Here is a 124,455-nt window from a genome sequence, read left to right as displayed (position 1 = left end):
ACTTTTCACAATTTGTTATTCATCATGAATTTGATTTTTAAAAATTCTTTAAAAATACATCTTCAGTTCATTGTGAAACTAGTTATGAAGGAAGAAGTTATGAAGCAAAAGGTCTGTGAGACACTAAATGATATTCTACCACTCTTCTTATATACCACTTTTTTGAGTTAGTTTCTTCCTCTCACTTTCTTCATTTTTATCATCAACTCATAATTCTTCTAGTAATGACACTTATGATTTATCTTTACCCATGACCCCCTCAAATAATATACAACCCTAGTAATGGACCTAAATGCTCAAGAATTTCCTGGCACCTGATATACTAAACTCTTAGTTTACAAATGGAGCTTTCATAGGACAATAATACCAAGAAGAATCTTTAAAAGTATGCAATACATAATAAACTTTAGAGACAGCTCATTGACATGCAAGTTAGTATCACAGCAAGTAGAAGCTGTAATAATTAATAACGGGTTCTATTTGCTACCTGGAATTAAGCAAGCATAGACATTTCTATTAAAATTAATGCAGGGGTTAAAGTCTCAGTGCTATCAAGCTATCGCCAGCCACTGTGGCATGAGTTCAATCCCTGGCCAGGGAGCTAAAACCATGGCTCAGCAGACCTCTTCTGTCTCACCCTCTTCTGTCTCACTACCCTCAGCAGTGTACTTCAGTGGATCTGCTTATTCTGCTCCCTACTCTGTCTCTGGTGAATCCTCTCACCCCCCCACCCTCACACCTCTGGCCTACACCCCAGTTGTTCTATGCATAAATGAATAAATAAATCTTTAAAATGAATGCTCTATAGTGTGTATCTTTATAATTATTGTTGAAAACTGTACTTAAAGTTACCATATGATCATATTATTATAAATGTTGACCATCCCTATTTTCCTCAATTTGCAAAGTTCTATACTTATTTTGGTAATGGCAACAAAAAAGGGAATATGATGGCAGAGAAATGCAATATCACTAATACCATTTTCTTATTGCTAAACATCCAACAAATTCCCAATACTGCTATGACAAAGTTGTAGACAATAACACATTCTTTCAATTAAAAGTGAAACAAGGATTTTAAATATTAGACTTAGGAAGACTATAATAGACATTCAAAGTATTCTAGTGCTCAGTTACCAATGCACATGTAAAACAAGTGTAACCAGTTTTTTTTTTTTAAGTAAAACTTACAAAAATAAGAATTTAATTCATCAAATTACCATAAACTATCCATGAGATAATCTCTACAGGATATAATCCCAGTTCTATTAACAGAATTTTCTGACTTCCATCAGAAGGTCAAATCAGACTACATCTTCCAAATAAAACCCAACACAGAGGTAAGAGCAGCGGCCCATGCATGGAATTTATTGTGTGCTATTGTTTATAAAATACTCGGATAGTCCTGCACATGCATAATATTTCCAACTTAGACAGGCGACCATACAGGGTGCACTTTCTGGCAAACAAAACAATAGATGGTTCCGCTGCCTGGAGCTCTGAGTTGTATTCCAGGGCATAAGGTTAGCAGGCCACCAAAGTAAAAGGAAATACCAAACTACAGTGGCAATCAATACAGATCATTAATTGTGAAAAGTCAGCACATGGTTCCATTTAGTTTAACCAAGCAGTTCTGTAACTATCAAAAGAAAATGTTCAACATGCAGTCTTGACTTTTATGCTTCCACTAACATCTGAATGATTGAACAGACCATTGCTTCTATACTGCATTGCTTAATCAAAAACACTGTCAGAACATTTTAAAAATTTCCTTTGCATCAAAACATAAAAATGATAGAAAGCCAGCAGCAAATCACCCTGGTGGCTATTTAAGCAACTTGAATACTCACAATAAACTAAAATTTTTCATAACATCTAGGTAACCTATACATGTCGTATCTGTACATCATAGGTCTATATATTAAATATTTGCAAAATGAAAACATGCATACACAAAATACGTCAAGTTTTACAGACATGATTTGAAAATTTACTTTGACAATGTACAAACTTCTTTTTAAGTACCTTAAATGAGCAATTCTGTAATTCTTCATAATTTTGAAATTTAGAGGTTTTCTTCTTAAATCTCTGGGGTGAAAATCTCAAAAGATCTGGGCAAAAAAAGATCCTAAATTAGTTTTTGGATTTGTGTTCAAGTAAGAGAATCTGCCTAGAAAGGTTATGCATTCATAACTGAAAAACCAAGACCATGTTACAGAATTAGCCACATTTAAGAACTATAGACCTGAGGTCAGCATTTTGTATAGATGCCAACTGGGTTTCTCAGCATTTTGTCCATAATTCAAAATACAACTTAGTAACCTCAGAAATGTATTTTAAGACCATGCTAATTCATCCTTTAAAGACATTTCATGGGAAAATAAAAAAGTCCACATTAGCGCTTAGGATTGCATGTGAAGTCATGGTTGAAAAACAAAATCTAGTTCTATTAAGGGAAAAACGAAACTTCTTTGTAAACTTAAATGTGTGAACCACAAGCATAAATGGAGGTGTAATTGCCCTCCACTGGAAATTGCCCCAAGCCCCTTGCTCACTGCTGTCCACCTTGGCAGCGATGACCCATCCTATCAGAAAGCACAACATGTCCCAGGGCCCTCAAGCCTCCATCCAGGAAGGGGGCTAGAGTCTCAAAAGCACAATGGTTTCTCCAGAGGGACCGTGACATTTATAGTCAGCTTGACCGACCCCTCCAGTTCCTCAGGTGATCTGTCCATTTGGAGCCCAAGATGTGAGAGTCCCTGGGAAGCTGTGGGTCACTGGGCACTATGGTTGCCAGTCCCATGGTTCTCAGTGGCATGTGCGGTGTTCAGAGAATTGAAACCATCTTGCTGTACAGCATCTTTCCGGGGTGGCATTCTCTCATTGATCCTATCCAAACCCTTTGCCTCTTCAAAACTGCAGATTCTATGTGGTGGAGAGAATCCTCGTATTGCTTAACAAAATGCAAATTTGATAAGTCAGTAGTTGAAAAACATTTCTGAGATTTCAAAAACACAATTTTTAAGAAGAAAGAAATTAGCTGTATGTAGCAACATTTAAATCTTTAATGAAACCTATCCCCATTCCAGACTTCCCCTTAAAATGTAAAATGTTTAAACCTAAATATAAAAATAATAGCTTCATAGATATCAAATGTTAGCATAGCCTTTAAAACACACACATACACACACACACACACACACACACCCCTCCCCAGACCCCCAAATCAACCTCCAGGCAATGGTCTCAGTCTGACTTCTATTACACCAATTATCACATACCCTAAGATCATCAGTGAATATAACAGTAAGGCAGCAACAAGAGTATGGGCAAGTGAAGAGGCTAAACAAGGTTAATCCTAAACATACAGATCTGCACTAAAAGCTTGGGAGGAGAAAGAGGTAAAGTTAAGTTGAAATTTAGCAGATGAGAACTATTTTGGAGGTCTCAAGGTTTCATCACCCCATTACCACCAACATGAAATGAAAAAGGTGGGAAATGCCTCCAAGAGTTAGATCTGTGTTTAGCTGACAGCAAAAAAGTAAACACAGTTTTAAATTTTAGGAGACGTCTTCCTTAATTCACTGGCCATTCACTATATGTTCTTTGAAAATCCAAATGAAAATATATGCAATACTCCTCTAATTGTTTTCTTATTTACTTCATCTGCAATGACACATCCTCCATTATTAAATATGTATAGAAAAGATTTCTATATTGCTGGTAATAATCTGGTTGCTTCAATATGTGCAATTCCTGGGAGTCAGAGTCTGTATATGTGAACCAAATAAATGGTTGGGGCAGCAAAGCATTCAGCTACGTGTAATATCAAATCAACACATATTTATATTTTTTTTTATTAATTCACTTCCACCCTGAAATTATTTATCTTCTTTCTTATGATATATTTATAAATATAACATCATCATCAAACACTAGCCCAAACTGCAGCCAAAAAAATTTTATAGTGATAGCTCCTATTCTAGCTCGTAAACTATTGAAAATGAGCAAAAACAAATGTAAATCTCATTCACTTGGGAAAAAATAATCTGAGTAGCATAGAATTACACAAAATATGATATAGAATTTTATTTGCAACCTTAAATGCTATGATATTATAGCATAATATTCTGTATTCTAAAGAATTTAGGGACATTAAATGCTGGTGCACACTATACTAATGAAGGGGAAAAAAACAGACTGCCACTATGGAAATCAGTCTTTATGACTTAAAAAAAAAAAAAAGAAAGAAAGAAAGAAAGAAAAGAAATGTGACGGTTAAACTTGATGAGTCAGGTCTGATTCATCTTGGGCTGTGTAAGTTAGGAGTAAGACACACCCACAGGATATTCTCTGATGCCCACCCACACACCACAGATCTCTGCCCAGCACAAGGACTCTGATCGTACCTTTTTCAGCCTCAATAGCCTCAACTGTGGCTGTACAGAAGTGAGCAGAGGCATGCAAAATGAATGAGAGAGATGAGAAGGGTCATATTGTACAGCAGAAAAGGCAATGATCACTTAAAATATCACAGTATCCCAAACTACATCATCATTTATAATTTAACATTAAGTAGTACCCATTATAATAGAGAGCCCCATCCAATCCCCAAATTCTGACACAGCACAGTTTACACACAGCACTATGACAACATTGCTTAGCGCACAAAACACAAAGACCTATTGTAAACAGAGACGCCTCAGCACCCATGCAAATGCACTCCAATATTAATTACTCATCTTGAATTCAGTGTTCTGATGGCCTTGGAATTTTCTGAAATGTTTATTATATCACATTCATCACAATTACAAGGAAATTCTCTAGGGTGAAATACTGATGAATTTATAGAAGAACAAACAGGAGATTCTGTTTTTCTTGTCTACTGAAACAATGCTCATCCCCAGGTAATATAAACTAGAAGGGGTCAGCAATGCTTTTCCTCTCGCTCCTAATTCATATGGCAAAGCATAAGCTGCAAATGTTGGTATGTATACAATTACATTTAAGGACAATAAACTTGGTGAGTTACTCTGCAGCTCTGTTCTTTGTGGGTACCTAAAAAGACCCCTCTTGTCCACTAGGAACTTCCTGTATCAATGGTGTTTCAAATATTTAAAAACAATAACATCAATAGCCTTAAAAAGATTCATTTATGTTCAGTTTATCATGAACTCAAATCTGCCTCAAGTAGTAATTAACAGCCTTCATTCTCAAGTGAAGACAGAAAGGTTACTAAGCATCTTTTCAAGCCCATCTACCAAATAGAGAGGAATCAAGAGATAGAATTGAGGTCTTACAGGAAATAAATCCTAATTATTTGATGATCGGGACATACGCATAGGTCCTATGAATGAAAGAGACATTCCTGGTATAGCTTCACTTTGACCTATTTAGAAAATCATTATCTTTTGTCATAAATTTTTATAGTCAAAGATTCTTTTCACTCATTTCTGAATTCAAACTGTAAACAGCAATCACACTGAGGACCAGGACCAGAGATTACAGAGGATAGTATTTCCTGACAATATACCTAGTCTCCACTTTACCCAAAGTGCACTTACTCAAAATACTTATAACAATAATGTCCCCTCCTTTCTATTTTGTTTCTTCTACAATAAAGCCAATTAGAATAACTACTTATGAAATGATCTTTCATACATGATTTAGAAATGATAAATTTTATCCAAAGCTATTATTAATGTCAAAGGATACTGATGAATCTAAAGAATTAAAGTAGAGTAAATTAGAAAAGATTACTGATCTTAATCAGATAGTAAAGTGAATTAGGGAACCAAAAGAAGTAGGATAAACACTGAATAAAGGAAGAGTTAATTTTCCTGTTAAATTATATTACCAATTAAAGCAGACATACTTATTGTATACCCACTGTACAAACAGCCAATTACACTTAGCACACTTGGAAATCTGCCCACACAGAATTTATCTAAACTGAAAACTGATATAAATGACCCATCTCTACTTGATCAGCCCTAGAAAACCCCTAGTCTTCAAAATGTGGACTATTTCATTCATAATGAATGAGAAATGAAATGGGAAAAAAAATGCCCATCAGAATATGTCTTAAAGAGTTTGTGGTAATAGGAGTGATTTCATAGGAAATATTTTATAACCTATATATAATAATAAAAATTAACATCAATATAAGAATTAGTATATATTTGAGGGTATCACTTGATCAAAAGTCTATTAATAAAATTTTCAAATTGTATACTTTTGAAATCATTCCATGGGCTCTTAATTTTATGGAAAAGCATTTTCTAGGGTAAATTATATTCTCTGCTTTTTCTGGAGACTAAATGATCCTAAATGTTTTTCAGAATGAAAATAGGTATCACATTCGAAATTGCGTACCACTTTGAGCTCGAATTCTTAGAATTGAAAGAAGATAAACATTAAGCTATGAGAAATATCTAATAATTTTAAAAAATCTATCTGAAAGGCATTATTTTCCTTGATTTGTTTTCAGTTTTAGAGGGCATCTTGGGATGGCCTCTGTAAGTTAGAGTATTGTGCTATCTCTAACCATGTTCCTCAATACTACACAGAATGAGTGGTCAAGAGGAATTTAACATTAGTAAAATAGACATGGCCACATATTTTCCCTGGTGAAGGAGCCAGCTTCCAATCAAATTTCCATGAAAAAATGTACATCAAATCTTCCTCCAAAAGAACTGTGTAGTTTATAAAAACACTTGAGAATTACCATAAATTAACTTTTTAAGTTACTAGGAAGATGATTTTTATTTTCTGATAAGTTTACAGTAAGTCATGATTTAAGAATTTTCTTTTTGTAGTAATTCAGTTATTCACACTAACATCAGCAGATATATCTACTAAAATAAAAAATGTGAGAATTTTTTAAAAATACACAGATGCAGTTTTATATGAGATTTTGTTATTTGTTTCAAAATGGGTTTATTTTCTGATCAGGAAATCACTTCAACCAAATGCTTAAAACTATCAGGAGTCAATCCTGGCAGAGCTATGGAGCAGCCTAGTCTCTCCATTTAAACCCCTTAAGCTCAACATCATTCAGCAAGTTACTCTATGCTAGAAATAGTCCCTCAGTAAAGCTAACTTTCAAAACTTTCCTGCAATTGGGGGTGATTTCAAAGTTAGAAGACTTAGCTTCAGGATGCATACAAATTAAGAACAAATAGAAATGCTGAGCTGTCAACAAAGTATACAGTTAGCAGGTGCTAATTGTGAAATATGAAAGAAAGGTTTGTCATGGCTATAACATGAAAGTAATAATTATCCAAAGAAAATTGAGAGGTGACTATAGTGTAGATTTATTTAAGTATGAGACCTTTTTGGTTTTCTTTTTCTCTTCTGAACAGGAGGAAGGGCCTAACTTTTAACTTATTGAAATTCACCCTTTTCAACTTATTGAAATTCACCCTTTTGCATTTTTGCTAGTCTTACTGAATGTTTATTAGGATCTTATTTTAATGTCTGTTCATGAAATTCTTTTTAGCTTACTTTTCTGTTTATAAGAGAAAACAAATTTTGTTTTAATTTAAAAAACCCTCATTCAAATAAAAATTGAAACTAAAAAACACAGTGGTACTTCTCACATAAATCAGTGGTGGTAGCAGACAACACAATAACATATAAAATAGAACACAAAAGGCTACAAGTAGAAATTATCTGTCTATAGGGAAAAATTCTCTTTATTTCAGCATTTACTATAAGACTGAATGAAATGGTGGATAAAAGCAATCTGATTAAATATGTTTAAAAAGTTAAATTAATTTTTTTTTAAATTTTACCATAAAGAAATTGTTAATCATGACTAAGGAAAACATCAGATCTGTTGCTGCTGGTTTTACTAGAGCAATGACCCTTGGAGGGCTGTCACAAATGACAATAAAACATAAATTAAGGCTTTCCATATTACGTTTTTTTCTTTCCAAACACAAAGGAAAGATATCTAGACTTTGATTACTGTGCATAGTCTGTAATATTCACATCACTCTCTTCTATTTAATCTACAATGGGCTTTCAAAAAGTTAACCCAGTATTTACACAAATATTTACACCCAAAAATGTTAGGTTTTTTTTAAACATAAAATATTCAATGAGCCAGATTACAGGAATGCTTTACGTATAATTCTTTTTATTTTCATGCAAAATAAAGGCACACTTAATAACACCCTTTCAATTTTGACTTACAGGATTTAAATTCAACCCCTTATAACAATGACTTAGTATCTAATGTTACATTCATGTTCAGAATGCACAAAGTACAGCAACAAATGCAGCAAACCTCTAAACGAGGTGCTACAAAGTTGCTTCTACATCAAAAGACAGACAAGTGTCTGATAGAGTAATTTAACATACTTTTACAGACATACAGCTAACCTAAAGAAAGACAGACAGATTTAGGAAAGCAGCTACATCTGCAGAGGAAGGAAACAGCATGTTACAGACAGTTGATTATACATAGAACATTTGACAAACACCACAGAAAACAAACTTTGTCATCATTTTACCAGAGTACAAAACCTTGCATAAATCTTTTGGCAAGTGAAGTGCATAAGCAATATTCTAAGACCCAAGCAGATTGTTAATTCTAAAATTAAATAAATGCCTATAAATATAAATATAGTCTAATACAATTACATAAATTAAAAAAATAAAAAATAAACTTGGAATTACATTTCCATTTTAGTAATATGAATAACCTTGATTCACATTCTAAAGTTGGGGGTTTCAAAAGGAAATTGTGCATTAGACAAATGAATAACTAAATATTCCACACATTATGACATGAGCTGTTCCCATATCATTTCATGAAAAAATGAGAAACTGATCACTATTTTCATTTGAAAGGAATACCCATTCTATCAAGTTTCTGCCCTGCTCATACACTATCTATCATATAGCATTCTGCCTGTGTCAGCTGCTGAGACATGAACTGAAAAGCAAAAGGAATTCCCTGCATGCATTATGTGTACTGTTAGCAAAAGAGTGAGGTGTGCCCCAGTCCATTTGAGGCACAGCAAGTTGCATAACATCATTACCACTTTGCAGGGTCTGCCGTCCTCCAGCCAACACTCCACTAGGCAACATCCCTGTGGGAGTCAGGCCCTTGAGTGTCAGCACACTTTCACTCTCCTCCCTATAGCAGAGAGATACAAGAAGAAACATCAGAGACTTCCAACAAGTACTTAGTTCAAAAGAGGAGATGGGACCCAGATGAAGGCCATGTATATAACTTGATATTCGTGGTTATTACCATATTTTCCTCAATTCAAAGATATACCTTTTTCCATATTCTAAATGTTTCAGATATGAGCGTGTGTCTTACAACTGAGTGATATATTGTTTTTCCCTGAGTTTTATTTCATTAAATACGTGATAAGAATCATCATTGATTGGCATCATATAACTGAGAAAATGTGGGATTTCACAAGCTTGAAAAGTTCAAATGTCTGATATAATCAGATTTGCAAATACATTTATCTGACCATGTTTAACACATTTAATACATGTAACACAATTTTAAGGATACATTTAACCAGGATGATAATTTATGATTCCAGCAAAAGTGACTTCTTATATGGATGAACAAGTTCATCAGAAATACTCTTAAAAAGTGGGGCTCCCTGGTAGCTCAGGTGATTGAGCACAGCGCTGTGAAGCTGTTGGCAGTCTCAGTAGCACAAGTTCAATTCCTGACCGGCCAGAGAGATACCCACATGGCACGGCAGACCTCTCCTGTCTGGCCCACTGCTCCCCTCAGGAGTGTATTTCAGTCAGTCTGCCTGTTTTGTTTCCTGCTCTGTCTCTGGTGAATCCTCTCACCCTCCCGTACATCTGGTCTGTACCCCGGTTCCTGTATGCATGAATAAATGTTTAAAAAAAAAAAAACTCTTAAAAAGTGCCCCATCCTTCTTATCCTGCTCTAGTTTTCAAGGTATAAACCTAGTGCTTTCATCATAGAAGAACAAGAGATACCAAAGGTGAGCTATAATAATAAGCCAGAGTCAAAGACCCTAATTTCAAAATTAACTTGTGTTCCCTTTTTTAATATGTAAATATACAACTTCTTTATAAGAAGAATGCTACTATATTGCTTTTAGATGTCAAGGAGGACACTACCTGCAACAAGGTACAATAGAAGTAATTTCTGTAAAACAAATAATCAGGAAAATATATCATTACCTGAGAACAGAGAAGACCCTTGCCATCTTGCCAATTGCTCGGATTTTGTTTCTTATGATTTCTTTCCGGGCTGCAGCTGAACCTACTTTCAATGGAATAAATAGAAAGACAGACTCAAGTTTAGGGCATCCACAGTTGCATGATTCTCTTATAGTCTGTTCTATATATGCTCATCTGAACCAACACCAAGTCCCCTGCCACCAGTTTACATGGAGGAGACTACCTGCCAAAAAGCTTCTCACTCCCTCAACTCAGCAATAGTTTAACATCTGGGGTCTGATACAGATAAAAATCGGAAGTAATCCATAAACTTTATGACTCTGACACTACTGCCTAATCAATAAAACAGCAATGGGAAAGAGACTAGTGCCCAATCTACATCACAAATCAGAGAACAAAAACATGATACCAACTCTACAGCCTTTTATTCTCATGAGAGTTTATAGCATGCAAACTAACAGACAAGAACAACCAATAGCCCTGTAGTCTTCTCTTTAATGACCAAGACAGACCTTGACATGCGGCTGGAAAAATCCCATCATACTAACACAAAATAAGCTTCTTGTCCTAAATTGGTCTAAAAACAATGGCATGAAACAACTACTGCACAGCCGACCCCAACCTAAGGACCATACCAGCATTTCAACAACAATGTAGATCTCAACCTCATGGACCAGGTGTCCCCCAAGGTCATGCAAATATACACAAATTCTTACATCCCTATGTGAGTATGACACAAGGAGAGTGAGCAATGAAAAGATGCCCTAAAAACATGACGAAAGTATCACTAGTACTGCACTTCTTAAGGATTAGATGTGTTGCCAATCACCGTTAGAGCAGAGAATAGCTAGATCTTTGATTGAAGACTCAAAGATTATATTTTCCTTTCCTTGACCTCCAGAAAGAACAACATCAATCTCAGTTCTATTATCTCATATATAGCAATTAGAATCACTCTGAACCCAAGAACATGGTTCCTTAGAGTTCCTTTTCCACATGATGAAAACACACATATGGAAGCACCATGGTTGAAAAGAAGTAAAGGCTAAAGACACTAGACCAAAAGGGGCCTTATGTATACAGAGATATGAACAACCGTTAAGTTTTCTGGGCTAGAGTACACATCATTTAAAATTCAAGCAGCCCATAAAAGCATATAATTAAAACTAAAGATGATGACTTGACATTATTGCAAGGAAACAGAAAAAGATATCCAATTTCAAAGAAGGAAACACAGAATGTAATTTAGAGGAAACAGGCTCCATGGCCAGGTGTCTGAGGGGTGATGTTCTGAGCCCTGAAGCTACAGCTTTCATAAGTCCAAAACTTTGTACCATGGCACTTCACAGGTACTTTTAAGATGCCCAAGATTACTAAGTCTCAGAATCATAGAAATATTAGAATTTGAATAAATAAAGGATATTGCAAAGTTCAACCTCCTCATTTTCTAAACAAAGAAAAACTAAGTTTACTATGTGTATTGTCCAAGATCAAAAGGTAAATATAATTATCTTTGAATGAATTAAGATAGGTGTTTTGTTTTACAATTGGCAGCATTTTTAAAATAGCTAAACTGGGAGAAAGGAGTATGGGGGGTGGGTAGAGGGAGAATGGCTGTAATGAGGTACATTCATATTTTCAGCCTTATTACGTAATAGTGAAACTGAATGGTATGTAAACTATACTAATTTCAAATTTTAAAATTCACTGGAATATAAAAACACTGTACAAATCAGGGTTTTAAACCAGTCTACAAACACATCATGCATAATATTAAAGTAAATGTTCACAGTAAAATTACTCTGGGGAGTAAGACAGACAATCAAAACACCCCTAATCATGCAGGGAAAAGTACAAAACATTACAAATAAGCAAAAGAATGAAATTTTTTCAAAAAAGGAATGAAAAAGAGGGAAATATTTCCATGCACAGAAAGACAGATATCTTGGAATATGACTTCTAAAAACACCAAATTCTAAGTCAGATAAAACTTAAACTAAATTTACACAAGGCCCAAGAGGACACTGAATAAACAGTACTCAATGAACAATGCTAACTTACATGGACATGAGGATAACTTATGAAGTCATATTTCAAAACAATATTACTCTGTCTGGTCTGTACCTTTTTTATTGCCATATATGAGCCGTTCTTCAGATGGAGAGTCCAGAAAAAAGGAAGTGAATGATGGAGAAAAGGTGGTTGAGACAAATAAAAAGATAGAGATTTAACTTGGCAGTGGTACTAAAGAATGAATGTAGAAAGAAAGGGAGAAAAATGAAGGCCCTGAATTAGAAATTTGAAAAATGTAGTACTGTAAGGTCTGGCAAATGAAAGAGGGATGACACTGAGCAGAGCTCTAGAGGAAAGATTTTTTAAAAGGTGTGTTCAGAAGAAATTATGGACAGAATGACTATAATATTTGATGAAGTAGACAAGTTAGGGACAAAAAAACACATGAAAACACATAAGACTGATAAACGACTGTACTAACAATTGTACATTTATATTGATACCCCTAAGGAAATGTGTCACCGTGAAAGTATGTTAAGTGAAAAGTAATGACACAAATGAGATACAAACTCATGTGGTTCTTCAAGGACACCAACATCTGCAAAATCTGTAGTATATACAGAAAAATGTAGGTAACTTTATAAACTACCTCATTGGAAAACTTTACCCACCACCAATAAAGGAAAGGCTGTCTCCCACACTCCCTAATAAGGAAAGCACACAATTTCTTGAACTTTGTAACACTTTTGCACATACTCAGGAACAACAGTATGTGCTTTCTGTTCCCAATTCAATCTGGGAGTTTGAGAGACATCTTTTGCAGAAACAGCAACAGATTGTTTCAAAGCAAGTAATAGCCCTGAGAGTAGGCAGAAAAGATGTTTCATTTTCATATCTTCCATTTTAATGCTGAGATACATGATTCCATTATTGGAAATACAAAGTTTTAGTTTAGCAGAACTATAACACATACAGATTATGTATTTCCTTTACCAAAATCCAAAGATAAATATCTGAAAGAAAGAGCATCCACTCTATCACAGAAATCAGTGTCAAAATTCTCTTTAATGATTAAATAAACCTTTAATAGGAATATTATGTACATTTATACATGCAATGTTTATGCAAAGTTTTGCCTTTAAAAATAACCCTACACACACATTATATAATACAGAACACCAAACAAAGATCATCACTGTAGAAGGAGAGGCTTAATTCCTTTACCCAATCTTAGATTTGAATATGCAAAAATTACTCTTTCCTTCCTGCCACTGAGATATCTCCAGTTCTGCTCTCTCTCTTTCCCCTACAGAAAACCTAAACCTTACCTGCCTCTCAAAAATCCCTACCCCATTTAAGCTTTCTTTCTAAATCAGATTTTTCTCCAGGCCCAATCCATAAGCTAATTCCACTAATGAGTAGAAAAGGGGAAGGACAGGACAGAAGGAATGCTACCATGGTGAAAGGAAAGGAAAAAAGATGAATAGTGTTAAGGGGAAGAAATAAGGGACTATGAATAAGTAAAGGAAATAAAACTAGTTCCAGTAGTTCTTTTCCCTACTCCTGCTTAGTATAACCAAATCTCCCCTTTCCTTCATGCTTCAATGATCTTTCTCCTTCAAACCACTCTCCAGACCTGGTCTTAAAATGTTCTTGGAATTCCTGGCTCTTAATGCTTGGTAATGACAGATTAAAGAAATGAGTAAATGCAGTTGCCATACTGGCAGTAAAGGGAGATCTATTTCTAGTATTCAAACTTGAAACTCTGTATTTCCTGTAAGAAACATGGTCATAAATGTTGCTAACCAATTTTTCAAATTACTTAAAAGTGGGAAAGAATTTTCATCCTCTTCATTCTATGGATAAGAACCTGAGGACCTAGGTGACTTTTCCAATTACTACTGGCATAGTGGTAACACCAAGACACCAAAACCGTTATTTTTTTTCCACTAAACTTTCCTCCCTCTTTAATGATCAAATTTCATTCCTACTTGGAGTGCAAGAAAGATATAACAAGTGGATAAATAAGCACTATTTATCATTTATAGGAAAAATGTTGGTTAAGATATATAAAATCTCAAAAGAAGGAATATAATAAAACTTTGTTTCATCCAGGTTAAATCCTCAAAAATTACTGAGTATCTACCTTCATATAAATAGGTATCTAAACCAGCATTTATAGTAGACTTAACAAGGAAAATGAACTAAAGCAATACCTATCACCACTTATATTTAACACATTATATTGATACAACTTGTTTAAGAATAAAATGAAATAAATGTAAAAATGCAGGAAAAAATAATAGTATCAACAAATATGCAAATACATATTTTTTAAAGTTAAGGAAAACCAAATAAAAATTACCACAGGGAATAATTCTGGTAATTCAAGTTGTTGAGCAAAAGATAAATCCATAAATATATAATGTATTCTTTTATACAGTTTGAAAATACAATGAGAGATACAAATTGTAAAATACTATATAAGAATATAAAATCATGAAGTATTAATTTAACTAGGTGTAACAGTTTTTTCCCCAAAGAAATACTACACAATTTTAAATGGAATAATCTTATATTAAAAATATTAGGTAAATTAGCTATGTAGAGCAAGAAATTAGCTATGTAGAGCAAGAAATCTTTACCTTAGTATAAAAAACTAAACATTATTTAAAACTTCCCAGATTGACATGGTGATTTAATGTAATACCAATTAAAACTCCTACTATATACTTCAAAGAACTTAACAAATATAAAACTACGTGAAAAAATTAGTGTTATAGGCCCAAAATTATTTCAATCATTTATCTCATCAATACCTATAACATTATCGTCATTTTGAAGATGAAGAAAAACTGAGGTTCAGAAAGGGTAACCTGCATTAAGGCCACAAAGCCATTATGAGAAACTAGAATCTGAATCCAGATCCAGTCTGACAACAGTGGTAGCAGAATAGGGAAAAGAAATATTTAATTAAAACCATTTAAAATTGTTATGGAAAAAAAGGACAATGAAATATAGAAGAACTGAAAACTTCTACATAAACATTAAAGGTGAGAATTAAAATAAGGAAAAATAAACATTACTTATTAAAGTAATATTGTCCAAAATAAACTGATCTAAATATACTTAACTCCAATTAACAAAACAACAAATGAAGAGCACAAGCAAATCTCTGCCTGCCATCAATCAAAAATGGCAACAGCAGACACGTGTACATAGTCACTTTGTACTTTATTTTTTTTAAAGATTTATCTATCTATCTATCTATCTATCTATCTATCTATCTATCTATCTATCTATCTATCTATCTATCTATTTATTTATTTATTTGTTTATTTGTACAAGCACTGGGTACAGTCAGAAGTGCGGGAGGGTGAGAGAATTTACCAGAGCCAGAGCGGGGAGCAGAGCAGGCAGAAGGACCGAAGTACACTGCTGAGGGGAGCAGCGGGCGGCAGGAGAGGTCTGCGCGCCATGTGGGACCCTCCTTCAGTGGCCGGGGAGCAGCCGGGGATCGAACCGGCGCTGCAGAGGCTGCGGGCAGCTTCGCAACCCAGCGCTCAACCGCTGCGCCACCGGGGAGGCCCAAGTACTTTATTTTTTTTAAGGGAGATAAATTTTTTTTTTAAGATTTATTTTTATTTATTTATACAAGCACAGGGTACAGTCAGAAGCATGGGAAGGTGAGAAAATTCACCATAGCCAGAGCGGGGAACAGAGCAGGCTGACTGAAGTACACTGCTGAGGGGAGCAGCGGGCGGCAGGAGAGGTCTGCGCGCCATGTGGGACCCTCCTCCGGTGGCCGGGGAGCAGCCGGGGATTGAACCGGCGCTGCAGAGGCTGCGGGCAGCTTCGCAACCCAGCGCTCAACCACTGTGCCACTGGGGAGGCCCGTCATTTTGTACTTTCAACACAACAGTGTTTGTACTTAAGTTCTTCGTACTTAAACACAACAGTGTTTAAGAGTCAAACATGCTTTTAAGTAGAGAAGCTGCTATATAACTTCACTCAGATTTTACTTGGTAAGTGGTCAACTGAGATGGACAGTTTACCCAATTAGATAACTATACTGTAATTTTTCCCTTAGCATCATTAGAAATCAAAGAAATGTAAATTAAACTAATTTACTGCTATATAGCCACCAGACAAAATAATGGCATTGTGGTCTCAGGTAGGTTACTCAACCTTTCTGAACTCAGTTTTTTCATCTTCAAAGTAAGGTTATGTTATAGGTATTACAATAATGATTGAAGTACACAGCCCACTAACTTTTTCATATAGTTTTCTACTAATTTGGCAAATTCTGTGAAATATTTAATAGAAGCCTTAATTATCACTAAATCAGTATCTAAATCTAGGAAGTTACAAAAAAATACTTAGTTTTCCAACTCAGTTTCAGATCTTCTGGCACTTCATATTCTAATTGTTCTGCAACATAATCTGGAAGTTCATAGCTAAAATAATGAAGCTAGAACTCTTTTATATTCTTTAACTCTATAATTCTCTTCAAGAAATTTATTCCAAGAAGAAAATGAAAACTATTGTACAGAGATATTTATTGCATGCTTTTCAAAAGAATTTAAAGCAACCCAATACCAAACAATATGCCATTAACTATGAACATATTTTACCGATACGCAGACCATGTTTAATACAAGGAAACACTTACATACTCATTACAACTATGAAAAGTACGCTACAACAAAGATGTGAGGGGAATATAGAAGGAAATAGTTTTCAGCTTGCAAAATTGTTTTCGTCTACTCGAATTTAATAATTAAATGAAAAGGTTTTAAATAAAAATTTCAAAACAAAATAAAGGGACCTTTGTTTTTATGGTATTAATTTATACCATAAATGCAAAGTGGGTCACAGATTTGTTGGCTTACTTAAGAAGTAACAACCTCACATAATTTTGTTTTTATGGAAAAAATGCTGCTTGAAATTCAAACTAAATGAACAAGTGGTCTCTTAGAAAATAATCACTCTTAATGGGAACAGTCTTACTACAGTTTTGGAAGGAAAAAGTTCAAGTATGTTTCTAATGCCTTAAAAAAAATACTGTACCAAGGAAATAAAGCATTTTTTATCCTCTGTTTTCTAAATAATCCATACTCATGAAGAACTACAACCTTTTAATACCTTTCAATTTTCCTTTTTTCTGTCAAATTTCCCCTTTTCCTAAAATTCACCTTCCCCATACCAACAAAAATTAATAAAATCACTAAAATTTCTTTAAAATCTTATAGTATCTGAAAAAAGTATCATTTATCAAATAACATAGTCATCTGAAAGCAATGAAAATATTTTGCAAAAGTGTGTGTTGAAGATAGGCAGTTAAAAGGTACCATTTCACAATAAAAAATAGTAAAATGAATAATCATACCATCAAACTGGTCTTCACCTTCAGTCATCAGTTCATCATCAGAGCAAATACTCAGAACATTTACCAACATTTCTGTCACTATTCAAAAAAAAAAAAAAAAAAGTTTAACATTACCTGATGATATTCAACAATCTGTATATATAACAACAATTATTTATATAAATGGTAAAATAATTTTAACCTAAGAAGATTTAACACATTCTGATAGCAGGAGTGAGAGAATAAAAAATAAAGATTTTCAAAATCAAAGAAATTTTATAGCAAATTGAGAAAGCTTTAGTGCAATGTTATTTGGTCTCTCAGGAAAAGGAGATAGGAATAGAGATGAATTACATCTAGATGTATACACCTAAAATCTTCATTCATGACACAGCATTGAAGCGTAAGGAAAGTAATCATAGCGCTGCTCCACTGTTTCAAAAAATCCTAGAGTTCAATCCTTTAAAAATTAACTCCAACAGGGGCCTCCCTCAGGGCGCAAGGGGTTAAGCACCGTACTATGAAGCAATCCACAGCCTCTGCAGCACAAGATCGATCAGGGAGAAATGGCCAGGGAGAAATGCACATGGCTCAGCAGACCTCTCCAGTCTCGCCTGCTGCTCCCCTCAGCAGTGTATTTCAGTCTGCCTGTTCTGTTCCCCAATCTGTCTCTGGTGAATTCTCTCACCCCCCCCCCACCCCATCTATGTGGCCTGCACCCCAGCTCTTGTATGCATAAATAAATAAATCTTTTTAAAAAAAAAATGACTCCAACAACTCCGCTGAAACTTAACTATAAAGATTTCTAATGACCATTTAACAATCCAATCCCTTAATTCTTTACTAGGATTAATCTTCCTTTACCATTCTATATATTTTTTTCTTTTGCCTTTGTTTCCAAGATTCTGCTCCTTTTCGCTTTGCTTCCAGGAGTCTCTACTCTTTTGATTTTCTGATCTTTCAGACAACTTTTTCCCAAAATTTGGATGTTCTCAATTCTTTCTGTGGTTCTGGTCTTTCTATACTCTCAATTTCTTGGTAATTTCATCCATTGCTATATGGTTTTAAGCATCATCTTGCTGAAGATTATTCCAGTCTATATTGCCAGTCTTAACCAATCTTCAGACTCTAGATTTCCTTGCTAGTTTTACTGTGATCCATCTTAAACTATGTATATAATGACTGTTTTCCCTGCTAGAATGAAAGTTTCACATGTGATGTGTTGTTGTGTTTACCACTGTATCCACAGAGCCTAGAATAGTGCCTGGCACATGACAGCCATCCAATAAATATCTGACAAATGAGAAAATAAAAAGGAATGGTAAAAGTAAATTTCAAATTAAAAATGCCTTAAAAATAAATTAAAATGGGGCCTCCCCTGTGGCGCAGCGGTTGAGCGCTGGGTTGCGAAGCTGCCCGGCCTCTGCAGCGCCAGTTCGATCCCCGGCTGCTCCCCGGCCACCGGAGGAGGGTCCCACATGGCGCGCAGACCTCTCCTGCCGCCCGCTGCTCCCCTCAGCAGTGTACTTCGTTCCTTCTGCCTGCTCTGCTCCCCGCTCTGGCTCTGGTGAATTCTCTCACCCTCCCGCGCTTCTGACTGTACCCAGTGCATGGATAAGCAAAACAATCAAACAAACAAATAAATAAATAAATAACATGCCTCTATAAAAAAAAAAAAAATTTTTAAAAATAAATAAATAAATTAAAATGCCTGTTAAATATTAGTCCTGGCTGTCCTGATGGCACCTAGAAATGAACAAACTCAAAACAAAATGCAATACTGTCCCTATTGTTCTTCCTACAAATATACTGATGGTATACCACTTGCCAGGCATTGTGCTTAAGCTCTGGGATTAAGATATAAAAAGCTTACTCTCTTCAAAAATTACTAACTACTGAAGGGGATATATATCTATCTATATACATATAATATATAGATATACATATACACACACCTATCTCTATACCTATATATAAAAATAGATATATAGATAGATAGATAAAGTGATAGGTGTGTTGTAAGTATGCAGAGGTATGCAAAAGATCCACAGGGCAAAGGAAGGTTTCTGGTATAGGAATCATTAAGCGCAGAAGGCAGGTAAGGCAGGTAAGTTAGAAAAAGTGTGAAGTAGGGTCTCCCCGGTGGCGCAGCGGGTTGAGCGCAGCGCTGTGAAGCTGTCTGCAGCCTCTGCAGCGCCGGTTCGATTCCTGGCCAGCCAGGGAGAATCCTACATGGCAAGGCAGACCTTTCCTGTCTCGCCCGCTGCTCCCCTCAGCAATGCTTTCAGTCCGTCTGCCTGTTCTGCTCCCTGCTCTGTCTCTGATGAATCGTCTTACAACTCTGGCCTGTACCCCAGCTCTTGTATAAATAAAATAAATCTTAGGGGAAAAAAAAGAAAAAGTGTGAAGTAGTCATACTTCAATGGAATAGTGGAAGAGAACTGAGCCCAGAGGGGCCTCCCTGGTGGTGCCAGGGTTAAACACAGTACTATGAAGCAATCCGCAGCCTCTGCAGCACGAGTTCAATCCCCGGCCAGGGAGATACCCACATGGCGCAACAGATCTCTCCTGACTTGCCCACTGCTCCTCTCGGCAGTGTATTTCAGTTGGTCTGCCTGTTCTGTTCCCCACTCTGTCTCTGGTGAATTCTCTCAATCTCACACTTCTGGCATGTAACCCAGTTCTTATATGCATAAATAAATCTTTTTAAAAATTAAGTAAATAAAATTAAAAAACAAGTCTTGCACTCAGTAAAAAGAGAACCTATTTTAAAAATGGGCATAGGATTTAAATAAACATTTCTCCAGAGAAAATATATACATGGCCAAAAAGCTCATGAAAATATAATCACCATCATTATTAACTAGGGAGATGCAGATCAAAACCATAATGAGATGCAACTTCATAGACAATATAGTGGTTGTAATTTAAAAGATACACAAGTTGGCAATAATACAAAAAATCAGAAGCATTATCCATTGCTGCCAAGACTGTAAAATGGTTTTGGAAAATAGTTTGGCAGATTCTTAAAAGGTTCAACATAAGAATTACCACACACCCAGCAATTCTAAGACCAGTTTCATTCCTAAGAAAAATGAAAACATGTCTACATAAAAACTTACACATAATGTTCACTGCTGTATTACCTGTAATAGTTAAGAAGTAGAAACAACCAAATGTCTATTAGTTGATCAATGGATAAACAAAATATGACATCCCTATAACAGAGTATTATTTGGTCATAAAAAGGAATGAGGTCCTGATTCAAGCCACAACAATGGATGAATGCTGAAAACATTATGGCAAGAAGTCAGTACAAATGACCACACATTATATAATTCCATTTTTACAGGAAATTGCCAGTATAGGCGAATCTATGGAGAAAGAACTAGTGTATGCCTAAGAGCTGGCAAGGAGAGGAGGAGGAAAGAAATGGGGAATAACTACTAATGGACACAGAATTTTGGGGGGAGGATGATGAAAATGTTCCAAAATTGATTGATGACAGTTCTACAACGCTGAATATACAAAAAAACCACTGAACCATGTCCAATTCAAATGGGCCAATTATGTGGTATGTGAATTATATCTCAACACTTATGAAAACTATAAAAAACTAAGTAGGCATGAACTTACAGGACATAGAACATTCAGGAAACTGGCTGCGCTGTGTTACGGCTGGTACACAGAGAATGTGAAAGAGAAAGGTAAGAAGAGAAAGAAGGGAAGGTCCAAAGACTTTGTGTGGCAAGTTCAGATTTATCTTGAAAGCTACTAAAAGACATTTATAGATATTAAATAGTAGTTTCTAAATATATAGTATTTTTTCAACCATAAGCTTAACTGGAAGGAAAGGCAAGAAAGTCCTAACACAGCAACAGCTAAATAAGACATCAGATGGGGAAAATGTTATTTTTTTATTGAAAAATCAGATAGATTTGAACTATTTATAAAAGCACCTGAAAGAGTTTGAAGATACAGAGGATTTAATTGATAAAATAAGTTTCCTGAAGAAGCACAAGGTAAAGGAATCTCAATTAAGTTAGAAGAATTTCCTGGATGGAAGGGTTATTTCTTCAACAAGAGAAGAATTCAAAATGAGTGCATTTATAAAGCAGGTAAATAGTAGATAAAGTTCCTGTTAGGGGTATGCTTTTTCTCTAAGAATGAGTGAAGTTGCTAAAAGAAGCAAGCATTTAAGAAAAAAATAAATTTTTAGACTATATCTTAAGGGAAATGGGAGAAAAAGCAGACTAGTAATATAAAGGATGTTTGAGTACTGTTGAGAGCCCAATTAATCAATTCATAAGGCTGTATAAATAATCTCCATCAGTGCTCTGTACCAGGTTATAACAAGGGAGAAAATGGATGGTTGGACTTCACTAGGACTAATAAACTATAAAACAAGGGAGAAGGGCCTCCCTGGTGGCTTACAGGTTGTCTCAGCACTAATACCATGACAACCTGAGTTCAATGCCCAGGAGGAAGCTAACCCACATATGGCAGAGCAGACCTCTCCTATCTTGCCCACTGCTCTGCTTACAGTGTATTTCAGTAAATCTACCCGCTCTGCTCCTCACTCTGTCTCTGGTCAATTCTCTCACCACCCATACCTCTGGACAACACCCCAGTTCTTCCACGCAAAAATAAATAAAATCTTTTTAAAAAGAGGTGGGGGGAAGGGAGTTTGAGAGTATATTAAGGAAAAGAGCCAAGAGGAATTTTACTAATAAGAAAATGGCATAGCCAAAGACCAAAGATCACAAAAAACATAAAGAGCAGCAACTGGATTGCTAGAGTAAGTTTTTTCACTAGATAATATTAATGACACCATCATCAACAGATTCAAAACATCCAAATCTTCAAATACTCTTAAACATGCGTCCTCATTAAGTCTCACTGATTCAACTTCCACAATTTTTACAGTTCTCCCTTGCTTTCCTAATGCTACCAGGGGTTTGTTGACTCTTCATGTAGCCACATAACAGGTATCTCAAAATGCTAGTCTTCCTTCCTGTCTATTTTACCAGAGTAATTTTTTTTAAATGACTATCATGCTCATATTTTGTTTCATGGGCTTCCCGCCACTTACCGAAGTTCTAAATTGTGTGTGGTGATCAAGGTCCTCATGGTCTAGCCTTGACCAAACTTGTTACTCTTTTCCTACTATGGTCCTTCATATATATTACTCATTAATTAAATCAAACCTCTCAACAGTTGTCAGAGACCTTTATGATCTCTAGCTTTCAGACTCAAGTTTGAGAAGTTCTCTTACTTAAACTTTCCTTGCCATAGTGCAATTCTACCATTCAAAGGCAAACCTTATTTCAAATGCTACTTTAATCCCTCTGATAAAAATCACTTCTTCTTATAAAACTAAGTTTATAACCATGTTACATTTTATTATAATTATTTATGTGTCTTAAATCCCTGATCGTTCCAGATTTTTGTATTCTTAGTAACTTAAAAAAACAGACTTACAAAAATCAAATGTACTAAAGGAATAAATATAATATGACCTTCTATAGAAGATCACATTAAGGGCCTCCCTGCTGGTGCAGGGGTTAAAGACTCAGTGCTATCAAGCTATCCCCATCCACACTGTAGTAGTCTGATCCCTGGCCTGGGGGCTATCCCACAGGCGCAGCAGACCTCTCCTGCCTTGCCCACTGCTCCCCTCAGCAGTGTATTTCAGTAGATGCATCTGTTCTGCCCCCTACTCTGTCTCTGGTGAATCCTCTCATCCACTCCTCACATCTCTGGTCTACACCCCAGTTCTTGTATGCATAAATAAATCTTTTTAAGAGAAATCACACCACATTGGACACTCTAGAACAGAGGTTCTTAAACTAGAGACAATAAACTTGAGGGAGGTTACCAACTCACTTCAGACCTATGAGCATCCTGAAAATGTTACATGTTATGTACCAATGGACAAATATTTGTACATGAATTTTTCTGTGTCAAAGTTCATAACATCACATTCTCAAAAGGGTTCTATGCTAAGAAATTAAGTTTTTATAGCTACTTTAATAATAATAAAAGTCTTTTAGTGATGCATTCTAAAATATTTACAGATTTAAAAAACAGCTGAGGGCCTCCCCTGGTGGCGCAGTGGTTGAGCGCTGGGCTGTGAAGCTGCCCGCAGCTTCTGCAGCGCCAGTTCGATCCCCGGCCACTGGCGAGGGTCCCACATGGCGTGCAGACCTCTCCTGCCTGCCCGCTGCTCCCCTCAGCAGTGTATTTCGGTCCATCTGCCTGTTCTGTTCCCCGCTCTGGCTCTGGTGAATTCTCTCACCCTCCCGCGCTTCTGACTGTACCCAGTAGTTGTATAAATAAATAAATAAATCTTAAAAAAATAATAAAATAAAATAAAAAATAAATAAAAAACAGCTGAGATTTGATACAAAATAAATTTGGTATGAGGTGGGAAGTAGTGAAAGGGATGTAAGTGATACAATATTGGTTATGATTTGATACTTAAAATTCATATTAGTCACTTTATCTCTTGTATATGTTTAAAGTTTATAACGTAAGATTTTTTTTTTAAATGCAATAAAAGTGGGCCTCCCCGGTGGTGCAGCGGGGTTGAGCGCCGCACTGTGAAGCTGTCCACAGCCTCTGCAGTGCAGGTTCAATCCCAGGTGGCCAGGGAGAATCCCACATGGTGCTGCAGACCTCTCCTGTCTTGCCCGCTGCTCCCCTCAGTAGTGTATTTCAGTCCATCTGCCTGTTCTGTTCCCCGCTCTATCTCTTGTGAATCCTCTCACCCTACCGTGCCTCTGGCCTGTACTCCTGTTCTTGTACAAAAATAAAAATACTTCTTTAAAAAAAAATGCAATAAAAAGTCCTGGAAAGATTAAACAACAATGGGCCTCCCCTGGTGGCACAGCGGTTGAGCGCTGGGTTGCGAGGCTGCCTGCAGCCTCTGCAGCACCAGTTCTATCCCCGGCCACCAGCAAGGGTCCCACCAAAAAAAAAAAAAAAAAAAAGATTAAACAACACTACTTTTACCTAACATGGGTATTAAACCAGCTCACAAAGCTTCTGGCTTAGGTTAGGTGAGTTGCTTCAAAGGAATAGGTGTCAAACTAGCTTTTTCAAAGTGGAGGAAAACAGATACAATTTGCTGCTTACTCTTCACACCAAAAGAAAAGTTTTAATTAGAATCAAGAAGTAGCTAAGCTATCTAAATAGCTAACTTACTTATGGAAAAATTATAAACTATGAAGTTTGAGAAAATTTTCTTATTGTGTTCAACACTGGTTAGGATTCTAGCTGGGTATAATGTACAAAATGGTCAAAAGATCTGAATACTTACTGTTATATAAATAAGTTAGATGATTCAGTGGGCAAAAGAAGAATAAAAGATTACTTAGAGAGAGATTTCAAATATAGGAACACTGATAGAAACCTGATCTCCATATTCACTTATAAGAGGTCCATGAAAACAAAATTTTCTCATCTTTCAAAAGGAGTTAGACTACATGACCAGTTAAGTTCATGGTGAGCTCTAAAAATCTATAATGTTTTTGATAGGCACACACATTGACAAAACTATTTCTTTTCTTGTTTAAACTCTATAGCATAAATATTTAAATTATATATCACAAAATATTTACTTGGGAGGCATCAGAGAATCAAACTAGAATCTATGAAATATTAATTTTCTTCCTACCTTTATCATTCCTTCTTTCTCCACCCCACCCCACTACTCTATTACATTAAAATAGTTGAAGTTGCAGTCTTGCCTGCAGGCAGGAGAATGAGCAAGATGAATTCCTAAATTCCCTTTAGCCTGATGATGCCATGATTGAACTATTTCTCGTACACCAAAGATAGAAGGTTGTAAGTGTAATGCATCCCTTGCACCTAAGCCTTTTACTGGCCCCTTTCTCAAATGCTAAAGTGGGTAATTCTATCTCCATAAACTTAATGTCGCTCTACTGAGTAACTTCTGTAGCCCAAAGGCAATATGCAAAAAACCTATTTAACAAACATAGTTTAAATATTAATTATGAATTTTAGAAGCAAAAATTGCCTTGGTGGCAGTAACATAAACACATCTCAAACAGCAAAGAACATTTTGTAACATGGAAGAGGTGAGAAAAAACAGAGAGGGATATAGAACGAAGTGTTTCATAATATCTGTACTCTCATACTGTTACTTTCCACATATGAAAACTGAGGCATTTGCTTCGTAGAAAAATTCACACTAAAATGGAAAAAAAGAACATGAAAAAGCAAGGAAATCCTAAGAGTGCTATAGATTTAGAAAAAAAGAAACAATTTTTAAGCAACATTTATGTTCTCTTGAAGCCTGTTAAGTATGTATTAAAACATACATCCCTCTATCAAAGAAGCATTACCACTAAGATTATACACATTTTAATTTATATACATTTTACTTTGTACAAAATTATATAGATTTTGTATTAAAATTATATATATTTATAAAGGAGAATAGTAAGTTAGAATCTGAATTTATCTTTAAAATATTAATCAGAGAACCAAACTGCTATAACATTTCCCAGAGCAGTTAAATTCCCCCATGAATTACTGCAGCATTCCCAAAAGTGGTATTACACCATATAATAATGTCCATTCCAAAGTTATCTCTCCATTCCCTTCATAAAAAGATTTAAGCTAAAGAAAAAGAAAGAAAATCCAACAGCTGAAGACAACATCAGGCTATTTATAAGTCTTCTTCCAGTCCCCCAGACACCCTCACATGGGGGCTGTAAACAACTAACTAAAATATCTTTGAAGCTCTCATATCCACACCCACTGACACAAGTAGAGCTGTAGCCACAGTGAAATTAGACTTTAGTTTCCTTTAGCAAGTATGTGTCTGCTCTAGTAAACTGGAGTAAATGTTCAGTAAAAAAACAATCATTTACTGTTTAAAGTAAAAATCATACCTTTTTCGCCAACAAATGGTAAGGACCATGTGAAGACATCCATAAAATTGGGCAACCAGTAAGGATGTGGAGAACAGTTAAATTGTCGAATATTCATCACATTATTTTCATACTTTAATACAGCAGCTGCAAGATAAGTTTGCATGACAGTGTAACAGTTTGCCTTTAGCTCCAAAAGTCTAACACAAAAGCAGAAAACTATCTTTTTTTGGGGGGTGGGGGGAGAATAAAGGGATGAGTGGAATGATGGCTAGTACGGAGAAGAATTTATTTTTAGTAATAACACACTTTTCGTTTTTAACACTTCATGTAAAGCATAAACAGATCTTCACTCATTACTAAAACTTCCAGATTCTTTCCAGAACTTTTCATTTTATTCTATACTGCAATGATAAACATGCACTTTTATTAAATCCAAAATTGTGAAAACTCAATTTTTAGAGGAAACACAGAATGGCAATGAGCAATTTTCTAGGTTTAAAAGTTCACACAAATAAGAGGAACTTAAATGGGTCTTTTTATTGCAGGCAACCTGATAAGGATAGCTGAATGATAATAAAGCAAAAATAAATAAAACCAATCTGGAAAATTTTATGTATGAACATATGGACATATTTATTTTGTTTTTATATGGGAAGTCAAGTGAAACTAGTACAAAGAAATATTTTACTTCACGTAGAACAAAATTCATTATAATATCAAAATATAAAGTTTTATAACCAAATAACCCAAAGATTACATACTCATCTTAATTTCAGATATCTTTCTAATGTCTTAGTGTGCTAATATAAATATCTTAAATTAACTGATGTAGATTTTAGTCATTAGTTATATTATTTCATAGGACACTGAGTTAGATTCTAATCTAAGTTACAGCATGTACTAGCTGTGCAATGCTTGGTAAATTGTTTAATCTCTTTCTTATAAAATAGGACTAATATTTTCATCTTGCCTACCACAGAAGTTTGCTTTAAAATAAGAAAATATATTTCACATGGAAGTAAAATAAAAGCATGTAACACTCTGTAGATTTTATAATGGTTACTTTTTTCCATTTAATGAAAAGCAATGATATGCAGATGTTAAATTCCAAGATTTGTGATTCTGGCTAATACAGAGTCAAAAGTAATATGCTTGTTTCCCTTATGAAATTCCCATGTGAAAAGTACTTTAACCTCAGAAATTAAGGGATGTTACCAATGTTTTACCTTTAAAAAAAAGGAGACAGAGAGACTCTAGAAAATTGCCTTATGGATGGAACAAAACATTATAAACATACCCTTACCAAGACATTATTTGATTTTGACAAGACAAATTCAATGGTTTGAGTTTCTTTTCTAAGTACTAAGGAAAGTGATCCCTTAACATTCTGAGTCAAACTGACAAAGGACAACTAGCAAGACAATAATCAACTGAGTACTGAACTCTGGCTCTTTTAATACTGACAAGGAGGTATGACAGTTGAGAAATTAAAGCACTGGTAGAAAAATATAACACTGGATTCTGTTTTTGATAATAGAGTCAAAATTTAGATGTTTCTACTCAAAAATAAGGCTGTACTTAATTAGCTAATCTTTATAGAAGTTCCAAATTTTATCATGCAAAATATAACTTAGAATATTTTAACACTGGCATAGTCCTTAGAAGCTGCATTAATGCTAGCTTCTAAAGATTAGCAACTCAGCACCAAGGTAGGGCTGCTGTGGTAATTTACATAGTGTTACCTTTGTGATGCATATCTTGTATTAAAGTTATTATATAGCTAGATGCTATTTTATCTCTGGCAAATGGTTTAATCTCTTAGCATCACCTCCAATCATAAAAAAATGAAACTCATTCCGTTCTTTTGAATTCACACCATGATCCATATTTAGCAATGACCTCATTACCTTTCTAAATGTACTTTTAAAAGTCTTTAACCTTCTGTTCTTTCCTATTGGCACATTCACTCAAGTCTAACCCTAGAAGCTATGGCATAATCAACTGGATTCCAAACACGTCAAGATGGAATAGGAGCTAGCTTCTTAATTTCCTCTTCTGAAAATGTGAACTACATAAACATAAGCCAAGTTCATCTTCAATGTCCTAGGCATACACTTAACTAGAATAAGATCCTTTGATATTATCTGCCAATATTCAAAGTTATGCTCCAAGTTAAATGAAACACAGTTACTATAGACAGATCAAATTTGGGAGGAAGGAGAGGGAATGGAAACCACTGGAACTGAAGGTAAAGCGAAAAAAGGAAGAAAGAGCAATAAAAAGGAAAGGGAAGAATGTGCGCCTGGATGGAAGTCAGAGCAAATGAACCAGAGAAGGCTCAAATACAGATCTTCAAGGGGCAGTGATAAGACTGTGAAGGGAAAAGTAGGAAAGAAGAATGGAAAAGACAGCCTAGATCAGTGAATGAACATAAAACAAGAAACATGATAAACAACTATACAGTGCAAATAAACAAAATAGTCAAAGCAGCAGCAGCAGCTTTATGCAAACAAAAAACATCTTGATTATAAGGGGAAAGATTTAAGAAAGGGGAGCTTAAGAAAATCACGTTTTATTTTGTTTGACATCTTTAACTGAAAGCATTCTTTCACAAGACAGCTTTTGTGAGTGACTAGTTGTGGAATGGCTATACATAAGTTTCACATTTTGGATTGTTATTTCTTGTTCTCTCCCCTCCCTTATATCTTATAGCATTTTATAATAAAATTTGGACAGTAACAGTTTCAAACAATGCCCCTTTACTATGTTTTTTTAAAGTAAATTAAAATGCTAAGTTGTTTAACAATTTTTTTATTAACAACATCTTACCTTTATTATTGTAGACATCTAAGTAATTAGGTGCCGAAAAAATTGTTATTAATGAAGGGAACCCTGTGGTTTGACTTTTTCTGTACATTCTATAGCTGCAAAACAAATAGCTTAATATGCATCGTAAAGCATCAATCATGGTTACTATGTTTGATTTGTAATTAAGGTGTTAATTTGGGTCAGGGAAACAGAATTCTTACCCTGCATCTTGAGCTTCATGAGCTCTAATAATCGATAACAAATTATTGTTTTGCAAAAATTCACACACTGCTGGATAGCTGTGGGGGAAAGAGAGTAAAATTAAGTAAAATAATATTTTTCTATATGAAGCGTATGCTATTTTAACAACTAAAATATCATTAATCTTGGAATTATTTTTCTTACTTATAAAAATAAGAACATCCTCGAACTGTATTGTGACTAAAATGTTCCTGTGATTTTTCATTTCCAAAATCTTCAGAAGGATCAGACCATAGCAAGTCACACATTGGTCCAAATGCAGGTGGCTCTTTGAATCTATCTAACTGTTAAAGAAAGAAAAGGAAATAAAAAGATAACTTACCAAAATGAGAACAGAATGATCACAGTAAAGTAGTAACAACTCTGACTACTGTCCAATACAACATTGTTCTAAATGGTTAGAAGATACTTTCTTAAAATATTAATATATTAACTTTTATCATTACCTAATCTTGACAGTGATTAAGGTAGAAGCTTTTATTCTCTACTCAAAAATGTACTACACATAGGAATCAACCTTGGATTGAATATACTTACTCTCCTAATATCATCCAGTGTGTGTATTTCTGGTGAAAGTCCACCATGAACACAAAGAAATTGTTGGTTTAAAAGTGCAGCAAGAGGCAGGCTATCAAAAGCTTCCATACACGCTTCATAGACTCTTTCTGAATATTTAATTTTACCTAGAAAAAGAAAATATTAAATACTTTAAAGTTATATCACTAAGTTGACCATTTTGAAAATATATAAAATATATATAATATACATTAAAATCAAGGCAAGAATACTATAGACACAGAAAATGGACCGGTGCTGGTCATGGGTTGAGGATAAAGGGAATTTATAGGATGATGAAAAATTTTTGTATCATAACTATGGTAGTAAGCAACTCTACCCATTTGTCACAACCCAGAACCAAAACTGAATTTTCACTGTATATACAAATTTTTTTAAAGCTAAACATCTTGTCTTATAGGAATCAGCAAAAGTAAGCAACACTATTGGTCAAAAGACAAAATACCTGCTTTCTCTAAATTTACTTTGGGGATGCAGTAGTCATAAAAAATTACTAAAAATAAATAAGTCAAATCTCTGAAAACAGCTCAACTCTTCACCTTTGCAGACCAAGTAAGGAAAAATGACAATTCTTACAGTTAAAAATAATCTGAATAGTTTTAGTCTAAGAGTTACTACTAAGTTGTTACAAGACCACTAAATTATCACAAGGCCTATCCAATTAAAAAAGAAGAAAACATCATATTAACATGTTGTAGAGACTAAAGGGTCCTTCTAGCCTACAACGAATGCTTAAAATGGACAATGAAGCAGGAGGCAAATATAAATATAAAACTCAACTAAGTCATAAGGTGTATCATGCACATTCCTTTGCTCCTTTATACCTTTAAATTCCTGGATATTTATGATTTTGGTGGGTGGTTTGCTAATTAAGAACACAAAGCTTAGTTCCTATTTCCTTTTCTAATATTGTAACATCTGAAGATGAGAAAATCTATTTCTAGCAACCAGAGATTCTAAACTGCTATCTGCTGACAGATTTGTTTACCAGTGTGGCTCAATAAAAATTTTGATTGCTTTTAGGTTAAATGTGCACTTTTCAGGTCTCATCTTATATTCATTTATGTTTCCCACCTAACCCGTTAAGTTATATGAATTTGGCATCTCTGCCATTAATCATCATCATATTTTTTCCTTTTATAGGAAGTCTGTCCAGTAATATGATTTTAACTGGTTTTGGGTCTCAATAACTCTGAAATTACTTATATTTTTAGAATTTAATTCTAAGACTCAATACAATCATGAAATCCTTAAATGCAGTTTTGTTTTTTCAAGGTTTCAATTATATGCAATCAAGGTACAAAAATATTATATCCTAAGATATAGTGAAAGATCATAGTCACATAACTTTTATTACAGTATATTGTTATAATTGTTCTATTATGAGTTATTGTTAATCTCGATTATGCCTAATTTATAAATTAAACTATCACTGTTATGTATGTATGAAGAAAAAAAAGTATAAATGTGAAACAGTAAAAAGTATAAACAAATCCTCAGTTTACGGAATCCACTGAGGGTTTTGGAATCTATCGCCCGAAAACAAAGGAGAACTACTGTATTAACAAGCACACAGCTATTAAGTGTGAAAAAAAGATCAAATGTTGCTCTGTATCATATGGTTGCTATAGTTATTTGAGAAAAATACGGTAAATATTGTAGATTAAAATTTCAATTCCTTAATACATGTATGAAACAGTCTATAATAATGACTGAATAAACAATTTGTTAAAAATATTCATGGGAATGCATCAATAATGGGAGACAAAATCCCCAACGAACAACTTTTTTTTCTTTTGATTTTTACTTTCTATTAGAAACATAAATTTAACATTAAAACTATATATAAAGGTCAAAACTGTTCCCCAGTACAATTTGTAAAAGTCAAACTTAATAGGAAACATTGAAATGAAAACACTTGAATAAGCTGCCATTAAATGCCAGAGAGCTCTTCACAAACGTCCTTAAAACCTTATGTGTTCGGACACAAAATTTGTTATTATACATTGCACTGTAAAGTCTTCGTAATTCCTACTACTTAGATCAATCCAAAAGAATACTGAGGAAGTGAAAATATGTCCCCTGGCAGTACTCACATTCCTGCTTAAAGGTAAAATATTCAGTAAGGTGTCTGCATTCATGGTTGCCTCTCAGAAGAAATAATGTGCTTGGGTATAGAATCTTCAGGACCCATAAATATAAGACACACTGCAAAAAGAAAATGTTCCCAGTGAATTTATCTTGCATTGTTGTTTAACTAATTTTGCTTCTTTTCCACTAAACCTATTACCCTTAAAATTTCTAATACTCTTCAGTATCTTCTCTCTGTCCCTTACTAAAACATAAGTTTCATGATTCTTGGGGACTGGGTGATATTAATCACTTCTGATTTTATACTTCAAGAAAAACACAATAATTATTTGTTGAACAAATGAGTAAAATAATCTATTCAATTATTTTGATTTATAGATTGCTGTAAAAACAATTAGTAGAGACTGACCTTCTTAAGCACATCAATAAAATAGTAATATCAAAAATAATAGCAGTAACATTTATTAAATACTTATAAAGTATCAAGCACTAAAACCAGCCTTTCATTCCTCAAACAACCCAATGAAGTATGTTAACATTATCTCTATTTTACAAATGAGGAAACTGAAGCAAAGCGCTTAAGTAACTTGTCTGAAATCATCAAACTTTTAAACAATGGAGACAGAACTCTGATCCTGTGATTTTAAGCACCATGTCATGCTGCCCAATGAAGGGAATAGTCACATTTTATGTTATTAATGTTGAATGTTGTCTCATATAAAGCAGATGCTTATTATCTAAACTGATTCAAGGATGTACTTTTTTAAATAAAAAGAATATTTAAATACACAGACAACAAATGTTTTTTTCCAAATCACTTTAAAACAAGAAACAGACATTTTACTTATTTCATTTAAAAAAAGGACAATTTCATATGGAAATAAAGATAGTTAATATAATCACACACAAAAAAACTATTTTTAACAAGTTAAGATGTACTCCTATGTGTAATTATTCACAACTTCATTTTATTCACAAGAAAAAAATTAATTTTTTTTGCACATTTTGATTTGTTATTTCCCTTTAATAACAATAACATATATTAAGAGTCAGCTACAAAGCCTGCTAATACAAGGACATAACATACCAACAAGTTCAGTTACCAACTACATTTCCCAAATTGATCATTTTATATCAGTTAATTATATTATTAATCTATATTATTTAATAATATTGTTTTGTTTCTGTCAAAGGTCCCAATTTTTGTTAAGAAGGACCATTTTCTAGTTTTCTTAAAGTCTTGAGTGATGACTGAGAAGACTGATGATGAAATGATGGATAGAAGGAAGACCAACTCAAAACAAAATTCTGAAGGGAATTTGAGACCCCTGAACTCCCCTCCCACTGAGAGTGATAGCATTCCTCAGAAAGGAGGCTGAAAACACTGAAAAGGGGGATATAATAGTAGCAGCACAGAAATTCACCAGGAAGGACTTCACTATCTACTGAGAGGGGTGGTTTAACAGCACAGGCTTGCAGTGGGTTGCCTGGTTGCACTGCTGAAGAACAATGTGACCTTGGGGGCAAGTTACTTAACTTTTCTAAGCCTCAGGTTCTTCATCTATAAAACTGATAAAATAACAGCACTTATTTCATAATGCTGTTGTGAGGATTATTTTTTTTTAAAGGATTTATTTATTTTTATACAAGAGCTGGGGTACAGGCCAGGGGCACGGGAGGGTGAGAGGATTCACCAGAGACAGAGCAGGGAGCAGAACAGGTAGAAGGACCGAAATACACTGCTGAGGGGAGCAGCGGGCGCGACAGGAGAGGTCTGCTGCGCCATGTGAGATTCTCGCTGGCCGGTCGGGATCGAACCCGCACTGCAGAGGCTGTGGACAGCTTCACAGCACTGCGCTCAACCCGCTGCGCAACCGGGGAGGCCCTGTTGTGAGGATTATTAACCAATGCATGTTAAATGCTTAGAACATATTAAATGCGCAACACAATTATTTATGGGTAGAGTTTTTTACCCAGTAATTTTACCTCTAGGAATCCATTCTACAGAAATAATTAGGCAAGTATGCAAAGAGGTATGACTGACATGGCTCAATGAAACATCATTTGTAATGTCAAAATACCAGGAATACATTTAGTGTCTAAAATAAAGAATTTATTAAATTTGTTTATCCAATGGAATATAATGCAGTTATTAAAAATGATGCTATAAATTTATATTTACTAAATGGAAAGACATCATAATCTGAGGATGTATGAAAAAGCAAACACAGAACAATATTATAATGTGGACCCGTTTACATTTCAAAAAAGGAGATATATATATTTATATATATACATTAGAAAATACAAATTGTTCTATATTTACCTTATTTTTTTTAAGATTTATATTTATTTATTTATGCATACAAGACTGGGGTGTAGGCCAGAGGTGTGAGGAGTGGATAAGAGGATTCACCAGAGACAGAGTGGGAGCAGAACAGGCAGATCTACTGACATACACTGCTGATGGGAGCAGCGGGCAAGACAGGAGAGGTATGCTGCACCATGTGGATTAGCTCCCTGGACAGGGATCAAACTTATACCACAGTAGCTAGTGATAGTTTGATAGCACTGAGACTTTAACCCCTGCGCCACCAGAGAAACCCTTAATTTTATTTTAAAAGCATATAAAGACCAATATTATAACATGGTCCTGTTTTCATTTCAAAAAAGGAGATACAGGGCCTCTCCAGTCGTGCTGTGAAGCTGTCCACAGCCTCTGCAGCATGGTTTGATTCCCTGCCGGCCAGGGAGAAACCCACATGGTGTGGCAGACCTCTCTTGCCTTGCCCGCTGCTACCCTCAGCAGTGCCTTCAGTTCATCTGCCTGTTCTGCTCCCCGCTCTGTCTCTGGTGAATTCTCTCACCCTCCCATGCCTCTGACCTGTACCCCAGTTCTTGTATAAATAAATCTTAAAAAAAAATTTTAAAAAAGGAGATATAGAGATACATATATTAGAAAATACAAATTGTTCTATGTTCACCATATTTTATTTATTTTAAAAAAGTAACAGGAACAAAAAGAACCTTCTACAGTTAAGTGATATTAATAGGCCATTTTAATGCCTGTTGAGTTTTTTAAAACAAACGATACTTTTATTTTTTAAGTATGCCACGCCATGTGGGTATCTCGGCAGCTGGCATCGAACCTGCACTAGAGGCTGCGGACAGCTTCACAAAGCTGCGCTCAACCACCTGTGCCACCATAGAGGCCCTCAGTTAATCTTTTTTTCATGTAGGTTAGCACCTTTTCTTATGCATTAATGCAAGAGTGATAAATAGTATTAGCTCCTTTGGGCCACTGAATAACAGAGAAATAAAGACCCCTCAGTTTGCTTACAATTTCCATTGGAAAAAAACGGTAATTGTAATTATATAAACAGAGTAATACATAGAAAATTATTATGACAGTTTAAAAAGCAGAAGAGGAATAAGTAGTAGCTTGTCTCAAAACTTCAGAATTTGCAGAGGTATTAAAAATAAGGAATTTATTTTAGTATGAATTAATGGAAATCATCTATGTTAACACTTAAGAGCAAATCAAGTAACAGTATATCATCATTACCTCTATACTAAAATAACCTCTGTCCACATAATCACCAAGGAAAAGGTATCGTGTATTAGCAGGTGAGCCTCCTACTTCAAAAAGTTTCATCAGATCAAAAAATTGGCCATGGATGTCACCACACACTGAAACAAGAAGATTATTAGTTATATATATATATATAAAAATCCTCTAGCATAACAAATTTTACTTAAATTACTATCTCTTTTACAGAAGAGATAATGTATCGACATCTAAGAATGAAGTTGTCTATAAAGAGTCATGATAGGGTTGATGTGTACCCAAGTGTTCATGTGCTCAAGATTGATAACAAGCTATACCAGAAATAGTGAAATCTGTAGTCTGTGGCAAAATTTTCATTTAATTTATAAAGCTCCTCAAACAAACAAATAAATAAATAAATAAAACATGCCTCTATTAAAAAAAATAAATAAATAAACCTTAAAAAAATTTATAAAGCTCCTCATTAGGAAGCTAAGCATGTGTATAGGTCTTAGGATGACAAAATTATAATGGTGGCAGTAACATCTCCATTGTAATTCAATACTTTCTGTTCTAAGTTATCCTCCTTGGTACCTGACAGCACATTGAGGTATTCGCCTCAAATGATTAAAAGCAAAGTATTTATTGAATCAAATTGAATTATGGCCAACATAACTGAAAGCATATCAGACTAACTTGCATTTAGATTATTTAGGATCTTGTTTATTCAATGAAGATGGGAAAACTAAAAAAAAAAAAAAAAAAAAAAAAACTTTCAGAAAATAATTTGGAAATTTAAGAAAATATATTAATTTCGTGTATGATATGATTGAAGAGGAAACAACTAAATAAAGGTATAACAAAAAAAAAAATCCAAAACATAAATAGGTATACCTGTAATTGGAGCTTCTACTTCTATCATAGTTTTCTCTCTCCGAAGGATGGCAGCACCCTCATTGATAATTCTAAGTGCAATTTCTTCATCTACCCGACCTTCTTTTACTAAGTGGTTCTTCAAAACATCAACCCTGGGTATCCCATCCATATCAAATACTTCTTCAGATGTCAAGCGATGTGTTGGGGGGAAAGGGACAGCTGTAATTTTTTTAATTAATAAAAAAACTATTAATATGCTAACAAAAATCTCAATGGATCTAAATAAAAGAAAAATAGAAAGTTGGGTATTTATTGGATAGCGATGTTAATCTTTTAAAAGCTTTTTTTTTTAAAAGTAATCAAATTATATATTTTTTACTAGCCAATATATAACATGTTCTTTGCTGAGAAGTGAATTATCTCACAAAATTAAAAGTTCTTTCAAGATAACTAAAACTTTTTTAAGTCAAAACATTTTTTGGTAAAATTCTCAAAACATATTATAAACCCCTCACATTAAGTTACATGTAATAAATACAACTTAATACTACATAAGCCCAAATAGAAAGAAATCCCATATATAAGCTGATCTACAATATTCTTAATAAAAATATAAAAAAACAATGTTTTCTGGTAAAGTTGAACACAAACTTAGAAGTATATAGAAAATCAAATTCTTACTTATGAAATTAAAATGTATTTGTAGATGAACAAAGAGGTCTGAAATAACATTAACAAACCATGCTAATTTGGAAATATTAGTTTATCACCTACCTTCATATTTCACAAAACATTTTCATGCCCATCTTCAAAATCAGTGTATTCCTTATTACTGGAGTCACTTTTTGAGTCATCTAATAATTCCCAAAAGCAAACCATCTTCACTTCCATTTAAGCTGTCTCAGATATAGCACCATCACTGCAAATTTATCTTAAGCCACAGTTCCCATTTGTCTTTTTTACTCATGTAACATATATGTTATATTCATGTAGTATATAGATATGTTTTACTCATGTAGTATATTTATGATTTCCACAATCCCAACTGATCTGTTTTTTTTTAATTTTTTTTTTTTAAAGATTTACAATCACCAACTGTTCTGTTTTAAAGTGTTAAAAGGTACTTGTTAAATGGAATGGAAAATAGGAGGTTCTGTTTCAATGGTAATCTAAAACAATTCTGAGGGCACATAAATAGGAAAAATTACTACATAGCTGTTATATTTGATTTCTCCCCCAAACCCCCCCTTTTTAAACTAGATCCAACAAATGACCTCTTTATTCATTCAAAAGCAGCTCAGATTGAAGTAGTTTTAGGCTCTTTATTAAATAGTAGTTTTTCAAAACAAAGAAAGTGAGAAATTTATAGTAAGAGTATGTACAGACTCAAATTAAAGGTAGCTCCTTTTCAAAAAAAATCTTCAGAAAAAACTCACTTTATGTTTGAGCATACAGGTAGACAGTATTTTCTTTCTTTTTTTTTTTTTGGTAAAGACAGTATTTTCTTCATGTTTCAGGGCCATCTGTGATTATTAATTATCATACAGAGAGCTGAAAATGTTTTAAGACCAAGTGCTACTTCACATTTCAACATAAAGTAACTCAAAACAGGAGTTGGGTAGAATTATATTAATTACCTAAGGAAGAATAATAGACACATTCTCATGTGAAGAAAAAAATTTATTAAGAACTCAATACTTTAGAAATGAGATAAGAATGAGACAGAAGGTATCAACTATTTCTAAAAGACTTTGAAATCAATCCCTCTTGGTTTCCTTTTTTTTTTTAGATACTTAGTGAAAAATAAATTGAACTTACTTACTTTTCTTTCTTTAGAGCATTTATTCCCATTACTGTTACTAAACTGATAATAAGGCACCAAAATGTATTTGTTCCCCCCAAAATAGTATGTCTAGATTCTAATAAAACAAAAACCTCCATTAAGGTATGGTTTTTATTAAAAAATAAACAAACCATTATATGTGCTTGGTAATATTCATTTTGACCAAATTACTCTGTTGAAAATTTTCTTTCAAGGCCAAGAGCATACAATGGGAAAAGGAAAGTTTCTTCAACCAATGATAATGGGAAAACTGGACAGTCACATACCAGAGAATGAAATTAAACCACAACTTCACACCATATGCAAAAATCAGTTCGAAATGAATTGAAGACTTGGATTTAAAACCTGAAACCATAAAATGCATGGAAGAAAACACAGGCAAAACACTCCACAATAATGGCTTCAGTGATATCTTTGGGGACTTCGGGAATAAGAGGAAGGAAAACAAAAGCAAAAACACACAAAAAACAAACGGGACTACAAACTGTAAATATAAAACCTCTGCACAGCAAAGAAATTCAAAAAGATGAAGACACCCTACTAAATGAGTGAAAATATCTGCTCATCATATATTTAACAAGGGACATTAATATTCTAGATCTATGAAAATTTCATATAACTAAAGGAAACAAATAACCCAATCAAAAAATGGGCAAAAGAGCTAGACACTTCTCCAAAGACATTCAAATGGCCAGCAAGCACATGAAAAATTGTTCATTATCACTTATCATCAGGGAAATGCAAATCAAAACCACAATGAGGTAACACCTCACAACTATGACAACTAGAGAAACAACTGTAGGTAATGGTATGTAAAAAGAAGAATCTTAATAGACTGCTGGTGGGAATGTAAACTGATGCAACCCCTTTGAAAACAATATAGAAGTTCTAAAAATGTTAAAAATATATCTACCACATGATACAGCAATTCCACTCCCAGGTATTTTATATTCAAACAATATAAAAACATGAATTCCAAGGAATATACTCACTCCCATGTTCACTGCAGCACCATGTTCAATAGCCAAGTTATATATCCAACACCCTTTCATTATAAATTGCTCAAAAAATAAGCGGAAGTTCCTCAACTTAATAAAGAACATCAAAAAAATAAAAATATGTGGTATATGCACACAACAGAATATTCCTCGGCTATTAAAAAAAAAAGAATCTTCCCACTTGTGACAACATGGCTAGAATTAGAGGTGATCATGCTAACCTTAGTAAGTCAGGAGAAATGCAAATACCAGATGACCTCACACATATGTAGAATATAAAGGAACAGACAACCAAACCAAAATAAACCCTTGGATTCCTACGGCAGAACTGAGGCTACCAGAAATGAGAGAGGTAAGACTGAAGGGTAGTGGGCATGCAAAAGACTGATAAAGAATAATTGGTGCTTTGGTGATGGGCACCATGTGGTAAGATACATTTTAAAAGATGTGAACCTAGGGCCTCCCCTGGTGGTGCAGCGGTTGAACGCTGGGCTGCGAAGCATCCCATAGCCTCTGCAGCGCCGGTTCCCTCTCCGGCCTCTCCGGCCACCCCGGCCACCCCTGCCACCAGCGAGGGTCCCACATGGCGCGCAGACCTCTCCTGCCGGGTCCCTCTGCCTGTTCTGTTCCCTGCTCTGGCTCTGGTGAATTCTCTCACCCTCCTGCACTTCTGTTCTGACTGTACCCAATGCTTGTATAAATAAATAAATAAATCTTTTAAAAAAAAAGAAAAAAAAGATGTGAACCTATACCCCTAAAACATAGACAGCTTTGCCAACCAATGTTACCTCAATAAGAAAAAATTAATTTCAGGTACTCCATCTCCTTGACCCACTAATCTGGAAAAAAAAAACTTTTAAAAATAAAATATTCCTTTAACCCACTTTTGACTGGAAAAGCATATCAGTAATCATTAACACTCACAAGGTACTTTCACTCAGATTTAATGTATGGTGGCTAAAATTGCCTTAAAAGTTTTAATTTTGGAGGGCCTCCCTGGTGGCAGTGGGGTTGAAGACAGCACTATCTGGCTACTGCCAGCCTCTACAGCCCAGTTCAATCCCTGACCTGCCAGGCAGCTGCCCACATGGCGCAGCGGACCTCTCCTGCCTCACCTGTCGCTCCCCTCAGCAGTGTATTTCGGTACATCTGCCAGTTCTGCTCCCCACTCTGTCTCTGGTGAATCCTCTCACCTCCCGCACTTCTGGCTTACACCCCAGTTCTTGTATGCATAAATAAATAAATCTTTAAAAAGTTTTAATTTGGAAAGTTGGAAAAATAAACAAGGGCTTGATCAATGATGGGGAGGAGAAAGGCTCTTATTTTTTCTACTACTGGGTAAGGAACCCTTATATTAACTAATCTTGTTCCTTAACTCTAAGCAAACCCTACAAACTATTGGCCCATGAGGACTTTTAACAGCAACTATGATACAATCTGTACCAACTGAACAACTCTACTCCAAGCTATCATTCAGATGCCTTTATTTCCCATCACTGCCATCTTTGGCAACTATTCAAAAATCAAAGTTCCTCCTGTCAGCTATACTCTGTATTTCTTTTCTCATATCATGCCATTCTCTTGATATGATCTTGATCTCCTCCCCCCCAATCCTTGTCTATAAATTGAGATTTATATAATTCCCATTATAAAACAAAACAAAAAAAAATCCATCCTTCTATCCCTACACATACACTTTAACTCTTCACAGAATGCTATCCTCATCTCTCTAGTTTAATTAATTAAATCTGTTTCCCTTCAACTCGAGTTCTCAACACTTTTTTTCAAAATGGGCACTGCCCATTTCCCCACACTCTACTCCTCCTAGCACAGCAAGACTTACCTTCTTTTATAAGAATAACCAATAACCATAACCAATTCCAACATCATCACTTCACAGAAAAAAAAAAGTCTCCTTTGTAGTGCATGCCTTCTAGCTACTTTTTAGCCTTGTCTCTGCCATCAACTAAACTCAAGTCATTTCTCACATTCATCCTAAACTCAGGTTCCTGGCTCTCCTTATGCACTTTAAATCCTACCATCATCCAATGTCCACGTGGACGAATTATGTGACGCCTAAGAATTGAATGACTTCAGCTCCACTTGTAACTGGTGGTCCCTAGGAAAAGGGAGGTTCCAGGTTCCCTGCCCCACCCAAGGGAGACCAGAGCTGAGCAGGGAGGAGAGGAAGCTAGAGAGGAGACTGAAGAAGAATGGAAAGGCAGAAAGAGACCTGAAAGAAGCACAAAGAGCACAGAGACATGTGAAGAATCTGCACTTGCTTGTTGGTCCTGGACTGAGTGAAACAGATGTGGGTGAGAGACCTGTGGGGAGGTTAGCAATGGCAGCTTTTATCTTGATTTTGCTCCTTTGGTCCCAAACATTCTGACCCCATTCTGCCCCTTTCCTATGGTTCCCCACCAGAAGGTGCCTTAGACATATGTCAGGCTTTTGGACCTCAGTGGCCCTTCTTTGGGACACCGCTGTTTGGCTGGGCATTTATTCAACAAGGGAATGGGTAACTTTTGGGTGCTTAATTTGGAAACTTTATTCTTCCCCTTTACTGTATTACACACTAACTGTACTAAAGTTACTGTATTACACACTAACTGTACTAACTGTACTGGAAGTTCCTTTCCAGTAAAGGTCTTATATGTTTTGTCTTATTTGAGGGTTGAGGGGAGGGATGACAGACACTATTTAGAGTGGGCAGGTTTGGGGGTTCTGAGGTGCCCCTCTCCATCCTGTAACATATACTCAACTCCTCAGCTTTGGCTATCTCTGAAATCCTGAACTCCAATCTCTTGCTCCTTTCCTTCCAGCTCCATTCCCTTTTCTCCATCTGTTACTCAACTGAATCAAGAACTGGACAATCCCTGCACATTAAACCCCCTGGATACCTTTGCCTCTTACAATTTTGAAGCTATTTTATCATTCACCCACCCTTAAACAACATTTTGATTATTCTGTCCCTTTGTACTTCTATGTTACCTGGCAGGCAAAACTCCAATTCTTGGATGAGTTAGCTGGTTTATTATACTATTTACCTGGATGATTAAGTATAAAAATGGCCTTATGCCAGTACAAATTCAAAATCCAACTCAGTGGCTTGTTGGCAGCTCCCAGCAAACCTATTAAACATTCTAGTCTTTACCCTCTCCCATTCTCCTCAGAGATTTCAGTCACATCCTCTTCCTTGAACCTTAAACTCACTTTATCTCTTACTCAATAATCAACTTTGCATCCAATTTCTGAGAAAATTAAGGCCTTCAGACCAAACTTTGCTTTCCCCACTCTCTCTGTGCACATGTACACCAGTATTCTCATCCTCTGTGGTCTGAATCCCATTCTCTTATCTTTTTATTTTCAGTCATCCTGCCCATTCCACATGGCCCTACTCTGTTTCTTCTGCCTCTGTTTCTTCTGCCATTGACTTTCTGCTGGGCAGATAAAGACTTTAGACTCTATAATCTTAAAAACAATCCAAACAAGTAACTCCTTATTACTGTTTTTGCTTTGTAACTCCCTATTAGAATATATCCCTATTCTAAGCTTCTTGAAAGAGTAATTTACAATGGATATTTTTACTTCCTTACTTTTGTCTGTTTTCCTCATCCTCAATCCACATTTTTCTGGCTTCTGCTTTTTTTCCTCTACCTTTCTGATATCACTCACTTGGCTTTTCTCTAACTTCTCTGGTCATATCTGATAGTCTCTTATCATGGACTTCTAATCCTTTTCCTGATCTTTAAATGTCACTGTATGTCCGTGGCTTTCCTATCATACAACCCTGATCTCACTCATATCATGTCTTTAACATTTTGAAGACTCCCAAACAGACTGCCCAGTCTAGACTACACCCCTTAATTCCAGATCTTTATTAAACTATCAGATATCTCCACTTAGCTGCTCTATAGACAACTAGAACTTGGTATGTCCAAATGTAATATATGCACCTTTCCTCTAAATTATTATCAATATAGCTATCCACCTGGAAATTATCCTAGAAGTCTCTTTCTTCCTCACTCTAAGTGGCCAATAGGTCCTAAATAATTCTGAGTTCTCTGTTCCCTTGGTCCTGAGACCCTGAATAAGTACTTTTTCTTGCCTAGTAATGCAATCTTTTCAATTTTATCCATGCTCCCAAAATACTCAGAATACTTTTTCTAAAAGTCAAGCCTAGCATTCTCCTGTTTCAAAATTGGCTTCACTATATAAAATGAAATTCTTTATCTTAACATAGATTAGACCCTTGTGATCAGAACCTTGCCTACATTTCCAACCCTCATTTTTTTGCCACTGTCTCACATTTCAGACACATTCTTTAAATAAAACATTATTTTAATTTTTAAACTACATCACCTTTTTGTCTCTGTACTTTGCATTCTCTAATGTCTGGAGGCATACTAGTCACATACATCCCAACTTTTGGTAGTTTTTTCTTGTCCCTAAACTTGATTTCAGTGTTGCATTTCTTGAAAACTTTTTCTGATCTTCCCAGACTAGGTTAAAGGTGCCTCCTTCTTTGTAACATAATACAATAGCACACCTCTATTTATCAGACTTAACCAAATGTACTTAAATATCTATCTCCCTCACAAACTCAGGAGCTCTTTGAAGGTAAGAAGCTGTCTTTCCATAAGACCTGAAACCATGAAATACACAGAAGGAAATATAGGTGAAACACTACGTGATTTGCATATCAAAGACATCTTTACAGACACATCACCCAAAGCAGTGATAGTGAAGGCAAAGATAAACAGCTGGGACTACATCAAATTAAAGAGCTTCTGCACAGCAAAAGAGACAATAACAAAAACAAAGAGAAACCCCACCAACTGGGAGAACATTTTTGCACCCAACACTAATGATAAAGGACTGATCACAAAAATCTGCAAAGAGCTGATGAGACTCAACAACAACAAAGAAAATAACCCAGTCAAAAAATGGGCAGAAGAGCTAAAAAGAAACTTCTCTGAAGAGGAAATGCAAATGGCCAACAGACATATGAAAAAATGTTCAACATCACTTGTAATCAGGGAAATGCAAATCAAAACTACCATGACATACCATCTTACACCAGTGAGAATGGCACATATTAAAAAAACTAGCAACAACAAATGTTGGCCAGGTTGTGGAGAAAAAGGAACTCTCCTGCACTGTTGGTGGGAATGCAAACTGGTCCAACCACTATGGAGAGCTGTGTGGAGATTTCTGGACCTACTAAACATAGAGCTTCCATATGATCCAGCAATTCCACTCCTAGGTATTTACCCAAAGGACACAGAAACATCAATTCCAAAGAACACCTGCACCCCTATGTTTATAGCAGCACTATTTACAATAGCTAAGCTTTGGAAACAGCCCAAATGCCCAAAAATAGATGACTGGATCAAGAAGATGTGGTACATATACACCATGGAATATTACTCAGCCTTCAAAAAAGATAAACACATGCAATTTGCAGCAACATGGATGGCGCTGGAAGGGATCATGCTCAGCGAAATAAGCCAAAAAGAAAAAGAAAAATACCGGATGGTCTCACTCATAGCAGGAATCTAGAAAACTTAAATAAGGGACCAGGAAAATGAATAACTATAAGAAAGTGAAAATCAAAATCAATAAAAAACTATGAACCAGAGACACTTTTGGGGGGGTGGGGGCCGGGAGGGGAGGGATTGGGGTCAGAATGGGGCATGTGCAGTTGTATAGGGGAATATAAAAATAAAATTTATTATTTAAAAAAAAAAAAAGAAGCTGTCTTTCATCGCCATAGTGATAAGACATAGGTACTAATAAATGTTCAGTGAATCATTGATATAGTTTCTGGAAAAATTTATCTTGACATTAATTTATTAGCAATAACAATATATTTATAGTGTTTTATTTACAAAGTACTTTCATATGCATAATACCATGTGAATCTGAGAGACATCCTATGAGTTTGATAGAGCAGGTTTCTCTCATTTCACAAATGAGATAACAGGTTCAAAGAAGTGAAATGGTGTTTTAACTGGTAAGGGGTAAAGCCATGATTAGAATTGGTCTTCACAACGCTACTACACTACCATCTGTACCAGTACCAATACGACAATGCCCTTCTGACTAAAAGGGTCATCAAAAGTCTCATTATATGGAAAAAACCCAAGTACCCAACCATGGATAAAAGGGTAAAGATGTATATATTCAATGCAATACTACTCAGGTATAAAAAAGATAAAATCTTGTGATCTGTGATGGCACTTTGAAAGGATTATGCTAAGTGAAGTAAGTATGAAGGAGAAAGATCATATTGTATGATTTTACTCATTTGTGGAATGTAAAGGATAAAAGGCAAACAAGTAAAATAAAAACAAAAGCAACTCTAGAGTCTGACAACAGAATGGTGGTTACTAAAGGGAAAAAGGGGAGAGAATGGATTAAGGGCTGACTGGTTGGTAGTGGATGATGACTGGCCATTTGGTTGTAGGCATGGTGAGATATATACAATTGTTGAACTGAGAAAATGTACTCCTGGAATCTATACAGTGCTGTAAACTGTTACCTCAAAAGAAAGGGAAAAAAGTCTCATCATGAAAAAATGGTACAAGCCATCCTGCTGCCAGGAGTAGAAGCACACATTGGCCACATGAGTTAAGGAAAGGTTCATAAATCCTACATGACTGTCTTCAAAATTTCAAGGCAATCCTTGGGTTCCTTTGAATTTGTGAGAGTTCTTCAAATACAATACCTTTCCCTCAAAATTGGTTCTCTTTCTTAGCTTGTTTTTGATATAACCATTCTGTCACTCGGATTTAAAATATTGGTGTCATCATTCCCTTTCCGGACTCCAAATAAGACAGAATCTTGAAATTCTCTTCATTTTCTTATATTTCTATTGCTGCAATGCTAGTTCAAGTTGTGAACTAAAACAATCAACCTCTCTTTCGCCCTCTTGTTTGTACAAAGCACAGTGGGATAACTCAAAAATTTTGGGTAGTTTTGTTAAGGACTAAAAAAATAAAAGGAAATAAAGCATGACACTTATTTTCAAGGTCCCTCTCAATTTGACCATTCCAGTCTATTATATGCCATTCCAACCTCTGACCCCAGCTACAAGTGCTCAATTTAATCAATCCAAGCAAAATTAGTCTGATTACTGTTTCCTTAAAATGTTCTGCTCTTCCACTTATTTCATTCCCACACCCAATTACTGATACCATATATCTACTGCTTAATATTATTCACAATTTGTGTCATATCTGGTTTCTCTCTTTCCCTTAACTCATGCCTTGGTCATTCTGATTTAAGCCTTGATTTAAGCCTCTCTCCTTCCAATATTCTATACAATACCATGAGTAAACTTTCAAAACACAATCTTCTACTTAAAAATCTTAAAAATCAGTAGTAATAATGATGATGGCTACCATTGGTTGAATATTTACATGTCAGGACCATGCACTGTGTTACACACTTTTCTTCAAAAACCCCATAATCATATTTTATTAAGCCTCTTTTACAGATGAAATATTTGAGGCTTGGGGATGTTAATTATCTTGTCCACAGTGGAAAGATTATTATGATAGGGTAGGATTCAAAGCCTGGCAATTTTACGTCATAAACTATGTTCTTAATCTCTCCAGAAGCTACAATGCTTATTAGTTAAAGTTTTCAACTCAACTTGGGTGTCCAAAAGATTGTTTCCAACAACTTCTCCTGGTACTCATCGCCAAGCACTTCACAAACTACTGTCACATAGTTCAAGTCGGTTTTTTTTTCCCAAACTCCATGCGTTTCTGTTGCTTTTTTTCTTACCAGAAAATATTTTCTCTACCCAAATCCTACCTTTATCATTGAGAAATTCTACTCATCTTTCAAAGCCTACCTCAAAAATTCATTTCCAGTGATGTTTTTTCTCTCCGAGTAAAATAGTCAATTCTTTCTTTAAAATTCCATTAGCGGGCCTCCCCTGGTGGCGCAGGCGTCGAGGGCCATACTGTGAAGCTGTCCGCAGCCTCGGCAGCGCAGGTTGGATCCTGGCCGGCTGGTGAGAATCCCACATGGCGCAGGAGACCTCTCCTATCTTGCCCTCTGCTCACCTCAGCTGTGTATTTTATCAGTCTGCCTGTTCCGTTCCCTGCTCTGTCTCTGGTGAATCCTCTCACCCTCCCGCGCATCTGGCCTGTACCCCAGTTCTTGTATAAATAAATAAAAAAAAAATTCCATTAGCACTTTATACTTAATTCACTGTTATTTCTTACATTAATGCTTCCCCCTTCTAGACCACCAACATTCCAAGAGAATCTCTTACATATTATAAATTATTCAATTTCTTACCCCTAATGCCAAGTATAATGCCTGGTACAAACCAGATTCTCAAAAAAAACAGTACACAAATAAACAGACCAGGTTCACTATTTGAATCCTACCCATCCTTCAAGTCTCTTTTCTTCCAATACAAACCCTTACTAAACCATTCCAGTCCAGAGCAATCACTACCTACTTTGAACTCAATTCACTGCTCTGCCATTTATTTGAGATTAATCACATCTATCCATATGAAATATACTACTTTTCATGAGTCCTTATTTTCCCAAAAACTAAATCTATGTTACCTGTATTTCCATTGTTTCCCTACAGTTTTTGGCTTATGGCAGCCAGTGAATAAATATTTGCTATTCGATTAACATGGTGTTCCAAATAAATTTTACATTCCATACAAGGATGCCCAATTAACTTCAGCTTATTTCATCTCTGTGTATAAACATTCTCATGGTAAAATGAAGTCATATGATTGGCACTAAAACACACCTCATTTAATAAATTAAGGTTCTTTTCACCAAACTTTTCCTTATAACTCTTGCCAATTCATTTAATAGTTCTGGAACCTGAAGCCTTTGCCTCACTACTGAGCAGCTGTATTTCCTCCTTGGCATTTCCTTCTAAGATGACTTGTTTCCACAGTGTTCTTTCTCCTTGATACACATACACACACATGCGCACACGCACACATACACAGAGTATATTCTCTGTTCCTTTGCTTTCTCTAGGACACAGGGTACTGAAGATTTATTTTAGAATACTTAACAGTTTAATGGGGGTGGATAGAAGAAGAGAAATCATTTTTAAGAGTTATCTTTTTAGATTAAGTCCACAAAACAGACTTTGCAAACAAAAATTAAAATTTGAGTTGCATTAAAATAAGAAACAGAAATAGAAAAAACAATGACGGAGTTTTGTGCCCTCAACACATCTATGTGGATCATCTAAAAATCTACAATCAAAATAAAGATAAGGTACTGTAAAACATTTTATTAGCCAAATGTAGTTAGCTTTATAAGCAGGGCATTTGGCAACAGAACCTAAATGAATCGTAAGGCAGCACATCAGAAATATATCCATTTAAAAAACTAGATCACAAACAAATTTCAATATTTGGTTTTATCTGAAAGTCTGGTAACTTAAGAGAGAAAGTTAGTAAAACCTGTAACATAAAGAAAATGTGTTGAATGATAAATTCTAGAGAGTAGGTCACATCGGTGGGTACTAAAAACAACATATGCACAGGATAGAAAATGCCCTCTAAGGTGAATTTTTGTATTAAAACTAACAGATTTAATAATCTCAAGGAACAATCTAATTTTACAAATCTGGAACCACATCTATATAGCCAAAAAAATGTACATTTTAAACGTATGGGGAACAAAAAGGATCTGGACAATTCAGGTGAAGTAAATATTTGGGGGAGAGGGGTGAAGGCAGAAAAGACAGCAATATACATAAATTCTGCGTTTTATACTTTAGTTACCCACACCAACTTTGCTGATGTGGCAGTAAGGTACTCATGTGGATGTAGTAAGTTTGTTTCTATTTTATTTTTAATTTCTTATCCTAGTTAAAGAAAATATAATAGTTAAGAGGACACAATATCTCATCTAAATAACTTGGGGTATATCAGTTTTCAAACAAGAATGTGACCTGAGCCAGCAGCTGGAATAAGCTCAGAACTCAATTTGCTTTAACTAGGAAATCTAATCACCTATAACTAGTTATATGTTATTACCACTAATAATTTCAGGGAAGCACTAATTACATTTATATATGAATCACAGTATTCTTAGACCTCAAACATCACATGAAGTGAATTTCAGGCACTGGTGACTAAACACAAAAAGATTTATATTCCATTCAAAACCTACATGCCGGGGCCTCCCCCGTGGCGCAGTGGTTGAGCGCTGGGTTGCGAGGCTGCCTGCAGCCTCTGCAGCACCGGTTTGATTCCCGGCCACCGGGCGAGGGTCCCACATGGCGCGCAGACCTCTCCTGCCGCCCGCTGCTCCCCTCAGCAGTGTACTTCGTCACTCTGCCTGTTCTGTTCCCCTCTCCGGCTCTGGTGAATTCTCTCACCCTCCCGCGCTTCTGACTGTACCCAGTGCTTGTATAAATGTATAAATAAATAAATAAATCTTTAAAAAACAAAACAAAACAAAACAAAACCTACATGCCCATAAAATACAGACCTCCTAACGAGAAGAACACAAATTTTGAGATATTAAAGCTTCAAGAAGTGAGACTACTTGAGTTCAGTGTCAACCAAGATCTCCATAATTTTACTACTATAAAAAGGTACAGATGCAAACCGCACATATTGAACCTAAGAAAGAAATCTGGATCTTAACAGGTTAAACTTAAGTTGAACTAGCACTGTGGTCACATCTTCAGGCAATAGTATCATCAAATACTATAGTACTATAGCAAAAAAGGAATTGAAGATAAAATCTAAAGTGGATTTCTGTATGAAAGATGAATTTCCCAGTAACTTCCACCGAAGCCAGAGATGAAACTCCATGCGCAGTGCGAACTAGTTATACACCACCTCTAAATATATTCTATCAGGCACTCAAACTAGCTAACAAATTCTATAAAGAAATTGAAATTGTCTTGATGAAAATATACTACAAGCACATGAGATCTCACATCCATGAGCTCTAATTAATTATAATTAGTTTACCTTTATCAAATTATTTTTATTCCATGTCAATAAATTTCAAATATGATAGTATCTTGGATTCACAACTTATTTTTAAGGAATATGCCTTATGTTTGGAAACTTATTTTTATTGTATTAAAGCAGTACAGGGAAAACACTACATATGGGCGCCGCTTTACTGACCCCCACCTTGGGTCCATGAGGTCCGCCCGGGAGCAATAAACTTTCCCTTCCCCTGAAAAAAAAAAAAAGAAAAAGAAAAAAAAAGAAAACACTACATATATATATATATATATATATATATATATATATATATATATATATATGGAGACCATAAGCTCACTGTTCAGGAATGTGACTGATTGTCCATCTAATAACAAAGTGCCCAGGGAAATAAACAATACAGTAAGAAAATGAAGAGGCAGCCCATGTCTCCTGTTTCCATCCCATAAAACTCTAAGATTTCATGATAGGACAAATCCCTGAACTACCTTTCTTTTCCTTTTTAAAAAGATTTCTCAGAACAAACATTCCATAAACTTATCCTGCTCATTCCAATGCTTGGTCAAACTAGATACACTAACTATAAGAAGTAAATTTCATAAGCCTGAATACAAATTATCATTATTATTAGAAGAGGCTCAAATTGAAAATTTAAAACACAATGGGAAATAGGCTTTCTTGTTTTTAACATTTTAATGGAAACAGGTCAGATTTCAAAAAGTGGGCTAATGGTGTTAGGAAAAAAGGTATCTTTCAAAAATAAATCTTATACAAAAAGAAAACTTTGCTTTAAGATGATTTCAATCTATTGACTAAGATACATGGTAAAGAAAAGTCACTCCAAAATTCTGTTTTTCACCTTCCTGGCAGTGTCGGAAGTTGATGGGCTCGCCCAGAAAGCATGGAAATCTTAAGCCTTTAACTCTCAATTAGCCTTCAATTCCTCTATTTGAAGTTAATTTGCTGACCTGTTGGTAGACATCCATAAATTCGGCATCAGCTGAGAAATATTTAACTTTTTCTTCTACGGGGAGTGTGTGGGTGTTTGCAGAGGAGGGGTAATCCCCTTTTGGCCTTTGACCAGTGTTGTCGATTTTCTAAGTCAATGTTTCTTCCTGGCCAGGAGGCTTATTATATTTTTTTTTCTTGTTGCTGGGCCTTTCTAGTTACAGTCAGGGCCGGCAAACCCTACCTCATCCCTTCACCTTTGTCCAATCCCATTTGGTTCACCCCATATCTATGCAGGGTGACACCTGGGGGCCGGACGCAAACCCCTGCGGCTAGTGCAAGTGCAAATAGGGAGGAGGACTGTCACAGGGGAACAGGCGTGGGCCAAACCCGAGGTGGTATCTGACGGCTCATCGCCCGGTCCCGCGTGGCCGAAGGATTCCGAGCCCCTAGGTCTGCTCCCGCAAGACACGCATGCAGCTGTCGCGGAGCAGGAAGCTGATCGCAGCCCCAGGCCGCTTTGACAGACCCAATAGGAAAAGAAAAGGGTTCACTGCGGCTAGTAGCCTCACCCCTTCGGCTACGAGAGCACGAGAAACCCCTGTCCCGGTCAGAAGGCAAGCGAGACCGCGGATCCGCAGCTACCGACTCAGCCCAGCCCAGTAGGGGCCCGCCCAGGGGCCACTCCCCAAGGGAGGCAGTCAGTCACTCGCCCGCCCTTCCGGGCCCGCTCGGAGGGGACAGTCTCCCGCCTGCCCTCAGAGAGAGCTTCTCAGGCCAGGCCCCCAGGGCTTCGTCCACCTCTCACCTTTGACGACGCGGTCAGCCCCAGGAGGGGGCGGTGGGGGCGGGGGCGGGGGCGGTGCAGCCCGGGCCGGCTCCGGGGCGGCCATGCTGGGCCCGGGGCTCGGCAAGGTGCTGGGCCGGGCGGGGTTGGGGGCGGGGGCGGCGGCTACCAGAGCCAAGCGGCGGCGCCGCCGGGGAACATGGCGGACCCTCTTTCCCTACAGAGGGGCTAGGACCGGCATGCACCGCGCGTGCGGGGGCGGGGGCGGGGTAGGCTCTAGGGACATAGGCAAAATTACTGAGACAGGAGAGAAACCGGACGAGACTAAGGGATCGGGTTAAAATTCTGTACAAGCAGAAACAAAAGAGGAGAAAGGTCTGTAGCTCGCTGCTGCAGTGAGTGAGTGCTAAGAATCACGAGTGGATCTCATAGATCTTCCAGTAAGATGGGGAGACGAATGAAAACTACTAGCAAGAGAAAACTAGTAGAAAACTACTCGTAAGAGAAATCTATAACAATTTGGCTACCAGATCTGGGTGCTAAAGGGTTGATTGGCAAGGAACAGAGACTAGAGAAGACATTATGTGTGACCATTAAAATGTAGTTTGAAAGAGAATCTGGCCTTTGTGTTTAGAGTCTACAGTTGTCAAGAGTCTGAAGGTATGAAGGCAGCTAGAGCAAATTAGGATCTAAGGGTTAAGAATCAAAACGGTTAAGAGAAAAGGAAGTGGTGGTGGCGCAGCGGTTGAGCGCTGGGTTGCGAAACCGCACGGCCTCTGCGGCGCTCGTTCGATCCCCGCTCCCGGCCACCGGAGGAGGGTCCCACATGGCGCGCAGACCTCTCCTGCCGCCCGCTGCTCCCCTCAGCAGTGTACTTCAGTCCTTCTGCCTGCTCTGCTCCCTGCTCTGGCTCTGGTGAATTCTCTCACCCTCCTGCGCTTCTGACTGTACCCAGTGCATGTATAAACAAAACAAACAAACCAGCAAACAAATAAATAAAGCATGCCTCTATTAAAAAAAAAAAAAAAAAAAGGAAGTGGTGACCAAGAGATGTTCAGAGAGTCTGGAGAAGTCACCTAAAAGGACATGGCCTTTCTTGAGTCATTCAGAAAACAGGAATTTGGAATACAGGGGTAACTAGGAAATTAGTTCCTGAGAAGGGCTTCTGTGCACATGCAGAATCTGTCCCATCAAGTGACTGATGGAAACTTTATAGGGATGGGTATTCATGGGGAGGGGTTAGTAGGAAAAGAAATGATTAGTCAATCAATTATTAGAAAAGAATGTGTATCTGACACCAGCAGATGTACTGAATCATGGACAGAGGTCAGTGTATCCACTAAGATGAATATATACTGATGGCATAGGATCCTGGTGGCATGTGGTGAGAAATTTCTGCCTATTTTCCTGTGTCATAATGGATGGTGAAAATTAGGTAAACAGTAGTCAAAGATCTTAAAGTGCATCTTTGGACCTCTTCTTTTTGCCAATCTCAGTAATTCTGAGACCTAGGGGTAAAGAGGAGAGAAATGACCAAAAAGTATTCTTTGCAAAAGAAGCCCACAAAATATCTTTTAGAGGGAAAAGAATTTGGAGTGGAGGGGGGGAAAAAGGATCTTTCTGGTGTGGAAGTGAAATAATTTCACAGGGGAAGCAAAGGGAAAGAGTAGGAAGGCAGCAAAGAAGCGATAGGAGGCATGTCACAAACCTGAAAACAGAGGGCAACATTGATAGACTACATAGCTCAGGAATGAATTTGTAAGAGGAGTTTAAATCCCAGTCTCCATAAGAAGGGAATGAGCATGTAATGTATTGATTATTGGAGAAAAGGGGTAGTAATTATACCAGCAGTGGTAATAAAGAGGAAAGTAACTTCTGTATAGGGCCCATTGACTCCCACCTTGAGTATACATTCTTCAGCTCCTCTTTGGCTCCTCACCTTCACTTAGTCAAAAGCCACACATACATACAAACATACATACATGTTATGTTTGTGCCTTATGCCATGGCTCTCTCTTTGGAAGCTCAAGCCACTGGGAATTGGTTATTTCTTATCCAGACCTCCCCACGCTGATACAAAAGAATATACAAAAAGTTTAAACAGACAATTAAATGACAAAAGGGATTAAATAGAACTATCTTATAGATTTATTAATGAAAAATACTTTACAAAAACAGTATGTTTGGCCCTAAAATAGTTCAGCTGACTCAGGGTTTACAACAGCGACTGAGAAAGTGGCAGTAATGGCTCTGCTGCTGAGAGCGGGAGGGTATGTTAGTATGCCTGTTCAGAAGGGCAAATATTAAGTTGGCAGCTCTGTGTTTTAGGCCTGAGGTTTAGGGGCACTGGGAAGGCTGACAGTCTATAATGCCTGTGCAGGTGGGCTGCCCTGAATGATGCAGTCAAGACCATGACCATAGGACTACATATGCCTCTAGGATGGGTATTGGGGATGTCAGGTCAGATAATAAGGATAGGTAGAAAAAACAAAGGATAGAAGTTGGTAATGTAATAGGGAGCAGAGGTTGAGGGTTCAGGTTCACATGGGAACATAAAGTATCCAGGAATAAAACAGTGACCCTAAGATCCTAAAAAATGGCTAATGTCCAAAATAATATGGATTTATCTTTAAAGTGATTTAAATAAAACCCTAAACAGCAGCCAATTCCTTTTAGATAAGTGGAAATTGGAATTTCAAATATTCCTTCTCAAAGAGCCAGGTCTCATTAGAGGTTCTTTGCACCCCTAGAAGAAACTGCCAACACTATGTTGAGATTAAACTAGCACAACCCTGGCAGGGATGAAGGATACCAAATCTGCTACAGTACAGTTTCACAGAGAAAACTGGCTCCAAGAAAGGAAAGGGGTGACCTTTACCACCTGCTGTGCTGCAGGGCTTTTGTCCTGATCTGTTCTCTTCTGGGGGCATCTGTTATAACAAACAGAAACTCCTCTCCTCGTGTCCTCCTTTGCCTAGATTGTAGGGCATAACTGCTTTGCCTCCAGTCATCATCTGGGGGCATATCTACTCTTCGAGGACCTGATGCTTGAGACCCTGGAATAGTACCTGAATTCCAACCTGATCTCAGGGGTACACTAAGACTACCTGATGGCGGGGACACAGGGTAAACAATGGGGGAATGGGAAGGTGATTGGAAAAGCTCCCTGAAGGACTGAGCATGAGGAACCTGATAGCCCTGGTGTCTTTCTGATAACGTGGCAGTGTGGGTTAGTTGAGGCTTGCATCCTGGAGTAGTCAGGAATCGGGCCCCAATATGCTGGTTGGTCTCTGACCATTGTCCCCAGGATGCATCTGCTCTGGAACGATGGGGGAGACTCCGGTAGCTCAAAGTCCTTCCTGTGTACTTGACCCCTTGGGAAGTTTCACCCCTGTCACACAGAGCCAAAAACTGCTGGACACTCCTTGAAGTTCCTGAGGAAAGAAAAGAAACCCAAAGATAGAATATCTTCAGTAAATCATTCTCCTTCCCAGGAGACCATTCTTGACTGTTCTTGTCTCTACAACAAGGTAAAGGAGCCTAGCTAGCTTTGCTTTCAATTTCATTTTAAAAAATTAATGTACCTCAAAATCAAGTCTCTTAACTGCAACCTAGGCAAATGAAGCATTTGCCTACATATTACCATACTTCTAACCACTACATTATAATCCTTTCTCTAAAGCGCACATGCACGTGTGCGCACGCACACACACACACACAACACACGAATGCCTCCCTAATACTGCAAATCTAAATTCCCATTATGACAACTCTGCTACTGCTCTTAAACAGTACTATCACTCCACTTCTGCTGTTTCTACTTATACCCTGGCTTATTCTCCGATATCTGTGCTTCTGTTTAAAATACTCTTCCACCATACAAAATGTAGAATCCCTTTTCTATACACTAATTCCCCTTTACTTAAAAAAAAAAAACTAAATTACTAAGAAATACTTTACATTCTTTATTTTATAATTTATCAACATCTGCGCTATAGTCTTGCATGTATGTATATTCTGATTATTTAAACTCTGAACTCTTTGAGAACAGAGGGCTGCCTCTCCCATACCACATATTCACCATAGCATTTAGTGCAGCAGAGGCTGAAATAAAAAAGCTCAGCTATCCCTAACAACTGTCAAAAGAGTCTAGCAACGTGGCTGCTTCCCTGAATAATAGGACTCAATCTATCCAGAAAGTCTACTTATCCAAAGCTCCCTAAAATTTGGACAAAAATATCAATACTACTACTCTTTCTTCTCTCCTAGAACCACTGTCTTTCCCCTCATCCCCACCCCTTATGGGACATTTATATCCTAAAACCAATTATTATTTTGGGTAAATAATTCTTTGTTTAGGAAAGGGGGGGGGTAACTTCCCTTTGCATGGTAGCATGTTCAGCAGCACCCTCGCTTCTAACTACTACAGGCTGGTAGCACTTCCCCGTTCCCTTTGAGAATCACTGCCTTAAGCTGTTGATTCAGACCATTAGAAGGAAAAGGAACAATCTTGCTGTGAAAAGTCAAAGAAAGCCAAATAATACTTACACTCACCGCCCCCCCCAACCAAGGTCTGTATACATGGCCTAAATATGCCATGTGCATGCCATGTGCTAGGCATCAAGGATCTTTCCAAGTCTCCCATTTACTCTTTGTCCTCCTAGACCATACCTTAGCTAAGATTCAGACCATAGGAAGAAAGAAAACCAGCTGATAGGTGACACTTTCTGGTTTGGAGGGATCTTAAAGACTTGAGTATTAAGACCCCTTGGTCACTTGAAAGCTATCTTATCATGAATGAAAAAGTTCACTCTCATGGGAATTAGATTCTGGGGGCACTGGTCTAGAGCCTTAGACTGAGAATCATACTGCCCAAGAAATGAATCAACTGCAATTCATCTATTTCAACGCTTTAATCTCAACACAATGGTACATTATCTCTCTGCCACCCCACCAGGGGATACCAGCACCCAAAACGTGTACTGATTTGATCCTTCTAGGTTCACAGAAAGGCACCACATTCTGGCATGTATTACATTTGGGGTGAATTACCTGGGGGTCTATGGGGCTCCCCTGCCATGCTGGGCATCAAGACATCTGGGGACAGGAACTGTGGTTGGGGTGGGTAGAGTTGGGAACCAAGGAGAAACACAGGAGGATCATGGGTAACAGGGAGGGAAGAGGAGCTGGAACAACGATGCCCGGTTTCCAAAGGTTTTTTCCTCGTGTTTGATGAATCCTTATAATGAGACAAGACAAAAAAACACAGAGATGAGGATTAACACACAGCAGGATATGGTTGGGTAAACACAGTGAGACACGCAGGGAGAGGTGGAGAGGAATTAGAGTACAAACATGCCTTATTCTAGAGAGGGACCCAAAATACTCAATGGTTCTCATTTCACCCTCCAGGAAACATCTTGATGAATTTGAACTGCAGATACCAAATACAGATTCTTTTCTCTTAAACTATATTCCTCTGTATTCCTCAATGCCCATTTGTCTTTAGCAAACTCATAATAGAATTAGAGAGACTGACAGAAATTTTAAGATAGAGAAGAAATGAAATACTCAAAAAGCTTGAGAGTTGACAGAATTCTAGACTCTCTAAATATTGGGAACTAAAATACATATCCTTAAATGTACAAGCAAGAACTCCACTACTCCATCTTCTTTCCTGTTACCACTCCATTCCAGTCTCTTATTTTGACCATCAAGTTTCTACCCACTGATATGTCCTGTTTTATATCCTATTAGTTATTTCCTTTTGTGGCAAGGTCTCAGAAATACTCCATTTAACAACTGAAACACTAATATGTTCAAAATCAAACCAACATCCCTCCAAACTCCTCCTTCCTTGTACTAGTTTCCTAAATTGCCTAGACTCAAATGTTGACATAGCCCTTGGGTTTGTACCGCTTCTCCACAATTCCATTAGATGTCTTTACCAAGTACAGTCATGGCTACCTATAGATTCCATATTTAAACTCATTTCTGTCTCTCCACTAAAACACAAAGTCTATGGGAGCAGGGACTATATTCTAGTTCATTCACCACTGTATTCCCAGTACCTAGAATAATACGCAGATTAATAAACCAATAAATCATTCATGAATTAATAACAAAAAAGCCAACTCTCCTCAGAAAATAACAATTTGCCATTAAAGGCCTTGAAGGTATATGAAAACAAATGCTGAGCAGAAAAACTACCTTTTCCAAAAAGAATGACCTTGTTCAGAATAACTTAGTTACTTAAAAACAGTAAATTAGAAAAATGACACTCTTTTAGAAGGGTAACTAGATCTAAAGGACTGACAGAACAAAGACTTGGTGGTCACTGTATGTTTTTTTGTGAGTGGACTTTTTTTTTTTTTGGTACCACATATTTCAAACCAGTTTAAAAACTTTTATTCAACTGCCCTGCTAAACAAGCTTAATTGTACTGGTGTTTTGCATCCTAACCTCTATTTAATGAAAACTTAAGTATGAGTGAAACTCTTAAAACATACTATCAACCACAAACCCAGCTAGAGAATTTATTGATCTCTGCTGACTAGGATGTCCCTGTCCCTTTATCTATAGATTACTATATTAATTCCATATGAAAAGCCTTACAGAGGAAGAGTTTAAATCATTTTCCTGTTCCTGCTAATGTTACACGCTTCACTAGCAAGAAAGCTTGAAAGCACAACTGGACCCCACTCAATCACATACAGGGGTGGGAAGTAAAAGGCAAAACAATATTCAATACTTTGTTTTTTCACCATATGGTAAGGGTATGTTTAATTTTTTTATATTAATTTTTTAAATTTTTTACATCATTGCTCATTTTTAAACAATATTTGCTTACCCCCACTTCCTCAGGTGTAGTCCCCAGAGTTTCCTTCACCAATGCACCCATGCACCATCACCTCCATCCCCTGCGCTCCTCCCTCCCTCCCTCTGATCCCTCTCCCTCGTCCTCCCTTGCAGTATGGCTCTGATTTATAATTGTCTGGTTTTGCTTTGTTGTGTTTTGTACTGTTATTATTTTTTTACGCTGATGCCTTATTTGGTTCCCCTATATTCCTGCTATAAGTGAAACCATCCTGTATCTTTCTTTTTCCTTCTGGCTTATTTCACTGAGCATAATTCCTTCTAGTTCCTTCTAGTTGCTGCAAATGACATGAGTTTATCTTTTTGATTGCTGAATAATATTACATTGTGTATATATGCTACATCTTCTTGATCCACTCAATCCTTTGATTAGTGCAACGGGTCTGACCAAGTCAGCACCCTTTGCTTCTCCGAGAATCTTCCAGGACTTCTAGAACTCTTCTCACCCTAAGAAACTTTATAACACATTTTCCAGAACCACTGCAGGAAAGGGACTTTCCTCTGGGCTCCAACTAAATGTATCAATAAAATAATGACTATGTGTCCTCATTTTGGCTGAGTGCATGTGGATTTCCCCCAAAAGATAATTTCAGTGTCTGCTACCCCTTTACCTGCACTATATTTTTACCTAGCAAGAGAAAAAAGTGTATTCTGAATATATAGAACATGATTCTCCTTAGAAAAATATGGGAAGAGACTGAAGCTACCACCCACTATGTAACAATGGTGCTCCTAAAACTGTGAGATGGGGTCAAAGTTTTCAGCACCACATTGATCATCCTTCCCGTACTCCCTGCTGAGACCACAGCAAGGTATGGCCTTTAAATGCACAGACAAATACAGGTAAATTGATAGAATGCCAGACCTGTACTTTCCCCCCAGACTCAGTCCCCAGAAATATAAGAGAAAATAGAGTAAGACTCAATAGTAGAGACTTGAATTAGCTGTATATTAAAAAGTAGTAGTCATTCTGAATCTCTCACTCAAAAGAAATCCAATATAGATCATGTTCTCTACTAATAGCCCACATTACCCTCCCCTGTCTGACCACCAACCTTCCCATTCATAGGTCCCCATATTTCCTTCCCCAACACACCACCCCACACAAGCACTTTAGGACCTGAGTTTGCTACCTGAGAAGCAGGCACTGTGCTTGCTTCATGGAGACTGTGCTCCATTTCTGCTGTTGGAGTCTTTGAGAGACCAAGGCCAGGGGCTGAGTGCAATCTCCTCCCCATGCCATCTGCAGAGCCTGAGGAGGAAAACATAAATACAAATTGAAGCCATCTCTTCTCTGAGGGTCTAAACTGTCAGCACAAAACTCAGAGGTAAGAACTTCATTAATAATTAATATTTATTTCATTAAATAACAAATATGCATTCCTGAATCCTAGGGACAGTGTACTCTTATAATATAGAAACAGGAGTGTCAGAATATTACTAGTTCCCTATAGGCCAAAAAGGTCTCAGAAGTCAGACCTTAAAGAACCTTATAGAGAAGGAGCTCTGTGGACAGATAATTGAAAGTCCTCATGTTGCCTCATTCCATTTTTGTAAACACAATTAACTTTGCTGCCATCAGACGTGAGCCCAAGACTCATATAAAGAGCAAACTAGGGCCTCCCTGGTGGTGCAAGGGGTTAAGCACCACACTATGAAGCAATCCATAGTCTCTACAGCATGAGTTTGATCCCCGACTTGCCAGGGAGAAACCCACATTGCAAGGCAGACCTCTCCTGTCTTGCCCACTGCTCCCCTCAGCAGTGTGTTTCAGTCAATCTGCATATTCTGTTCCCCATTCTGTCTCTGGTGGATCTTTTCACCCTCCCCCCACCCCACATCTCTGGCCTGTAACCCAGCTCTTGTGTGCACAAATAAATAAATCATTAAAAAAAAAGAGAGAGAGAGAAAACAAGAAAAAAAAAAAGAAAAAAGAAATAAATCTTTAAAAAAAAAAAAAAAAAAAAGAGGAAACTAGCCGGCACAGTGATTCTTTAGAGCATCTGTGATGACAAAAATGAACTATTATCTTTAGTCTAGTTCAGCACTAAAATGAGAATAATCACCTGTTAAAACTCTTTTTTTTTTTTTTTTTGCATAGAAGTACTTGGGTGTAAGCCATAGGTGTTGGGGGGAGAAGGGATGAGAGGATTTACCAGAGATAGAAAGGGGAGCAAAGCAGGCAGATCTACTACTGAAATACACTGCTAAGGGGTGCAGCAGGAAAGACAGGAGAGGTCTGTTATGCCACGTGGGTAGCTACCCGGTTGGGGATCAAACTCAGGCCACAGGGGTGAGAGCCCTAAGACCGAGCCCCTAGGCCAGCAGGGACACCCTCAAACCTCTTCATTTTACCAAATCTCATTACACATAAGTTCTAGGGTATGACTGGTAGATAGTAGTTTAATCACTATGAAAATTCACATTTCTCAATTTTCACCATAATACTCTTTATCATCTCCTATGATGACTTATTACTATGAGCAAGCGCTCTTTAGCAACATTTTAACACTTTCAAGGCCTCCCTGGTGGTGCAAGTGGTTAAGCATCAGCATTATGAAGGAATCCACAGCTACTGCAGCAACAGTTCAATCCCCGGCCAGGTAGATGACCCACATGGTGCAGCAGACCTCTCCTGTCTCGCCCACTGCTCCCCTCAGCAGTGTATTTCATCAGTCTGCCTGTTCTGCTCCTCGTTCTGTCTCTAGTGAATCCTCTCACCCCCCACACCTCTGGCCTGTACCCTAGTTCTTGTATGCATAAATAAATATATCTTTAAATATATATATATATTAACACTTTTATTTATCCCATTAGCTTCTCTCAATTACTTAAATTCTAAACAACTGCTAAATACATACTTCTTCATTAAAATTTTGCTATACTATTAAGAAGAAACTGCTCCAAACTAGGTATGTGACTCCCAAGGGGCTCGCCCCAATACAACTAATTAAGTGTTCCATACCGAAAATGTATATGCCCTTGACCTACATTTCATATGTCTTGATTAGATTTGATATTTTGATTCTAAAACATGTACCTGGCTAAAGCATGATATTGCTGATAGTAAACTAGAAGACTAGTTATTTTTAATATTTCCTGGTGTTTAAATACAAGTGGTTTCAATACCACCTAAAATTCATCCTAGGAGCTTTTAACAACACATATTTTTCTGTACTTCTCCCCAGACCTACTGAATCAGAATTTTTGTGGTTAGAGCCTAGAAATATTTATCTTTTAAAAGCTTCCCCCCCCCCCAAAGTAGGAAAATATCAAACATTGTTGGAAGAAATGTGAAATGTTGCAGACTTCCTAAAAAGGAATCTAGAAATAGTAATTAAAATTGAAGACATATTTATACCCTTTACCCAATAATTCTACTTTTGGGAATAAGATGCAAAAAAATACCAGTTTAGGGCCTCCCCTGGTGGTGCTGCGGTTGAGCGCTGGGCTGCGAAGCTGCCCACAGCCTCTGCAGCGCCTGTTTGATCCCTGGCCACTGGCAAGGGTCCCACATGATGTGCAGACCTCTCCTGCCATGCCCGCTGCTCCCCTCAGCAGTGTATTTTGTCAGTCTGACTGTTCTGTTCCCCACTCTGGCTCTGATAAATCCTCTCACCCTCCCGCACATCTGGCCTGTACCCCGGTTCTTGTATAAATAAAAAAATCTTTTAAAAAAAAAAAGTATATGTGGGTCTATATAAGATATATGAACAGAAAAACACAGAAGTATGCAAATAGATTATTACCTGGAAGGCAGAGGATAAAAGATAGGGACTGACATGATGGTAGGAAAGGTAGGCAGTAAAATGGTCTATAATAAAAACATCATGCATGCTATGGTTCCATTTATATAAAATAATGTTTTTTAATTTTTTTTGTTTATCCATTTTTTAATCCAAGATGACTGCTAAATTTAATGTCATGAAGCCTTTGGTCTAGCTCTGTTCTTTTTCTTTTTAAAGTCACTCCCCAGTTAACTAGGATGGACAGCCAGATTTAAGAATTACAGCTGATATGGTTAAAATTTGGAGCATTTCTTATCAAGTCAAATATGATTTCTAGATAGGGAGGTGGCAACTAGAACCTTTTAAGGGAGTAGACGCTGATTGTTTTAAAGACAGTTAAGCATAAACACATACTTTTACTTACATGAACCTTTTGTAAAATAATATGGGCACTGTTGTTTTAGCTTCTCAGAACAACACCTGGCATATATTTGCCTTTTTATCCTTATCGCCAAACTTCAAAAGTTTGCCAGTCCTCATTCCCAGAACTCAGATAATCATTGCAAAACCAAAATTAATGGTATCATGAGTTAAAAATAAATCAGCTTGGTTCTTCGAAAAAATCAATAAAATAGACAAACCCCTAGCCAGGCTCACAAAGGAAAAAAGGGAGAAAGCACAAATAAACAGGATCAGAAATGAAAGAGGAGAAATCACAACGGACACAGCAGAAATAAAAAGAATAATCAGTAACTACTATGAAGAGTTGTATGGAAACAAGTTCAACAATCTAGAGGAGATGGACAAATTCCTACAACTCTACAATCACCCAAAACTAGATAAAGAAGAAATAGAACACCTAAACAGACCAACTACAAGCAGCGAAATTGAAATGGTAATCAAAAACCTCCCCAAAAACAAAAGCCCAGGACATGGTGGATTTACAAACGAATTCTACCAAACATTCAGAGATGAATTGGTGCCTATCCTTCACAAACTCTTCCAAAAAATTGAGAAGGAAGAGACAATACCAAACACGTTCTATGAAGCCAACATTACACTAATACCAAAACTGAATAAGGACAACACAAAAAAGGAAAACTACAGGCCAATCTCCCTAATGAACACTGATGCAAAAATCCTCAACAAAATTTTAGCTATCAGAATCCAACAATGTATCCATAAGATAATTCACCACGACCAAGTAGGATTCATTCCAGGGACACAAGGATGGTTTAACATCAGAAAATCAATCAACGTCATCCAACACATCAACAAAAAGAAATATAAAAACCATATGATAATATCAATAGATGCTGAGAAAGCTTTCAACAAAGTGCAACACCCATTCATGATAAAAGCCCTTGAAATTCTTGGGATACAAGGAACATACCTCAACATCATAAAGGCCATCTATGAGAAGCCAACAGCCAGTATCATTCTCAATGGTGAAAAGCTGAAAGCAATTCCATTAAGATCTGGAACAAGACAAGGATGTCCACTCTCACCACTGCTTTTCAATATAATACTGGAAGTCCTAGCCAGGGCAATAAGACAAGAGAAAGACATCCAAGGAATCCAAATAGGAAAAGAAGAAGTCAAACTATCACTATTTGCAGACGATATGATATTATACATAGAGAACCCCAAAAACTCCACAGAAAAGCTAATTCAACTCATCAATCAGTTCAGTAAAGTGGCAGGATACAAAATCAACACACAAAAGTCAGTAGCCTTCCTATACACAAACAATAAATCTGAAGAAGAAATCAAAAAAACCATCCCTTTTATTATTGAAACAAAAAAAAAATCAAATATTTGGGAATAAATCTAACAAAAGAGGTAAAGGACCTATACAAAGAAAACTATAAAACACTGTTAAAAGAAATAGAAGACACAAAGAAATGGAAAGACATCCCCTGCTCATGGATTGGAAGAATAAACATTATTAAAATGGCCATCCTACCAAAAGCAATATACAGATTCAATGCTATTCCAATCAAAATTTCAATGTCATTCTTCAAAGAAATAGAACAATTATTGATGAAATTCATATGGAATCACAAAAAACACCGAATTGCCAAAGCTCTCCTGAAAAAGAAAGAAGGGAATGGAGGCATCACACTCCCAGACTTCAAACTATACTACAAAGCCATAATCATCAAAACTGCATGGTATTGGAACAAGAACAGACATACAGACCAACGGAATTGAATAGAAAATCCAGAAATAAACCCACAGATTTATGGTCAACTAATCTTTGACAAAGGAGCAAAGACTATGCATTGGAGCAAAGAAAGTTTGTTTAATAAATGGTGCTGGGAAAATTGGGTTGCTACATGCAAAAGAATGAAGCTTGACCACTACCTCACACCATACACAAAAATCCACTCAAAATGGATTAAAGAACTAGACATAAGACCTGAAACCATAAAATATATAGAAGGAAATATAGGCAAAACACTATGTGATTTGCACATCAAAGACATCTTTACAGATACATCACCCAAAGCAGTGATAGTGAAGGCAAAGATAAACAGCTGGGACTACATCAAATTAAAGAGCTTCTGCACAGCAAAAGAGACAATAACAAAAACAAAGAGAAACCCCACTGACTGGGAGAACATTTTTGCACCCAACACTAATGATAAAGGACTGATCACAAAAATCTGCAAAGAGCTGATGAGACTCAACAACAACAAAGAAAATAACCCAGTCAAAAAATGGGCAGAAGAGCTAAAAAGAAACTTCTCTGAAGAGGAAATGCAATTGGCCAACAGGCATATGAAAAAATGTTCAACATCACTTGTAATCAGGGAAATGCAAATCAAAACTACCATGAGATACCATCTTACACCAGTGAGAATGGCACATATTAAAAAAACTAGCAACAACAAATGTTGGTGAGGTTGTGGAGAAAAAGGAACTCTCCTGCACTGTTGGTGGGAGTGCAAACTGGTCCAACCACTATGGAGAGCTGTGTGGAGATTTCTCGACCTACTAAACATAGAGCTTCCATATGATCCAGCAATTCCACTCCTAGGTATTTACCAAAAGGACACAGAAACATCAATTCCAAAGAGCACCTGCACACCTATGTTTATAGCAGCACTGTTTACAATAGCTAAGCTTTGGAAACAGCCCAAATGCCCAAAAATAGATGACTGGATCAAGAAGATGTGGTACATATATACCATGGAATATTACTCAGCCTTCAAAAAAGATAAACACATGCAATTTGCAGCAACATGGATGGCGCTGGAAGGGATCATGCTCAGTGAAATAAGCCAAAAAGAAAAAGAAAAATACCGGATGGTCTCACTCATAGCAGGAATCTAGAAAACTTAAATAAGGGACCAGGAAAATGAATAACTATAAGAAAGGGAAAATCAAAATCAACAAAAAACTATGAACCAGAGACACTTTTTGGGGGGTGGGGGGCGGGAGGGGAGGGATTGGGGTCAGAATGGAGGGGTTGCAATTGTATGGGGAATATAAAAATAAAATTTATTATATAAATAAATAAATAAATAAATAAATAAATAAATCAGCTTTATTTGAATGTGTTTCATTGGCTGGTAACGATGCAATTTAATTGGCTTTCAGTGACTTCCTACTTGGTATTTTAAGTCAGCAGAGTCTATATTGTGGTAATCATTTCACAATATATGTAAATCAAGTCACCATGCTATATGCCATTATGCAAAATTTATAGTGATTATGCCAAGTATTATTCAATAAAACTAGAAAAAAAATAAAGACAATTTAGCAGAAATGGAGGTGACCATCTTGTAAGGAGTAGTGTCGAGAGGATTTCCACATTTAATACAAGATAAAACTAAAATAAACTCAACTCACTGATTAATAATAACAATAAAAAAGACTACTAGACATTATATACTTCTTGGTGCAAGAAGTAAAAGGTAATACTTATGAACTACTCCTCTTAGAAAAAGTGAAACTGGGGACTCCCTGGTAGCACAAGGGATTAAGTGTAAGCATTATGAAGCAATCTACAGCTACTTGCAGCATGAGTTTGAACCCTGGCCAGGGAAGTGACCCACATTGTGCAGCAGACCTCTCCTGTCTCACCCGCTGCTCCCCTCAGCAGTGTGTTTCAGCTGCTCCCCTCAGCAGTGTATTTCAATCTGCCTGTTCTGCTCCCCACTCTGTCTCTGGTGAATCCACTCACCGTCCCCCACCCACCGCATCTCTGGCCTATACCCCAGTTCTTCTATGTATAAATAAATAAATCTTTTTTTTAAAAAAAAAAAGAAAAAGTGAACCTGACTTTAATCAAATCTTTAGCCCTTAGTAACAAGTTATTATAGGATAAATAAGAGCTAGAAGAACATGTTTAAAAATAGAAAAAACTCCACTGGAATACAATCAGCAAAATCTTGAACAATGGCAAAAAGTGACCAAATTTCTCCAACAAGTAAATGACAAGGGGAAAGGAGAAATTTTACAGGCTAAAAAATGAAAAGCCTTGACACCAATCAACTAAATGCAATGTGTGCATTGTATATGGATCCTGACTTGAAATAAACCAATTATGAAAAGGCAATGATGAGACAATTGAAAAAATCTGAATACTGGTTATTGTACCTTTTTTTAAATATTTATTTATTTATGCATACAAGAACTGGGGTACAGGCCAGAGGTGTGGGGGCGTTGTGTGTGCGAGGATTCACCAGAGAAAGAGTGGGGAAAAGAACAGGCAGATCTACTGAAATATACTGCTGAGGGGAGCAGCAGGTGAGACAGGAGAGGTCTGCTGCGCCATGTGAGTTAGCTCCCTGGCTGGTCGGGGATGGAACTTGTGCTGCAAAGGATGCAGATAGCTTGATAGCACTGTTTCTTTAACCCCTGTATCACCAGGGAGGCCCCCAATTCTGATTTTTCTAAAAATAAAACTAAATATATAGTACAGAAGCAAAAGACAAAGCCTGAAGTAAATTCACGAAATTATTAAGAATAGGATTAACAATGATTTTTGTGACTTGATATATCTTTTTTTTAAAAAAGATTTATTTATTTTCGCCAAAAGATTTATTTATACAAGCACTGGGTACAGTCAGAAGCGCGGGAGGGTGAGAGAATTCACCAGAGCCAGAGCAGGGAGCAGAGCAGGCAGAAGGACCGAAGTACACTGCTGAGGGGAGCAGCGGGCGCCAGGAGAGGTCTGCGCGCCATGTGGGACCCTCCTCTGGTGGCCGGGGAGCAGCCGGGGATCAAACCAGCGCTGCAGAGACTGCGGGCAGCTTCGCAACCCAGCGCTCAACCGCTGCGCCACCGGGGAGGCCCTGATATTATATTGTTTTTAGGCAACATAAGAATTCTCTTGTCAAGAGGGTTTTTTGGTAATATGTCTGACATTCAATTAGCTCAAATTTTAGTTATAATATATTATTTGTTTTTATTACTACTCTTTGAAACACTTGTTTATTCTTTTCCCTTCTATTAGTCAGGAAGCTAAATGAATTCATTCTTCACACACTCAAAGCAAATCAGTGAACAAGTACCCTATGTACAGGCATACCACCTTGAAAAATTCTAAATCTGGCAGTTCCCATGAAGGCCTTGATATTGCTGTTAAGATAATTTGGAAATGCCACATTGGAGACTGGCTCAATGTGAATATCCTCATTGTAAGTTTGATCTGGAGGCTGGATGTTGGGATTAGTTCAGCTCCTGAGCCATAGAAAGTGACTTCTATCAGTCTCCCCACCTCATTCTGAGTCACTCTCAAAGACCTATGAACCATTCCTTAGTAATGTGTGCTGCAGAAATCCCAGGTATAAACTCATTGGTACTTACTTTAAAAGAAAGGAACAAGACTGAATAATTTTGTCCCATTCTTCACTCTAGCCAGAAAAAAGTTTAGCCCTTGTCCCAAAGTCTTTGTGAATAAAGTCAAAAGTTCTACTACCACCTCTTTGCTGGGGATATTATCTGGACAGAAAATTACTCCCCTCTGACCATGTCCTCTTGCTTTCAGCTTTTATATGTTCCCATTTCCCCTGCTACTGGTTGCATTCTTACCTGTTTGGCAAGGTGGATACCAGACCACATCCTGCTGCCCCCATCCAGAACAGCCAGCTTGAGAAGCCTGAAGACTGGTCTGGTAGAGAGATTCCAGTTCTGAGGTCTCCTGTTCTGTGTCTTGGTTCCAGTGTGGATGCAAAAGGATGTGGTTTCTTTCTGGATAGTTTACACAGGTATGGGAATCATGGGAGGAGGACTTCATTCCTGGCCCAGGGACCCCATGTTTAAGTTGAGAATCACAGAGCCTTGTGACATTCACCCAGGAATCCAAAGGCAAGGAAGTTCCAAGGTTGACACAGCTACCCAGTTCCTTAGGCCTAGCATCTCTCACTTGGGACAGCTTCCCTTGGTACATACCTGGCTCTGTCAACCTGGGTTGTTCTTCCCTAGAAGTTTCACCATTAAGAAGACCAGAGTTCATAGCAAGAGAAGAATGATCAGTAGGTTCTTCCCAGGAAGGCAATCTGTCCCTACTATCCAGAGAGGGTTGCTGTTTTGCCCAAGGCCAATGGCCTTTTCCTTCATCCTGTGGGAAAGGAGGCTTACAATCAGAAAGGTTCTTCCTCAGAGTATTTGGCAAACTTCTATCCTGGGAACCTGTACCATCTCTTGTGGATACACTTTGCATCCTCTGGAACTGCTCAGTCAGAGAGCGGACAAGCCCCTTTGTTTTGGGAAACTCTGGTCTATAGGGCTCCTTACTGCCTCCATTCTCTTTTGAAGTCAATGAAGTTTTGAGACTTTTGGCTTGGAGAAACTGGTTAGTTTTCTGCACAGTATCAGGAGAGTGCAACACAGATAAGGAAGCAGCAGGCATTATAGGGTGGCAGGCCCTGTACAGAGGAGAGCTGGACTGAGCTGATGAACTTGAAGGACTACAGGTCAGGCTTTGTACATCTCCTTTCTCAAAGGTGACTGTTCCAGTTAGGTGTGACCAAGGCATCACCTGATATGAATCCACAGATTCCCTCTTTTCTTGGAATAGCTGTTTCTGAGCAACGCCTTTTTCTTCTTGAGTGGGGAAACTGCTGCAGCAGCTGCTGTCACCTCTATATCCTTGAACCACATCTTCCAAGGGTTCCCAACCATGATGACAATTCTTCTCCATTCTCCCTGGTGTTTTAGGTAAGCCCTGCCTGTGGAACTCAGAGGTGTCAATGTTGTCTACCTCAACTGAAGTCAGCAGGTTTGAGGAAGACCTACTGGGGGAATTGTGCTGCGGGACAGACAGGGCAGATGACTCTGAGTATAGTGATGACTGCGACTCATGACAGGAAGCAGGTAAGTGGATGAAAGAACTTGCTCCAAACTCTGTATTCGTGCAGGGTTCCAGTTGGGCATCCCGGCTTAACAAAACTTGGAGCGGGATAGGTTGTTCACTAAAACAAATGAAGAGAGCCAGTTATAAGGTGCCTTGACTGATTAGAATATTTACAAAAGGAACTATTCATTTGGTTTCCATTTCTAGCTCTCCACAGAGGAAATGGTGAAAATAAATGGAAAGACAAGTACAAGTAGAGTCAAAAGGTAAAAGATTCATAAGAGGGCCTCCCCGGTGGCACAGCGGTTGAGTGCTGGGTTGCAAAGCTGCCCACAGTCTCTGCAGGGCCGGTTCCATCCCTGGCCACCGGGCAAGGGTCCCACATGGCGCGCAGACCTCTCCTGCCACCCGCTGCTCCCCTCAGCAGTGTACTTCGTCAGTCTGCCTGTTCTGCTCTCCGCTCTGGTGAATTCTCTCACCCTCCCGCACTTCTGACTGTACCCAGTGCTTGTAAAAATAAATAAATAAATCTTTAAAAAAAAAAAGATTCACAAGAAAGAAGACACATGGTCAGCTAATACCCAATAATAGCAATCCTCTTTTTAAATGCCCTCACCAAAGTCACACAGTAATAAATGAAGCCCTTGACTACTTTCTTCACTACCCATGAAATCCTATTCCAATTATATTCTACTTGCAAATTAAAAAAAAATTGCTAGTTCCACATGCAGATGACATGGAAAGTAAACAAAACCTAGTCCACTCATATTAAATCCAGCATTCAATATATAGGGAGGGAATCCTATTCAGGATCTTGAGAGGTAGCCAAGCCAAAAGAATCAAAAGACCACATTCACAGAATACAAGGTGATTTGAGCTCATGGGACTACAAAGAACTCCACTATTGCACTTATTCATTTCATAATCTGCATAATTTATGTTATTACTGAGATGTCTTTTGAGACTTGGGAGTAAAGAAAAGGGATTACCAGCATTTAGGTGGTGTCTCACTATTTTGACCTAAAAAACTCAGTGTTAGGAGCATTAAATAAAACCTCAATCACTCAGGTATATCAAATGGCATAAGTTTTCTTGAATTTAGCTACCTAGATAACATGTATTTAAAACACATCTCTGATCAGTGGACTATACAACAGGGGAAAAGAAGAAAAAGGAGGATCCTAACTATGAGCATTAAATTTGAATAATATATTCATAATAATAAATAATAATACATCCATAATAACATATGATAAATATATGAATATATTATAAATAATATATTCATAATAATAAACTTTTGTGGGAAGGAGTCACCCAGTCACACTTAGAACATTTTGTTATTGAGTACCATATTATACTCCTATGAGGAACCTAATGGAGTCAAATAGACCTGGATTTGAAACCTACGCTTCTGTTACTTACTACCTGAGTTACCTATATGATAACATAGTTATCATCTCTGAGCCAAGTTTCCTTACTTACAAATGATAAATAGTCCTTATTTCATAAGGTTATTGTGAGGCATAGGCAAATGTTAAAAAAAAATGCTAACTGCTCATATAACAATTAAACTCTGAAAACTAGTCAGGTTTACTAACAGTAAAAATTAATTTTTATTTAAATCCATCTATTCTAAGTAACAGTCAAATTCAAGGGCTAGTGGCCTTAGGGACTTTTCCTGGTCCTAACTGTTAGAAAACAAAACAAAGGACATCTTTGTGTCTCTTCTCTATAGTTCAATCAGAGCAAGAAAGACTGCTTTCTCTGTATTCATGAGAGACAGAAAGCACTGAAATCCCAAAATAAATCAATGGCCTCTACTGCAACATAAAATGTAGTTCAGATTGCCATGTCTAAAAACATAATACATACAAAAGTAATAATGGTGTTATTACATAAGTCCAGGGACAAACTCAAAAGAAAGTGGTCTATTTATTATGCTTTAATTTCTACATTTTACTAGGAACTATTTAAAAAAAAAAAAAAGGACAAATAGTGCAATGAGTTTTTCACTAAATGTCTGACCTGAGAGAAGAAAATCTTTCAGGGGACTCCTCTCTCCCCTGTAGCCAGCAAAGAGAGCTCTGGCTATGGAGCTCCCATGGTCACTTCCTCCCTTGGTCACTTCCACCATAAACTACAGTGGTTCCCAGGCACTACCTTGTTGGGTGAGGAAGGGCTCCCCCCTGTGAGGGGAGGCAAGTTGAGGGCTGCGACGATTGCTGTGATGATTGCTGCTGCTGCATGCGATCCTGCAGGCTCCGTGCTTTTCGAATACTGATTTGCAACTTCTTATCGACTAGGGCTCTGCTGTGCGTGCTAGAGCTGGCACCATGCAGGGCAAGTCTTAGTTTAGCTAAAATGCAAAAGAAAATATAGCAGAAACAGAACACAAAATACAAACAAAAATAAAAATAAAATTGAACCAAAAATAAGCAAAGATCGGCAGTAAAACTCAAAATATGCAGCAGGAATGCAAGGCATGGGACCATGCATATACTCCAGGACACAGAGCTGGTTCTGGATATATATAAGGAACATTCATGGAAGCCAAACAGGTTAATTCAAATTTAAACAAACAAACAAACAAAAAGCTAAGCTAAAATAAGTCAGGAAGATAAACTAATACTTTCATCTTATGGGTTACCATTCTTGTGGTCCTTTGCAACTGACCTGACAACTCTGGTCTCCACACTCTGCTCCCAACTCCCTCTTCCCAACAGCCAAGAGCAGAAATAAGATCCAAACCTGCATCTGTCTTTATAAAACACAATTTCTTGGGGGTCACATTTAAGAATTAGATGCAGCCTAAGACTTAGTCCCTTGCTGCAAACTTCCGTGCTACATACCAGGAAGGCAGGGGAAAAATAAGAATCAAATATGCAGTATAAAGTAACAGTCTGGGAAGTCACAAGTCAATATATTCATTTCTTCCTGCCATAAGCTCCACCTCACTATTCAGGGAATATAGAAAGAGCAGACTAACCTCACATCTGAGATCTAACTTTATCTTTGGATAAGATGGTAGGCATAGCTGGATAATTCATCTGTGAACACCTACTGAGGTTGTTCCAGTAAATAGCCACAGGTCACAGTGATAACACCTGGCACACTTAGAAATCTCAATTGCAAAGATAGTTAAAGGACCTCAGTTTGGGATAATGAAAGTGAAGAGATCTTTATAAAAGTTGTTTTTATCACATCTGAGTGACTAAACTAATAAAACCTATTGTGAAGTTAGTCAAAAGTGCAATAGCCATAGCAGTTAGAGTTACTTACAGATAGCTTCATTACAGAGAGCCAAAGCTGCAGCACAGTCTCCTTTCTGTTCCAGATGCAGTGACTCTTCAAACACTGAATCTGCCTCTTGCAGGGACCTCTCAAAGCCGTCACTCCTCCCTGAAAGGGCCAGCACTTTTCATTTTCATTATAATTTGTTCTGACTTTTCATATGTACTGTTATTTCCTTTCAGTGCACATCCAGCCTTACTACCGTCCACTAATTTTATGAAATTCCTAAAACATGTAAGGTGTTCATATTTGCCTTAACCAAGCCCTTACCAAGGCAATGAAAGAGAGGTATGTCACGGTCTACCACATATTCCAACTCTTCAGGAGTCCCTCAAGGAAAGAACCATATATTGTTAGCAGCAGAAGAGTGGGTTCTTAAGCCTGGAACTGATTTGCTCTTCCACAGTGCAACAAGGATACATCTTGTGAAATAATGTCAGAATGCTGCAAGAACTCTGAGACCTCCACTGCAATGTTATGGCTGATATGGCTCACTATTCTGTGAAAAGCCATCTTTAACACTTATTTCCTATTCAATTCACAGTCTTTTCTGCACCACCCTCAAATGAAAAATCAGTAAACCTCTTGGGCACTGTCTAAAATTCCTAACACCTCTATATATCGGCTAGGGTAGTTGAAGTGCCTCTTTTAAGTGGTCTGTGTGCACCTACCTGTCATCAGCACTGCTCCATATTTACTTCTATCACGCCCCTGCTCACCAAACCTATTGCAAAAAAGTCATCTTCCCATACAGTGTGCATGACATATCCTTTCCTCCTCTGAAAGTGAATGTGTACCAAAGCAGATGTTAAACGAGTCCAAGTACAGTGTTAGATAAAAAGGTGAGAAACTTCTATAAATGCAACTTTTGTAAAAGAACTCTTGCTAATATATATCCTCCCTTTTACTCACTCACAAGTATAAATTGGTAGCAAGTGGTAATGAAAGTTCACCTACTATTGGGATAAATGATGAGCTTTCACAAGCTCAAATATCAGAACAATTTCTGGGGGAAAAAAAATCAAATATCAGAATCATTTCTCCCACAGTGTTTTTACTTACTTACCTCCAAGCTCGACATGGTAAGAAATGCTCTTCTACATCCTAACATTCACTCCCTAACTCACCATCGCTTTTGGAGATTAACAGTAAGGTAATGAAAATAGCAGTTTGGTTGTGAAGAACTTAGCATTCAGGCTCCACCCTTAAAGAATGTGGTCCCCTCCACATTCCAGGCCTGAAGTTTTCTCATATTTGGCGTAAACTGTCTATACAACCTTTATACAGAGGTGGTGGTTAGAGTAATTTTTTATAAAGTTCTCTACAGAGATGTAGTAAAACTATAGCTGACTGATCACTGCATTAGATTTTAATTCTTACCCTCTAGAATGTTAAGACTCCAATTCTTGCTCTTCCAAGAGATGCTGAACAAAAATGTATGGCAAAATGACAATAAAATATAACCAGGGGAATTCCTTCTCAGCTTTAATGTATACCTAACTTACAGAGGGGAAGAGAAGGCAAGTGCAAGAGATAACAAGATTCCTCTTTCAGAAGCAATATAAACCTGAGACACCAATCTGATAAAGTTTGAAGACAAAAAGGAAGCAAAGACTATCCAAAAATAGAGACAGATAAGGAATTTGGAATTTATAACTTATTTGGCAATAAATACAATGCCTTGGGATATAAAAGGCAACTGTCTTGAATCAAAACCCAGCAGAATTAGAGGAGAAAAGTATCCCTAAAGAGTGCCTGGCCGAGGAAGTTTTTCTAAGTACTGATACAAAAAGGGAAGTGGTCAACAGAAAAGTAGCTACCCAAAAAACCCTCTCCTTGTCCTCACACTGCATTAGCACAATTTGTTACAACTAAGGATTCTTAATAAAAGAAATAAATTCATTTATAGACAGAAAAGCTGAGATAATAGGGTTTGGGGCATATTTAAGGTAGCCTTAGCCTTTTTGAACTCCTATTTTGAAAGCTTTATCTTCTGGTAAAAGTAACATTTTAAAGCACTTGAAGAAAAATGGTAACTAACATGGGGCAATTAAGAAAGCTTAAATCCCTAAGAATTGTGTGAGATTAGGGAATGAATCATCAGAAGATTACAAGGCAATTAAGGCTGCCTGTCCTTAGAACCAGCTTTGTAGATCCATCTCCCTGAAACTACAAGTGGAGAAATCTCAAGGGTGTTTCTGCCCAATAAGTAGGATTCTCCTCACTGTCAGTGTAACTCACTGCCCTTTTCTGCTATTTCTGAACTGTGAGTACTTTTACTTATACCTTCTATGGATGTTCATGGGAAACATATCTTATTAACAATATACTATCTCTAATCTATAGGCTTTTATGATGGGCCCTAAATTAGTACCTAGTTCCAATCCATAGGCTTGTCACTTGCTCCTTGAACTAGCTCTCACTGAAAGGCTGATGGAAGATGGAATTTATAAGCTTGAATCCTTTTTTCTTCCCTCTGTCTCCACTACCTACAATCTAATGCAGCAATTACCCTGGTTCTGCAGTTCATCCAAGTCCATGAAGCGACTGGGATGAGGGTTAAACCCTTTAGCTGCCTCTAATTCCTTCTCCCGTTTCCTTCGAAGCTCCTGTTCCTGGGCCCTCCTGGCCACTTCTTCCTGCAATTCATCCAGTTCGCTTTTGGATGGTATCTCCCCACCTAGAATACAAGGCAAGGGAGAAGATAAGTCACCACATTTCCATAACCAAGAGTAAGCACCTGCCGAATTTATGGCCACTGCACTGGCTTTTCCTTTGGAACCCTTAACTTCATTTTGAAGTTCATGTATTGGCAAGTGCTTTCCAGATCCAATTTTGAGTAAGCCCTGAGCTGTGAACTATAATAATAATAACAATAACAATAAATATTTACTTAATGCTTCTTAACAAAAATAACATAACTAACATTTATTGTGACAGGTACAGTTTTAAGCATGCATATACACACACACACACACACACACACACAAACACACTTAATTTTCACAACAACCTGTGAGGTAGATACTATTATTGCCCACATTTTAGGAATGAAGAAACTGGGTGACAAAGAGGATGAATCTTGCCCAAGGTAACATAGATAGTAAATGGTAAAGCTGAATTAAAGCCAAACAGATTAAATACACAATCTATGCTCTTAACAATTAGGTAGATTCCTTTCCCTGTGCTGACACTAACTTATTAGGATGCTTCAAACAAGTTAGTTTCTTAACTTTAATTACCACTATCTCTATAAATTTATAAAATATCCAATAGTAAAAATCCAAGTTTGTAAGTTTTATCATTGGAATCAAATAGATCTAAATGGATGTCTGTGACATATTAAGTAAAAAAAACAAGTGACAGAATCATGTGTATAGTGTGACTTCATTATTTTTTTAGTGGTGGTAATAGACTTACCTATGTGTAAGCATAGAAAAAGATATAGAAAGATAGATACCATAACGGTAACATTGGTACCTTCAATTTGAAGAAACACAGGGCAGGTTACTGAATTGTTGGAGACTTATTTTACTTTTATAATGTTTTTAAAGTAACCAAAATCACCTGATAAAAATGTTTGTGCCAAAGTGAAATGATTACATTACGTTGTAGGGCATGGGTTTACTATACAAAAAGAATGGTGTGGTGGTATGGTATAGGAGGAATTTGTTATAACTCCTTGCTAAGTATCTTTTACCAGTGGAAGAATCCTTTTGGTGAATTCTATTCAGCTAGTCCAAAACTAAGGCTACGAGAGAAATCATGAGACTCAGTCTCTAGTTTACTAAAGAGCTACTATCTGAAAAAAAGAGGAGGGGAAGAGGCTCATGCAAGATCATAAATTCCTCAAAGCAATGTTAGTAACCATTAAATAAAGTGTGGGAAACAAACTAAACATATAATTTCATTAAGAAACATGACTTTTTCCCTGATTTTCTAACTAGAACGAACTCCAGTCCATGATTTCAGAAATACCTACTTCTATAGTCTTGTTCTATTCTGCCATATGTCAGCAACCTATGCATTCATACCTAAAAGTGTTCATGCCTTTTTATTATTGCTCCATACCTTCAATGCAACCACCTCTAAGAACTTTCAGGGGTTATCAAAGGAAATTAGTGATCAGACTAGTACTGATCCTGGTATCATCTCTGTAGTCTGGCAAATAGTATTCTGTCCTTCTCTCCCTAGTAAGCTGGCATCTGATACCACAGATATACCTTCAGAAGCTCATTAAATCATACCATAGTTAGATTTCTACCCACATAACTAACTCCCAAATGATCTAAGAGACCAGAAAAAAAGGAAGACTGAAACACATCTTTCAAAGAAGGTTGATATCCATTTACATACAACCTTCCCACAAAAAAGTCTCCATGTTGGGGAGACTACCTAATTATCACCTGGATTTTTAACTCTGTGTAAATAAAGAATTTATTCTGAACCATTAGAACTGGGTCTCTACTTAAGTAGAATATGCACTGTAAGTATCTATGTGTGTTGTGAGCAGAAAGTAAAAATGGGTTATAACTTATGACTATCTTAAATCACTACTCCTGAAAGAGATATCCCAGTATTCCTTTATCTACAGGTTTTAACTTGTTAAAATGCTAATTTCTCTTTGAGAAAGATACTTTAAACTATATTTAGTCAGGGTCTCCCTAGTTGCCTAGGGGTTAAATCTCAGCAGTATCAACACTGCGGTCTGAGTTCGATCCTGGCCAGGGAACTAACCCATACATGACACAGCAGACCTCTCCTGTCTCACCCACTCCCCTCAGCAGCGTATTTCAGTAGATACTACTGTTCTGCTCCTCACTCTGTCTCTGGTGAATCCTCTCACCCCTCACACCTCTGGCCTACATCCCAGTTGTTCTATGCATAAATAAATCTTTTAAAAAAGAAACTATATTTAGTCAGCTACAGTTAGTGTAAAGGAGTCAGATAATCCTGGAGAACTTATTTCAAAGAGGGCGTAGGAGAACACAAGGGACATTAAAGAAAGGGGAAAAAAACTGAGTTAATGGACAGGATATAAAGGCAAGTCTAAGGTAAGTTTGACTTGCTTATTTTCCAGTTTTGCACATTTGTCCTCTTTTGTTATCTCAATTCATAGTACTAAACAACCAAACTCTCGATTCTGCCTCTGTACCAAGGGGAGTCCTAGGACTTATTCTGAGGAATATAAGCACTACTCACACTATTCCTTCTTGCTCCCACAGAGCTCTTTCCAAGGTAGAAACAAATAGGATGATGAACAAAAAAAACCACATAAATCCAAAAATGAAGCAGCTCAAATGCCTCCACATATATTTTCTAATGAAATACTCAACGTGTACTTTAATTTCAAATGTGCTCAGGTATGACTGTTATCCTAATAGAATTGGCAGTCAAATTTAATCCTCCAAATTGGGGGTCCTTTTGCTTACCTGAGAGAGGCTGACTCTTTATCCAGCTACTCCTGGATGCCATGGAGTCTGCCTCCAGAATACTACTGCTGTGAGACTTTGGGATGTGGCGCCAAGAAGGGGCCAACCCAGCTAATCTCTTAGCATTTGGATCCCTTCAAAAGAAAAACAGAATCTAATGAAAGCATCAGAAAAGTGATTACAAGTAATGTTCCATGGACTAAATTCCCTCAAGAAAATCACTAGGGGCCTCCCCAGTGGCGCAGCGGTTGAGCGCTGGGTTGCGAAGCTGCCGAAGCCTCTGCGACGCCGGTTCGATCCCCGGCTGCTCCCCGGCCACCGGAGGAGGGTCCCACATGGCGCGCAGACCTCTCCTGCCGCCCGCTGCTCCCCTCAGCAGTGTACTTCGGTCCTTCTGCCTGCTCTGCTCCCCGCTCTGGCTCTGGTGAATTCTCTCACCCTCCCGCACTTCTGACTGTACCCAGTGCATGTATAAACAAACAAACAAACAAATAAATAAATAAAACATGCCTCTATTAAAAAATAAAAAAAAAGAAAATCAATAGAATATTGAATTAATAAAATTAAGGCAAAGCTAAAATACTTCTGAAAAATTGAAATATCCCCTCACTCCCCCATCTTTCCTCACCTTTTTTGCATCATAAATATCTAACATAGCATCTGGCATAAAAGTTATTGATTGAATTAATAAACATATGCTCTCATGTGGATTGCCTTCCTCTTTCTTATGCCTTTTAAGCATATTCTTATGAGTAAAACTGTGGCCAGGAAAGAGCAGTAAAGCAGTATTAAGATATGGTTATCATCCCTGTAGAAGATATAATTATTCATTTCAAAGCATCTATACCTGTAGGAAACTTGACTCTGTGGCAACTCATTAAAAAACAATGTATAAAGATCTGAAATTTACAAAGCAATCAGTGCCCTATGGGGTACAATGAACACTATTAATCCATCAATATTATCTCATGGGATTATGAATATCACTGGATTCATAAAACAGAGTCCCCAGTGAACCTATTTAAAAAAACAACAACAAAAAAAAACCATACCTAAAGTGAAAGGCAACAATAAGTATTAATTGGGTTTTCTCTACGATCATATATAAATTTTGATTTAATAATTCATTCCTTAATTAAGCTATTTATTAAGTAATTATTTTACAAAATACTTTAAAAGTTCTGTCTCCTTATGACCAAAAACCCAGAATAGCCAAAGCTCTCCTGAAAAAAAAAGAAGGGAATGGAGGCATCACACTCACAGACTTCAAACTATACTACAAAGCCATAACCATCAAAACTGCATGGTATTGGAACAAGAACAGACACACAGACCAATGGAATCGAATAGAAAATCCAGAAATAAACCCACAGATTTATGGTCAACTAATCTTTGACAAAGGAGCAAAGACTATGTATTGGAGCAAAGAAAGTTTGTTCAATAAATGGTGCTGGGAAAACTGGGTCGCTACATGCAAAAGAATGAAGCTTGACCACTACTTCACACCATACACAAAAATCCACTCAAAATGGATTAAAGAACTAGACATAAGACCTGAAACCATAAAATACATAGAAGGAAATATAGGCAAAACACTACGTGACATGCACATCAAAGACATCTTTACAGACACATCACCCAAAGCAGTGATAGTGAAGGCAAAGATAAACAGCTGGGACTACATCAAATTAAAGAGCTTCTGCACAGCAAAAGAGACAATAACAAAAACAAAGAGAAACCCCACCAACTGGGAGAACATTTTTGCACACAACGCTAATGATAAAGGACTGATCACAAAAATCTGCAAAGAGCTGATGAGAATCAACACAAACAAAGAAAATAATCCTGTCAAAAAATGGGCAGAAGAGCTAAAAAGAAACTCCTCTGAAGAGGAAATGCAAATGGCCAACAGGCATATGAAAAAATGTTCAACATCACTTGTAATCAGGGAAATGCAAATCAAAACTACCATGAGATACCATCTTACACCAGTGAGAATGGCACATATTAAAAAAATTAGCAACAACAAATGTTGGCGAGGATGTGGAGAAAAAGGAACTCTCCTGCACTGTTGTTGGGAGTGCGAACTGGTCCAACCACTATGGAGAGCTGTGTGGAGATTTCTTGATCTACTAAACATAGAGCTTCCAAATGATCCAGCAATTCCACTCCTAGGTATTTACCCAAAGGACACAGAAACATCAATTCCAAAGAGCACCTGCACCCCTATGTTTATAGCAGCACTGTTTACAATAGCTAAGCTTTGGAAACAACCCAAATGCCCAAAAATAGATGACTGGATCAAGAAGATGTGGTACATATACACCATGGAATATTACTCAGCATTCAAAAAAGATAAACACATGCAATTTGCAGCAACATGGATGGCGCTGGAAGGGATCATGCTCAGCGAAATAAGCCAGAAAGAAAAAGAAAAATACCGGATGGTCTCACTCATAGCAGGAATCTAGATAACTTATATAAGGGACCAGGAAAATTAACAACTATAAGAAAGTGAAAATCAAAATCAACAAAAAACTATGAACCAGAGACACTCTATGGGGTGTGGGGTGTGGGGAGGGGAGGGATTGGGGTCAAAATAAGGGGGTTGCAATTGTATGGGGAATATAAAAATAAAATTTATTTAAAAAAAAAAAAAAGTTCTGTCTGCTTTCTCAAATACCTTTGCTCTTTCTCCCAGAAGAGGGTGCTGTTGCCATAAAGTTGATAAAGACAATACTCACAAAAACGATAATAAAGTATACCTCTCCATTTGTCTGAACTGAAAAGCCTCAGAGAGGCTCACTTTACTGCAAGAGACCAGTCCACTATTCAAAGGTGAAACAATACCTGCAGACAGTGGCGCTCTCAGGCAGGGCTGCATCCAGGCTGACAGGACTGCTGCTGTTCCTCTCACTGCTCTCATAGCCAGATTCCATTCGTTGGATTAAGCGAGGGTGCTGCTCTAAAAGGTGAGAGCCTGGCCGTGCTGAGCCCCAGGGCTTGTACTGAGGACTTGGTCCACCAGTTTTAATGTTGTAAGCAGGTGGCTTGCTTAGTTCATCTGGTGTAAATTCTTTAGCTATCCCAATCAAAGGACAAGTATGAAAAAGGAGGTAGATTTAGCATCACCTTCAAATCAGGAGACTAACTAACCCCTCCATACAGCTCATTCCCTGAACTCACATTCCCAAAGGCCTAACATTATAGTAGGAATGCATCTTGCCAAGTCTACAAGAAAATCCAGGTTTTTAAAGTACATAAACCAATTTCATTCAAAAGTCAAATTCTTCCTTAGTTATCTCCTTACCTGAATCCTCAGAAAAGGGGCTAAGTTGGGTGTAGCCACAGTGCTTCCGTTTGTCCTTATTAAAAATACTGTCAATGTTCAGAGATTCCCGTTTGGGTCTCCATGTTGGGCGGTACTTGCTAGAAGAGCTAGATTTTGACTCACTGCTGGTACTCTCTACTTCCCAGTCACGAGAATGTAAAGTTAAGTTCCTAGGAGGTTTTTTATCAGTAAGGTCTACTCCCTTTCCCCCACATGGAGGTCCTAGGTTGGTATGAGAAGTCAGGGATGGTCTGTTATGGATAATATTGCTGACTGTCTCCTTAAAATCCCTTAGCCTGTTGGTGCTGCTGGATGGTTTAGAGGCATTCCTAGGAGCCTGCTTCTCTTTCAGTGTTTCCCCTAAAACAAAAAGAGCAAAACAGATATAAATATTTAAAGTGATCATGGATACCCAGATCTCAAAGACAGAGAAAAAGCAAGGAAAGTCCTTTGAGTAGAAAGGAGAAATCATAGGCTGAACTGTGACAGAAAGTTTAAATAGAATGAATGAAGAAAGACAAACAATATAGAGGTGGCTTGCCTTCACTGTGGTACCCTGAGGTCTGTGGCTCATCGCCTTTCCTCCTAACCCGGCCAGAGCTCCTCTTGCGCTCTATCAGTGACCCTTTCTTGGATGTGAGTTTCTGATTACATTCACTATCAGTCAGGTGTCCTGAAAGAACAAGGAAATGGGGGTAAACTAGTATCTGAGACTGAGCTCCATCCTCTTGAGAACATAGTCTTTGGGATTTATGACAGTGCCACGAATTTAGTATACCCATGGAGCTGAGCTATAGGGTCAAGGCTATGTGATTTAAATGTACTACAAATTTCTCAATAGAAAATGCAGAGAAGCTCAAGTATTTAATGGGAATTTCCAAATTTACTACATTCCCTGAGCAACTACCAATGCTAATCCCACTCATAATATATCCCAGTGACCCAAAATAGGACACATGAAATGGCAAACATTTTAAAGATTATATAAAAATATCATCCACCAATATATTTTTACGTTCATAAATAGAAGACGGAGCTGTCATTTTATTTATTTAGCAACATACACCAAGTAAAGTCTCATTTTTACTATATCTTATATTATTCCAGGGGCCTCAACCATTCCTGTAAGAGCTCTGATTGTGCATGACTTTAAGATCCAGTTCTTAATCTTCCTTAAATGTGAATCATTTGAACTTTCAATAATTCCTATTCCCACTGCCAACCCATGCTTTACCAAACTTGGCTTCATCCAGAGATTATATATATTTCATAGTTCCTTAATACCAACCACTAAGAAAAGCAGGAGATCTGAATGCTTTTATATAACTTGCCCCACTATCATGACTACAGTATGTGAATGTATGAGTATCATTTGTTAACAACAAAGGTCAGTTTATAAAGAATATAATCACCTATGCTTCTTGAAGCTAGTGGCGAATTAAGAATTGAACTAAATCAAAAGACAGGATTAGATAAAAACCTCTAGGTTCTCAAATGCATTGAGCACTAACAGAAATTCTTTTCATATATTTGCATAGGAAAATCCTTATACACGCTCAGATATCAACAGTGCAATGATTTGGCTACATATTTTCAATCAATTACCAATGCAATCTTTTATTGCTTTTATCTAATCCTTTGCCTCTTTGGGGCCCACAAGAAAGACAGGAGGAATCATTTGAAATCATTTGAAACAACTAAATCTACAAATGTTAAACTCCCACCCAAACCACTCACAAACCCTTAACATAAACCTGATTCTCTTAGAAAATATGCTTTGTTCATCCTATGACTTGATTTTTCCCTGAGTCAGTTTCAGAAACATGGCCTAAAAAAAAAAATCACACTTCGCAGCAGTCATCTATGCAATAGTCATCAAAAGGAATTCAAAATGAATCTGACCAAAGCTCTAGATCCAACCACCAATTTATAAGAAATATACAAGACACAGAAATATGCTAAAGTTTGCCATAGGAATAAAATTAGCAAACTTTAGAATATAGGGAAATCTATAGGCCAAATGACCTAGTTCTACAAACAATAAATTGCAAGAAAAAATTAAAGGAGAAACTTATAGAATAAAAGAAATGTAAAAGCCTTTATAGAATCATTGCATTGTGTAGACCTCATTTGGATTGAGTCAAACACATAAACCATTAAAAAATTATGACATTCATAACTGCTGGGTATTTGAACACTCATTGGTTGTTTAGTGGTTTAAGGAATTACTGTTAATATTTTAAGTGTGATAATGGCATGTTTAAAAGCTGATTTATGTTTTAGAAATATACACTAAAATAATTATGTAAAAGGTGACACAATGTCAGGGATTTGCTTAAAATAACCTACAAGTGGGTGAACTGGGTAGAGGTAGAGATTAAAGTTGGTTGGCCACGAGTTATAATTACTGAAATTAGTTTAAGGATACATGCAGGGGTAGTATACTATTCTGCATACTTTTGAATATGTTTGAAATTCTCAATTTAAAAAGAAAAAAGACCATGCACAGAGTATAAACCACCAATAAGAAACTTTGAGCTCACTAATTCCCAAGTCTCTAAGAGTATGGGCACTATTCTATGCTTTAGGTGATGAACTTTTCAACTCAACAATCATTCACTTCTTTTATGTCTTGTATTGATTTCTTCCACTGATATAGACACACTCTTTTACAGATTAAGAGAAAATTTCTAGAATGCTCTCTGCGTGGAACTCACAATAACAAACAGGCTAGTTTTCACTCTTGTTTCTTTGTCCTTCAGGAAGCCTAACACTTAACAGGTGCTCCTTGCCTAGACATATATCCCTTTTTTCAAATTCCTTCAAGGGAACAAAGCCTGGCATGAGAACACAACAAGGTGCATGACCACAAGGGTTTAATGGGGCACAATGAGAAGGACATGGATCATGAACACAGCAGGAGAAAAGCTGATTTCAAAATAAACAGTCATATCAATAATCACATTACAATGGTCCTTATTCATTTACCCCTGTTGACAGGAATATGTACAATGGAACATCATCATTTATTCAGAGTTGGTTTTGTTTCCTTTCATCCCATTAATTATCGAAGTTCTGTGCTTTTCTCCCTTTGTCTAACATTTATGACTTGCCCCAGTTTCTTTCTCTTGGAAGACTCCATGCAGGAACTGAATCGAGCAAGCAGAGTCCATTGTATAAGCCCCTACCTGTGTCCTGACTGCTCTGAGACATGGAATCATTCTCCATATTATAGATGACTGTCCCCTGAGAATCAGAAGAGAAGTGACTGACCACAGACTCATGGTGGGAGTGTTTGTAGGGATAGCTCTCCACTGAGGAATCTGTTCGGGTATCACTTGAGATGGAGGGCTCCCTCCCTAAGGGAAGGAGAAGACACATATGCAAAAGTGAGGAAAGAGAAAAACAGTGACAGAAGAGAAGGCAAAGAGATGGAAGGTAACAAAGGTCCATAAGGCAAGAATTTCCTAAATGGAAGGGTGAGAAGGATATACCAGAGCCATTCTCCCCAACACCCAACTTCCGATAACCCAGACACACAAACAATTCCTCCCACTCCTTCCCCTACCTTGCTGAAGCCCTCACTTTGCCTGCCACTGTGAAAAACTGTGGGGCTTTTAGAAAACCTATGGGAGGGAAAGTGGAAGAAAGGAAAAAGTTGTGAAAAGTAAGATTTATTTAGATGGAGAGTCCCAGGCCGACCTGGCATAATAACCAGTTGTTACCCTATCGCATAATTTTTTTCCTATATTGCCAGAAATGTCACTTTAAAAGCTGAATTCCTATTACAGTCATTTTAATATCTCTGAGAAATTATGGGGCTTTTATTTATACTTTAATGTGATTTCATTAAGTAGACTACTTTCCGCTGAGTACCTAGCTGAGATAAGCGCTACAGTGGAAATGGGTATTTGATTGAAGTAGAGTAGGTCTGAGTAGGGTACAGAGTAGGAAGAACACCAGGCACCAAATAGGAGGGAGGAACAAAAAAGAGGAGGAAAGATTCCATAGGCAAGTGTCTTCTCTTTCAAAATTATACTCAGGCCAGCTCTAGAGCTACAAGAAGAAAAGAACATATCGTCTTCCTCCAATTAAGAAATCAAAACCATCAGGGTTATATTTCTAATATATTATAAGTGTCTGTGAGTTAGCCATAGACTTTAGTCATCAAGCCACAAATTGTTTCTACAGGAAAACATGATTTAAGTTCCAAAAATTGAATTACAAGTGAACAACTGATTCATAAGCTAAGGAATTGCTACAGAACTTGACATTTTAAAACAAAAATGTCCTCTCAAACAAAATGACCATCTTTGTAGTAACTAAAATCATTTTCCTTGGTCTCAATAACTCACTTAAATCACAGTTGAACTGCTAGTATCAGTCATTTTTATAAATACTAGAAGGCTAAATAAATACTAAGGTCTTCCTTAAAAACTTAACTATCTCAGTCTAAATCAACTCGACTTCCTTCTCACTTTTGGATTAGGGCCAGGTGATTTAGACATTCTTCAAGGCTGAAGGAAACAAAGCCTGGAGTTACTTGGGTTTCTGCACCAGCTGGCACCTCTTTCTTATCTCTAATAGATTCTCTTTCCCCAAGCTAGGTTTTGTGCTAGGCTCATGATTAAGTTCCAAGTATCTAGTGATCACATTGCAGGGGGTGGGGAAAGGGAAAGAACTAGGCTGCTCACCTGAATCTTCACTATCATAGCACGTCCTACTGAATGACTGGAATTCAACTTGGGGTGGCAGGTCCTGTGTGGACACTGGAGTACCCTGGGGATCTGCATATAGCAGCAGCAAAGGCTGATAATGACCCTTGATGCATTTGGTCACCACATCCTTCCATTTGGGCCCAATCTAAATCAGAAACAATCAGAAGAACATGACAATTACACTTCATATGTATAATTAAAACATTATCTTACTGTTCTATTTTTCTAAAAAAAAATAAAAGAGATAAAAAGACAAGAATTGAGTAACGAGACATATCACCTAACCCTTGAAACAAGGGATCTTAGACCTAAACTTCATTAATTTTTTTGTTAAATTTTTTTGCTAAAATCTTTTTGAAAGCATTAAAATCTTGCAAAAGAATGGAGCAATGAATAAATTACTCTTATTTGTTTGAAATATCAATTCAGTTATGAATTATACAAAGACAAGTGCTCAAAGGTAGATATGCTACAAAGGTAGACTTCAGCTGCTTTTGTGATTAATTTCTTGCACAAATCTCAATCAAATCAAATTCCTAGCTTGAAATTAGCATTTCCATAATTTTCCCTAAATATTAAAATAACTTTTATGAGGTTAAAGAACAGACAGAAACTTTCTCACAGTCTTAGAATAAATGACATTCTTTTTCAGAGTTCATATAAGGCAAGACACAAATGTCAAACTGCTTAGAACAGACAGCTGAACCTCTGGGTATTAGCTTTATGCTAAACTCAGTACTACCATAGCAATGAAAAAAGAATGACAGAATAGCCATGGAAACAACAATCTAAGTAAATCCCCTAACTTACCCTCTCTTAAGCTTGAAACAGTCATATTTTAGATGGTATGCTCTTGGAGCTGGATAACTAGAGTAGTGCTTATTTTATAACAGATATCTAGTACATTTATAACTGAGTTATCATTATTTTATTTTTTATTTATTTTTTTATAGAGGCATGCTTTATTTATTTGTTTGCTGGTTTGTTTGTTTGTTTTGTTTATACATGCACTGGGTACAGTCAGAAGCGCGGGAGGGTGAGAGAATTCACCAGAGCCAGAGCGGGGAGCAGAGCAGGCAGAAGGACCAAAGTACACTGCTGAGGGGAGCAGCGGGCGGCAGGAGAGGTCTGCACGCCATGTAGGACCCTCCTCCGGTGGCCGGGGAGCAGCCGGGGATCGAACTGGCGCCGCAGAGGCCGCGGGCAGCTTCGCAACCCAGCGCTCAACCGCTGCGCCACCGGGGAGGCCCGAGTTATCATTATTTTAACTAAAATACATTTACATGTGCTTCTAAGGCAGGTATTACTTCTCAAATAAAAAAATCTAAACCTCAAAGAATTGATATGAGTGGCTCAAAATTACAATAGCAAAAAAGAATTAAGAAAATCTGGGATTTTGACAAAGACTTTATAGTATTTGTGGAAGATACTGCTTTGAGTCCATGGGTTGGTATAGAATACAGTCTCCTACCTGCTAACTTATAACAGGGCTTCTTAACTCATGCATATCACCTAACCCTTAAATATCATCATAGCCCTTTTTTTCCTACAATATCTCAAAAACACATCCATCTGTGACAGAGTACTTCAAGGAAATAACAATCGAACAGTAATTTCTAGCAACCCTGAGACAAAGTATTAGTCAAGATTTGGAATCCTGAACTTCATTCTAACCTTAAAACCTAAATTGAGAAATTACACTGTTCTTGCTCAAATCAACTTTTAATACATTTTTTAAAGATTTATTTTATTTATTTATGCATACAAGAACTGGGGTATAGGTCAGAGGTGCAGGGGGTGAGAGGATTCACCAGAGACAGTGTGGGGAGCAGAACAGGGAAATATACTGAAATACATTGCCTAGGGGAGTAGGGGACAAAGACAGGAGAGGTCTGCCTTGCCATGTGGGTTAGCTCCCTGGTCGGGGATAGAACTCAAGCTGCAGTGGTTGGCAACAGCTTGATAGCGTTGAGACTTAAATCCCTGCACCACCAGGGGTTTTAATGCATTTTAAAAATATTTTTTTGGGCCTCCCTGGTGGCACAGGTGGTTAAGCACTGCACTGTGAAGCAGTCTGCAGTCTCTGCAGCGTGGGTTCAATGGCTGGCGAGAATCCCACATGGTGCAGCAGACCTCTCCTGACTCGCCCGCTGCTCCCCTCAGCAGTGTATTTCCTCAGTCTGCCTGTTCTGTTCCCCACTCTGTCTCTAGTGAATCCTCTCACCCTCCCAAGCATCTGTAACCCGTTTCTTGCATAAATAATCTTTTAAAAAATAATAATAAAATATTTTGTCACAGCACTCCTGCCCGCCTGTGTCTATGCATGTGCCTCTCTTTTTCTTTCTCCTTTTCCTTATAAACCTGTCCTTTAAAATGTAAAAATAAATAAACTTCTCAACTATAAATACAGAACTGTACTGAATGCCTGCTAAGAGTGACATAGAGAAATAATAGAAGATATTCTGATTTTATCCTCAAGGACTTGCAATTTATTAAGGAAGACAAGACAAATAATTTCATAAATTCGATAAGCAGGGCCTCTCTGGTGGCACCAGGGGTTAAAGGTGCATACTATGTAGTTATCCACAGCCACTGCAGCACAAGTTCGATTCCTGGCCAGGGAGCTGCCCACATGGAACAGCAGACCGCTCCTGACTCGCCCACTGCTCCCCTCAGCAGTGTATTTCAGTCAAGCTGCCTATTTTGTTCCCCACTCTGTCTCTGATGAATTCTCTAACCCCCCACACCTCTGGCCTGTACCCCCGTTCTTGTACGCATAAATAAATGAATCTTTAAAAAAATTCGATAGGGAGACATCAAAATTATGAAAATGAAACACTAAAGACAAATAATTAATTTTAGGGTTTTGCTGCAGTCATTAATCACTTCAAAAGGGGCTTAATATTTCTACCTCCTTGACATGAGCATCATCAAAATACATCCATTTGCGGATCTTCGTTTGGAAAAAAAATGTAGAATAATGTTTGCCATAGTAACAGATCATTCCTACTAAGTACAGTTCAGAATGTTTGGCCCGGTCATCTGTCACTCTGAAAAACAGCTGCGGGGAGAGAAGAGAAAGAAAAAAACAGTCACATACTCCACTGCCTCACATCATCTCTCAGTGGACACCATCACTTCTTAATTAAGGTACTGACTTGATTTAGTATATGATACTTTGCTAGTCCATATTAATCAGAAATGAACCAAAAAAGACAAAATATAGGGAATATCAAGAGAGATAGTGATCGATGAACTGGTATGGTGGTGGTGAAATATGACAGGTCTTACTAGTACCTATCAGAAGAGGAGCCATGAAAGTTGAAAAAACAAAACACTCTCAAGTTCACAAAGCTACTTATCAGCTGACCCCACAAATAAAATTTTCTGCTGATATACTAAGTAGGGGGTAAGAAAGTGTGTGATCAAATATTGTGTGCATGAAATATGTATACACAATATATGCACAAGTTCATGACACGGTAATATTTGCTCTATGAGTTCAGTGTTCACTGTCCTTACACAATAAGAACTTTAAGTGAGAGATAAGAGTAATTAACACTCACATCACCCAGTTTAAGGCAGGTGCCCAGGCTATGAATGACATCTTCTGCCAAGTCTGAGTGGTCTGAGTCCCATACCAGTCCAATTGTGATAATCTGTGGGGCATTCATCAATACACGACGAATCCGGATCCTCTCTCCACAGTTGCTCTGAAATACACATATAAAGTTAGTTAAACTGTTTTTCAATGGCGTGGTCTCAATTCTACTGATCCCAGTGTTCCCTTTCCTAGTTCCAATACCACCTTTCATGTAACTCACCGGACAGTTCCGCAGATCCCCCATAGTGCTGGCATTCTGCAGCAGTTCACCAAACATGCTTGGTGAGGGTTTTTCTCGTCTTTCCAGCATACAGATAGCCTGATTGCTTTAAGATGAGGAATGGAAGGGGGGGGGATGATGGTGGGAATTATACAGTTATAGCTAAATGAAATCAATCATTCATGCAAACTCTTAACCCACATGTGTGAGCCTATTCCTCTGTCTGCTATACCAAAGTCCCTTGTCCTGACCAGTCTCAGTATCCCACAAACCCAGTGAGTGCCTCTGCCTGTCCCATAAGTCAAAGCTCATAGAATCCCCATTCCTCCTCCCGCTTTTCTAGGCAGAAATTAGTCTAAGAAAAAAAGATAGGAAAGGAAAGAAAGAAAACAAAGGTTATTTTAAAATTACTGTTCTGTATTCCTACAATGCAGCAGAGACTCAGTAATTAAGAATATAAGCTATTTGGATGACTTTAGTTAAAACTCAGTGAACTGAAGGAGTACCTAATAGTATAAATAGAGAATCCTCTAAGACTCACCAAAGAGAAGTGGTAGAGATGTAATGCACCATCTGGATGAAAGGCAGCGGATCAGAAGTGGCACCACAGCTAGTACATACACACTGGGTCCAAGGAAAATAAAACAAAACTAAGCAGTCACAGTCAATAACTGTTTTTGTACTATTTAACACCCCATATCCTGGAATAAATTGTTGAAGAAAAGGTCTAAGAAGTGATAAAGACAGAGAGATGGCTCACCTGCTCAAACAACGTCATTGCAAATTTCTGGTGGGAAATGCAGTGTTGGGCAGTACATATATCCTCTTTGGTTTCATCAGCAATGTGAAAGTGAATTCTCATCAGGAGGTTTTCCTGACAGTAAGAATAAAAGTAATGCATCAACAATACTTAAAAGACAACTGTACAAATTGGTAAACAGTTTACTCCAAAAAACAGTAACCCTCCTAGAAAGCAGGAATAACTCTGATTTTTTCTTTTTAATTTGAAATACCTATAAATTCACAGAAAGTTTTAAAAAAATTGTACAGAAGGACAATGCATTCTTCATCCATTTTCCTTCAGTAGTAACATCTTGAGTAACTATAGTACAACATTCAAACCAGGAAATGGACATTAGATATAATCCACAATCTATCAGCTATTCTTGTGTGTGTGTGTGTGCGCACGCGCACAGACTATGCAATTTTACCACATATAATCACTTAACTTCTACCACATTCAAGATATAAAACTATTCTATCACTACAAGCCTTACCTACCCAATTTCAACCCTAACTCCTAGCAACCACTGATCTGTTTTCCTACCTCTATAATTTTGTTATTTCACCTAAGAATTTTACATAAATGGAAATATACAGTATAATAAGCTCTAGATACTATATCTTTCACTCAGCAGAATTTTCTTAAGATCCATTTAAGTTGATAGATAAAACAACAGTTTGCTCCTTTTAGTTGCTACACGGTATTCCAAGGTATGAAATCACAATTTGTTTCACTATCTACCCACTAAAGGATATCTGGGTGGTTTCCCCTTTTTTTTGTTGGCTATTATGAATAAAGCTTCTATGAACATTCATGTACTGACTTTTGTATGAATGTATGATCTCATTTCTCTAGGATACATGTCCAGGAATGCCGGTAGTTTGCAAGTTCAGTTTTTTTAACAAACTGACAAACTATTTTGTTTGTCATAAGAGACTGATATTTTATGTTCCCACCAGCAATATCTCTGTAATCCAGTTTCTTAGGAGTAACTCTGATTTGGCCAACATTTTACCCTGCGATGTGATATATATCACTCTCAGATTTATTTAATGGAGAAAGTTGTTTGAAGTTTAATAGGTAAAACTCAGAGTTCAAGAAAGTTGGAATCTTCTACTAAAAGTCAGTAGAAGCAAAGTAGCTACCTAAATGGCATATCATACTTGTGCTAGGGACTCAATTGTTCTTTAATTATCTTTAGTAAAGCAAAAGTCTTAATGTGTGGTCCCCACAAACCAGCAACATCATTATTAGCATACCTGAAAACTTTTTAGATAAATTTTTGAGCCCATTCTAGAACTCATCAATCAGAAACTCAAGGGAGTCGAACCCAGCAATCTGTATTTTAATGATCCCTGCATTAGCAGAGACAACCTAGAGCTTAACAAACTAGGGAAATCCCTAGTTCTAACTGTAGAGAACAAGGCACAGTCAATTCCTCAGTAAAGTAGCCAGCCTCTGATGGAGACCATCAACAGTCCTACCCCATCTTAAACAGGGCCAGAGGCCAGCACTTACAAAGCACTCTGCAGCATCATCCATAATTCCCAGCTGGAAACGCTGTTCATCCTGAAAAGTCTTTGCCAGAGCACTGCGGAGAGTGTCAGATGGAAGCACTTTCTCACTACTACACTGAAACTGGTTAAAGATTCCCTGTAGGGAAGAGGTTAGACAAGAGAAAAGCACAATGCTGTTATTAAGCTCCTGTACATCCCAGTCTGTGATGCTAGCAAGTCCATGATTATAGCTATAGAACCAAAGGTACCAAATGTACTTCCCAGGAGTTGATATGCTTGCAGTTAGTAATAAAAAAGTGAAAGATCAAGAGTCAAAATAACATGCCTGGCCTGTACTAATAGGATTTGTGTTACTCCATCTGAATGTGAAGCCATCCAGGACACATTAGGAGAGACCACTGTCATAAATTAATGTAATGCAATTACTTCACTTCCTCTGATACAGATAGATGTAGGTGGTCAGGTAAATAGGGATAAATTACATGTAAATAGTTTGTAAAGTATTCCCTGGGGGCTCATTCTATGAAATTGACCCCCTTCTTTTAAATTGTTTAGCTATATAAAATTACCTGAAAGTACAAAGAATAACTTAACACCCACATGTCTAACAGCAAAAAGTATTCTGTTACGCTTACTTTCAATCTACAGGGTTCTATTTAAGAATGCCCACTCTCCACCAGTCATTCACTATCATGAGTTTGTTGCATAATCTTTTTTTTAATACTTTCACATACATATGCATAAATATACATATACAACCTTAAATGATACATGGTATACTTTTATGTGTGGTTTTGTTTATGTAAATCGCATGACACTGTAGTGAACTTAATTTATAATATAAAGACTAATTTATAATGATGCATACCAGAAACTTACATGTTATAATGCAATGTTACTTCAAAAAAAAAAAATTTAAGTATCACCTAACTTTACTTTTTTTAAAATTCAGCATTGTTTTTGAGATCTAGCCATGATAATATATTACATAGACTTGGTTCATACCTTTTTCCTGCTGTATGGTAATTCATCAGGTAACTCTACCACATTTATCATCCATTTCTTTATTGACAATTTGGCAGCCTCCCAATTTTTTGCTATTTTTAAAGACATTATGCCAACTTATACTTCCACCAGTGCATGAATATAAATCGATTTCCCTGTATCTTCATCAGCAATTAGACTAGTTGGTTTTATTCATTCAAACTACATTTAGTTTTTCTGGGTCTTTTGATGAGTACTACTTGTGACAAATATATTCCAGTCTTCTGGTGTCTTTTAATGTGCAACATTTTTTTCTCTTGGTGTAAGTAAACAATAGGTGCATCTATCTTCTGTTTTATGCACACCTAAAACAATGATGAATATAGTGGCCAGAGAATGGAAACAGAGGGGCAACAGGTGGCACCCGGTTTAATGAGTTCTTCTGAATTTGGTATTGGACCCTCCTCACGAGACCAGAATGTGCGCTCTTTAATATCACAAGGCCCAAATCCTCAGTAGACCATTCAGATAAGTGACTTAACAATGAGTTACATATCAACAGGTCAAAAAATGCCACTCAATTGAATTTCCTGTTAGTTATTCCTTCAATTAAAAAAATATCCAACGATTATTTTTCAGACTTGCCAGTGAGGTCAGAAATGAGACAACTTTATAAATCTACCTGTATGGTTTAAGAACAGGAGGCCTCGGCCCTCCCTGGTGGCATAAGGGGTTAAGTCTCAGCACTACAGAAGCTGTCAGCAGCCACTGCAGCACAAGTTCAATCCCCAGCCAGGGAGCTAACCCACACGGCACAGATGGCTTCTCTTGTCTCACTCACTGCTCCCCTCAGCAGTGTATTTCAGTGGATATGACTATTCTGTTCCCCACTCTGTCTCTGGTGAATTCTCTCACCTCCACCCCCATACCTCTGGCCTACACTCTAGCTCTTATGTGCATAAATAAATCTTAAAGAAAAAAAAAAAAAAAAAGAACAGGAGGCCTCACCAACCTAGAATTATCAATTCTTGGTCCTCATTTTTACTTCACCTATCAGCAACTCAGTCACTCATTCCTTCAGATTTTTATCCAAATATATCCTTCTCAATATAGTATTTCCTGATCATTCTATTTAAAATTGCAAGCTCCAACCCCTCTTACACAAGCCTCCCACCCTTACATGTTATCTTTGCCATCTGTCATATCATGTATTTTACTTAGTTATTATCTGAGTCTACTCTGTAGACTATGTCAGAATTTTTGTCCTTTAATTCCCTGTTAGAACCTAGAAAAAAACTTCTATAAATAATGGTGGGCCACTTGATGATTTGCTAAAAGTCATCTCAGCTTGGTGAAATAGTGACCACATCTCAATCTGCTGCTCTTCCCAAATATAAATGGTAAGACATTACTGCTGACAAAGGCTCTATCTCTAGAGCAAGAGGAAGATGAAGGTTGGTCCTTTGTTCAGAGTTCAAAACTATTCCAAAACAAATCAAAGGGAAATCAGTTCCAAGATAGTTCTGTACAGACATATTTGTAAACCGTAGCCCCTTTAGTCTTTATCAAGTCTTTATCCTGAAGAATTAAGCCCTTAGATGGTCTAATATTATAAGCACCTAATGTATTAACTTCTTTCCTATGCAGAGTATTAGTTAATGTTAGCACGCAAGAAAGAATCAAGAAAATAGTCGCTCAAATCACTTTCTGTGTGCTGAGGTTTAGGTGACCCTGTTTGAGAAAAGACAGGCCTAGAGTGATGGCATAACATAATATTTAAGAGCAAGGACACTGGAACAAGAACAATATGGGTTCAAAATCCCAGCCCTATTAGTTACCATATGTATGCTCTTGAACAAGTTACTTAACTTTTCTAAACTTCAGTTTCCTCCTCTTTTAAAAAAGGATTAACTTTTTTGATTGCTGAGTAATATTCCATTGTGTATATGTACCACATCTTCTTGATCCAGTCATCTATTTTTGGGCATATGGGTTGTTTCCATAGCTTAGCTATTGTAAATAGTGCTGCTATAAACATAGAAGTGCAAGTGTCCTTTTGGGTTTTTTTTTGTTTGTTTTGTTTTTGTTTATACATGCACTGGGTACAGTCAGAAGCGCAGGAGGGTGAGAGAATTCACCAGAGCCAGAGCGGGGAGCAGAGCAGGCAGAAGGACCAAAGTACACTGCTGAGGGGAGCAGCGGACGGCAAGAGAGATCTGCGCGCTATGTGGGATCCTCCTCCGGTGGCGGGGGAGCAGCCGGGGATCGAACCGGCGCCGCAGAGGCCGCAGGCAGCTTCGCAACCCAGCGCTCAACCGCTGCGCCACCAGGGAGGCCTGCAAGTGTCCTTTTGAATTAATGTTTCCATGTCCTTTTGGTAAATACCTAGGAGTGGAATTGCTGGATCATATGGAAGCTTCAAAAATGAAAAATGGTGTAAAAAATATATAAAATTTAAAAAAAAATAAAAAAAGGACTAATAATAGATTTTACTTCCTAGGGTTATATGAGGATTTAAAAAGTAATCTATATTTCTATTTATCTGTCTAACTATATCTTAGACTAATGTCTAGCAATATAAATGCTATTATATTATTATTAATATTATTATTATTGTCATCTTTGGAGGTCATTTTAGGTTACTAAGGAGTCTGTCTGCCACTGACCCATGTTGAATAAGGACCTTGAGTCAGAAATATTTCTACCCTGAGTTTCCTCCCCAATCTCTGAGGTCTGGGAAGGAAGAACCAAACTCTCTTTTGTTGCTTCTGTTCAAGAATAGCATTTTCCATAATCTATATAACAGGGATTTCAGCAAAGAAAGGGAAAGACCTAAAGTCAGAAATCTTCCTGCACCCACAGTGGATCTGCAACAATAGATCCACTCTTGGTTCAGTGACACTAAAGTCCCCATGCTAAACTCTTTGCTCACCTCTTAATTACAAGCAGCTTTCTCCATGCACAATGACCATCTGAATGCATTCAGAATGACCTCTGCTTGAAGCTTCTTTATTTTCTGATTTTAATTATTTTTATCTGTCTTGCTCTACTATTGTTAGGATGAAGCAACTGTATCAGGGATGAAGCTGCCTGAGTCCACCCAGCATGCATTTGTGGAGTTCGCAGCTCTGGAAGAAGCTGTAGCACAAAAGCCCCTCTGTTTAGGCAGCACACTAACCCCTGTGTGTCCCTCTCACATGAGCACAAGGCTGGAACAGGCCTCCTCCTGCTCCCATTTTCACCCTCCTCCCACCTTTCCCAGAGGGAGATCCTGTTCACACCAAAGAAAGCCAAGAACATTTAGTTCAGCATAAGAACAGGTGGTAGCACCAATAAAGAACAAAAACTGGTATTCTTCCAGTGCTAAATTCTATGGCAGAGAGGGAGAATGGGAAAGAAAAGCCAAAACTCAAGAATCATTTTTCCCTGTGGGATCCTTGATGGTTTCAATAAACAGAGAAAGTCCACCTCTTGGGAATTCCCTCTGCCCTTCCTCAGAGGGTGAAACCAAAGAAATTCTCCTTCTCATTCTCAGGAAAAGGCAAATTACTTTTGTGTGTTAACTATTTTCTTGGATGCAATGCAAAAGCAACAAGACTTAAATGACTAAAAGCAGGTGCTTCTCCACCCATCTCTTGGATCAAGTAGCAACAATTCTGTCCACATGAGCACATAATTATTTAGATTAGTGAAAACCATGTAAATAAGACAGAAGTACTATAAAGACAAAAAGTCTTTGTGCTTTGGCTTCCACAAATACAACTGTTACTCAAGGGTTTGTTCCCCGCCCCCCCCCCCTAAAAAAAAACAGACGTTTGTCTTTAGGCAGGGAACAGCTTTTTATTTCTCTCAATATTTTCTAGTTGTAACTAAAAGAAGTCAAGAGTGGAGAAGATGGGGGTCAAGGAAGATTAATTTTGATGGTTTTATGGGCCCAAGGTCTAGGGAAAGTGCCTAGTCAGGAGTCCAACTTATCTTGGAACAGTGTCTAGCAATACCTTCTTTAAAGGCAAGATCCATTTTGGACCTCCCTGGTGGCGCAAGAGGTTAAGTCTCAGCACTATGAAGCTATTAGCAGCCACTGCAGCACAAGTTCCATCCCCGACGGTGCAGTAGACCTCTCCTGTCTAGCCCTCTGCTCCCCTCAGCAGTATATTTCAGTCAATCCACCTGTTCTGTCCCCCTCCCCACTCTTCCTCTGGTGAATCCTCTCATACCCCACCCCACCTCTGGCCCTACACCCCAGCTCTTGTATGTATAAATAAATAAAATCTTTAAAAAATAATAAAAGCAAGCCCCATTTTATGCACTGCTCCTAACTCAATTCTTTGGGTTTCTCTTCTTCATCTGATCTTCCCAAATCTATCATCATTTCAGCTCTCACCATCACTCTTTTTTCCATACCTCCTCAAATTCACAGAATCTAAATGTGGCCTGTAGCCTGTCTGTAAATACAACCCTCTGAAAGGAAGATAATGTAGCTAATCCTTGAGGGTATTGCCTTCTGGAAAAGAGAACTTTCCCTGGTTTTGTGTGTTCAAAAGAATGTTGAGTGTTTTAAGAGGGGAAGGTGTATGTAAATATCTATCATTTTGGCACCCTAAACAGTAACATTGGATTTTTTTACATTTTATTGCAGAAAATTTCAAACATACACAGGATAAGCAAAATAGCACAGTAAACTCTTTATAGGTACCTATCATCATCTTCAACAATTACTAGCCTGTGACCAGTCTCATTTCATCTATACCACCACTTACTCCACTCCCAGATCATTTTGAAGCAAATGCCAAACGTTATTCATGTGTAAATATTTCAGGATACACTTATAAAAAATAAGAACTGTTTTATTTAAAATATAACCATAGTGGCCTCTCTGGTGGTGCAAGGGGTTAAGCACCGTACTGTAAAGCAATCCTCAGCCTGTGCAGTACAAGTTCAATCCCTGGCTGGTCAAGGAGAAACCAACCACATGGCGAAGCAGACCTCTCCTATCTCGCCTGCTGCTCCCCTCAGCAGTGTATTTCAGTCTGCCTGTTCTGTTCCCCACTATGGTGAATTCTCTCACCTCCCACATCTCTGCCCTATACCGCAGCTCTTGTATGCATAAATAAATAAATCTTTAAAATATATATATATAACCATAGTATTATTACCACACCTAGAAAAAAGTAATAATTCCTTAGTATCATTAAATATCCAGTTAGTTTAGCAGAAACTCTTGATTCAACTTTGATAAAGGCAGAGAACAACTAGTTAGTTTCTCTCTTGGAATTCTTTAACCTTATATCTAAAAATAGCAATAACTACCTTCTGGACTTACTGATTAGAAAGGCACCTGCATCGGTCCCTTTAAATTAAAATCAGGGCCTCCCTGGTGGCGCAAGGGGTTAAGCACAGCACTGTGAAGCTATCCACAGCCTCTGCAGCATGAACTCGATCTGGGCTGGCCAGGGAGCAACCCACATGGAGCAGCAGACCTCTCCTGTTTCACCCACTGCTCCCATCAGCAGTATATTTCAGTAGATCCACCTGTTCTGTTCCCCACTCTGTCGCTGGTGAATCCTCTCACCCTTCCATACCTCTGGCCTGTAGCCCAGTTCTTGTATGCATAAATAAACAGATCTTTAAAAAAATTTGTTTAATTAAATTCAGCAATCAAAAACATATCTCCCTCATGAATTTAGACCTGTATTTTGGCCTTGCAATGGTGAAGTTAAAGGCATCACATGCTAAATATCACTATCACTCTTACTACCTATGCAAAGTAGACATCTACATACACACAGAGATAGAGACACAAAAACAAAGACTTCGAGACACTGGACAGAAAAACAGAAGTAGAGACAGGTCAATTTTACCAGAGGATGGTATTGCTTTGAGTGAGAAATCACAAACTCAATGCTGAGATTTTACAAACTATAAGTTAATTTACTAATTTTTGCCAAGATCAGAGATGTGGGACCTTATAGATTACCAACAGTATCCACATCAAATTTTGGGAATCAATACCATAACCACTTACCCCATAGGGGAAATAAAAAAGGGGAACCTTTCAGACATGCACAAAGATTTTGAGATTCTGTAAGTTTCAGGTTCTGCCACATACTATGGAAAGGAATCATAATGATCTACTATATTTTTCCTTGTAGGCATATCCCTCTAATTGACTATCATATAAAATACTGAACTCCAAAATTTTAAAGGAGACAAAACTCAGTTTTATAACATCGATGTTATGTCAATGGTTAAATCTGCTGAGATTATTTAGGTATAGCCTATAGCCAATCTCTAACAGGACTTTAATACTACAAAAGCTTAATCAAAAGGCCACACATACCCCATAAATTTTCATACCCCATAAATAAATCAAGGAAATTCAACTCAAGTAGATGATACTTACGTTAGCTATAAAGGCATACCTTCCTTATGTGAGGACTGCTTATGACTAACTAAATTTCAAGGAACAAAACAGAAATCTAAATTTCCTGGTTTAAATAGCCCGGAGTAATAGGTTTACTTTTCTCTGATATTGGCTATAACTAAAGGATTTGAAGACCTTTCCATTTCTATAATCTATAAAGGACTGGATTAATAGTGAACAAAGAGTCATTTCTTATATCATTTTACTCCCTGTGCTTATGCTTTAGTACCCAAAAGGAATATAGTATATATTTAAAACTATTGAGGGATCTGTTCCCTGAACTCTCAAATCTCCCCCCCCCACCATTAACAAATATGCTATCAATAGAACACTTACCTGCATGTACAAACACACATTCCAAGACAACTTACATATAAAAACCTATTTCTTCCCCTTTTCTCCACCCCCCACACCACCATTCCTTGACTTTTGCTTTATGCTAGTATTCTTAAAAGAAAAAATCATTAATTGAGAAGATTTGTTGAATTTAACCAATCAATGCAACATTCTTCTTTGCCTATTAACAAAAAACACTCTGTCCTACATCCTGGCACTGCAAAGTCTCTAGTACAATCCCTGGAAGGAGAACAAAATCTCTGTGGCATACTAAGTACAGAGGACGGATTTCCTTCCCTGTATAGAGATAAATAAATAAGCCACCTCCAAAGTAAAATCATACTCTGGGGGCTGGGGGGGTGTGTAAGAGTAGATTCAATATGAATAAAATAAAATAAGAGCTTTGGATTATAAGCATGACAACCATTTAGGTCAGAAAAAAATCTTTCAGCAGATAGGAATAAATTTGGGGGTTTTGAAGGGTAGGATTATTAGCACACAAGTCTCTTCTATTTATTAAGAGTTGAAAAGCATTATAGTTTAAAATAAACAGAAACAAAGTAAACACATTGACACAAATTATTTTTAGTGAAAGCCATCATTAATAATTCACATGCAAAATTTTGAAGAGACTTAATATGACATGGTGGGGGGAGAGGTATATTTTACAGGACCAAAATAATGGGATTATCATAAATATTAGGTGTAAACCACCAAAAAGCAATTATAAGCAAGCACTTGATACAACATATATCCTATGACACCTAGTAAAGATCACAAGATATAGGAATACATAAAGCAGAAGGAAAAAATATTAAAACAAAGACCAAACAGTGAACCAAAAGATATTCATATAAGGCATTTTCAGGGTTGTTGCAAGATACAGAAACAACTGGAAAAAACAAGCTACAGTAAAACAACTGGAAAACATATCTTTCAGCCAGACTTAGAAGGGCAAGTCCTTCCTCCAAATATCAGAATAAGGGAAAACTGGCTAACTTCTGGTTCAGCTAGAAACAAATTTGTATTCCTTTTTGTCCTTAATAGTAGGTTCTAGAGCTAAATAAACAATTGTACTCCAACATAAAGAACTCTGACTTCATAAACTGGCAGGTTCTTGTCAAGTACTTCTAATTCAATTTAGAGTTTTCTGTTTTGAAAAAACCTGTAAAACAATTTTACAAATCAAACAGCATTAGAGAATACAAACAGAGAATACAAAAAGTATCCACAAAAAGTAATTCTTTTAATTTTAAATAAGAGATAGAGAAAAAAGGAGATTTAAATAGAATTATAACCACACTGGGATGCCACAGAGTTAACATATAACTTAACCACTGGATGCCAGGTAGAACTGTCCTGTTGAATCCCAGCCCTTCACTTTTCCTTTAGCAAATCCTTCCCACCATCAACTCCACCACCACCACTACTCCCCCCAACATATCTTACCCTCCCCTTACTAAATGAGGCAGGAAGGCCGAGATCAGTAAACCTACTAAAAGACCAAAAGTTACAATATGAAAAACTCTATTTAATAGGACAAGAGTAAAAAAGGGGATAAAAGACAAAAAAGAAAAAATCAAGTACCCATAAACTCCATTACTAAAATCTAAAAACTAAATAATATATCAATCCAGAAAAACTTCAGTGTTTACATTATGGGCCAGGAAAACCCAGAGGGCAGAAATGCTGAGGTATGATCACAAAAACTCGTTCAGCCATGCTAAACATTGTTAAGTCAAACAATCAAGAATCTAGCTAGAGACAGATTTTATTGACTTCTCGAAGAAGATAAATTTCTGAAGTGGAGTTGTGAAATGTGTATGTCGTTTGGTAAAAGGGATGTATTATTTGTTTATTATGTCACTGTTTGGGGTGTGAACAAATGAATGCTATCTGTAATCTACGAGGTACACAAAGCCAATTACACCATTTACTATCATAACTGAAAAGCAGAGTGCCCAGGGAAGGGGAAGAAGGGAAAATAAAGTGTGATATGAGTTTTTAAAATGTCTGTTACCATGCCTTTTTTTTTGTGTGGGACCCTCGCCGGTGGCCGGGGAACCGGCGCTGCAGAGGCTCCGGCGCTGCAGAGGCTCCGGGCAGCCCCGCAGCCCGGCGCTCAACCCCTGTGCCACCAGGGGAGGCCCAACCATGCATTTTTAAGTGATTAGGATAGAACTGGGAGTCACTTTAAGGTTGTAAGATGGGAGTAACTTTAAAAACAGCACTTAAGTTGGAACAAATAAAATAGATATTAGAGATAGAGAAGCAAATTTGGAATCTGAAAAACAGTACTTTTTACTAAAACAGTGAACAAAAAGACATTATTAGAAATATCATAAACAAGAGAGAAGGCATAAAGAGAAATGACAATCTCTGCAGTGTAATTCAGGCAATTTTCAGTTTCCCTCTTTACACTTTAGTACCAATGATGGCAGTATTTTTATTATATTTATAATAAAAATCATTACACAAATTAACAACAAACATGATATATATACAGCCAAAGAATAATAAAATGCCTATGTGCTCACCATCCAATTTTAAAAACAGAAAAATAAACAGTGAGTTTGAGACTTCCTAGTTAATTACATCTTCTCCCCCCATGCCACCCCCTTCCAGAAGTAACCACTGTCCCAAAATCTGTTGAAGTAATTTCATTCTTTTTCTATAGCTTTATCACATATATGTAGCTGTGAATAATATGATTAGTTTTGCCTGTTTTTCCTTTGTAAATAAATGGAATAATTTTGTGTTGTCTTCTGTGACTTGTTTTTCATTCACTGTAACATTTTTGTGATTAATCCAAATTGATAAATGTAGCTGCAGGTTATTCATTTTCACTACCATATAATTTTTTACTCCAGAAACAAGCCATAATTTTTAAATCCATTCAACTATATCTGGGATGGATTATTTACAGTTACATATTAGTTTGAACATTTTTGAATATACTGTTATGTATGCACAAAAAGTTTTCTACAGTGTATATCTAAGAGTAGAATTGCTGAGTGGTAGGTTGTATGCAAGTTCAATTTTACCTAGTAATGACAATGTTTTCCTAAGAAGTGGTATCAAATTATAAGCCAAGCAACAATTTATGTAAGTTCCTAATACTCTACATTTCTAATTTTTAAATTTCTGCTTACCTGAACTGGTTTAACTTATATGCCTTTGACAACCAACAAGAGTAAGCATCTTTCATATACTCACAGGTCATTCAGTCTGCAAAATGCCTGTTTATGTCTTTTGTCCATTTTCCTGTTGTTTCATTTATCTTTTAATTATCATTTATAGGCATTCTTCTCCAGAACTATGATGGATACCAATTCTTTTTTTTTTAAGATTTATTTATGCATACAAGAACTGGGGTACAGGCCAGAGGTGTGGGGGGCATGAGGGGATTCACCAGAGACAGAGTGGGGAACAGAACAGGCAGATTGACTGAAATACACTGCTGAGGGGAGCAGCGGGCGAGTCAGAAGAGGTCTGCTGCGTCATGTGGGTTGCTCCCTGGCCGGTGTTCGAACTTGTGTTGCAGTAGCTGCGGACTGCTTCATAGGCTGTATCTTAACCCCGTGCGACACCAGGGAGGCCCCCAATTCTTTTTTTTTATTATATATTGTTGATATTTTCTCCCAGTGTGTAGCACTGTCTCATTACTCTCTTTGTAGTGTCTTCCGATGAGAAGTATCCATTTTTTTCAACTTTGTACTTTTCATGTTTTATTTAATAATCATCTCTATTCCATAGGTCATGATATTCTCTTGTGATTTCTATTAAAAATTTTTAAATGATGTTTTTGATATTTTATTCCTTAATTCATTTGAAATTCTAACTTTTGGTATAGTCTGAGGTAGGAATGTGAGTTTCTGCCCTCCCCCAAAATTTATGAAAGGATCACACTTCCCAGTACCCTTATGATCCGCTAAGGTCATATGCTCTGATCAATGAGTTGTGAGCAGAAGTGATCTGCTGAGCATGTAATTGCCTATGTAAAATCCTCCAGAGCTTGTTCCCCTCTGGCTTAGAGACCAGTGATACTCAACTTGGTTACAGTTTAGGCATCTGACTTCCTGAGTGACTATAATCAAAAGGGTGTTCCTACAAACCTGCAGTGGACAAATAACGTAAGCAAAAACTAAATCTTTTATTTTTTACTAACACTTCAGGGTTGTTTATTACTACACATTAGCCTACTATACTTAGCCTACTCTAACTGATATACAGGCAAATCACTCATTTTGTTATTATTTTTCAAGAATATACTATCTATTCTTCATTGTTTGTCATATGAATTTCAGAACTGACTTCTGAACTTTCAGGAAAAACCTGCTGGTCAAAGCATCTATTAGTACCACCACATTGGAAAATAGTTGCCATTATCTAAAAATGTTGAACATATAGGATATCCTGTGATCCAGTAATTCCATTCCTGGGCATTTATGTAAAAGAAATATGTTCACAAGGCCTACCCGGTGGCGCGGTGGTTGAGAGCTGGGTTGCGAAGCTGCCTGCAGCCTCTGCAGCACTGGTTCGATCCCCGGCTGCTCCCTGGCCACTGGAGGAGGGTCCCACATGGCACGCAGACCTTTCCTGCCGCCCGCTGCTCCCCTCAGCAGTGTACTTCAGTCCTTCTGCCTGCTCTGCTCCCCGCTATGGCTCTGGTGAATTCTCTCACCCTCCCCGCACTTCTGACTGTAGCAGTGCTTGTATAAATAAATAAATAAATCTTTTAAAAAAATAAGAAATTAAAAAAAAAAAATATGCTCACAAATGCAGATATGTACCAGAATATTCTTGGCAATACTGTTCACAAAAATCTAAAAACTAGAGGGGCCTCCCTCAGTGCTATCACCACTACAGCACAAGTTCGATCCCCAGCCAGGGAGCTAACCCACATAGTGCAACAGACCTCTCCTGTCTAGTCCGCTGCTACCCTTACCAGTGTATTTCAGTAAATCCACCTGTTCTGCTCCCTACTGACTCTGGTGAATCCTCTCACCTTTCCCCCCCACCCCTTCTTCTATGCAAAAAAAAAAAAAAAAAAAATCAAAAGCTAGAAACAACCCAGATAACTATCAGCAGTAGAATAAACCATGAATTGCACAATGAAATACAACATGATAATGAAAATGGACACATAATACTGCTGAACTAAAGAAGACACACACACACACATATGCTTACATAGAATGATTCCATTTACAACAGTTTCAAAAATAGGTCATTTTAAATTAGATTGCTGAAGAATGAATACATATGTAAAAAAATAATCAGATAAAACAAGAAAGTTATTACCACAATTATTAGGAAAGATGTTACCCCTGGGAGAAAGGAGGAGATATAACTGACAAAAAGGGAAGATGTCTGTGGTACCAGTACTGCTCTGTTTTGACCAAAAAAGTCGCTTACTTTAGGATTATTTATTATAGTGAATCTGTGAAGGCTTAACATAAATGTCTTATTCCTTTTTGTTAAATTTATTCATATCTACTTTACATATTTTGTTGCTAATATAAAAACTCTTCTTAAATTGAATTTTCTGTTAATAGTATATAAAAATTTAATGTAATGTTATACCTTCATCTTATAGGCAACAAAATGCTAAATTGTCTTGAGTCTACTGGTTTAGCAACAGATTCTTTGGGATTTTTTTTTTAAATAGCCAAGCACATCATCTACAAATTATGACAACTTTGTTTATTCCTTTTTAATCCTTCTATCTTTTCAAGTTTTTCTTGTCTTATACCAACTAGGACCTACTATAATGATTAATTGTATTCCTTCATATTCTATCAAAGTATTTTTCCTCTTAGACTCTGAAAAAAAAAAAAAATGATTACCAGAGAGGGAGGGGGAGGAGGGGAGATAAATGGGTAGAGGGAGTGAATTTGATAGTAGTGAATGGTATTAGATTTTTGGTGGTGGGTGTATTAAAGTACATACATTCATAGAGGTATATAGCTACACCTCTGAAACTTACAGTTTTGTAAACCAATGGTGAATCATAAAATTAAAAAAAATTTTAAGTGGCGAACAAGAGACATTCTAGAGGAGGGTCCAGGTAGTGATATCCATCCAGGTTTACTCCTTCATACACTCATAATCTCGTGTATTCTCTCAGAAAATGAAGCCTTCAGTCTAGATAAAGGAATATCTCTTGGAAACAAAAGTAATTCCAACAATTTTAATTTCTCAATTATTAGAATCAAGTTCAGCTCATACAATCAAAGTAAATTATCTGCACTGTAACTCTACCTATAGTTTTCAAATTAAGCACATAATAATTAAAGAATGCAAACAATGCCATTTAAAACATTAACTATGTGCAAATTAGACCCTAATAATTTAGCAATTATATAACACTGAGGCACTGAAATATACTTTGGATGAAAAAAGCAAAATTTGTATCACTCCCAATATAGCAAAAGAGGCAGGAAGGAAAGTAAATCTAAGGGCAAGATAAAACAGTGACATGAAGTAATGTGGAAAGTACCAGAATTCCAACACATCTCAGGATTCTGAAGACCCAAAATACAACCTTTGATCCCCTAAGCCCATTTACCTATTATAAGCAACTGCTTCTGCGGAAGAGTCACAAGATATAGTCCCAGCTCTTGTAGGTTGAAAAACAGCTTCCTTTCTGTACTTCAGTGTCTTAAAAAGTGTCCCGTAAAGTCTAGGGGTTGCTTTTGTCTCTCTGGTTTATACAATAATATTGATTTATATAAAAATAACAATTTATCTCTCTGGAAAATGAAACATTATAAGACTGTGACAACCAGTTTTCAGTCTCACAAAGGTGAATGAAGAGTATGGCATAGTTCTGACTAATCAAAGGCATGTCAGGGGGTTCATATAAAAGTTCTACCATCCCTTCCTGGATCAGGTAAGAGTTTACAATTTCAGGAGATTCTTCTATCAGAGATTTCTCCAGAACTCATAACTCTCTACCACGTATGTTGTCTTGGTTTTCTAGTTTCAATACCATGAACCAAACTTCCTTTGTACTTGCTGACCAAGGGACTGTATTTCTTGTTTATCCTAAACCAGATTTTTCTGTCAATGTACCTTTCAGAAAATCAAGCTAAATGCTCTTTTGATATTTTTATTTATTTATGCATATAAGAACTGAGGTATAGGTCAGAGCTGCAGGGGGTGAGAGGATTCACCAGAGATAGAGTGGGGAGCAGAACTGGTAGAGTTACTGAAATACAGTGCTGAGGGGAGCAATGGTCTAGACAGGAGATATATCTGCTGGGCCATGTGAGTTAGCTCCCTGGCTGGGATCAAACTCATGCCACAGTGGCTGGGGGTAGCTTGATAGCACTGAGACTTTAACCCCTGTGCCACCAGGGAGGCCCCCAAATGCTCTTTTGAATGGACTTATTCTGAACAGGAACAGTCAGAAGATGTTACAAACAACTAAAAGATTTTACTTTTTAACACTTATTTAAATTCTCCAACTAACCAATAACTTACATTCTGTATTTTGCTAAAAGTAAAAGTCACAATGGTTTCAAAGAGTAGGGGGAAAAAAAGATGTTTGTTACGTAACTGGCAAAACGTTCAGAAGATTCAGTTATCTGTTTCTAAAGATACCTGCCTGTAGGGACTGAAAAATGCTGAAGTTATCCAGGTCAAGAAAATGTTTTGGGCGAGTAATTGCAAATAACCAATATAATTGGGAAATTCTCCTACACTAAGATGCAAAAGCAACTAAATTAAATATACCCAAGCATGACTGTAACAAACCAAGAATTCATGAGACTGAAAAATAACTCTGGAAGCTTACTCAGAACTTAGGCATACTCATCCAACTACAAATAATCCATTGTCTATCTGGGGAAAAAACAAAAACAAAACAGAAAAGCTACATACTGGAGAAGCAGGTAAAGTAATGAAGAATGGGCCCTTTATATATCCCAGCTCTTCCTTTTTTTAAGCACAACTAAAATCTCTGGATCAGAAAATTAATCACATTCATCCTTTGCACTAAACCATGGGTATATTCAGTAAAAAATTCTTTAGTATCAACCTGGTTAAATGAACCACCTTAATACTGACCACTTTGCAGTGAGAAGAAACAAATTTGAAGTACTTACCTTGAGAGCACAAAAGATGCAGGAATCTCCCATGCACTTGTGAGTTGTAAGCTGCCTAAAGCTACGTCGGAAGATGTCCAAGTGCCATAAAACCTGGAAAAAAGAGAAAATACTTCATCACTCTGAAAGAAGTCACTATTTAATTTTAAATTCCAAGAGTTCAAACATAGAAAACGATTACAGTTTATTCTTAAGACACAGCTCATTCTAGATTAAAACAAGTGTCAAAAAGATGAAGTATACGGCTATATTCTGAAATAGACATTAATTTGAACATGAGGGAAGGTCACACGGAGGAAATACGATTTGACATATTTCAAATGAGATTCTGAAGAAAAAATGAACTAAAAGCTGTAGAATAAGGGTTTACCTTAATAATTCATGCAAGAAAAGCAATAACATTTTAAAACATTATAAGCCTGAATTATAGTGTGAACTTTTGTTTTTGTTAGATTCCTCAATTTTGGGACATTTCTAAGTGTTAAGGCCTCCTTAAATCAAGAGAATAAAAAAATTGTAAAACTGATAAATTGATAAGTCATGTTCACAGTATGTAAACTTAATATGATGTGATGAAAATGGCACTATACTTTTATGGTATTTCAAAATCTACAATCTCACTCTAATCATGAGAAAAATATCAGACAAACTACAATACTGGGGCATCCTACAAAAGACTAGTACTCCTCAACATTGTTAAGGCCATCAAAAACAAGGAAAGACTGAGAAACTGTCATAGCCAAAAGAAGCCCAAGGACATTTAACAAGTAAATGTAAATATGGTTTCCCAGATGGGATTATGGAAAGACAACATGACATTAGGTAAAAATGAAGGAACTCTGAATAAACTGTAAATAAACTGTGGCATTAAAAAAGAAATGGTGGGGGCCTCCCCGGTGGCGCAGCGGTTGAGCGCTGGGTTGCAAAGCTGCCCCCAGCTTCTGCAGCGCCGGTTCGATCCCCGGCTGCTCCCCGGCCCCGGAGGAGGGTCCCACATGGCGCGCAGACCTCTCCTGCCGCCCGCTGCTCCCCTCAGCAGTGTACTTCTGCCTGCTCTGCTCCCCGCTCTGGCTCTGGTGAATTCTCTCACTCTCCTGCGCTTCTGACTGTACCCAGTGCTTGTATAAATAAATAAAAATAAATCTTTAAAAAAAAAAAAAAGAAATGGTGGAATGTAAGGAATAATGCTGTAGGAGACATTTAAATAGTGTCATACATGAGAAAGCATGCACTTTCAGAGTCCCAGATCACAGCATACCCCTGGAGTTTCTTATTTATGTATTTCAAGGTATACACTCTAAAAGATCTTTGAGATACAGTCTACTTCTAAATAAATAACACCTTTTTACATCAAATGAAATGGGTTCTACACATCGGTGGAGAACACAGCTTTTGAATCAAAGATTAGAATATTAGTGTAGAAACAATTATTTTCAATTTGTAACATGATTATAAGTCAACCCAAAACCACAAGTGACTTAATCTTTAAGTATAAATACAGAAATGTATATGTGTATATGTAAAGTATGTATTCCATATAGGCACTGGAAATTAGAAAAGAAATTCATAAATATTATTGTTTCAATTAATAATATAATCAGGACCTATAGAAAGAAATAGAGTTAATAGAATTATAAAAAGAGAATTATGGCCAGAAGGAGGAAAACAAACACACACACACACACACACACTCCTATATCCATACCCTGTTTTGCCTGCTTCTAAATTATAAAAGTGTTGTCAAATTATGTAAAGTCACTAAAAAACCTAATATGCATCATCTGGGGTTAACAACCAACCTTCCATCCCCCCACCCAACTGCGTGAAATGTGTTGTAGTATATTAAGGAAGGTACACAACTTTTTTATAGTCTTGACAGCATAGGTATTTCTAATGTTTCCAATAAAAATTTGAAAACTGAGAGGATAGAACTTTTATACATAGACAAGCCTGACAAAATTCTTTTGTTTATATATGAAGAAACTGAAATACCATGTGTATAAGGTCACAAGACTCCTATCTCCTAAGCATAGCACTTTTAATACCCAATACACTGCTGTGTCTTTTCTTCTTTCACAGTATCCTATTTTCTCATTGCATTTGAAGTACAAAGCTAATATTTTACCCAAGCATACTTATCTTGAGAGGAAAATTTCATTTACTTTTACTCTGAAAAGTGGGGAAAGTGATTACTTGAAAATTCGACCAAGGGGGATAACACCCTATGGGCCTATGCACAGCATGCAGACAGAGAGGAAGTTTTGGGATTCTGAGACCACAAAGGTGGCAAGCAACACCAAAAAAGAAAATCTAGACTAGATAATCACCATAGGGGTATTTACTTTCCACCAGCTCTGTTTAAGCATACCTGGAAAGTTCAGAGGAAGGAGGAGATGATGATGTTAAAATTCAAGACTAAACTCCACTTAGTGAGTAAGTTAAGAGACTCAGTATTAAGAGAAAAGAAAATATACCTCAATATCTGTAACTTCTGGAAAGAATCTTGCTTTTTTCACTGGAAAAAAAGTAACTAGGGTAATAAGACACCTTGGCATCAAAAGGATTCAAAAGAGACTGTTAGGGAAAAAAGTTAATAAACAAGTAGGATGACCATCTAGTTCATGTAGCTCCCACTGGGCAAGTAGTAGTAGTTAACTACTTTTTCTATTGTCATTATTAATCTCCTGTTTTACAAATAAGGTAACTAAGACCCAAATAGGTAAAGTGACTTGCCTAAAATCACACAGATAAAAAAATCATCTCAGGTTGCTGACTGTCAAGTATTATAGAAAATGATCGAAATATAGCATTAGCAACTAAAAGTCAAAGTTCACAAAAGAAATAAATTACTCTTACCTGCAGGGCACTGTTGAGAAAGCAGCTGTTTTGCCCTGGCTCATTGCTGAGGCCTTTGCTAGGGGCTATGGAAGTTGAGCTTCGAGGTGCAAACATCCCTTGGACACTACCACGGCCCCCTGAAAAATAATTTTTCTTCCAAGACATTATTGTTCACAAATAGCGTTGGAATTCAGAGGTTTTATACCTTTTAGGGAGGGGGATTCTGTTTGCTGAAGTTCTTAATAGAAAGAGAATCCAGAATTTAATGAATTTATGTTGAAAGATTTTGTTTACAACTTTCTAAACATCATATACGTAGCTCAAGGAAGTCAGGTATCCTCTTAGATGCACATGACACAGCCATCTTCCACTTGTTCCAAACAGTACCTAGGTTTAACATGACACAGGACTATCACAAATAGAGCAATTCTTAAGTATTGCTTCCTTCTATTTTTCTTGAACTGCCTCCTCCATAAAGTCCTGACGAAGTGGCTGTACTCCTTAACTCCAACAGCATCCAGGGATCAGGGCAGGATGTGTCCCTGAGACTTGTTTATAATCCTCTTGTGGACTGGAGATTTTTCCAACTGGAGGGAGAGGCAGACGGATAAACAAGAATCCAATGCAATACTCCTCTCTTTCTCTTCATTTGTCCCATCATCCTCTGAAGTAAAAACTCCAGTTCTAAAAAACTGACATAGGTTCCGCAAAAATGAAGAAAGTTCCTTAAAATACGTGGTGGTTTTGCTGCTGCTGCTTTTTAATATGCCCCAAACATCTTCTATTGCATACAGAACTTCAGAAAGTTTCTTTTCTTTTCCTATGTGACTAGAATAGCCAGCTGTGCCAGAGAGCTTTAAGAGAAAGAAAAAAAAAATCAAATGTTTGCGTCATTTAAATGACTATACTGGCTTTGTGCTGTTCTGCCAAGTCCAGTGTTGCCTCACCTCTCACTATAAACTTGAAACGTTGGCAAACAATGCCAAATTAAAAAAAAAAAAAAAAAAACCCTATCAAAAAGGAGAAACATTCAAACTAAAGAGGGTGAAAAAAAAAATGGGTATGAGCAGCTTTACTTTCATGTGAACTCTACAATTTCTCTAAAAGGAGGAAAGATTTGATCTGGGCAGAGATAAAAACCAAAAACAAACTTTCCAAAGTCAAACTAACAAAAAAAAATTTACCAAGTAAGCACACATCAAGCTAAGAATTCAGTTTCTTTTGGATATTGTTAGTAAAGAAAATTTTAATGATATGTTTTACACCTTTAAAAGTTATGAAAACCATTTTAAAGATGGGAGGGCCAAGTTACCTTTCTGACTGAAAATGTCCCATCCCCAAGGAACACTCATGGTGAGTAAACCATACGTTCTTTAACAAACAATCCAAAAGAACTAAATCTTCTCCAGTTTGTTTGTCTGTTAAAAGGGATAATTTGGGTTACAAATCACTTAATCCTCAGAACATATCCAAGGGACTTACAATCAGAGGCCATCCATTGACCAACATTAGTTTTCAACTAATTAAAGACAGTGAAGCAACAAGGAGAAAAAGCAAAGCAAAAACCTTCCTTGGAAGGAAATGCTTCTAATTTCCAGCTTCAAGTTTTCCTAAATGGCTGCCATGCCCATATAAGGAAAAAATTAAGAATTTTGAGTGTTAAATTTGGTTTCCAATAGTTCTTGAAGCTTCTCCTTACCTTCCCACCATCATATAGACAACCTCAAAAAAGCAAAAATGCTGTAGCATCTGAATCATTCTCTGAGAAAACAACCTAGCATTACCTATAGCATGCCCACTAAAAAAACTATGGCACAGGAATATTAAATGGTTGCACAAGACTGTTCTTTCCCTTCTCCAAATTCCCAGACTGTTTATAATCTACATGTCACAATTAAAATATTTGACTATATACTGCAGTGTCATTATTCTCTATTTGTTTTTATTACTCTGTGTTTGCTTTATATGGTGTCTATCATATATCCTGACTATGAATGTATAAAATAAAATACTAACATGTCAAACCAGTGCTAATTACTATTGCTAATTACTATTCTTATGTCCTTTAATTTTCACAACAACCCTATCATGTAATTATTAATAGTTTCATTTTATAAAAGAATAGATAAGAGTCAGGTTTAAAGACTTTTACTCACCCAAATGAAAGTTGGTAAGTGGCAGAGTTAGAATTGTTTGACTATTATATTTTGATTTAGTTGTTCATTTTATTATACTATACCAAAGTTCCTGTCACAGTGCTATTCATGAGGAGGCACTCAATAATGATGATACCTGATGGTCAATATCACACCAAGAAGGATCCCACGTCTCCCATACTGACTACAAGACCCTCAATTCTCTACATACACCTTTATACACACCCCACTTGAAGCGACTAAGCAACTTCCAACAAGCTATGCAGCATTCCTTGAGCTCAACTGCAGCAAAGGAATGACAAGCACCAAGCCTCCATTTTGCTCACAGACAAAAGGACTTGGCAGGAAGGTGGGGTTTTCAGTATTAGGATATTACTGAAACTCACCCTGCCCTATGACACACACCCCTAAATTCAGGTAGCAAATAGGGGAAAGGCAGTAACAGAAAAAAAAAGTTCCAGCTTTGAATGATATCATTATGTAGAGTAAGGCAATAAGCTCTCACACTTGCTCTAGGTGTGTCAGAAACTATAAGTGAGAGCCAAAAAGAACAAAGCCAGGAGAGGAAGTAACAAATGGTCCAAGAAAAATACTGATGAGAAAATATTTTACTTAAGCTGTAGATCTAGCACCAAATCCCTCTCCAATGTCATTTGCTAAAGAGATATGAGAAAGTAAATTAAGAGTTTACTCACGTGGCTCTAACAATCTATTTTTTGAAAGAAGTTCTTAGAAAAAAAAAAAAAAGTTCTTAGAAGTCCAATGCGTCCAATGCACTATCCACTAAATCAGGGAAAACAAATCAAAACCACAATGAGATACCACCTTACATCAGTGAGAACGGCACATATCAAAAAAACTAGCAACAACAAATGTTGGCAAGAATGAGGAGAAAAAGGATCTCTCCTACAGTGCTAGTGGGAAGGCAAACTGGTCCAACTACTACGGAAAGCTGTGTGGAGGTTCCTCAAACTAAAAATGGAGCTACCACATGACCCAGCAATTCTACTCCGAGGAATCTACCCCATAGGATACAAAACCATTAATTCAAAAGGATACCTGCACCCCTACGTTTACTGCAGCACTATTTACAATAGGTAAGATATGAAAACAACCCAAATGCCCCAAAATAGATGACTGGATCAAGAAGATGTGGTACATATACACAATGGAAGATAAACTCATGCCATTCACAGCAACATGGAGCTAGACGGGATTATGCTCAGTGAAGTAAGAAAGAAAAACAAAAAAATCAGATGGTTTCACTTATAGGAGGAATACAGGCAAACCAAAAAAAAAAAGGGGGGTCAGAGGAAAAAAATAACACTAATTAAAAAAACAAAATTAGGGCCTCCCTGGTGGTGCAGGGGTTAAAGACAGCACCATCAAGCTATCGCTAGCCACTGCAGCATGAGTTCGATGCCCGGCAGGCCAGGGAGAAATCCACATGGTGCAGCAGAACTCTCCTGCCTCGCCCACTGTTCCCCTCAGCAGTGTATTTCAGTAGATCTGCCTGTTCTGCTCCCCACAATCTCTGGTGAATCCTCTCACCCTGCACCTCTGGCTTACACTCCAGTTCTGGTATATAAATAAATAAATATTTACCAAAAAAAAAAAAAAGTTAACAGACAACCAGAGACACTCTGCAGGAGAGGGAAGAGCACAAGGGACTATGGCAATGGTGCACTCGTGAACTGGCAGTGGGAATTCTATGGAAATCCCTCCTCTTCACCTGAGAGGAAAAAGCAAACATTGTACAAAAATGAACAATGATGTAAAAAATATATACATATAAATTATATTTTTAAAAAAGTTCTTGGGCAGGGCCTCCCTGGTGGCGCAGGCAGTTGAACGCCGTGCTGTGAAGCTGTCCAGCCTCTGCAGTGCAGATTCTATCCCAGCCGGCCGGCAAGATACCCACATGGCATGGCAGACCTCTCCTATTGTGCCTGCTGCTCCCCTCAGCAGTGTATTTCAGTCAGTTTGCCTGTTCTGCTCCCCACTCTGTCTCTAGTGAATCCTCTCACCCTCCCGCACATCAGGTCTGTACCCCAGTGCTTGTATAAATACATCTTTTTTTTTTTTAAGATTTTTTACTTATTTATTTATACAAGCACTGGGTACAGTCAGAAGCGCGGGAGGGTGAGAGAATTCACCAGAGCCAGAGCGGGGAGCAGAGCAGGCAGAAGGACCGAAGTACACTGCTGAGGGAAGCAGCGGGCGGCAGGAGAGGTCTGTGCGCCATGCGGGACCCTCCTCTGGTGGCCGGGGAGCAGCCGGGGATTGAACCGGCGCTGCAGAGGCTGCGGGCAGCTTCGCAACCTAGCACTCAAACGCTGCGCCACCGGGGAGGCCCTAAATAAATCATTAAAAAAAAAGTTCTTAGGCAATGCTGATGTACTGAGGGCAAAAGAACATAATGTGTGCAACTTACTCTGAAGTAATTCAGAAAAAAAATGTGTGTATATGGAGGGAGGGAGGGAAAAGAAGAGGGAGGGAGAGAAATTTAAAAGCAACTATAAAATGCAATAATAGGTAAAGTTGGCTGAAGAGTATATAGAAATTCTTTGTACCAAAGAGCTGATGCAATTCAACAAAAACAAAGAAAATAATCCAGTCCAAAAATGGGCAGAAGAGCAAAAAAGAAACTTCTCTGAAGAGGAAATGCAAATGGCCAACAGGCATATGAAAAAATGTTCAACATCACTTGGAATCAGGGAAATGCAAATCAAAACTACAATGAGATACCATCTGACACCAGTGAGAATGGCACATATTAAAAAAACTAGCAACAACTAATGTTGGCGAGGATGTGGAGAAAAAGGAACTCTCTTGCACTGTTGGTGGGAGTGCGAACTGGTCCAACCACTATGGAGAGCTGTGTGGAGATTTCTTGACCTACTAAACATAGAGCTTCCAAATGATCCAGCAATTCCACTCCTAGGTATTTACCCAAAGGACACAGTAACATCAATTCCAAAGAGCACCTGCACCCCTATGTTTATAGCAGCACTGTTTACAATAGCTAAGCTTTGGAAACAACCCAAATGCCCAAAAATAGATGACTGGATCAAGAAGATGTGGTACATATACACCATAGAATATTACTCAGCATTTAAAAAAGATAAACACATGCAATTTGCAGCAACATGGATGGCGCTGGAAGGGATCATGCTCAGCGAAATAAGCCAGAAAGAAAAAGAAAAAAAAATACTGGACGGTCTCACTCATAGCAGGAATCTAGAAAACTTAAATAAGAGACCAGGAAAAAGAATAACTGTAAGAAAGTAAAAATCAAAATCAACAAACAACTATGAACCAGAGACACTCTATGGGGGGTGGGGGGCGGGGAAAGGAGGGATTGGGGTCAAAATAAGGGGGTTGCAATTATATGGGGAATATAAAAATAAAATTTAAATTTAAAAAAAAAGAAATTCTTTGTACCTCTTCTTGCAACTTCTCAGTAAAAATTTTTTCTAGTTGTTCACAACTAGAAATTCTTTGTACCTCTTTTTGCAAGTTATCAGTAAGTTTCAAATTTTTTTAAGTTGAAAAGGAATTTTTATCTGTAATTTTTTAATTATATAAAAAGTGTATCATACATATTGATTCGATGGAAAATCATGACGAAAATCATTAAGCTAGTAGATAATATCCATGCCGAATAATATTGGCAATTTCAATGGAAGAAAAAAAGAAAGACAAACACAAAAAAGTGCAAATACTAGGACAAAATAAAGTGGAATAAAGCTTTGACACTATTTCCATGAAAAGGGCTCAAAACAGAATATGTCAAGTTGTTGTAAGATGCAAATGATGTAGAGTAATTGTAATATTGTGCAAAGAGGGTTAGTGCCAGACTTGGTTTAGAAAACATGGGTTCAATTTTCACATTTTTACGCGCTTGTATAACTTGATTCTTTGGTGTCCTAAACTTTGTTCCCTGGGTCTGAAATGGGATTATTTCACACACTGAAATACCTATTACACATAGTGGGTGGGATTTAATGTGATAGGAATGTGGATGTGCTACCACATTATTAAAACAAAGAATAAACAATGAATTCACTAAATGAGTAAACTGCTATATCTAAAAGCAGCAAAATAAAATTTGTTTTGAATACCTCATAATACTAGAAGCTAGTAACTATCAGGACTAATTCTTCCAGTTGTATAAAGAGAACACTAGATTCATATGGGATAAGCAATAAATCAGCAGAGTTTAGCTATGTGCTTGGAAAAATGTTTTCACAATTATTTTAAAAATACAAAATTTAACTTAAGATAGCAAAGAAATGAGCTATTACAAGGAATAGGGTAACATTTTTACAAGTCTACAAAGAATGATCATGTTCAACTAATGATCAATGATTCGAATGGAATAACCATAAAGATTATTTCAGTTTCTAATGAGGGATTAAAGTCTAAAGCAACCCAAACACTAGGAAGTCACACTGCTCTTTAATGAGACATCCAAATAGTTTAACCAGGGAAAGTTGTTCACCTTTCTACTTTCTGTTACTCTAGACATTTACTTGTAAGTAACTGAAGAAATTATTTGTAATGGTAAGTCAACAGTCAATGAATTCAATTTCATGGAACACTTCAAATACCAGTAATTATATGCCATATCTATAGTATCTTACTGCTTATTATAAGGTTTTAAAATAGTTAATACTAGCCACATGTGTCTGACATACAGTAATTGTTACATAAATGTTATTACTATTATTACATTTACATTTATTACATTACTATTATTACATTTCAAACATTTCCTTCTCATTAGTCCTTTTCCCATTAAAGATAATCAACACAGATATCATATAATAACAGAAACCACAAAGATCATCTTGAGCTCATTAATGCATCTGCCTACTGTCCTAATTTCCTTTAACCTTTCACTATTAAATGTCTTTACAATTAATAATTTACAACTGCTACTTCTCCTTGCTAACTAACCGTCAGTCTCTTTAGAACATGGTATTACTGCTTCCCCTCAGCAGTGTATTTCAGTAAATCTGCCTGTTCTGCTCCACAATTGTCTGTGCAGAATCCTCTCACCCTCTGCACCTTTGGCCTACGTCCTAGTTCTTCTATGCATAAATAAATAAATCTTAAAAAAAATTTCTATAATTTTAAGGACAATCTATGTTTCTATTACAGCAATGTTTAGAGTTCTCACTCCCTTCCATCAGCAGGGGCTAAGGAGCTTTATCCCACTCCATTTGAGAAAGGGGAATGGAAGTGGATCAAAGCCAATTACATTATCTCCAAGTATTTGTTATTGCTAGACATATTATCACATGGATTTTACTATAAATTTTTATGTCATATAATCCCTTTTTCCATTTATAAATTATGATACTACTAAAAGTATGATTCTAAATAAATTTATTTTTAAACTTCCCAATAAATGCCTCAATTTATAAAGCAAGATGTTATTACATTAATGTGACTCAGTTAAAACTTTATATATATCGGGCCTCCCTGGTGGTGCAGAGGTTGAGCGCTGGGCCGTGAAGCTGCCCGCAGCCTCTGCAGCGCAGGTTCGATCCCTGGCTGCTCCCGGGCCACCGGAGGGCGGGTCCCACATGGCGCTTAGACCTCTCCTGCGGCCTGCTGCTCCCCTCAGCAGTGCACTTCAGTCTGCCTGCTCTGCTCCCCGATCTGGCTCTGGTGAATTCTCTCACCCTCCTGCGCTTCTGACTGTACCCAGTGCTTGTATAAATAAATCTCTAAAAAAAAAAGGGGGGGGGCGGGGAGGGATTGGGGTCAAAATAAGGGGGTTGCAATTGTATGGGGAATATAAAAATAAAATTTATTTTCAAAAAATTTTAAGGGCCTCCCCGGGGGCGCAGCGGTTGAGCACTGGGTTGCAAAGCTGCCCGCAGCCTCTGCAGTGCTGGTTCGATTCCCGGCTGCTCCCCGGCCACTGGAGGAGGGTCCCACATGGTGCGCAGACCTCTCCTGCCGCCCGCTGCTCCCCTCAGCAGTGTACTTCAGTCCTTCTGCCTGCTCTGCTCCCCATTCTGGCTCAGGTGAATTCTCTCACCCTCCTGCACTTCTGACTGTACCCCAGTGCTTGTATAAATAAATAAATCTTTTAAAAAAAAAGATTAAAAAAAAAATTTTAAAAAAAGAATTCAATCAAGGGGTTAAATAAATTAAATTAAAACTTGCTGCCTTGCATGAAAGTAAAAAAAAAAAAAAAACACTTTATATATATGGTGGCGCAAGGGGTTAATACACAGCCTATGAAACTATCCGCAGCCACTGCAGCACAAGTTCAATTCCTGGCCATTCATGAAGCTACCCAATTGGCACTGCAGACCTCTCCTGCCTCACCTGCTGCTCCCCTCATCAGTATATTTCAGTACTCTGCCTGTTCTATTCCCCACTCTGTCTGGTGAATCCTCTCACCCCCCCACAACTCTGGCCTGTTCTTGTATGCATAAATAATCTTAAAAAAAATAAAAATATACACATGGACAGAGGATCCTAACATCTATCTTTCCATTGAATGCATACAGGGGGTCAACAAAGTATGCTCAATGTCACTAATAATCAAGGAAATACAATACCACAAGACATCACCTCACACCTGTTAAAAATGTCTATTATCAAAGAGACAAGAAATAACAAGTGAGGATATTAAAAAAAAAAAGGGAACACTTATGCACTGTTGGTGGGCATGTAAGTTGGAGTAGCCATTATGGAAAACAGTAAGGAGTTGCTCAAAAAATTAAAAATACAACTATCTAATAACTGATGCAGCAAATGAAATATTTGTTTAAGAAAATGAAAACAACACTAATTCAAATATACCTATGCATCCCCATGTTCACTGAAGCATTATTTTCAATAGCCAAAATACAAAAACAACCTAAGTGTCCACCAAAGGATGAGCGAATAAAGAAAATGTGTACATATGATATATATATGTATACACACACAGGTCTATTAATCATAAAAAGGGAAATCTTGCCATTTTCAGAAAAAAGATGGCCTTCAAGGACATTATGCTAAGTGAAATAAGGCAAAAACATGAATATCATATGATCTTATTTACATGTAGAATCTTATAGGAAAAGGAAAAAGGTTTTGTGGCTAGGGCTTAGGGAGTGAAATGGGTGAAGGAAGTCTAAACATACAAACTTTACACTTACAAAATACGTAATGGGGATGTAATGGAAAGCATGGCTTCTATAGTTAGCATTATTGTACTGCATATTTGAAAGATGCTAATAGAAAAGATCTTAAAAGTTCTCATTACAAGAGAAAAATTTTATAGCTATGCATGGCGATAGATGTTGACTATACTTATTGTAGTAATCCTTTCATAGCATATACAAGTACTGAATCATTACATCACACATCTAAAACTAATCTATGCCAGTTATACTTCAACAAAATAAAAAAATAATAAAGAATCTTATTTCTGTGTTGCTCCCAAATCTGAAGAGGATATAGTAACCTATATTTTACTATTGCTGAATAGACTGAGGGATCCTCAATAAACTTCTTCATAAATTCTTCTTTTCCAGCTTTACTGAAGTATAATTGACAGATTAAATTGTAATATATTTAAAGTGTACATATGGTATAACATATGAATACACTGTAAAAGGATTCCCTTACTTGAAATACATAAACACATACTAGGAAGACAGTAGAAAAGATCAATGAAAATAAAAGCTGTTTTTTAAAAATACAAACAATACTGAAAAATCGTAAGCTAGGGCCTCCCCGGTGGCGCAGCGGTTGAGCGCTGGGTTGCGAAGCTGCCCGCAGCCTCTGCAGCGCCGGTTCGATCCCCAGCTGCTCCCCGGCCACCAGAGGAGGGTCCCACATGGCGCGCAGACCTCTCCTGCCGCCCGCTGCTCCCCTCAGCAGTGTACTTCGGTCCTTCTGCCTGTTCTGCTCCCCGCTCTGGCTCTGGTGAATTCTCTCACCCTCCCACGCTTCTGACTGTACCCAGTGCTTGTATGCATGTATGTATAAATCAATCAATCATTAAAAATAAATTAATTAATTAATTAAAAAAATAAATTTTAAAAACCCTTTAAAAAAAAAAATCGTAAGCTAAATTAACTAAGAAAAAAAGGAAACCCCCAACCACTATGGAAAGCTGTGTGGAGACTCCTCAACCTTCTAAAGATAGAGCTTCCTTATGATCCAGTAATTCCACTCCTAGGTATTTACCCAAAGGACACAGAAACATTAATTTCAAAGAGCACCTGCACTCCTATGTTTATAGCAACACAATAGCTAAGCTGGGGAAACAACCCAAATGCCCAAAAATAGATGACCAGATCAAGAAGATGTGGTATATATACACCATGGAATATTACTCAGCCTTCAAAAAAGATAAACACATGCAATTTGCAGCAACATGGATGGAGCTGGAAGGGATCATGCTCAGCGAAATAAGCCAGAAAGAAAAAGAAAAATACCGGATGGTCTCACTCATAGCAGGAATCTAGAAAACCTAAATAAGGGACCAGGAAAAAGAATTACTATAAGAAAGAAAAAAATCAAAATCAACAAACAACTAATAACTATGAACCAGAGACACACTATGGTGGGGAGGGGAGAAAAGAGGGATTGGGGTCAAATTAAGGGGGTTGCAATTGTATGGGGAATATAAAAATAAAATTCAAAAAATAAAGAAAATAAAGACTAAAGGAACAAGAAAAAAAAAGAAAGAAAAAGAAAAAAAGGAAACCCATAAAAATAAGATCAAAAATGAGAGGACATTATAATTGATACCACAGAAATATTAAGGTTTATCAGAAACTACAATGAACAATCATATGCCACAAAATTCTATAATCTGAAAGGGAAAAATTCCCAGAAATATACAAACTACCAAGAGTGAATCATGAAGGAATAGAAGCTCTGAACATAAATTCTTGCATTTATTTATCTCTAATCTCCTTTATACCTAATCATTACTTAACTCCTGGGATTTATTATAAAAACAATCTGCATTACTGTGTTGTCTATAACATCAGGTAAACTTCTGGGAAATTAAAAGCCAAAACTGGGGAGGATGTATGTCATCTTACTACTAAATACCTATTTCCTTGTGTAGTAGAGTTAGTAAATGATATGTCTCATATTGTTCCCAATCTGAAAACACTGATTTCCTGTGAGTAGACTAAAAATCTTTCCATGTGTGAGATGACAGAAAACAGTGGTTCCCAACCATTTTGCAGACCCCAATAAAGGTAGATTTATCAAGAACTTAATGAAAATTAAGCTTTAGTGTCCTTCTCTTGCAATGGCCCTTCAAATCCACTATCACATTTTCTATTTAAAAATACTATTCTAGGGATCTTCCTCGTGGCACAGGCCATTGAGCACAGTGCTGTGAAGCTGTCCACAGCCTCTGCAGTGCAGGTTCAATCCTGGCCGGCCAGGGAGATACCCACATGGCACAGCAGGCCTCTCCTGTCTCACCCGCTGCTCCCCTCAGCAGTGTATTTCAGTTAGTCTGCCTGTTCTGTTCCCTACTCTGTTTCTGGTGAATCCTCTCACCCTCCCACACATCTGGCCTGTACCCAGTTCTTGTATAAATAAATCAATCTTAAAAAAAAAAAAAATTATCCTTATATAGCATGTCCTGAATTACATAAACCTTAGATCCCACAGAATTGGACTCATAACAAGAAACTGGGCTTTTATAGAATATGTTACCTGAGAAAACACATAATTTGTAAAACTACATTAAATTCAGTAATCCTACTAAATTTGTATTTTATTAAACAAAGCAGCATCTGATATGTTAAGCTTTTCATAAATTCATCTTTTCCAGCTTTATTGAAGTATAATTGACAAACTATAATATGAAGTGTACATATGATATGACATATGAATACATTGTAAAAGAATTCCCTTACTAAACACATATAAACTCATACTAGAAAGACAGTAGAAAAGAATAATGAAAATAAAAACTTGTTTTAAAAAATAGAATTTTGAAAAATCTTTAGCTAAATTAATGAAGAAAAAAAAGAAACCCATATAAATAAAATCAGAAATGAAAGTGAGGACATTTTAACTGTTACAAGATAGAAAGGACACTCTAATTTTAAACTACATCTCAAGACTGCCAGCATTAGAGGTACAGCTCTAGAAATTGATGACATTTAAAAAAAATTCATTTCTCTGTAATAATGAAATACAGAGAACAATTAATTCACAAGTCACAGTACCACATAATGTGCTGCCATTTTTCTTAGGCCAAAGTAATAAACCAGGCTGCAGCTGCTGCTACCCTAATTTTCCCCTATTGCATTCCACACCAAAAGTCTCTTTCTCTTAAGAGGCCTCTGTTTATGGTGAAAAAACAACAACAAAACCTAACTTAGTCATTCAAATGTTTGCTAAAATGTAACAGGGCTTATGCATAAAGAGAGATGAGGGCACTGGGCCAGGAAGAGCCTAGTACCCTAAGAGAGCCAGGTAAATGTGGTTCAGAGATCCACAAGTGAGTAGTATTGAAGACTTCATGACGACTGGAACATGAATGTGACTGAGACTGATGAAGACTAGAAATATTTGCTCTAACAGAGTCTCAGGAGCCCTTTGATGAAAACAGCT

General features: G+C 37.2%; 2 protein-coding genes across 9 annotated transcripts; both read right to left on the bottom strand.

Moving 5' to 3' along the window:
- Positions 1–2,774: 2,774 nt before the first annotated feature.
- PPP3CB (protein phosphatase 3 catalytic subunit beta) lies at positions 2,775–52,291 on the bottom strand (the record flags this gene model as incomplete). Of its 3 annotated transcripts, none has more annotated exons than XM_084245796.1 (14): positions 2,775–2,953; positions 4,410–4,439; positions 9,051–9,148; positions 10,195–10,279; positions 17,597–17,674; positions 26,497–26,622; positions 29,308–29,402; positions 29,508–29,585; positions 29,692–29,831; positions 30,085–30,230; positions 32,220–32,331; positions 35,780–35,904; positions 36,656–36,856; positions 52,207–52,291. In XM_084245796.1, the coding sequence occupies 14 exons, from the start codon at positions 52,289–52,291 to the stop codon at positions 2,775–2,777; spliced, it is 1,578 nt and encodes a 525-aa protein (XP_084101922.1). The 3 variants fall into 3 exon arrangements, with proteins under 3 accessions (XP_084101922.1, XP_084101923.1, XP_084101924.1); XM_084245797.1 differs by having other exon boundaries at positions 10,195–10,276; XM_084245798.1 differs by lacking the exon at positions 4,410–4,439.
- Positions 52,292–54,996: 2,705 nt separating this feature from the next.
- USP54 (ubiquitin specific peptidase 54) lies at positions 54,997–111,856 on the bottom strand (the record flags this gene model as incomplete). 6 transcript variants are annotated; one of them, XM_084244607.1, is made up of 21 exons in its annotated part: positions 54,997–55,619; positions 57,238–57,424; positions 60,195–60,313; positions 68,835–70,216; positions 72,262–72,457; positions 73,381–73,515; positions 75,905–76,072; positions 78,825–78,958; positions 81,675–81,906; positions 82,135–82,515; positions 82,697–82,828; positions 85,344–85,514; positions 86,850–87,018; positions 89,785–89,934; positions 90,440–90,586; positions 90,698–90,803; positions 91,239–91,321; positions 91,458–91,571; positions 93,000–93,134; positions 108,854–108,946; positions 111,710–111,856. In XM_084244607.1, the coding sequence occupies 21 exons, from the start codon at positions 111,854–111,856 to the stop codon at positions 55,060–55,062; spliced, it is 4,941 nt and encodes a 1,646-aa protein (XP_084100733.1). The 6 variants fall into 6 exon arrangements, with proteins under 6 accessions (XP_084100733.1, XP_084100732.1, XP_084100734.1 ...); XM_084244606.1 differs by having other exon boundaries at positions 60,174–60,313; positions 73,381–73,500; XM_084244608.1 differs by having other exon boundaries at positions 73,381–73,500.
- Between the last annotated feature and the right edge of the window lie 12,599 nt (positions 111,857–124,455).

This window comes from Talpa europaea (genome assembly GCF_964194135.1).
Source record: "Talpa europaea genome assembly, chromosome: 10".
NCBI classification, from domain to species: Eukaryota; Metazoa; Chordata; class Mammalia; order Eulipotyphla; family Talpidae; genus Talpa; species Talpa europaea.
This window is presented reverse-complemented; position numbering and strand designations above follow the sequence as displayed.